The following is a 124,346-nucleotide window of genomic DNA, read 5'->3' as shown; positions in this document are numbered from 1 at the left end:
GGGTAGTAAGCACTAGAACATTTAAGTTTGGCTCCTAACATGGTCCTCAAGGCTTTCAAGAAGTAACCTATGAGTTGTACATCTTTATTTGAAACAATGGTTTTGAGAAACCTATGCTCGATGAGAATCTTGTCGGTTGCTCTATCATTGATGCATGTGCTCTAAGTGTTATCTTCCTTGGGATTAGGGAAAGTAGGGCAGCCAAGTGGACCTAAACTCTTATGAACAAAGTCATGTTCCTTCAATTCATTTACTTGTTTTAGCTCCTCATGTTCTATCAGATTCACTCTATGATGTGGTAAATGAGGCAGAGATGAATAAGGAGCAAGGTTGGTGATATATTGATTGTCTCTCATGGGAGATGACTCACTAGGTGACTCAGAGATGACATCCTTAAACTCAAAAGGTAGGGATGATACTTCTATGGGTGTTTCTTTCTCAAAAAGGGCCATTTCAGTCTCCTTAGTAATAACCACCGACATTTCCCGTGTATCTTGACTTTCCTGCTCAAATGGTTCTTCACTTATGATATTCAAGGTTTCTCAACTAGTTTCTTTCTTTTCTGTCTTCTTTTTCTCACCATCTTCCTTATCAAGCACCGAGACCATTGGTGCTTTTCCTTTGTCCATAGGTTGTTGGACTGGGGATTGCTTTTTCGGGAGGTGACTATACCTGATTGCCCTGGTTGGGACTTTTCATAACTCTGAATCTGGTAAGAGTATAACTATTGGAAGAGGTATCAAACTGTTTTCCCATGGGCTCTTTAGTCCTTTTCTCAAAGTTATAAGCTAAACTATAGGCATGTTCAAGGGACTTCATGTGATATAGGAATAGTTTTCTCCTCAGTTTAGGCTTTACTCCTAGACAAAATCGGGAGGTCTATTGACTATCAGTCTCATAGACACCACATCTTACAGTTAGCTTATCAAATTGATTCATATATTCTAGAACAATTATTCTACCTTGACGCAAGTCGTAAATCTGATCTATAAGGTGCTCTCTATATCTAAGGGGTGCATACTTCTCCTTTAATCTATCCTTCATTAGATCCCAATGCTCAATGGGTCTATGGTTTAACCTCGCTTCTTGCCTCTCAACGTTTATCCAATGGAGTTTGGCTTGCCCGGTTAGTCTCATTTTTGCAAACCTCACTCGGTGGGAGTCATGCATCTTACACCACTCAAAATAGGCATCCATTCCAGTCAACCAATCTTGGAAGACTTTAGGATCCTTTTTTCCATCAAAGGTGGGGGCTTCTATCCTCATTTCATCATTGTAAGTACCACAACGGTCCCTATAGTAAGGTCTCCTAATATGAAGGTCATCAACGTCATAGTCCTCAGCATCCCAATGTTGGGCATAGGGCTCATGACGTGGGGGTATCCTAGCAATGTCATCTTGGCAACTCACTCGCCTTTGTGGAGGGAGGTAAGGTCTTTCTCTAGGAGTCATAAGTGGCTTTCTCTCAACATAAATCCTACGACCTCGATAAGGATTCCCAACTTGAGTAGACATCCTAGGTAGGGGTGAGCATATTTGGGGAAACCCGAATTAACCGTTTTAACCAACTGAAATTGGACGGTTCGGTTCGGCTAAAAAAATTGGTTCAGTCGGTTCGTTTAAGCTTCACCAAAATTCAGTGAATCGGTTTTCGGTTCAGTGAATAGGAAATATAAATTTGGTTAACCGATTAACCAATTTAATAATTAATTAAATTTAAAATATAAATTAATATATGTTAAATAATTAAGCTTCACCAAAATTGTGTTTTTAATCATTAGTTTTAAATAATTTTGGTTAAATTCGGTTAACTGAATTACTCGAACAGGTAATTCGGTCGGGCAAGGTTCCGTTAATACCCCTTATTCGGTCAGTTTGGTTAATGGAAAGGATTAACTGAAATTTTTGGTTAATTTGGTTAATTAACCGAATTTTATCAAACCAACTGTTTGCTCACCCCTAATCCTAAGGGTTGGGAAAGAATTCAGAAAGCACTAGGGCAGCCCTTTGGACTGGTGTTTGGTTACACAAGGCAAGGTCAAGTGTAAACTTGACATAACTAAGGTCCAAACACCCAAAATTCAAAGTATAGGTGGGTTGTTCTGGGCCAAATCATCATCCGTTTTTCTGGAAACCCGAGAGCTGCTAAGCATTTTCAACTACGAACATATTTCGGTATTTAGAGCATAACTTTTTCTACAAAACTTTAAATAAGGCAATCTTGGTGTCAAAAGAAAGCTAAGAAAATTTCCCACAACTTTTGTGTTTACGGTTTTTGAAGATGGGACGGTTTTTATAGCAAAAATTGCACATCAATTTGGAAGATGGAAAATGAAGATGTTGGCACTTAGAGGATTCGCCTAATTCGAACTAGGCTATGATACCAAGATTATGTAGGACGGGAATGGTCGACCTATGTCCTACAATTCAACCCTAACACAAGCTTATACACTTAAACACTTTAATTTAAGAGTTTAATTATCCAAACAAAACACAATAAATCACGCTTTATTTCACATGTTCAAGGATTTTGAAAAGGTGTATGACTTGTCCAACAATTAAGTCTCAACTGGCTCTTTCACAAAGGAATCAAGTCATATGCTGAAAATTTGTTATTTAAAAGATTCAAGAAAAAATTTATATGTTAGCATACTAATATTCATACAATTGATTTTAACTAGCAAGTACCAATATTGCAATCTATGGATCAAATGGGTTATTCAAAGATGTGATTTTAATCTACTAGCAAGGGTTCACAAGATATAGAAAAGGATTCAAACACAAGTACTGAAGTTACCAAGGGATTGATTTGGATGACTTGACGTTGTTCCACATGTAGTTAGGTCACACCGTAGGTCCTTCGTACAAACTTTGAATCACAAGATGAACGCAGCAATGAAGTGTAGATGATAATCGTCGTGTGGTTGTATGAAGATGCTGGCTGTGTGGTGTTGATGAGGGTTGTGAAGGTATTAGATGGATGAGGGGTTGATGGAGTCATTGGATAGTTTAGTGGTCTCTCACCACTTGATCTCCGGAGAGAACGCCGTAGCCTCACACTACTCACTCACAAGGAGAGGGACAAGCATTACAAGCTCAAGCAAAGAAATGTTTCTTCTATATTCAACTTCAACTTCATGTATCTTGTTCTTACAATAAGAAGGTTGTTTATAGGCATAGCTTGGGAAACAAAGCACTAAACACTCAACAACTCTCAACAAACTTTTAACAACTCTCAATAACTTTCAACAACTATTAACCTAACACAATTAATACTTACTAAAAAAATAAGGAACTCCAACTTATAAGCACACAAGTCAAGCTTAGTTGTTTTGCATTATTACAATTCAAATTTGAAATTTAAACATATTCCAAAAGGAAGGCCAAAACCGTGTGGGATCCATTGGAACCATGTGAGGCCCACATGGGTTTTGAGTTGGACTTTGCTTCAATACTTCACTTGGGTCTTCAAGCATGGTCTCCAAGCACCTAATAATCTTGAAATAACATATCCACAAAAAATATAAATTAACACAATAACAAAGTCTTCACATAATAAAAGTCTTCCATCAAAGAAGTAGAAGATCTTCAATTGATTCCATGTGTTCCTACAAAATAGATATAAACAATAGTGGACATCAAGAGGTCGTCCACGTGTCACCATGTCAGCAAAGGAGTGGACATTGGGAGGTCGTCCATGTGTCATCATATCAGTAAAAGGGATATATAAGGTGTAATGACCCAAAGAATAATGGTATTTAAATAATAAAGAGGGAGGGAATGGAAACAAAAATAGAAGGAGGCAGCAGATTTCGTCGACGACGTTGCACTTTGGATGTAATAACTCAAAAGATTTACACAGGGCCTCGTCGACGAACACAGAGAGTTCGTCAACGAGAGCATAAGGAGACCTTGTCAACGAAACCATGTCTCGTCAATGAGAAGATACCAAGAGGGGTTTTGGATAGTCTGAAATTTGTCAACGAGGAAGTAACGTTCATCGACGAAATCACTTAAGAACTCGTTGACGAGATGATGATTCTCGTCGACAAATCTGGGCCTATAAATAGTGAAAACCCGGGTTAATTTGCAAAAAAATGGCGTAAATATCCCTCCCTCTCTCTCTCTCTCTCTCTCTCTAAACACCTCTCCCTCCGTCTCTCTTCAATTTCGGCCCCGTTTCTCATCGGAACGAAAATCCGAGACCACCACGACGCTCCTGGTGAAGTTCTCTACAGGACTGCTGAAGCTGATCATTGGTGGAATTGGTTTTGAATTCATCCCAAATTCAAGATAAGGTGTTTTATTCAGAATCTACTTTCCCTGCAGTTATAAGAAATGTTGTATGTAGGAAAATACTGATATTTTGTTTTAGGGGATATCGTTTTCAGGGTGTTAAGTGGAGAACCTTGTGGGTGTAGGGCCAGAGTTCAGTGAGGGCTCTTCAGAAACTAGGTAAGGGAAATATGCTTTGCTAGGAGATTTGATTATATTAACAGGAATTTTACATATGTGCATGTATACCAATTATTATGTAGCTTTTACAGAATATGAGATTCTAAAGTGTGTGTGACTTGAGTAGATCTTATTTAATGTAGAATTTTATGCAATTTTTCCAATATATGATATTATACAGATAGATATAAGTACATATATAGTTTTTATTCAAATAGTTTCACAGATATATATATATATATATATATATATATATATATATATACGTACACAGATATTTATTTAGATCAGTATACATAATATTTACAAAATGTTATGTTTTCCTAAATGCCATATCACTCAAAGTATATAGACAGATTATATAGATAGAAAGTATAGACAGATTATGCAATTATAGCATCAAGATGCTACAGATATTACAATATTTACAGTTCAGATTAATTGTGTTATGGTTATTTTGAAAACATAATGATAACAGTAAAAAGAGTATAGTATATATGTATATAGTTTCAGATCCCTATAGAAAGATTACAGACAGATATAGTTACAGAGCATGGTACTGTTGCTATATACAGAATAGAGTACCACTACATATCTCAGATAGTGTGTGGGTACCGTCAAACTATACTTGTAGAGGATGCAGCTCCCTAGTTCACTAGGTTGAAGGGGCTAGTTTGACGAGGTAGTAGCCAGTCCTGAGCTTAGGAGTGGATGCAGTTTAGCCTGCCTGAGGTAGTGTAGAGTATGATGACTTACTTGGAGGGCCGACCAGAGTGAAGCCCCGCCTATGGGCAGCACTACCCTGTCATGAGGGGTCAAATCATGACACACAGAGTCCTAGGAAAAAAGCATAGTTATGTATATGTATATGTATACAGTTTTACAGCTTTTGTCGTAAATAGTATGATATAGCAGTATGAATGATAGAAAGTTTAGATGATACAAATAATTTAAGCTACTATACATGTATTTTACAGATTTTTCAGATCGTGCAGTCTTAAATACTATTATTATAGTTTTACGACTCGGTCGTCACACACTAGTAATAGCATATTTCCACTTACTGAGCGTCGTCTCAGCTTATTACTTAACTACTTTTCAAGTGAGCCATCTAGGGGAGCAGATCAGGCTCGCGGATAGAGAGTTGACTTGGTTACCCTGGTTGTAGGGTAAGTTTGTGACAGGATTTTGTATTTTTGGGGTAGATGATACTAGAGGGAGTTATTGTATATGGCTATGGTCTGAATGTACTGTATTCTGATATTGTTTAGTATATATGGTTGTATGACTTATGTTTCCACTGCATATGTATGGTTATATATATTTATAAAAATAAAATATAAAAAAAATGGTGTAAATTTTGAGGACGTTACATTTTGGCATCAGAGCCTAGGTTGTTAGTGTTGGGAATTAAAAAAAAAATTCTGAAACCTGTGAGAAGAATACACACCAAAGAAAAAAAATGAATCACACTCACAAGACAGTATTTACATGGTTCGGCAATTTTACCTATGTCCACAGAGTTGCAGGGATTTCACTATTATCGGGGAGAAATATTACAGAGAGTGCAGTGGTACAATACTCTCCCTCTCACTCTCTCGCAAAGTTTGATCACAAACCCTAATCACTCAAAAGCAATCCTTTTCTATGTTGCGCATAGGGTTTCGTTCCGGATGGGCCAAAAAAAATATTCCCGGGGGCAACCCCCACAAGTATGGCTTGTGCCTACGACCCAAGCCTTAGGATATAAATCTCTCATTAAATAAAGGCTTTGTCATCATCTAAATTTAACACAACTAGGCTCCACAAAAGCCCAACAATTAGGTTCTGTAGACTCTAGAATGCAGTGGAAAACAATATCAGAATATAGGAAAAAGAATTTGAAGTTTTGTTCTATGATCTGGATACATGATTTCGTGGTGGATTCCGTGTTTTTCCTAGAGTGACGATTTCAGGAAAGTCATAGTAAACTATCAACAAGTCATGTGTTTGGGTTTCAGGACTGGATTTTGAGATTAGGATCAGGAGAGATGATTAATAAAAGATTTGAAGTTTTAGTTGAATAAGTTAGGTTTGTATGGGAACTGGGATTCTGAAACGGTGTTCCATATATTTGTAGGATGGACATAGGAGGTTGTAGTGCTTATGCCAGTGGGGATGATGGAGCGGGTCCTTCTGGCGCGAGAGGTGGAGATTCAGATGTTGTGCTAGGTAGTGTGGCTCAACAAGTTATGGTTGAGATAGTGTGGAGCTTTAGAGAGTAGGGAGGTCCATCTCCAGTTTAGAGATGTACTATAGAGATATTTGTGAAGATGAATCAGCCAGCCTTTTCTGGAATGGCTGACCCTACAATTGCTAAGAACTGGGTGTAGGAGGTAGAGAAGATCCTGACAGTACTTCACTGCATTGATGAGCAGAGGGTCTTATATGCTACATATAGACTAGCAGGGGAGGCCGAGAGATAGTGGACAACTACCAGGCTATTGGAGGAGCAGAGGGCTATATCAGTGTCGATGACCAGGGCTCGATTCAGGGAGATGTTCTTCGATAGGTACTATCCTGTCTCAGTCAAAGAGGCTCGAGTATAGGAGTTTTTGATTCTGTCCCAGGGGTTGATGACAGTCCAGCAGTACACGGCGAGATTTATCGAGCTCTCGCATTTCTGCCCATACATTGTCCCCGATGAAGTGAAGAAGGCCAGAATGTTTGAGAGAAACATGAGGCGAGAAATTTATAGGAAGGTGGCGGTACTGAGGATCTAGGACTTTGCAGAGTTGGTTGATAGGGCTATTATAGCAAAGGAGAGTCTACCCAGGGAGACTGAGACACAAATTCATAAGAAGACGACTGCGCCCTCGAGTTTTCGGGTGGGTCCCAGTCGAGGCTCTTGGAGAGGAGGTAGATTTGGCGGAGGTCAAAGACAGATGGTAAAGCATGGGGGATTTTAGAGTGGACAACTTCCTACCATATGTCCTAGATATGGACGGAGACACCCTGGCAAGTGCTGCTTAGGGGAGAATGTCTATTATCGTTATGGGAGGCCCGGTCATATGGGTCGATCCTATCAGATGCCATCAAGTTATGTACTGGCTCCTAGGCCATTTTGGGGAGGATACCAGGTGCCCCACGGAGGTCAATAGAGAAATACTGCGCTGGTGAGGGTTTATGCGTTGACGCCAGGAGACACCCAGACGGCTGGAGACGTGGTCATAGGTACCCTTACTGCTTTACCATACAAAATTATTATTTTTTTTATACAGGTGCCACCCACTCTTTTATATCGGCGGAGTATATCAAAATAACTGGGGTAGAGACACAGCTATTAGAGGTAGAATTACCTGTGGGTACGCCGATGGGATCTATGGTAAAATGCAGGAAAGTGCTTTGGAATTTTCTAGTAAGTATTTAGGAGAGAGTGTTGTTAGCCGATCTTGTGGTCCTAGATATGCAGGGGTTTGATGTGATACTGGGCATGGACGGGCTAGCTACTTATTACGCTAGCATAGATTGCCACCAGAAAGAAGTGATTTACAGACCCCCGAATGAGCAAGAATACAGATTCGTGGGTTCACGTGTACATGCCTCACCACAGCTGGTGTTGACTATTCAGGTGAGGAGATTACTATAGGTTGGTTGCCAAGGGTATGTTGCATACATAAAAGAATTTCCAAAAGAAGAATTGAGTCAAGCTGATATACTAGTAGTAAAGGAATTCCCAAATGTCTTTCCAAAAGAATTGTCTGGTTTGCCTCCTGACCATGAAATTGAGTTTACTGTAGATTTGTTGTCGGGATTTGCACCAGTATCTAAAGCACTGTACTATATAGCTCTAGTCAAGTTGAAAGAATTGAAAGATCAATTACACGAATTGCTGGACAAAGGGTTTATCAGGCCTAGTGTGTCGCCTTGGGGAGTGCCAGTTTTGTTTGTGAAAAAGAAGTCAAGAATAAATATCCTCTCCCTAGGATCGATGATTTATTTGATCAGTTTCAGGGGACCCAGGTTTATTCTAAAATTGACCTGCGGTCGGGTTACCATCAGTGAAAGTTGGAGCAAAGGACATTTCGAAGACCGCATTTCTACCAAATATGAGCATTACGAATTCTTAGTGATGCCATTTGGATTGACTAATGCACCAGCAGTATTTATGGATTTAATGAATCAGGTGTTTCATTAATATTTGGACCAGTTTGTGGTTGTCTTCATTAATGATATACTGATCTACTCGAGGCGTTTTGAGGAGCATGAACATCATTTGAGGCTGGTGTTGCAAATATTGAGAGAAAGGAAATTGTATGAAAAATTCAAGAAATATGAGTTCTGGCTAAGGCAAGTTATCTTTCTCGGCCATGTGATCTCTGAAGCAGGTGTATCAGCCGATCCGAGTAAAATAGAGGTGGTAGTAAGTTGGGAAAGGCCAGGCAGCGTTCAGGAGGTCAGGAGTTTTCTGGGATTAGCTGGCTATTACTGGCGCTTCGTAGATGGCTTCTCTAGACTATCAGGTCCGTTAACACGACTTACGGGAAAAAATGCGAAATTTAATTGGAATGACAACTGTGAACAGAGTTTTTAGGAGTTAAAGTGGCGGTTAGTTTCAGCTCCGTTATTAGCTATTCCATTAGGGGAGGACGAGTTTGAAATACACAGTGATGCCTCTTTGAAGGGTCTTGAATGCGTGTTGATGCAACACGGCAGAGTTATTGTGTATGCGCCTAGACAGCTTAAAGAGTATGAGAGGAATTATCATGTCCACGATTTAGAGCTTGCTGCGGTGGTGTATGCTCTCAATATCTGGAGGCATTACCTATATGGTGCAAAGTGTGAGATTTTCACTTATCATAAGAGCCTGAAGTATTTCTTTACTTAGAAGGAACTAAATATGAGACAAAGAAGGTGGCTAGAGCTTATTAAAGACTATAACTGCACCATTGGTTACCACCCAGGGAAAGCAAATGTGCTAGTTGACGCTTTAAGTAGCAAATCAATAGGACCAGTACTAGCAGCCATGGAGATTCCGCATTCAATTTTGATAGATTTGGAGAGGCTCATCATAGAATTAATAGAGGAAATTCCTCAGGCAGCCATTGCCACTCTAGTGGTTCAGCTTACGCTATACAAGAGGATTAAAGCAGCCCAAAGTGATGATGTAGAGTTGGCAGAGGTAATGGCTAAGGTGCGAGATGGTCTGGGTGAGGAATTCAGCATATCGGATGACGGAACTTTGTGGTTCTGTACGAGGCTTTGTGTTCCTGTAGATACCGAGATCAAGAGAACTATATTGGAAGAGGCTTACAGATCCCTAAACACCGTACATCCAGGTAGCACTAAAATGTATCGGGATCTGTAGGAATGCTTCTGGTGGAGTGGAATGAAGAGAGAGATAGCCGAATTTTTACAACAGTGCTTGACGTGCCAGCAGGTTAAAACTGAGCACCAGAGACCAGCAAGGCAGTTGCAGCCATTATTTATTTCAGAATGGAAATGGGACCACGTTTCGATGGATTTTATTACGGGATTACTGTCAGTGTGTCAAGGGTTGAATGCAATTTGGAAGGTTGTGGATCGTTTGATGAAAACTGCTCATTTTATCCTTATTAAAATCGGCTATTCCATGGACAGACTGGCAGAGATATATGTTCAGGAGATAGTTCATGTTCATGGAGTACTAGTATCCATAGTCTCGGATCGAGATCCTCGGTTTACTTCACGATTTTAGAAAAGTTTTCAGGAGATTATGGGTACACAGTTAGCATTTAGCACTGCTTTCCATCCCCAGATAGATGGACAGATTGAGGGGACGATCCAGATATTAAAAGATATGCTTCGTGCGTGCGTGTTGGATTTCGGGGGTAGCTGGACTCAGTTTCTACCACTAGTTGAATTTGCTTATAATAACAACTACCAGGCTAGTATCGGCATGGCTCCATACGAGGCATTGTATGGTAGGAGATGTCGTTCTCCTCTTTTCTGGGACGAGGTAGGCGAAAGGCGAGTTTTGGATTCATAGATTGTACAATAGGCTTGTGACAAGGTCCGACTAATTAAAGAAAGAATTAGTAACGCGCAGAGTCGATAGAAAAGCTACGTAGACATTCGTCGCTAAGAATTAGAGTTTGATATGGGAGATCGAGTATTTTTTAAGATAGCTCCTCTGAAAGATGAGGTTTGGAAATAAGGACAATTTGAGCCCTAGGTATATTAGCCCTTTTGAGATACTAGAGAGAATAGGGTCAGTTGCCTATAGGCTAGCTTTATCGCCATATTTGGCTCGAATTCATGATTTGTTTCATATTGCTATATTAAGGAAATACGTCCCAGACCCATCCCACATAATCAGCTATGCAGAGATAGAACTCAAGGATTCACTAGCTTATGAAGAGACGTCAATACAAATTTTAGACAGAAAGACGCAAGAACTGTGTACTAAAGAAATTCAGCTAATGAAGATTTTGTGGAGGAACCATGCTATGGAAGAAGCCTCATGAGAACTCGATGATGAAATTAAAAAGAAATACCCACATTTGTTCCAAGAGTAATCAAGTAATGTAAATAGTTAGGTAATGTTTCTTTTGCAGGTACGTATACTATTTAGTTAGTAAGTAGTTTTTAATTTTATTTGTGTAATCTCCTAGAACATAGAATGTAACCATAGTATTCCTTCGCCATAAGTGAGGGCAGATAATAAAATAAGTAGATCGTTTTGCCTTTAAAGAATGATGAGTTATATGAATAGTAAATTTCAAGGACGAAATTTTATAAGGAGGGGAGAATGTAATGACCTGAAGAATAATGATATTTAAATAATAAAGAGGGAGGGAAATGGAAACAAAAACAGAAGGAGGCAGCAGATTTTATCGCGACATTGCACTTTGGATGTAATAACTCAGAAGATTTACACAGGACCTCATCGACGAAACCATGTCTCGTCGACAAGAAGATACAGAGAGGGGTTTAGGGCAGTATGAAATTCGTTGACGAGGAAGTAAGGTTCGTCGACGAAATCACTTAAGAACTCATCGACGAGATGATGTGTCTCATCGACGAATCCGGGCCTATAAATAGTGAAAACCTAGGTTAATTTGCAAAAAAAATGGCATAAATCTCCCTCTCTCTCTCTCTCTCTCTCTCTCTCTCTCTCTCTCTCTCTCTCTCTCTCTCTCTCTCTCTAAACGCCTCTCCCTCCTTCTCTCTTCAATTTCGGCCCCATTTCTTACCAGGTCGAAAATCCGAGGCCACCACGACGCTCTTGATGAAGTTCTCTGCAAGACTACTGGAGGTGATCGTTGGTGAAATTGGTTTGTAATTCATCCCAAATTCAGGATAAGGTGTTTTATTTAGAATTTGCTTTCCCTGCAATTATAGGAAATGTTGTATATAGGAAAATACTGATGTTTTGTTCTGAGGGATGTTGTTTTCAGGGTATTAAGTGGAGAACCTTGTGGGTGTAGGGCCAGAGTTCAATGAAGGCTTTTCAGAAACTAGGTAAGAGAAATATGCTATGCTAGGAGATTTGATTATATTAATAGGAATTTTACATATGTGCATGTATACCAGTTATTATGTAGTTTTTATAGAATATGAGATTCTAAAGTATGTGTGGCCCGAGTAGATATTATTTAATGTAGAATTTTATATAGTTTTTCCAATATATGATATTATACAGACAGATATAAGTACATATACAATTTTTATTCAAATAGTTTCACAGATAAATAAATAAATATATATATATATATATATATATATACGTACACAAATATTTATTCAGATTAGTATACATAGTATTTACAGAATGTTATGTTTTCCTAAATGTCATATCACTCAAAATATACAGACAGATTACACAGATAGAAAGTACAGATAGATTATATAGCTATAGCATCAAGATGCTAGAGATATTACAGTATTTACAGTTCAGATTAATTGTGTTATGGTTATTTTGGAAACATAATGAAAACAGTAAAAAGAGTATAATATATATGTATATAGTATCAGATCACTGTGGAAAGATTATAAACATACAGTTACAGAGCACGGTACCGTTGCTATATACAGAATAGAGTACAACCACATATCTCAGATAGTGTGTGGGTACTGTGTTCGGAGAGGATGCAGCTCCCCAGTTCACTGGGTTGAGGGGGCCAGTTTGACAAGGTAGCAGCTAGTCCAGAGCTTAGGAGTGGAAGCAATTTGGCTGGGTTGAGGTAGTGTAGAGTATGATGATTTACCTGGAGAGCCGACCAGAGTTAAGTCTCGCCTACGGGCCACACAACCCTGGCATGAGGGGTCAAATCATGACACACAGAGTCACAGGGAAAGAGCACAGTTATGTATATGTATATGTATACATTTTTACAGCTTTTATCGTATGTAGTATGATATAACAATATGAATGATAGAAAGTTCAGATGATACAAATAATTTAAGCTACTATACATGTGTTTTACAAATTTTCCCGATCATGCAATCTTAAATACTATTATTATAGTTTTACGACTCGATCACCACACACTAGTAATAATATATTTCCACTTACTGAGCGTCATCTCACCCCATTACTTTACCACTTTTCTAGTGAGCTAGCTAGGCGAGCAGATCTGGCTCGCAGATAGAGAGTTGACTTGGTTACCCTAGTTGTAGTGTAAGTTTGTGACAGGGTTTTGTATTTTTGGGGTAGATGATACTGGAGGGAGTTATTGTATATGGCTATGGTCTGAATGTACTGAATTCTGATATTATTTAGTATATATGGTTGTATGACTTATGTTTCCGCTGCATAGGTATGGTTATATATATTTATAAAAAAATATAAAAATATAAAATAAAAAAAAAATGGTGTAAATTTTGAGGACATTACATAAGGCATGTTGATCCCCATCACCTTTGTTCTCAACTTTTGGAGAGGTCTTTCATCTTGCTACATTTGTTATACACTTTTGTATATTTGTAAGGCTTGTGCCTTTTGTAAGCATTTTGTACGAACTTGGTGATAGTGGATTTGAACCGCCGTGTCCCATGGACGTACCTTAATATTGAGGGAACCATATTAAATTTCTTGTGTCTCACTTTATTTATTTATTCGCATTACATCATTGATTTATTTGTGGGATTTATTTATTTTTTTCCCAACAAGTGGTATCAGAGTCGTGTTATTTGGATTCATTAGGATTGTGTAAATCATAGATGATAATGTTGGCCGTATGATTAGCTTCAATGGAAGCAATTGAGTAACTTGGAAAAAGAAAATTTAACCTTTTATTTTGCAAAGATTTGGATGGACCTATTGAGGGTGATAGTCGAAAGCCTCAAAACATGAATAATGATGAGTGGAATTAGCTTAATAGAATAGTCGTTGGTGTCATCCATTGATGGATTGATGATAGTGTTTTTCATCATGTTTCTACTGAAACTTCGACATATGAATTGTGGAAAAAATTAAAGGGTCTTTAGGATAGAAAGTCAGCTACAAATAAACTTTTCTTTTCCGAAAATTGGTGAACTTGAAATATAAAGATGGTGGTCTTATTACTGAGCATTTGAATGAGATGAAAAATATTATCAATCAACTTGCTATTATGAAAATAGTTTTTGATGATGAGTTGCAGACCCTAATGCTTCTTAACTCTTTGCCGGAAAGTTGGGAGACTTTGGTTGTGGCAGTTAGTAATTCGGCTCTTGATGGAATTGTTAGTATGAACCAAGTAACTAGCAGCTTGTTGAATGAAGAAATTAGAAGAAAATCAGTTGGCTCTTCTCATTCAGAGGCACTTGTGATAGAAAATCGGGGTAGAGGTAGAAGAAAGAGTGGATCTTCTCACCGTAATGATAAATCAAGAGGCCGTCTAGCTCAGTTTCAAAAAAGGATATTGAGTGTCACTATTGTCATAAGAAATGACATATGAAGTGGGAGTGTAAAAAATTGAAACTTAAGGAGCAAAACAAAGAGACAAATTTTGAGAAAAAGCATGAAGACACAACTTCAGTTGCATCTAATGTTGCGTCATTCCATGTCACTTCTTGGGAAGATTTCTTCATTTCCTATTCCAAATGAATTTATGGAGTCCTACAACGGAGAAAGACAAGAAAGAGATGAAGAAAATTCCTTATGCTTCGACCGTTGGTTCTTTAATGTATGCAATGGGTTGCACAAGACCGGATTTAGCTCATACCGTTGGAGTTCTTAGTTGGTTTCTCTTTAATCTAAGAAAGAAGCATTGGTTAGCAGTAAAATGGATTGTTCGATACCTTAGAGGCACGTCAAAGGTGTCTTTGTGCTTTGAAAATGGTAAATCCATGCTCCATGGATTCACAGATGCCGACATGGCCGGTGATGTTGATTCTAGAAAATCAACTTTGGGTCATTTGATGACTTTTGTAGAGGGAGTTGTGACATGGCAATTTTAAATTACAAAAATGTGTTGCTCTACCTACTACGAAAGCCGAGTTTATTACCATTACGAAAGCTTGCAAAGAATTGCTTTAGTTGAAGAGATTCTTGAAAAAGTTGGGCATGGAACAAGAAATGTTTGTTCTTTATTATGATAACCAAAGTGCAATTCATTTGAGTAAAAATTTTATATTTCATTCAAAGTCAAAACAATTGATGTTAGATATCATTGGATTCGGAATGTGTTAGATAAAAATTTGTTGTAACTTGACAAAATTCACACTGATGATAATGGTTCGGATATGATGACAAAAGCATTGTTTAGAGACAAGCATGTGAAGTGTGGAGTTTTGGCCGGAATGGAGAAGTCGTCCCCATAAGTCGGGAGGGGAGATTTGTTGGGTGTCCCTCCTTGTGGGGCCCTGTTGGGATTGCTGGTGTGGAACCGTCGGCAGCACCACCTCCCCATGCAGCCTATGTTGAAATGAAGACTGGCGGCCACCAACCTCTGCAGATTTTGTTGAAATCTGCAGCCATCTTCTTTGATTTTACTCCCCCCCCCCCCCCACCTTCTGTGTATATATATATAGCTGTATATGTGCAGCAGTGTAGTAGTGTGGAGGTGTGCGAGTGTTGTGTAGTGTGCAGAGAGAGGTGTGTGTGGGTTGCAGTAAGCTGTGTGTGTGCAGCTGTGAGTGCAGAGAGGCGGTGTATGTGTTGTGCGCAGAGTGTTGTGTTGTGAGTGCAGAGAGGTTGTACGCAGAGAGTTGCAATAAAAGAGAGAGAAGAGAGAGAGAGAGAGAGAGAGAGAGTTGAGCAGTGGCTCCTCCTTGTATTTTTTCTCCTAGTTTATAATGCAGTGGTGTATGCTCTGTGGACGTAGGTCAGATTCGACCGAACCACGTAAATTCGGTGTTCCAGTGTGGATGTGCTTTTATTTTTTGCCGTGTGTGATTGTTGCTCCAAGTTTAAGCTATTCCATTTTATTTTTTTTTTTATTGTTGGCTTCCCAGTGCAAGAAAACTGCTGCAGCTTGCTCTGGAACTCCAAAAAAGAAGCCATGCGTAGCTGGGGTGACTTCTCCTCTTCTTTCTCCATTTTCTTGCACCAGCCCAAGCCTCGCACCTGAAGCAGCTCCTTCATTTTCTTTCTCCATTTTTTTCTTCTGCAGCAGCTCTTCACGTCTGCAGCAGCCACTCACGCCTGCTGCAGCTGTCTATCATCTTCTCCAGTGAGCTGCCCACCCTCCTGCGACTACATTTATGCTTGATTTTGGTTATCTCTTGGACCATTGTTCACAACTTTTGGCGAAGTCTTTTATCTTGCTACATTTGTTATACATTTTTGTGTATTTGTAAGGCTTGTGCCTTTTATACTCATTTTATACGAACTTGGTGATAGTGGATTTGGGCCGTCATGTCCATGGACGTACCTCAATATTGAGGGAATCACGTTAAATTTCTTATGTCTCACTTTATTTATTTATTTGCATTTATTTATGAAAATTATTCATATTTTTTACCAACATATAATACAGTCTATTTGCCTAGAATTCCTCAAGATAGTCTGATTTTTTAGAACAACCTCATTTGCATTTTCAAGAACCATTCTTCATGTTGATTCAACTTCAAGAACCTAGCTAATTTATTAAGATCTTGAGCATGAATGCACAGAGCTAGAGAAAGGAGCCATAGAAATGAGGAAGGCATACAAAACAGAGATTTTGGACAAATTTCTTTATTTAATAATACAATCTACAGACTCATTTCAATGATGAGCAACACAAAAATAATCCTCATGCCTCGGTGAACGGCTGCTTCCTGAAGAATATATATATATATTATAACAGAAGCAAAAACACCACTAGTCCCTCCACAATTGCTAGTAAAATTTCCCTAAGCTTCCTAGAAAGATCTGAAGAAGAACTATTCACAATCATCACCGGAAACTGGCAGTCCTCGTCGGACGGATCTACATCTGTCACCATAGCCAAGCCAGAGAAATCACAATCCCAATCCATCTGGTCCTTGACTTGGTAATACATGTTAAAAGCATAGGAAGCATTTCCCTGCACACTCAAATGGTTGCAAGAAGACCCATAACCCAAAGCAGTGCAATCCGAGAGGCTACAAGCATAGTCTATACTGTCTGGCAAGTCTCCCAAGTCATCTGCATTTGGGTTGAACACACACCACCTCTTGTGCATATAACTCACACCCTCCACTGCAGCTAGACCCTTGTTCTCCTGCGAACCAGATAAATCCAACTCATATTTCGGCTTCCCATCGAACTCAAAAATCCCCCAATGCCTCTCAAAGCTACCGGGATCGATGCTTTTAGCATCCTCGTCGATGAGGCTGAAAAGATAAGCATCAATCTCACCCTTCCTAGCAGGGGTTCCATTTCCGCTCAAGGCGTGTTGAATCAACCCCTGGTTGAATCTCTTCGCATTTTTTAAGTTGGCATTTTTATCGCCATCGGTTGGCCACCCGACTTCCCCAATGATGATGCTCATGTCAGAGTACCCAGCTTTTTCCAAAGCCCAAACAAGCGTGTCAAAATTTGCATCAAACACATTGGTGTAAACAGATTCACCATCTTTGACAGGCTTGTTTGTGCCATCAAAGAAGGCGTAGTCCATGGGGAAGTATTTGTTGCCATAGAGGCTGAGGAATGGGTAAATGTTGACAGTGAATGGCGCATTGCTTGAATGCAAGAAGTTGATTATTTCGATGGTGAGGTCGCGGACTTCGGGCCGGAAGTCGCCTGCTGATGGAACAGGGTTCGAGTCTGGGGAGTAGTAGATATCGGCATTGAAGGGGACTGTGGCCTTAATCCGGGAGCCAAACCCAGCATCATTAAGGGCCTGCTGGATGTGTGTGAGGGCTGGTAATGCATATTTTGAGAAACTGCCATTGTAGGTTCTGAGAAAAGGTTCATTGCCCACAGCAACATACCTGCAAATTGAATTGTCTCTGTAATTTGAGGTAAAGAAGAGAGTAATAATGGGATTTTTGAAAAGAAAAAAGAAAATGGAGGCCATCATAGAAAACAGAACAATAAAATATGATCCCCTTTGCACACTCTTTCTTTGGAAACCCTTTCTAACTCAGCTCTAGAAAGAAATGCTGCTGAAACAATGTGAATCATTTCAAAATTTAGATGAATAGTCCCACCCATTGCAGCTGTAACAAAGGAACCATTGCATTGCAAGAAACTGAAGAAACCTAACTCAAAGCAGAATTAAGTGTCTCAATCATGCAACAAGAAAATAAACAGAAGACTAGTTGGTGGTGAATTGAGGAAATCACAGAATGTGAAAGACACTTATTTTGAAATAGCATTGAAGAAACAGAGTTGAAGATGGATTTGGGATTAAGAACGAACACAAGAAGGGATACAGTTTAAAGATCAAGAAATTGAACAAAGATGGGTTTGTGTTACTCAACTTGATATTGACTCCACCAGGGTAGATATAACCAGTGACATTAGCATCGACCCAAGAAGCCGCAGCCCCAATATCGTGAGCAATCACCTGCAACATGTGATTGGGAATCGCAAGCATCACTTCAATGGGAGTCCCAATCAGAGCTGCTAGAATCCTCTCGTCTGCTTCGAACAGCTTCAGCTTTTTGAACCCATTTTCCTTCAGCATTCTGACCACTCGCTCTGGTGGGAGCTGGTGAGTCGCCATAGTCCCCCAGTTCACTCCTATGCATGTGCCATTCGAGACCATGGCCATGAAGACGAGCAACAGAACCAAGAGACGGTCTGGGTGTTGATTTGCTTCTGCCATTTTCTTTTCTTTGATGAATCTTGAAGTGGGTTCTACCTGAATCTTTCTTGAACAAAGAGATAAAGGTGAGAAAGAGCTAAGCTCAAAATAATGTTTGCAAGATGAAGGGAACCAAAGAGAAGAAAAGGGGAATTCTTTTGCTCATTGAGGCACAATTTATAGACTTTGAAGAATGGTTCTCTCTCTCTCTCTCTCTCTCTCTCTCTCTCTCTCTCTCTCACACACACACACACACACACACACACACACACAAATATTTTAATATCTGGCTTTTAGGAACCTTCAAGGAGAAGGTGAAGAACCCATGAGATTCCAGGAAAAGGCAGAAGTAGAGTAGAAGAAGATTCTTTTCTTAATTCTGTAATTCAGTTGGGACTCCAACTTGCTATTATTCGTTCATTGCTTACCATTCATGCGTCTTCCCCGATGCAGTTGTGCTCTTTAATTGAGAAATATTCATTATCCATAATTATTTCAATATTTTATGGTATCAATCGAGAGAGTGACATGATCGATCGGGGGGTTGGAATTGTTTTGATCGGATTGGCTGCTCGCTCTTTCAACGGTAACGAGTGACCAAATTGATGGGAAAGGAAGATTTTGGTTGCAGCATATAATTAATGAAGAATTGCTTAGGAAGAAAGCCCATTGACTGCTTTTGAAGAGGGTCTTCCATTACATTGTGTTACGTTTACATGAAGTGGGTAGCTTTCCAGCACGAATCCACGCGTTCATTCTAATGCAATCTCTCTCTTTTTTAGGGTCCGATATGGTACTTTTGCACGCAAAAGTTCATCCTTTATGAATTGAAAAGGGGAGAAAGTGGCAATGGCCATGGTGCATTCCAAACTAGCAAGATTTCTTCAAAGGAAAAGTTTCGCTGCACTTGCTTCTGCTGCTTCCCATGCTACTATGCATTTCCCTGCATGCCACACGGCACAAAAAGAACTTTTAGGGCCTGCTTGTTTGGAACCGTATCCATTTATATTTCTAAACTTGGAAAATGCTCTCATTTCGATAAATTGATAGAAAAAATTTCATGGGACTTACATACCTAATGGGGTTTAAAACTTATTGTTGCTGTTGTTGCATCTTGCAATTCCAAACAATTTTTAGAAGTTGCATTTGAGAACATAACATTGAGGATTTTATTTCGAAATTATGTCTATTGTCATCCTTTGATGCTATGTCAATTTGTATTTTGAATTTAAGTTTGAAATGGAATGTAATATCAAATTGCATTAAGCGTTTTTTTTTTTAAAAAAAAAAAGGCTTAAACTACTTATTATTTGACTGAATGTTTAAATTATTTTGATTCAAAACTCAACTCAAATATTGGCTAAAATAGAGTGAGAGTTTAACTGTACTAGTCATTTTATTTTATTTTATTTTATTTTTACTTTTTCTACTTTTTTGGGTTTAAGTATGTTGTATAAAACCCCCTAATAAAACATACAATGCATCACTTTAATGGTGAATATATGGAACAATCCACAACCATAGCAAATTAAAGGAAGCACTAACAATCACAAAAATACAAGGAATTACGTGGTTCAGTAATGCCTACATCCTCAGGAACAAATGACAAAGATTCACTATCTTCTTAAGTAAATTACAAGAGTAATACAAGAATCCTCTCAATTCTCTCAACAACTATCAACCAACAGTCTAAATATATCACATATGACATATATATAGAGTTCCCGGAGGTTTTCCATCCAAACCTCAACCATAATAACGTTTCCATTCAAAATTCAAAATCTACGCTGGGTGTCCCGAGCCAAACCATCGACGATTAAAGCCAATCCGTCGACGGTTTCCCCTACTACAGTTTGATTCCCTTGAAGCTTTCCCTTTGTGTATGCAATCCACTTAGTTTTTGATCCGCAATTCACAACAATCTCCACCTTGGCGAACATACGCCCCTTAGGAGAAACTGAAAATATGTACCCGCTACTCCACCTTGAACTTGGGACATAAGGTTGGGACCGCCTCCCATCTAACAACTGGAGACAAACACCAAGACCAAGCAACGCTGCTTGAACTTGTCGATGATAGCTTCAGCTTCTACCATCAACCCTGATTCAGTTGTAAATGCAACAACCTGAGACTGCGCCCTAGGCTTCCAACAAAGCCTTCCCACAATAGTAAATACAAAAACTGTTGCAAGTCTTCTATCACCAAGGCTCCCTGCATAGTCTTCAACAAATTTCACAACTAACATCTACTCTGTTGCCTACCTAAACACCCCATTGCACCATCATGGGGGGCCTTTTACATATCTCGAACATCACAGTTTGTCCTTGGGTACCAAGCGGTAGACATTCCATATTGATTCTCCACAGAATCCCTTTGAGACAGCTAACAAAGTCTCCGTGCAATTCTGTCCACAAAGCCAACCTGAGATAACACCAATCTCCCTATAGCTTTGTCCGTGCGAATCATCAAACCAAGACTCTTCTTAGTTGTACCTAACACATTCATGTCAAAAACTTTCAATAGAGTTCCCAACTGATTAACGTCAGTCAAAGCCTTCCCAGCCAATAATAGATACATCACCCCGTTGCATCCTATCACCATCTTCCTCACTGGAAGCCTCACCAACGCCCACACCTGGTACATATACAATGACTTCATCTCCTCTACCATAGCACTTATCCATATATTTTTCCCTTTTTCGTGCACTGCAACTTTGAAAATAGTAGGAACCTTGCTGCTAGTAGTAATGAATGCATAAAACACCAAAATGCAAAATTTACACCTGAGTGGTGATCTGATATTGCACATGTCTGCTGGTCTCCCGAGCTGAAACTCCCTACAATATGAACAATTTCATCTCTACCTGGAGTCTGTTGCTCCACTTGCATTACATGCCCATTTAAATTGTGATATTGTTGACCCGAGATAAATCTCCCCACATTTCTGCCCTAAGTATCTAACTCCACCTGAATTACATGTTTGCTGTTGCCACAGTTTTCCAGCATTTGTTTCTCTTCCTTTACCTGAGTATGTTGTCCATGACTTTCTCACTAAAAGTTATGTCCTCGATCACCCCTTTGTTTGCCACAAGATCACCCAGCATGCACCCACCTTTCTTATACCCCAGAAAGATATATTGTTCAGACATAACACCAAGCTTAGATCCTCCATCACTAGAATGGTGCACCAGTGGACATCCACTCACATCCGAGTAGTCTACCACAAAACCTGCCCACAATTTACCTACAACTCTCCCATCCAGTGATACTTTTAGCAATCGATCACATGAGAAACATGTCATACTCACTGACTTCACCAAGAAGTACCTTGCAAGCCCTATATATAACCTGCCTTACTCACAAAAATCCTTGAACGAAACCAGCGTACTCAGCCCCAATGTCTGACCTGAGGATCTCTCTCCTGGTCTGATTCTCCACCTCAACGACAAGTTAAACCTAGGAAGCACATCAGGCTTGTCCCACATGAGATAAACCAAGGCCTTTCGTGATGCACCCACAAAAATCATATGTCTGTGTTGTGAATTATGGCTCACATTCTTAGTGGATAGCATACACAAAGGGAAAGCATGAAGGGAATCAAGCAATAGCAGAGGAAACTGTCAGCGGTAAAGCTCTAATCGTTGACGATTTGGAGCAGGATTTTAGACAAAATACATTCTGTCTAAAACCGTTGACGGTTTGGCTTGGGTCACCCAGCGTAGATTTCAAATTTGAATTAGGGAATGTTGGTGTTGGGGTTTGGAGGAAAACCCTCCGGGAACTCTATATATATGTCATATCTAACGTTTGCTTTGAAATACCCGAACTCCTCAAGGCAATATAACAAACTCCTCAGGCTTGCCAACGTTATGTTGTGAAATACCCGAATAACCACACAAAACAAATCACCCTAACATATCAATTCATTTACCACAATAATCACAGCCATTTTATTATGAAGAATTAATCTCATGCCACACGATTTGAATGTCATATCATACCCTAATAATTTGATCAGAGAAATTATATCACATAATACTCATTTTCAATTGGTTGGATTCTGAAAATACAACTAGCATAACGTTTCTAAAATCATAAATTCCAGTTTAATTGGTTCAAATTTAATAAAACATTGGCATAATTTATTCCCCTTACTTGATCCTAAGAATATTCTTAAAACGATCGGGAGATGAAGATCCTAACTTTACAAAATTGCAGCAGAAACAGATCCGACAACCTGAGAGAGATGAGAAAGACGTTCGGGGAGTGAGAGCGGCTTCAAGTGGGCATAGAAGTGAGAGAGAGAGAGAGAGAGAGAGAGAGAGAGAGAGAGAGAGAGAGAGAGAGAGAGAGAACTCATTTTTCTAAAAAAAAATAACCTAATGTCTATTTATAGGGAAGTTGTCCCTGCACAAAACTGTCGGTAGTTTGCCCTATAGGAAAACTGTCTACGGTTTTTCTGAGTCCCACCAAACCATCGACGGTTTGGTCCTTCCCAAACCCTTTTCCTTCCTTTTTCTTGTTTTTCCTTTCCTTTATATATTTTTCTTTTCTTTTATTTATTTTTCTTTTATTTTCTAGGTTCGGTTCTTACAAGCAAGGTTCCTACTATTTTTCAAGTTGTAGTGCACGGAAAAGAGAAAAATAGATGGATAAGTGTTATGGTGGAGGAGATGAATTTATTGCAGAAGAACTAGGTGTGTGAGTTAGTTAGACTTCCAGTAGGGAAGAGGGTGATAGGATGCTGCAAGGTAATGTATCTGTTGTGTGTGAATGATATGTTATTGGCTGGGAAAGCTTTGACTGAGGCTAATCAGGTGGGAACTTTGTTGAAAGGTTTTGACATGAATGTGTTGAGCACAGCCAAAAAGGGTCTTGGTTTGATGATTCGCATCGACAAGGCAGTAGGGAGATTGGTGTTAACTCAGGGTGGCTTTGTGGACAAAACCGTAGGGAGACTTTGTTTGTCGTCTCAAGGGGGTTCTTTGGAGAATCAATATGGAATTTCTACCGCTCGATACCCAAGGACGAACTGTGATGTCTAGGATATGTCAATGATCCCTCATGATGGTGTAATGGAGTGTTTCGGCAAGCAATAGAGTGGACCGTCAGTTATGAGATATATTGAAAACTATGCAGGGGGCTTTACGGATAGAAAGCTTGTAGCAGCTTTTGTGTTTACTATTGTGGAAAGGCCTTGTTGGAAGCCTAAGGCGCAGTCTCAGGTTGTTGCATCTACAACTGAATCTGGGTTTATGGTAGAAGTCGAAGTTGTCATCGACAAGTTTAAGCGGTGTTGTTTGGACTTGGTGTTTGTCTCCAATTGCTAAACGGGTGACAGTTCCAAATTAACGTCCCAAGTTTAATGTGGAGTAACAGGTTCATGTTTTCAATTTCTCCTAAGGGGCGTATGTTCGTCAAGGTCGAGATTGTTGTGTGTAGACACTCCAATTTTAACCAAGCGACCCTAAGAAGACCCAGCGTAATAAAGCTAACTTTAAGTCTAATTAAGCATTGGTTGATCTATTTCAAATTAGAGTCATGTTTGTTTTCCAATGAGTTCTTTTCAAAATTTGAGTCCCGTTTTTTGAGTCCTAGTTATCACAAAAGTAGCCTTTTCATTTCGAATTTGAGTCTCGGTATTTTAGTAGAAATGTCGAGTCCATTTAATTTTTATTTTGAGCATAATTTTGCTAATCTTAATTGATGTTTCGTAATTTCGAAATTAATCTGTAACGACCCCAAAAATAATAGATGTGTAAGTGTAATCCTAAAAAAAAAATAATAATAATAAATAAATAAAAATTAAAATAATTAATTAATTAATAAGAATTATTAATTAAATAATATAATATATTAATATAATATTATAATATTATATATATGTGATATAATATGATATAAGGAATCTTGATGCTTAAAGCTTCCAGATCAAAGTAAATTGAAAACAACCCCCTCCCCTTCCGTCTCCAACACTCTCTCTTTCTCTCTCCGTTTCTCTCCCCTCAATATCTCTCTCTCTCTCTCTCTCTCTCTCTCTCTTCAATTTTTCTTCATTCTTCAGCTAAATCGAAAAACGAACACCATTACGGGGTCCTAGTGACAATTTTTAACAAGTTAACCGGAGTGGAATCATCATTTGGGGATCCTAGGCACCACTCCAAGGTTAAAGTAAGAGGAATAGATTATGTCAGTTATTTTCAGAAAAATTAACCGATTAAATTGTTGCATTTGATTATTAAATTGTAATATTTGATCAAATTAGATTTTTAGAAATATTTTGGAATTAAATTAAACTGTAAATATTTGATTAAATTAGATTTTTGGGAATATTTTGGAATTAAGTTAAATTGCATGGAATTGATTATATCAAAATTTTTAAGATATAATGGAATTAAATTAATAGGTGAATAAAATATGTTTTTCCCATGCAGTTGTATATTATAGTTTATTACTCAAACTATGTGGCATAAGTATGATTATTTTTATTTTATAAATCAGCATGTTAGATTATTTTATGAATAAACAAAATGGGTATAATTTGGTGATGATTTTCAGGAAATGTGGTAAAAATTATGGAATTATGATATGATTATATTTATATGGCTGTGTGCCAATTATGATAAAGTGGTTTTATGAAAATTATGAAATAATAGATTTTATACAAATTTATGAAAAATGTGATAAAGTTACAACTTGAATATATAAAATATATTATATGTTATCAGAACGCCGATGGACTAGATATGAATCAAATTGAGAGCACGTTACCGTTACTAGTATGATGTGTCAATGCAACCACACTGCTTAGATAGGGTGTTGGTATGGAATGGTCGATTGTGCCTAAGTAGAGCTCCTCCTGAAGGGCATTCCAGGAGACCCCTCCTGAAGGATTTTCTGGGATGGGTAGGCAAAACGTACTGATAAAGAGGACTATATTGACTTAGCTCTAGTCGGTCGGTCGGCCTGATGTTAAGTCCCGCCTTTGGACCGCACAACCCGATCATGTGGGGTGATTACATAACGAGATGTATGGAAGTCCCGGGGGAAAGTCTTATGTATGTATATATATATCGCAGTTGACCTTCAGATACAGAGTAATTTATTACGACAAGTATGCTATGATGAAAGCATGTATTTTCCATATATATATGAATACGAGTACAAATTTACATGATTTATCAATTATAGTTTATTCAAAGGATATGTGTGTGTGTGTGTGTGTGTGTGTGTGTGTTTGTGTTTGTGTGTGTGTGTGCTACACTAGTACTCATGTTGCCACACACTGATAATAATCTATTTTGTCTTACTGAGATGTGTCTCACCCCAAGACTATCCAATATTTTTCAGATGTCATGTGGAGTATAACAGTGATCAGAAGAGTGCAATGAAGCATGGGTGGGATAGAAAGTCGTGTTTAGAATTATATTATTTTATTTGTGTTTCAACGAATTCAGATCTTTATTGTGATAATGGGATTGATATTGTTGTCATAAAGAGATAGTTTATTACTATGGTAATTTGCATTTAAGGTCTTCCGCTATCTCTATTAGTGATTATTATAATATTCAGGTTATTACAGGTGCTATCAAAGAAATTTGAACAAAGTTTTTCGGGTCGCTGCATAATCTCTTTTATTAGATCAAGTTTTGTAAATCCCATGTTTTCAAAATTGAGTTCTTCTAGTTTTGAAATCAAATTCTTTTTGAATTCCCTAGATCTTGAAATTGAGTCCTTTATTCCTTTTTGAAAACTAAGGTGTAGTCCCAAGAGGGAGGTGAATTGGATTTAAAGAAAATTCTTTTCATTCTTTTTAACCCCTTTTAATTCTTTTAATGAATTCTTGACTTCTTGTTGATTTATCCAATACGCAACAAATACTTAAAACAATATTTAATCCACAACCATACACCAACAAAGTAACCAATACAACACAAGTAAATAAAACTTAAACAATCAACCAATCATTCAACAATCAAAGTGTTCAATCCACAAACTTTAATATTCAGCTTTCATCTTTTGTTAACAGTCCTGTGTATATGAAATTTTATGCAAGCCCTGTAGAGAATGAAATTGATTCTTCAATGCAAACCATAACTCAAATTCCCAACAACTCGGAATTTAAATAAACTCTTAGTTAATTTGTCTTTGAGTGTTAACCATTCAACGTACTCCCTTTGAGGTTTCCACAAAGTATTGATCAACCAACGTACTCCCTTTCGGTTTCCGTAATCCTAAAACCAAATTAAATTTAAGTTTATTTAATTTCCAAACTTCTTAGTATTTATGATTAAGAATTTAAAACATCCATGCAGTTTATATGTATGTTGGAAATTAAAGAGAGTAAAGGAAAGAGAGTGACACCACGATTTTTATGAGGTTCGGCTTATCCCCAGCTTAGGTGCTCGCCTTTGGCAAACCACCAAAGGATTCCACTGAACCAGTTCCTTTCCGGATGGAACAATACCGTTACAAGCGATGCCCCATACTCAACACTCCTTCAATAGGTTAAAGTAGTCACCTCTCCAAGCAATACCCCACGCTTGGTCCAAGGATTCAAGAACCTGAACCATCTACAAAACAAAAACAATACTCGGTGTACAAAGACACTATCAAACAAAGCAAATTACTACAGCAATTCAGCACTACAATATACTTCAAAATAAATAACAATATGGAATGAAATTGAAGCTCAATATAAATCTATCACCGATATAATCTTTGAATGATTGAAAAATTAAAATTTGATTGCTCAATTTCGGTGGAAGAAGATCAGCAAAAACTCAGTTGGAAGAATAGCAAGATGTGAGGAAGATAGCCTTTGAGAATTGAGAGCACTTCAGAGTATTTAATTGCTGAATAATTTTTTGGTGTTTTTGATCCTTGGGTTTAATCATGTATTTATAGAGTTAAAAATCATAATTTTCGTGTTCCCCAAGTTGTTTGGAGTATTCCCCAAGTTTTCACAAAGTTTGGAGCTTAAGAAACCAATTTTAGAAACTTTTCTTGGCCGTTAAAATTTCAAATTATACGAAGGTCAGCCACCTGTAAAAAATGGTCAGGCTACTGCCTAACTTTTTTAAAGAGACAGTAGGGTGTCAGGCGCCTAGTAGAACATGGACAGGCTTCTCAGATTGCCTCGTCAGGCTTCTAATAGAAAGATTAGGCAGCCGTCAGCTTCAAGCACCCTTCAATTTGTTTTGGTCATAACTTTTTCTACATAACTCAAAATTTGACATTCTTAGTGTCAACAGAAAGACAAGAAAAAACCCCACAACTTTTATGTTGAACACTCTTTAAAATAAGGAGTTTGTGATAGATAAAAATGTCTGTCAATGCGGATATAGAAAAATTAACAGCATTTGGAAAATCCTCATTTTGATGCTTTTCATTCCAAAAATAACTTTAACCTTTTTGAAATAATTTTTTACCTTAAAAAAATATGTTTCAAGTATTTTAAAAGGTATTTAGGTCCAAGTAATTAACCTTAGAGTTTCATGCATCCATATTGAAATTATTTGAAGTACTTACATAAAACTTCCTTAAGATTCCTTCAACTCATAAAGTCTTCATGTATGTCCTTATTTTGAGTCCATCTTTTCTTCAAGCTTTCAATGTACTTTAGGCTTTTAGCAAGTTCACTTTAATATGCATGCTCTCGTAATCTTCAAGTTTTATTAAATCATCTTTGAATCCATGTCTTAAGCTTCATATGATCATCCTTCTTTGAACTATAAGCTTTCAATGGATTCTTGTGAATACTTGACCTTGCATTTTCATAGTTGAGTCCTGAAATGTCATCACTTAACTAAATATGTTAAGTTTCTCGTGTTTATTATCATCAAAACAAGATTTTAAGCCTTGTAAGACCAACAATCTCCCCATTTTTGATGATGACAAACAAGGAGCAAAAATTTGAGTGGGTCTTAAAAAGACTCCCCTTTATAATAAGCATCATCTCAACAAACTTAACAATATCAAGATTCAATTTCAAAAACTCTTTTACTATCATGCTCATCACATTATTCAAGTTCAAGATCATCATTCAAGTCCCAATATTCCTCCTCCTTTTGATATATATCATGTTCAATTTTTTTAATATCATGCTCAATTTTTACTTAAAACTTCTCCCCCTTTTGACATCAATCAAAAAAAGTAGGATATCAAAAATGATTAAGTTCAAATAAAATCATATTTTGAGCATATGAATATCAAACATGCATTTCAAGCATATGTACACACTCAATTCTTTATTTTTCAATATGGCATGTGTAGTGTGCTTCAATAGTCAAATAGTCATGTATATTTCATATTTGTAATTCATATATGTGTTGTAACATCTTTTCTAGCAGCATTATCCCTCTTTGAAAATTTTATTAATTCATGATACCAATTAAAAATTTCATTAATTCATGATACAAATTGAACTTTTGAATTTGTGATACCAATTAAAACATTAAAGAATAATACTAATTGAAAATTTCATTAATTCATGATATCAATTGAAAAATTAGGGAGAAACAAAACATAGTACAAACAATAAGTCATATGACTCCCCCTGAATTTAATACATTTAGATTTGATACCAATTATGCTTTTAAATTTATCATCTCATGCTTCAAACATTAATTCATATCATGTATGTGCTCATGGATACTAATATCAAATACCAATATCATATTAATGTTATAACATGCTCATGGAAATAATTATGCTTGTCATGCTCAAATATTAATTGATATATTCATGGATACCAATATACTTTATAGATACCAATGCTAATGTCACATTATGCACTGCTCATAGATATTAAATTATTTAGCTGCAAATTTTTCAATTTATCCATGTGATCCATCATTAGCATGTATGGTCAATAATTAATTTCATATTCATATATTAATATCATATCAAAATTTATGCTTCTACATCATGCTTAATAACTTCATGCTCAGATTTTCAATATATAGTGAGCCACAAATCATCAATCATTTTCATGTCTTTGGAGATTTCAAGATATACAAATGTAGCATACAGCATATCAGCATAACATTTAAGGATGGAACATATCATTATCATGTGCATTGTACTACAATATTGCTCAATTTTTCCTCATTCTCAAATATCTTTTCTTAATTAAAAAACTCGAGCAATAAGCTCAGATTTTCTTTGATTTCATATGAGTTCCCAAGCTTCATATATCTTAAGACTTTATAATTTAAGGGTTGTATGAATCATACTATGATTTTGACCAACAATGTTATTTTTGTTTTTATTTGTTTCAATAAGCTCTTAAACTCTTCTTTGAGATTTTTCATGATTTGAATAATGCTTTTTATCTAGGTACCCGTACTTTCATGGGTCTGGATGGTTTAACAAAGGTTGTTTCTTTTATTCTTCATACTTGTTTGGTTTTCACACCCTTTCTCTTTAATGGACATTCAAATTTTATATGTCTCTTCTTCATACAAAAGAAGCATGTGGTGTGAGTGTAAGCATTTGAAAATGTGCTAACATAATCTTTAAATGTTTTTGTAAAGTATCACATGTAAAGATTCTTTTTCTTTGTATTTTCAATCTCATTGAATCCTATGCATTCTTTATTCAAAGACATTATTTGTGCTCCAATTATTTTGTCAAAATTTTCTTTTCCTTTTATGAATTTGTAAATGATTTTGACTTGATCCTTAATTTCTTTCTTAAGATCATAAATTTCTGAATTTTGTATATTTTTACCTTTCTCTTAATTTTGAGATATTTTTCTGATTTTATTCTCTAATTCTGAAATATATTGATCTTTCTCATTTTCTATAGAGGATAGGGATTTTAAGTCTTCTAATTCCTTCATCAACTTGAATGTCAGAGGTCGAGAGCAAGATGATCACCTCTCAAAAGCAAGTTCCCACACACGGCGTCAACTGTTGCGAGATAAAATCAGCGAAAATGCTCTTTGGACTTCCGTTGACCTAAAAAGGGAAAAGAAGAAAGGCTTGGAAGACCCAGGGTATACTCCGAGAGATCACTCTGATGCCTAAGTAAGGGAAATGTTTTGGAGAGGCTAAATGCAACAGTAAGAATAGGTGGTATGACTTACCTTGGTCTCTTTCCCGCATCTCTTCTTATAGGGGTTGGAGTTGATCCTTGAATTGATTTGTCTTTATGGCGCGGGGGCATGAATCGCTCCTAGGTCATAAAGTGTCCGCGTGCATCACTCCGACTGTTTTAAGGCGCCGGCGTGGATCTCTTCTCCTCTTTATTGGTTTGAAGTTGATTGCTCTCGTCAAAAAGGTTTGACTTGGGGGGTGAGGGCTAGGTGTTGACCCCCTCTTATTAGCTTATATATTTTGGGTACATCAGTGTATTTAATATATGTATATGTATGTGCCTGTGCGTGTGTGTGTGTAGGTATTTAAACATTAGCATATTATATTGTATAGGTATAATATATGTATGTATGTGTATATAATATATATATATATATATATATATGTAACTTTGTGTATATGTATTTATGATATCTATGTATTTAATGTATGTGTGTGTGTACACAAACGCACATATGTACATATGTGTGTATGTGTATATTTACAAGTATATATGCATATGTATCTAATTTTATATATAGGTTTGTGTATTTATATGTGCTAGCAATGGAACACCTGCCTGCCACACAAGTGCCTAACTTAATTTAAATGAAAATTATCATAAAATAATAATTTCTATAAATAACATTTTTGTATAATATTGAGTTATATTATTTAGGTAATTTGCGCATAATATTATCTGCATTGTTAAACACAAAATCATGATCATATTTAAATATAAATTTCATTGAAAATTCGTATTATTTATGTAGAAAAATTTATAATTAATATTAGATTGTATTTAAAATCATGGTTATTCATAAGTAGAAGATGATGTGAAAAATTTATTGGATTTGCTTTTATAATTGATTTGAAAATTTCAACTTGTCATGATTTTCTAATTGAAACATTGAAACTACTATAAATTATTAATTATTTTATAAAATAATTTAAAGAACACCAAATTATATATAATCAATAGTATGAAAAATAAAATGTATTTATTTAGTTATTTTTCTGATTGAATTTTTTAAAATTCTCTCATTTAAAGCCAATTCAATTAACATTTTTAAATAAAAACTATTAATTAAATTTATTTATTTTTTTCATAAGATTAAGCATATGCAAAGGACCTTAAATATATAACAACACCTTTCTAGTGAATTCTATATTTTTTCTTATAGTTCAAGTTTATATTACATTTTGTACAATTATTTATACTTTCGATAATGGACTTTCAAGTGAATATATAAATTTTTATTATACAAAAAATCAATTATAAGATTTAAAAATTTTCATATAATCTCAACCATCTAAGAAATATTTTTTTCTGAATTGGAGTGTATGTGTCTACAAAGATGTAAAAAGAAATGATCACTCTAATCTTTTGATTAGAGTAAAAAAAATAACAATTAAAGTTATTGTTGCATTTTTCCAATAATTTCTAATTATTATTGAGATTTACTATTGTTATTTTTATACATCAAACAAATATCAAGTGTATAAGTAATTTAGATGACTGAACAAATTTGATTAGTTTAAGTTAAATTAAAATAATACCTTTTGGGTTCAACATAATAATATTTTTAATTTTATAAATTTCACTTTAATGATAAAATTTAAAGTGCAAAGCTGAAAATAAATACCAAAAGATGAAGTTGAATGAAGGATAATGAAAAGAATTTTTTTACTTAATTTTTTTTTTTCAAATTTTTAGAATGAACAACACAACAACAATAACAAAACCAAGCCTTAGTCCTACTAAGTGGGATTAGCTATATGAATCATTTTCCTTAGAATGAACGTATATATAATTTGGTTGCCACAAGTTGTATATAATTTTTTGGTCCATTGACAACAAATTAAGCTTGACTACTTAAGGAGATAGTTAATTTTTCATTTCATATACCTATTCACCTCCTTTCAAAATCAATGAAAATTATATTCATAAGATCTTTTCAATTGTAATTGATTTCTTACTATGAATATTTTTGACAATTTAAAATAAAAAGATATTGTTACCTATTATAGATATGATGTGATGTAATTGATCACTTTGAATTCCATATTCAAAGTGATTATGAAATCTATTCGCCAAAAAAGAATTAATTCAACAACACTCATAGGTGCTATTATAAAAAAAAATAGTTAATGATGGCCCAAATATGCATTTTCTTTTAAATAAAAGTAAATTATCATAAACACAAATATTCAAACGGTCCAACGAATCAACTGAGCAATTTGAATTTGGTTGACTCTATCATAATTGGGGTACAAATTTGATAAGCTCGGATAAATTTTTATATACGCTTGTTTAAATACATGATATACAATCACTCATATTTTTTATAACAAATTTTCCTAACAAGTATTGATTTTAATAATCACATGAAAACTAATTATGTGATCTAAAAAATAATACATAATCTCACTCATCAAAAAGTTAAATTATTTTTTATAAAAAAAAATTGACTAAAAGAAAAAGTATCATCTTCCAATTAATTTAGCCAATTACCAAAAAAAAAAAAAAAAACTCTTTAGGTGAACTATTTGTGCGACAAATGATAATAAAGTGTGCATAAATATAACTAAATTAAAAGACGAAACTAGTTACAATCTTCTCATTTTTATTTTTATTTTTATTTTTAAAATACCTTTGCATGCAGGTTTCTTCACCTTCACCTTATTTGTAATCTTCATACTTTAAAAAATTCAAACTATAATTAATCAAAATATACATAAACTTAAGGCACTCTATCCATCAAATACGACTCCTCAAAAGATTGAAACTTTCTTTATTGGTTAATAATGCTTTGTTGGTTATTATTCATGTCTCTCCGTTTCCCTTTTTACACTATTACATCCCTCATATGTCATGACATAAATTCAGGGTGCTAAACCATCCATACCACCAACCTTGCAAACACTATATCAGTCATCTCTCTTCACTCACTCAAGTTCAAGCTTGATTTCGATATGATAATATTCTAAACTACAATGGATTGGGCCATCAAAACCTAGCGACACTTTCTCCGTGTAGATCCTCCTAAAAAATAATTTGCCAAAGGCCGCTTTAATCAATTTCTTAAAACTCTTGATGTCGTATCCACGCAGCAATGTAAGTAGCTATAAGGATAGGTTGAGAGGCATGGTATCTATGATACACATAAAAAGAATGAAACATAATGGGAGTTGGGATAGGATTATAGATCTCTCTATACTAAATAAACAATCAGTGAAAATGGCATATAGATCTTCCTTCATTGAATAGGTACAATGAAGATGAACTATAGATCTTCCTAAATTCAATAGGCAACGGATGAAAATGGAAGGATTGTGTATTTTATTTTGACTTGGAACATACATGCAATTTTAATTTTCATGAATACATAATGAAGGGCAAAATTGTCATTATAATTTTTATCACTTTGAGGACTACCAAATTATTTCTTTTACTCTAAAATAGTTATATTTAAGGTGATATAAATTGTGTTTCAAGAGTTCAAATTTGATTTCAAGTTAAAGAGTCAAGAATTCCAAAAAATAGATTAGAGGAAGAATCTCATTTAAGAAAAATAAACTTGAAATGATGAGGTACATAATACATACACATGCACATATGAACCGATAAATTATCCTTACATTAATGTCCAAATCCAAAAGTCACCACATATGAAAATGCACAAATCCAAAAGTCACCCCATATGCATATGCAATGAAGGAAGAAATGACCAAGGTTCGAGTCTTGGGGGTTACGGTTTTTTTTTTTTGGTTTTACTGAAAGAGGGCAACACCTCTTTTTATTTATTAACATGACCTTACTTTTGGCGGAAGAATACCGTGGTTACAAGACAAGCAAAAGGGAGAATGCAGATAAAGAAAATAAAACCCTCCCAAAAACATTAAACAAATCAAAAACACCAAACAAAACTTGAAAAATGAACTAACGACGAAAGAAAGTGAGACCCAATTTATCCATCCGAAGTATACCTTTCAGATCACATGGTAAAAGATGTTCTTCGTAGATGACATTGTTTCTTATTTCTCCTTCTTTAGTAAGAAAATTAGTCGCATTATTGTCTTCCCTATATTGATGTATCACCATGAAGTTCACTCCTTCTAACTCCGCCACAAGCTCCTCCCAAAAATCTTAAAGATACCACAAGGTACATTTACCTTTCTGAAGTCACTCAACTACAATTCGTGAGTCACTTTCAATAATCACATTAAAATAATGAAGTTGTTTGTACAAACAAATTTCTTCCCGTCTTGGGGTTTCTTGTTTTCCATTTGAGATCATACCTTGGTATTTAAGTGGAGAAAGGCAGAGGGGCGAACCCATTATCTTGGTGGATTAGTCGAGTGTCCAAAGGGCATCGAACATCATCATTTCAATATATATATTAAAATAGACCACAAATACAATTTCTTAGAATTTGAATCCATATACTCTAGAACAACGATTTCAAATCACAATTTTAAATTATAAAATAGAAATACAATGAACTGAACATTTTCTAAGTGGCGTTTTTCATATTTAAATAAGTAATGCAATTAACAATTTTGCACTTTTGGCAAATAAATCTACAACAAAGTTTTAAACAGCTATGAGTAAAACAATTATAATCAAAAAAAAATATTTCTTTCATTAATATATAAAAAAAAAAAAAAAATTACTCAAAACCCTCAGCCCAACAATTTGAGGTCAGTTGCATGGATCCTTTCTTGTGGTTCCACTCCTTAATTACAAGGCCAACATTTAATAGCTTATAAGATATGAAATTTCAGCCTACATTGAAAATTTTCAGCATTCTTGCATTCCCATAAGAGAAAATAGAGATTTCTTGCTAAAATGGAAAAACTAAATAACCACTCATAAAATTTGAAATTAGAATGAGTTAGTCGTACTAAAAAAAAAAAAGATCCATCATCCAATTGTGAAATAGAATTAAACCTGACAAATTCCTAACGCATTATGATGATGCAAAGCAGAAGTCCTAATAAATAGAAGTTTCAAAAATTTTCTTATATATAATTTTTTTACTTTCTCCTTAAAGTTAGGATGCTTCAGATTCCTAAGGTAAAACTTTTAAGTATCCCACACTATAACCATTAGATTCAATTGAAGAGGTATGAAAGTTGAAAGGTCGTCAACGGCCCAATGAGGATGATGAAAGGGTTGTTGTATTCTACGAGTTGGGACAAGGATGAGATTTCAAATTTTTATGAATTAAACATAAGGGTAATTTTGAGATTTTGATTTTTGTCACCTAAGACTACCAAATTTAAACTTTTGTGCTTTTATGAGTAGTTTAATTTATGTGTGTGTGTGTGTGTGTGTGTATTTATACATATGTATGTATATAGTATATGTATGTGTTATATATATTAGTGTGTGTGTGTGTGTGTGTGTGTGTGTATCTTAGTGCTCATGTATATATGTGTAGGTATATATGTGCGTATATAAATGTGTATATATGTATGTATATATAGGTATTGTGTCTGTATTAGTATGTGTTTGTGTGTATTAATCGTCATTATTAAAAATCTAAAAATAAAAAATAAAAAATGTAAATTTTTTAAAAATATAAGTTTTTGCCTATTGATTTTCAAAGTCTATTTGTGACTTATGATGAGACAAGAAAAGATTTTACGGTATAGTATCTTATTCTCCTTGTCCCTAGGTGTGGTTGGCATTTTTAATCTTCAAAAATCATATGATTCAAGAAGTATTATGATTCCGACCAACAAAGTTTTTTCTATTTCTAAAAAATAATTTCAAAAATTCAAAAAATTTGAGTTTTCCTTTAGTAATTTTGTTGATTTTAAAGGTCAGTGATAAAGTTCACCCTTTCTAAAACTAATACATTTCATCATACTTTTCAATTCAAGCTCTCATTTGCAAACTCAAAGTTTTACTCACCATTTTTAAAGACACTAATACTTCGTAACACAAGTACAACGTAATCAATCCTTTTTTTAGAGTAATATTCTGAACTTCTCAAAGTAATGTCGAAGTACCGATACAATGATAACACTTGAGGATCAAACTGGATTTTTTCTCTTTTATCTTCTATTTCTTTTCTTCTTGAAAACAACACAAATATAATTGTGGTAACCGTTCAATGAACAAGTGTCGATAGGAGTGTTAATTGGCTAACCAGATGGTTAGTTAATCACTTTCCTTACGCACAAATGTACTCTCAAACTTAAAATTTAATATTTATAGATTTTTTTCAAGATCTTTTTTTTATTTTTTCCTGTATTTTTTTAAAAAATAAGGTGACAACTTCGTGTCATAACCTTCTATCTATCTTACCCCTCTTTTCTTCAATCTCTTTTTGTTTATTCCCTTTTCGGTTAACACTCCAAATAAAATCCGACGTCTATAGAGATTAACTATGTATATAAAAATAATGTGTGTTAACATACACAAAGTACGAGAATCAATAGTTTTGCATTTTTTTTTTCATGCAAACGCATTTCATAAAAGAAAAAAGAGAAACTAAAACTAAAACCACACACAACCCTAAGCAATCTAAACTAAAAAAACACTAATCTTAACTTAAAAAATATATAATAATAATAATAATAATAATAATAATAAAACTTACTAAAACCCTACCTAGGTCCAGTTCATAATTTTCTAAAACACCCCTCTAGAACCAAATCTAAAAACTAACTTAAAATCTAAAGCACGCAATTTTGTCTTGTCAAAAAATATTGGACTAAAAAAAAATCATGCAATTTTAACATAATCCAAGAGTAGCAAAGGTTTTTGTCTTGGGCTACATATGTCATTTAGATAATTGGTTATAAGAATCCTAATCTTACAAAGCCCTACTCTTGGTTATTACCACAAGCCAAAAAAGACGCGACTTGCCTATACAAATGGGTATAGGAGTGATGGACAAGAGGTTGAATTCATATCAAACCAAACTTAAGCTCAGATGGTCTAATGAAAGCTTCCATCCCCCGAATCCAAGAACTGCATCCGAGTGAATGAGAAATAAAGGGGATGTCATATTAAAGACATTTCTTGCAAGCCTTGAAAACCCTTAACTATATCAGTGCACACCATCTACTGACTAAAGCCATTTGAGGATTTTTCAAAAGCCCAGACCTTGATCATCCTTGGACTGAAAACAATTAAAAGCATTGGCCCCATCTCCGCTCTCCTTCACATGAGTGGTGAATCAAAACCTTAAGCTTAGCATTATGGACCCTGCATTCCTTTTCCCCGCTTCAAAATGTGGACTGAATGCACAATGCTTCTTCCAATACTGGAATGAGATGCTTGAAATTGCATTACAAGAAAAAATTACTTCCTTTCCAAGTACTCGAATGGAATGAGCCACATTGGTAATGACAGTCAAGTTCAACAGAAGTGCTTACAAACTTCCCTCAGTAGAATGAAATATACCATTAACACTATCCCTGAAGCACGATTTCTCGGGCAGCCTAAAACTCAAACAATACATTGCCTGCCAAAAGAGCAAAGTTCAGCAAAACAAAAGTTGGTATGCAAGCATGCATGTAACACCATATCAATGAGTGTGTACATCCCTTCCTTAACAACCACACTCTCCCACACGGGCGCAGCGCCGCGGGGAGTGGGGGGAGGAGCGGGGTGGGATGGGGATGGGAGGGGAGGGGAGAGACCTGCTCTTTAATTATCAATATAAAAATTTATAGATAAAAATACTGCTCATGATATTGGTCTATACCTTGTTTGGAGCAACATCTCTAACCCTGTGAAACATAGGGTTCTGTATACTAGCATTCAATGCAGACTCTGCCTCCTGCAAAAATCGTTGGAGAAGCATCTTAGGACAAGAACAAAGAATGGCTAGAAATTTAGGAGAAGCATCACTTAAGTAAGATCAACAAAAACATGGGTTAAGGAAGAAGGAAAAAATATCTGATGAAACATGGATAATTTTAAATTGCATCATCATCCAATGGAGGAATTGCACACACCAATTAGTTTGTATAAAGGCTTGTTTGTGATGATTTTCATGCTCTGTGGATCTAAAACATGTAAAAAGCAATGATGAAACAACAAATGGAATTGGCTGAAAATGACAGGGAAGGAGCCATTGCTGTTAGTTCATCAACCAACACCATTCAATGAAAGTTAAACCACCTGATAGAGAGTCTTAAAGGTGCACCCATCAAAAGAATCGTTCAGCAAATGAAGCAGAGTACGACTGCACAACTTTCTTCCCGAAAAAGTGAAGTTCTAAGTGGCATGGCCAATAATTTCAAATCTCCTAACAGAATGTGAAAATGTCGAAAAAGGCTAGAAAAATTGTCCACCCAGAAACAACACAAAGTATCATACCAGGTGAAGAAAAAGGAGTTCTACACAGCATCACCGGAAAAATCATTCTGCTGAGAGGCATAACTTTGGGGGGGGAGGGGAGGGGGAGGGGGAGGGGGAGGGGGGGGGGGGGGGGGAAGCTCGATGTATATGGCATGCATTCATGATCTTGCCAGAAACACGCATTTTGGTTCCTGAAATAGTTTGGGCTCACAGAATAAGAGGGCCTTCACACAATGTACAAAGGCTATATTTATGTCTTGTCTGTCAGTCATGCCAATGAGCACAACTGATGGCAGTGATGTCGGAGTTTGGAAAATAACTTCAGGAAATTGGACTTAGAAATTATTAGCAGCAAGAAATTTCACAATAAATTTAATGCTACCATAAACAATTCCATTTTGGAGCAAAATATGCTTAAATTTTAATTTTCTGATATTTTTTTAAATTATGTAAAACCTTAAAAACTTCAGATTTAATTTCACACTTTGAATCCATTCTGCTCTTGACTAAGTTTGAATTCAACAGCTTGGTTAGCCATGGATTTAGCATTCATATTAGAACCAAAATTGAGGCTTGAGAAAAAGAAACCTGATTTTCTTTTGCATTTCTTTTTTGCTTTTGTTAATCATGTCTATAATTCCCAACCAAATTGAGTGGCAAAACCACATTGTTTTGCATCCAGAAAAGAATCATTTAAGATAATAAACCCAAAATATTGCACAATGGTCAAACTCAATTTTTATATGGAAGTCAGGCATAGTAGTACAGCCTTACACTGCATTTATATTTTTGGAAGCTGTTCCTTCAAGCATACTGTTGCTGTGTTTTTATTTCTTAGGACAATGGATCTTAACTTTTATGGATTGTAAAACTTAAGAATCACTCGTGCACAAACTGTGGCATCACACACATGCATGAGCGCATGGATGACAAAGGAATTGGCATCCAACGCAGTAAAACCATCCAGTAAAGAAGAATAAGCAAATTATGGACACTCATCATTACATAATGATCATTTTGCAGTATGTTTTTCACTTTTTAGAGATGAGGAAAAATTATTAAGGAAAGAAAGCACATTGGGGAAAAGAAAAAAAGAAACAAGGAGTCCACCAAAAGGAAAGCCAAATAAAACAAATAGTTGCATTAAATCAAACAACCAAAATCATACAATCACACCAAATATGAGGAAAAGAGCAATACTGCAAAAGCTCCTCTGACAGAAGACCAAAGAGAAGTAAGGAATAGGAGTGTGCAAAAACCAGTGACCAATTAAATTGACTGAACAGATTAGGTTCATCCAAACCATTCAGTAGTGAGATATATAATTTTCAGTTCAGCAGTTTGGTTTCAGTTTTATAGCTTGTGATCCAAATGAACCAAAAAATACAAATTAACCTTTTTTCCAATTTTTTTAAAACAATTATTTTTTAAAAAAAATAAAATAAAATCTAGGTATTTTTCATCAAAGCTCCTTGACTCTTCTGCAAATGTAAACCTTCTCTCTCCGTATCTCCCTTGTTTATCGTCTTTGTTCACAACTTCAGCAGCAGATTCCAATGACACAGATAACCACAGAGAATGCCGTGGTGATTCTCTTTGTGGTAGTCACAGGCCTGAGTCCTTACTTCTTCAAGCTTTAACCATGCCCCTCCGAGCTACCATTCTGCCGCACCAACACTACACCACCACCAGCTCAAACTAGCTGCTGCTGCTGCTTGAACTGGGGAGCTCAACCATGGCCAGCCATTAGAGCTTTCAAGTACCACCAGATCAAGCCCTTCAAGTGATTCAAATGGCTAATTTTGTTGATATGAAATACACTAATCTTGTTCATATGAAATGAACTTGTTAATCTCACGCTTAGCCTGTTTTTTTTCAATTTCAAAATGGATAATTTCATCTATTTCTTTAATTCCTGCTGGCTGCTAATTCTGTGGGATTCCAGCAAAATTTCTGTAAATAGAACTTCTCTTTTTAACTCCAGCTGGCTGCTACTGTGCTACAGAGTTTCTGGGGCACTTAGTTTTGCAGCATGGCCAGTTCGATTTTAGTTCATAATGATAAATTCATTTTATCCATGAACTGAACTGAAAAAATACCATTCCACTGGTTGCAGGCCAAACCAACTGAAGGCACAGACATAGCAAAGAACACAATTATCCCCCAAAACAGGTGAGAAGGAATAAAATCACCTCTGATATCCTAGCATTTTATTTAAAAATTTGAATTGATTTGACTGATTGGAACTTTGAAGCAAGAAACAATTGAAACATTGAATATTTCAATGGCTCCCAGATACTAAGGTATTGCTACATGATCAATTCATAAGATTTAAGTTACAAAAAGAACTCAGAAATAAATTTCACTGAAGAAGTTTTCCACACAAGCTCTTTCAAAAATCAGCACAAATGAGATGCTTCACAGGCACAAAGCATTAAATAAACATAGGTTGAATCACCATAGAAAAGATCCTAACATAATACAAATAGTAATGCACTATGTAGGAAAGAACAATGAAATGCAAATATATTTCTGCAGAATGGAACTTACTAAAATTATCATATCCTTCGTTTCGTTTGACCGCATGAAGCAATAGCAATGAATCCAAGGTAGAGGTCCCTTCCACGATTTAATGTTGATTAAGTCCCTAAAAGCATCTTCAAAAGAATTTCAAGGGCATCATTAGCAGTGGTCAGTCTAGAATTAAGACCAAGGGGAAAGGCCAGGAAGCAGCATGTGGAAAAATAGAGCTCTGGAAGGGGCCAACACTTACATTTAAATAATTTTTTTTAAAAAAATTAATAACTCCAAAAATAGAATTATATAATTTTAGACATTTCCAGCCACCCTCTAAATCTGCACTGATCCTAAGCATTGGTAAATGTTTCTAGGTGTAGTCACACAGCTTACACTAAAGTAGCCAGCCCAACCTTCAGTTCCCATATCAAAGTTTTTCTCCCCTGCTCCCTAACTAAGTTTTCTTATGCCATCCATACCTTTTGAGGAGCATGGTGCAATTGGCACCCTCTATCTACTTCAAAGCTGGCTTTGCAAGCAGATAGAAAGCATCCACTCATTTAAGTTGTTGCAAGCTGGAAAGGCCCTTTTTTTCAATTTTATTATTGAATAACTAACAGTAAAAAGGAAATTGCTACACATCCCAAAGCTAGCATAACAACATAAAACTTAATGACATCAAAGGAAAATGTTTAGAAATAGGAAGCCTCCAGAAGCAGCATGTTCCACAATAAGGTGATGGATAAAGCCATAAAGGCAGCATCCACCTATAGATGCAGAATATGCATATTCAACTGCTCCAGACTAAATCATTGCATGGATTTAGCACTAAGAAAAACAGTGAGATCTAACTAACATAAAGACTTTATAACAAGCTATAACTGCACATGCATATGTCACAACGTCCCGGAGGTGTCAAGTCTTGTTATACGGAGGGATCTTCAAATCGCCTCGACTGAATGGCAAATTCAAAATCATATGAATGAGAAATTGGTCAAATATAATCTACTAGAGTCGCCACTAACCTATTTTTAATTCTAGGAGACGTTAGAACACTTATTTAATACACTATCAGTTTGTTGGTCTCCAAGCTATTCCTAGGTTCCATAAAATCGATAGTCAATAGTCTATTTTACTAGGTCGGATTCAGGATTCAGTCATTTAAAGGGAAGGTACCAGCACCGCTTTACACTCATCCAATGGCAGTACTTGATTAGCCTAGGATTACCTTTGAAATTAATTTATCAAGACTCAATTTCTTCCTTTTTATTCAATTATGAGTCCATAATATATCGGATAGCCCTACCAAAGACAGAGGTTACCCTCACCTCAGGCTCCTCGCAAGCATGCGAAAACACAACCCCCAACAATCCCCATGAGGATTAATTGCTTATTGAATTTATTTCTAATTAAATTTTTTTCTTGCATAACCTCTAAATATTAGGAGGCCTTGCAAAAGAAAAAAAAAAAACCCTCTTCTCTAATTTCTCATGGGCATGCAAAAACATAACCCCCAAATTCAAACGAAAGTTTATTATGAAAGTTCATTTCAATACCTTAGTATATGCAATCAAAAGATAAAACCAATATTATAAGGCATTCATGAAAATGTGTATGCAAAGTATACATGGAAGGTGTGCACTTAAACCAAAGAGTTGAATAGAATCACTACCGAGCAAATCTAAAGTGATTCTGCTAAATCCTCCCTCAGGTGATAATCGGGGATTATATAGCCCCAATTCATCATATACCTCCTTATGAGGGTGTGACGCGCACATACAAACATACAGGTACACGCACGTACAAAAGAAAGGGAAAAACACACATTTATGAGGCAAGAAAAGGACACAATAAGCAAACCGCAGAAGAAAACTATTGAAAAATAATCAAAACTAAGCAAAAAGGATCCTAGAATTTTCCAATAATATGTCTCTATTTTCAAGAATTTCCCATAATTTTTAAAAATTTTACCGAATTTAATTTATTTTTTTGATTTTTAAATTTTCATTTTCTTTATTTTTCTAAGAGAAAAAGGCTCAAATAATTTTTCCTTATTTTTTTGTGATTTTCTGCATTTTTTTCCTTTTTTTTTTTTTTTGATTTTTTATAAATTCAAAATGAATTTAAAATTATTTTTTTATTTAAATAAAAAAAAGTAGCGGTTCAGGCGATTGAATCGAGTTAAACTGGGTCAACCAGTTTGACCAGCCAACGAGGAGGACCCAGGTTGACCCGATTCAATAAAAAGAGAACAAGAGGGAGAAGCCTCGGTTCTACCACATGTCAACAATGCATGGGTGACATGCGCCACATAGTGGACAATCAGATGAATTTTTTTTTTTGAAGAATACACGAAGCGACATGTGGCAAGGTCTCACGGGCTGAATATTTTCACACCTTTGTGAAAGGGTCGTGTTGGGCTTTTGTGGAGCCTAGTTGTGTTTTAATTTGGATGACGACCCGACCTCTATTTAATTAGAGATTTCTATCCTAAGGCTTAGTCCATGGTTGTACCTGCGAGAGAGCGAGAGGGAGAGCATTGTATTGTCGCACTCTCTGTGTTTTCTTCCTGGTAATATTGAAATCCCTGCAACTCCGTGGACGTAGGCAAAATTGTCGAACCACGTAAATATTGTCTTGTGCATGTGATTGATTTTTCTTTGGCGTTATTTTTCTTCTATTTTGTTTCTCACAGGTTTCGGGAATTTGTTCTTTATTCCCAACAGGTCGTGCAGCACTAGCTAAAGTACTCTTGCTTAACTAGCCAGCCTATCGTTTACCAACATTCATCCACAAAACACTTTCATTAGCATTCAATCAAATGGTAGTAGAAACAATAAGCAATCATAAAAGCAGTGGCAAGCAAGCAGTAAACATTGAAGCAACGCAATTCATTAACAACACTTTTGTTGACATTGTGTTTTGCGAGGGAGGCAAGTAGGCTAAACACATTAACAATAGCTAGTGAGTTTTACAAGACTGATAAACACTCACCCTCCCCTAAAGAGGTCTTTATGTAAATATTATCCTGGCATTAGCAAACATCAAAGTGAACGAGAAGTCATACTGTCTTATTTGGAATACAAAGAAACTACTAACAGAAAATAACGCTACACTAGTATTTACATAATGGAAACTCATTCCAAGCACATAAGACAAGCGGTCACAGGCAAGTCACAAGCAAGCATAATGCCCTAAACAAGCTTAGCTCATGACACTCCCCCACTTATGCGGTTGATGTCCTCGTAGACTTTAGCGCTAGGTACACTTCAACTTTGTCCATGAACGATTGCATATCTTCCGCAGAAATCTAGCTAATTTCTTTATCACCATGGCTTTTCCACTTCACTAGGAACTCCTGCTGCTTGTTCCTTGAGGATATGAACTCTCTGTCTACAAGGATCTCTTCAACTTCATGTCTATCAGGTTACACTGTCTTTAACTCTGCTCTGTTTAACGAACTTCTGCTCAGATCATCGGTGTCGGTGTTGAACGGCTTAAGGTAGCTGACATGAAACACGTGATGCACCTTCATCCAGTTGAAGTGATGCAAGCTTCCCCCCTGATATGTCCACTTCTTCATCTTCTTAGAAGCTTTGTCCAGATAGGCTCGGGCAAACACTGCATTCTGTCTCCATTCTCTGGTGAATATGTACGCCCTAGGACTCTTTCCTCTGCACAGCTCATCCACTATGTGAGGTAACAGCGGCTACTAGCCTGTAACAAGCTCAAAAGGGCTCTTGTTGGTTCTTGAGCCCCTTTGGGCATTGAAACAAAACTGAGTCACATCAAGTAGTTGCACCCAATTCTTCTGGTTGTCGTTGACGAAATGGCACAAGTACCCTTCCAATAGCTCTCTAAATCTCTCTGTCTATCTGTCGGTGAGAACTCGAAAAGATGTCAAGAAGTGAACAGAGGAACTTGAAAAATATTGTCAAGAAGTTGTCAGTGAATAATAAGTGTTGGTCACAAACAATGTCTTGGGGAACACCCCAATATCTCACAACATTCGTAACGAACAATTGTGTCGTCTCCTCTACTAAACAATACTTTGGTGCGGCCATGAACGTACCATACTTCGAAAACCTCTCTATAAACACAATTATAGACCCTACATCTCCCACTTTGGGCAGGTGGGTAACGAAGTCCTATGAGACACTTTCCCACGGTTTGGACGGTACTGATAGGCACTCCCGCAGCCCTACAATCTTCCTCCGCTCCCCCTTGTCTTAATCACAAGTGAGACAAGTTCGGGTATAATGAACCACATCATCTCACATGTGCGGCCAATAATACCTCTGCTCCAGTAGTTCTGCAATTGGAGTCATTCTCCGCGAATACCCCTCTACGAATTTCCTGTAATAGTTAGTAAGGTTAAGAAAGGAACACAACTCCTTCATTGTTGTGGGGATCTTCCATTCTTGAATCATCCTTTCCTTCTCCATACCCCTCCGGATACGACCTTGCACAACCACATAACCAAGGAATTTGTTGTTCCCCTGAGCGAAAGAGCACTTCTCTCATACAGACTATTTCCCCTCAGCCTGTCGAACACCTTCCATAGATGCTCTTCATGTTTCCTTCGAAACAACACCGATGCTCCCAACGGTGCTTTGGAAGGGCAAACACATCCCGCTTCCAACTCATCAAGCTGTTTCCCCAACTCTACTATCTCTAGAGGTGCCATTCGACATGGCTCTTTAGTAGGTGGTTTCACTCCAACAACAACTCGATCCCATGCTCCACAATCCATCGTGGGGGAAAGTCGTGAGGTAACTTATTCAGCATCTCCTCCTTGTACTCATCCAACACTGCTTGGATGGTTGTCGGCACCAGCTCTTGGCCTGTTTGTTCATCCACACACCACCGTGGCTAGATGTGTCTACTCACCCTTTCTCCATCCGTCCTTGAACTACATGGCTGAAAAAGACTTCCCATCACCTCTTTTCGTTGCAACAGCTTGCACCATGCACGAGTGATCTCCCATCAGACACAAGGAACCAGCCGAAGGCATCAGCACTGCCTTCGTCCCCCTTAGCAACTCCATTTCCAAAATGACTAGAAAGTCATCCAATGGAACCGCTGTAAAATTCGCATGACCTTCCCACTATCCAAGCTTCACAGTCACTTACTTGGCTACTCTCAAAGTAGGCTGGGCTACAGAATTAATTGCTTTCATGCATCATGTATCCTTCTCTAAGGATAAGTTGAGTCTCCATGCTTCCAGTTGCGAAACAAAATTATAAGTAGCCCTCGTATCCACCATAGCACAGGTACTCTTCCCATTGTTCCTCAATTCCACAAACATCAATCATTTTGCTCGTGTAACTTTTGATGTTTTCGCCTGCTTTTCCAATGCATTCATCTGCCGCATTGCACCCACCCTCGGGGCATCATCCTCTTCCCCCTCGCTTTCCACCACTTGTCCTGAGGTGGAAGCTTGTAAGGCATTGAGTAATCCCTTGTGTGGACACTCACTCACTCCGTAAGGTCCTCCACACAAGTAGCACGAAATTTTACTCTTCCCCTTTCCATTGGGTGTGTTGAACCCTCGAGACGACGAAGCTTCCTTAGAAGTTGATGCTTTATAGTCAGCTCCCCCACTCTTGGGTTTGCCTTTCTTGAAAGACTTTCCACTGTTTCTGTCTCCGCCAAACCCTTTCGACGAAGCGGTATTATCATCAGCGTAGTTGGTCAAGCGTTCTACAGCAGCTTGTGCAGTAGGCAAGTCTTGAACTCTTCAGTTCTTGCCCACGGTTTTATCCCCTCAAGAAAATAGAACAGCTTGTCCTTCTTCGACATGTCCCTGATATCCAACATTAAAGAAAAAAATTGCCCAATATGCTTGAGGTCTCTTAACTTTTTCCTAGCATTATACTCAATATTTTTTGGGAAAGAATTGGACCTTGAGCTCTCTCTTCAAGTCTGCCCAATTATCCACTGCACAACGCCCAGTTTCAATCTCATTGTACTTGGTACGCCACCACAGTTTGGTGTCACCAACCAAGTACATTGTCGCAGTATCCACCTTCACCTGTTCTAAGGCCATCCTTACAGCGCGAAAGTACTGCTCCACTTCAAACAAGAAGTTCTCCAACTCCTTGGCATCACGGGCACCCCCATACGTCCTGGGTTATGGTGCAATGTTCTTGCTAACTCCCAAAGTGTTGGAGTTCCTCATAGTAAGAACCATCAGATTCATCTTTGCACCCAGATTAGCCATCCGCGATTGCAAAGTTTCCACTGTATGGCGAAAGTCCTCTGACATGTCACCTATCAAACTTACTTGATGCTTTTGTGATCCCATCACTTCATCAACAAGTTCCCTCATCTAGGCCACCTCCGCAACCACGGTGTTGGTTGTTGCCTCAGCATGTGCTTCCAGTTCACTAATTCTCTCAGCATTGTTTGGTGCCATGTTCACTTACCAAAGCTTTCCAAATCCCACAATGAAGATAACTGAATTCACGTAGCAATGAACCTTTGCTCTGATACCAGATGTCACGAGCCAACTATTTTCACAGCTTGTGAAAGGGCCGTGCGGCGCTAGCTAAAGCACTCTTGCTAAACTAGTCAGCCTATAGTTTACCAACATTCATCCACGAAACACTTTCATTAGCATTCAATCAAATGGCAGCAGAAACAGTAAACAATCATGAAACCAGTGACAAGCAAGCAATAAAACATTGAAGCAACGCAATTCATTAACAACACCTCCGTTGGCATTGCATATTTAGCCTACTTGCCTCCCTCGCTAAACAGACATTGTCAACGGAGGTGTTAATGAATTGCGTTGCTTCAAAGTTTACTGCTTGCTTGTCATTGCTTTCATGATTGCTTACTGTTTCCGCTACCATTTGATTGAATACTAGTGAATGTTGGTAAACGATAGGCTGGCTAGTTAAGCAAGAATGCTTTAATTAGCGCCACACGGCCCTTTCACAAAGCTGTAAAAATAGTCGGCCCGTGACACAGGCTGATGTCACCTACCACATAACTCGACATGCGGCGCCCTACTACCAGCCCAGGCCATAGCACCTAGATCATTGACGTGGCAATGATTCAGTCGTCAGCAAAAAACACAACGAACGGCTGGGATTGCACTACATCACTGGGTGTTGTCGCCCAGGATGCGCAATCCTCATTGTGCCACATGTCACCACTCGATAGGTGACATGTGGCCCACTACAGGTGAAATTAATTTTTAAAATTAATAATTTAATTTAAATATATATGTTTTTTTCTCTTTTTTCTTTTTCTTTCTTTCTCCTTTCTCCTGAATTCTCCCTTCTTTCTCTATCTCTCTGTCTCCTCTCTCAAGCTCTCTCTCGCCAACAACACCAATAGCCGCCACCACATAGCGAGGCCCCCTTAGGCAAGCCCTCCAACTCTCTCACCTCACTCTCTCCACCTCTCAATCCGACCTTCCTTCTCTCTCTAAAACTCCTTCGATCTCTGTCTAACCCCTCAATCTCCCATCTCTGTCTCTTTCTCTCCTCACTCGATTTCTCATAATCTCACTCTCTCTTGCAGCTTGAACAAGAACATGGGAAGGCAAAAATATTTGAGCTCACTACCTCATCTCCCCATATTCAAGCTTGGATTGATTCCCCAAGTATCTTTCCCTCCCATTCTATTTTCTCTTTTCCCCCATTTTCTTGCAATTTCTCGAGTGCCAAATAGGGGATCTAGGTATCAGTTTGACCCTGGTCAAGAGTCAAGACTGGGTTGGGTTATTAGGGTAGAGGTTGGGTTCGATTAGGGTTGGGGTTGGGTCAAGTTAAGTCTGGGTTAGGGTTTGCTAGGTAGAGTTGGGTCTAAGCTTAGATTGGGCCTCGGGTATTTGAGCTTGGAGTTGGCCCTAGGTTTGGGCTAGGGCTAGGGCTAAGGCTAGGCCGAGCCTTATTGGGCTTAGGTCTTATATTTGGGTTGGGCTAGGATCACGACTGAGCTTGTTTGACTTGGGGTTTGGGCTCTGCATTCTAGACTAGGTCAAGTTGGGCCTACGTAAGGTTGGTTTAGGTTTAGGTTTGGGTAAGGTTGGGCTTGGGCTTGGGCTTGGGCTTGGGCATGGAGTCTCAGTGGGGCTAGGTTTGGGTCAACGTAGGATGACCTGAGTCTAGATAGGGTTGACTCAGGTAGGGGCTTGGGTTAGCTTGGGCTTAGGTTTGGGGGCTTGGGTTGACTCGGGCACATGGGTCCTACTAACCTGGGTATTCAAGTTGGTTTGACTCGGGTCCAAGTATGTTGACCTGGGTAATGGGTAGTTTGACCCGGGTATCCAGGTCAATTTGACCCAAGTATTTGGGTCCTTTTAGGGCATTCGGGTTGGGTTGACCCAGATTTTTGGGTCAATCATATCAACTATGTTTGGTTTTTGACAAGGCTTTGTGACTAGGATGGGGATCTTATGGGTTCTGGTTTTGAGGTTACAAGTATATAGTAAGCGTACTCAAAAACTCTTACAATTTGTACAACTAAATCCTCCCTTTAACTCAATTCCAAATTCTTTCAAACAACCATTTTCATCTCAAAATACTGCAAACTGATTTGATCATGATACCTACTTAATCATGTGATGATCCCAAACCATTTAGGCCTAGATTAAAAAGGGAGAGTGAGAACACTTACGGGGAAACTCCTCCTTTCTCTTGGACTTCCTTTAATGCAGGCCACAAGATCTCTGTCCCCTGTTCACAGACTTTTACTCTGAGATCATGCTAGCTGAATCCATCTTCTATGCTCCTTCTTACTCTGTCATTTTGGCTCCACAGCTCCGCTATCCTTCTCACGAATTTTTGCAATGCTCAATAGGATCCTCCTCCAGCTCTATGTATTGCCTTTTTTCTATTGCTACTCAGGTAATTCTCCACCGTGTTCTCTCTCTGCACACTCTTTTCCTCACTTTCTGCTCTTTCTCATCTTGCTGCCTGAGTGACTCTCTAGGGTGTTTTCTTTTTTTAGCTCTCTTCTCTACTCTTCTATTTATAGACTAAGGGAGGGGGACAAGATTTTGTCTTGCTCAGTATTTTCTTGGGGCTGGCACAGGGCAGCGTAGTGGAGCAGGGGGCTACCTGTGGGGGATCTTCTAGGAGCAGGCTAGGCTGGATTTGGGGCTTCAAATCTGTAAAGCAATAAGCCCCAATTGGGCTTTTAGGTTAAACACAGGCCCACAGTAGGCCTTAAATGTAAGAGTAGCCCCAAATTGGGCATTAAGTCCAGCACAGGCCCCCTGTGGGCCCCAAATTTACAAACTCAGCCCAAAATTTGGGCTTCTTGGTTGGGTTGCCACTAACCTCAGCTTTGATCTATTGTGTGTGCAGGTGCAGGATCTCTTGGAAGCCAAGCCCAATTGGAGCTCCAAGGACGGGTCAAGATCTGCTTTTATTTTTTTTCTTATATTTACTATTTTTTGGTTGTATATATAAATGCGAAGGAATGATTGTAAAAAAAGAAACCATGGATTCTATAATACACTTTAATGAATGGATACTTTCCTCAAGGTGGTGGGAATGACCAATTTGAAATACCAGCCAAGAGAGAAACTGCTAGGCCAAGACCTTAGACAGCACCTTTCTTGTTATTACAACATTCTTTTTTTCAAAAAAAAATAAAAAACTAAATCACCAAGCCAAACAAAAAAACCAACCCAATTATGCTTATTTGAGACTTTTTTTAAAAAACTAAAATGGATTAAAAACACCTTAATTTTGCTATATAATAGCCGGACAAAATGGGGTGTCTATAGCATAGAGAGAGAGAGAGAGAGAGAGAGAGAGAGAGAGAGAGAGAGAGAGAGAGTGTGTATTTAGGCCAGTAGAGAAAGCAAAAAAAAAAAAAGGAAAATTGCTTTAAGCTGCTCAATGCTGCTAACCATCCCACAGGCACTCAACGACATTCACAACTTGGATAAATATTAACACAAAGGTGCACAAACAGACAGCAGATATAAAAATCAAGAAAACCAATCTTCTCCCATATGGAATAAATAATGATGCAATCAGAAGCAGGGTTAAAAATTTAATTCAAGGGGTGCCAGTGCATTACTTGATGAGATTGATGAAGATCGTGTGTTCTCTTTTGGTGGACATCGAGCAATGTCAAGGTCAATGAGGATTAGAAATATTGGAATGGGAAGGAATTAAGATGGTTTTAATGCTGTTGCCAGTTCATTGATTTGAATCATTGAGCTTGAACAAAACAATCATAAGCAAACTCTTGGGCAACACTACTATATTCCATTAGGTGTCCATTCAATCATTTCTCCTCTCTTGGTCTTTTCTAGGTTTTTTTAGATGTTCTGAATTAGTCAATCTTGATTTCTGTTTGTTCCTCTTATTTTAGCTTTGGTAGTGTACCTTTGCAACCATCTTGTTGCACAAAGGTTGCACTCTTTTGGCCTTTAAAATACAAAGTGTGGTTTTTAAATTTAAAATATATCAAAAGAAATCTGCCCCTCAGGCAATATTCACCCAGTAACATTAGGAATACATTCATAAATGCCATAAACTACAATTCAGAACTGTAGGGATGGTTTAAATGATACACAAATCCAAGCTTTCATGCCAATACAAAGTCATGCTATTGTTGAAACTGTAGAAACGAAAATTTCTTGACACCTTTAGTCAATCAGAATCAGAGACAAGCCATGGTCAATGGGATCTTAGATTCTGAAAAGCTACAACTCCAGAAAGGAGGCAATATGAAATATTTTACTAAAAATATGATTTCCAACAAAACTGTAATTCAGTACCCTGAAGTTAACTAAGGTAGGAGCAGGGGCAGTTGCTGGGTTAGAGATGGGCTCAAGAAAGCCATGGAGCCACTTCCCTTCCTTTTGCCCCTCATAAGTTGTATTAAAATTTAATCATTCGCTATTTATTTTATTATTATCATTAAGACGTGTGGACATGGGATCCTTTCGCTATTTATTTTATTATTATCATTAAGACGTGTGGACCTGGGATCCTACGCCTTGACACGGATGGCGATCCAAATATGACTCAATGGTCTTTATTTGCTCTTTAAGGTTCTACAGAGTCGCTACTAACCCTTTTTTTTAACTAGGTGTGGTTTAGTTCACCTAATTAATTACTATCAACCAAGTGGACAATTAGGTAAACATAGGATCCAAGGACTCGATTGTCATGGATCTACGCACTAGAGCCAATTTCGAAGGTACGGTTATGTGAGGGGGAGGTACTAGAGTTCCTATACACCTGTTCCCCGAACGGAACCTACTACACCATGTATAATCACCACTCCAAATCAATTTTCCTTTAATTGATTTTTATTACCCTTCCATTTTAATATTGGTCCACATTGCACTCCTCATGATAGTCTGATATGGAAGGCAAGGCTTCCCCCATCCCAAGAAACCAATAGAGTGCTAGTGTGTCCCTCTATGGCATCCATCGTTAGATTAATTATTTCTTGTCTTTAGGATTGAATATGCAACATATATACAAACATAAACATAAACATAAACAAACCCTAGGGCATGTACATTCCCTACCAAGCAATCTCAATAACGGTAACTAAATTCACGATACCCTAAAAAAATAAGGCCAAGAGCAGTAATTATACTACTTTTCTAGTACAAAAGATATTCAAGATGTGCTAAGCTAAGTAAAAGTTCCCAAACAAGCTCAAAAGGTAACTTTCCTAAAATTGAAGATTCTAAAAGTACTCAAGAAAATTAAGGAAGAGCAATAAAACTTAATTTTACATACAAGGAAACATATGGTGCTTCAAAACCTTCATTTATGTTTTTAAGAAAAAATTACACACCAAATTATAAGAAAAATACTTCACAAAAATAGAAGAAGAAAACCTAAAAACCTTAACCATCACTCCAAATGTAGTGACATATGCAGGGCCTACATTTTTCTCTCAATGCTTACTCTCATGTGACTTTGTGATTGGCTAAATTGCCCCTGCAATCAAAATAATGGTCGTTGTCTTTATATGCTTCCTACTTAATGAATATAAGGAATGAATCTTAATATGTATCCGTAATAGCAAACATATAAAAAGGGGCAACAGTTGACACCCTATTTTGTCCACGGTCAATTTAACCAATTAAGGGTACTTCTTAATTAATTGAACAAATAGGGAGCAAAAATAAAATTAAAAAAAAAAATTATTTAAGAGACTTCTATCTTTCCTAATGTTTTAACGTGTGGGTTGTGTGTTCAGAGAATTTTAGAGTCTTAATTTTGCATTTAGAAGCCCTTATACACTCTTATTACCAAGATAGGAGGATATCCTTGATTGGAGTATCCTTCTTAGATCAAGAATAGGTGAAAAGAGTGTCCAACACTCTTTTAGGACAACGGAAGGAAATCCCTTACTCTTTAAGGGCATTTTTGGAAAGAAAACAATTAAGGAAACATCTTAGCTTGTAAAAAAAAAAATTATAAAAAGGAAGCTAGGGCTTCCTAAAAAGAAACATTTGAAGAGAGGAAGGAGATTCAAGATCAAGTTAAGGGAGTGAGAGAGAGAACAAATTGGGTGAGGATAAGGAGACCCTAGGGTTGCTTATGTCTCTTGGGTTCTTGATATTCTCATGGTGTTCTTGAAGAGATTTTATTAAGGATCCAAGATTTAATAAGAGGAGGAGGATAGTGAGATTATGGTATATTGAAAGGTGCTTTTCTTGGGTCTTCTTGGTTGATATTCTTGAATACGAACAAGGTATGAATCTAGGTCATGCTTTCACATTCTTAGGAATTTTATATGGCTGTTATAAATGATTAGTATGAACTTTTTCATTATTTATATAGCGTTCTTAAATGGTTCTAGTATGCTTAGTAGTACTCCATTACTTTTTCTTGACTTGATTGAAGCTTTAGCGTGAACTAAAAATAGTCAATGGGGTTCATGGGGTGATGGTTTTTTATTTTTGTTCTTTACCAGTATTTTTCGACTACTTCTGCTATGGTGAAATTGCACCCTTAGAATCAAAAGCTATGGAGATAGGTAAAGAGGAGAGGATAAGACATAAGGGTGGCTGAAATCAGAAGAACCAAGTTGTGTAACTTTGTTATGCTAGCAAAAATAGAACTTTCGGTACTGGGTAAAGTGGACAAATGACAAACCAGGAAGGTGCCCACGGCCATGCAGCCAAGGAAGGGTTGTTACAAAGACATTCAACTTCCTTTCACGAACAAGCAATGACGGCAACTATCAGAGGTTGGAAAGAGGTCGGAGGTGTGAGAGTCGAATGTTGGCAGCAAAAATCAATAGTGGTTGTGGGTCGGAAGCGCCATGCAGGACTACAGCTACGGTTCCTGCATACCCTAATGTCACAAGCCAAGCTTGTTCAGGATATTATGCTTGCCTATGACCGCTTGTCTCATGTGTATACTAGTGTAGGGTTATTTTTCAAAGATAGTTTTTTCCTAGGCTAAAAAGGGGAGTATGACTCCTCAGACTTACTGATGTTTCCTAGTGTCAAAGTGAGAATCGCATAGAAAGCTCTTTAGGAAAGGGTGAGTGTCATCAACTTGTAAAGCTTAATAGTCATTGTAAACAAGTTTAGCCTGCTTGCCTCCCGCACCAAACACACATTGTTAACAGAAGTGTTGCTTAATGAATTACATTGCTTTCAATGTTTACTGCTTGCGTGTCATTGCTTTCATGAATTGTTTAATGTTTCCGCTTACATTTTTTTTCAATGACAATGGAAGTGCTCTATTGGTAAACCGTGGTAAACTTTAGGCTGACTAGTTAAGCAAGAGTGTTTTAGCTAGTGCTGCACAACTCTTCATAAGGTGTGAAATATTCAGCCCGTGACACTTGATACCAAAGCTCGGTCAATTGCTAGTTGCACTCAATTGCCTTCATTGTGTGATTGGGAAATCTTTGGTAAACAGCCATGCCAACCAATGCCGAGAGAATTGGTGTGCTAGAAGCACAGGCTGAGATGACAGCCAACAATGTGGCTGTAGAGATGGCCCAACTTACTGAACGTGTTGATGAATTGGAGGGATCATAAAGACATCAACAAAGTTTAATGTGGAATTGTTAGAGGACCTTCACCATGTTGTAGAGACCTTGCAGGCACAGATAGATGATCTAACTGCGAAGGTGAATGTGATGGTTCTTATTATGGGAAACTCTAACACTCCAGAGTTTAGCAGGACCAATGTACCAAAACCTAGGGCTTATGGAGGTGCTCGTGATGCCAAGGAGTTGGAGAACTTCTTGTTTAATACAGAGCAGTAATTTCGCATTATGAGGATGAACTCAAAACAAGTGAAAGTGAATACTGCAACTATGTACTTGGTTGGTGATGCTAAGCTATGGTGGCGTACCAAGTACAATGAAATTGAGAATGGATGCTATGTCACTAGTTGTTGGGTAGACTTGAAGAGAGAACTCAAGGTCCAATTCTTTCCTGAGAATGTTGAGTAGTGAATACAATATTAGAAGAAAGCTAAAATACCTCAAGCATAGTAGGTCAATTGGGGAATATGTGAAACAATTTTCTGCTTTGATGTTGGATATCCGGAGCATGTCAAAGAAGGACAAGTTGTTCTATTTTCTTGAGCGGTCGAAACCGTAAGCAAGAACAGAACTTCATAGACAAAGAGTCCAAGACTTGTCTACTGCATAAGCCGTCACAGAATGCTCGATTGTATGCTAGAGATAATTTCTCTTCATCCAAAGAGAGTGGCGTGGGTGGGAACAGCGGAAAGTCTTTCAAAAATGGCAAACCCAAAAGCGGAGGAGTGAATAGTAAGGCGCCAACTTCAAAGGAAGCTTCATTCTCTCGAGCATCCAACACACCTAATGGTAAGGGTAAGATTTAATGTTTCTTATGTCAACTCCCTCACAGAATTGTTGAATACCCTCGCAAGTCCTCACTTAATGCCTTACAAGCTTCCATCATGGAGGGGACACTAGAGGATGAGGAAGATACCCTGAGGATGGGTACATGCGACTAGTGAACACATTGGTGAGGCAATCAAAAGAATCAGAAGTTACACAAGCGAAAGGATTGACGTTGGTCGACTTGAGGATCAATAGGAAGAGCACCCGTGCTATGGTGGATACCGGAGCTACCCATAATTTTGTTTCACAGGCAGAAGAAAGGAGACTTAGCTTATCCTTGGAGAAGGATTCAAGATGCATAGAAGCAGTTAACTCTGTAGTCTAGCCTACTCTAAGAGTAACCGAGCAAGTCACTGTGAAGATTGAGTAGTGGGCAGGACATGCGAATTTCACAACGGTGCCACTAGATGACTTCCAAGTCATTTTGGGAATGGAATTCCCAAGGGAGACTAAGGTAGTACCGATTCCTTTTTCCGGTTCCCTTTGTCTGATTTGAGATCACCCTTGCATGGTACAAGCCATTGCGAATAAAAGCAATGATGAAAAGTTCCTTTTAGCCATGCAACTCAAGAAAGAATTGAGGGGTGGAGGGACGTATATAGCCACATTGGTGGCAGATGAAGAAGTAGGCCAAGAGCTAGTGTCTACGACCATCCAAGCTGTGTTGGATGAGTACAAAAAGATTATGCCGAGTAAGTTACCTCACAATTTGCCTCCACGATGGGGTGTTGAACATGAGATTGAGTTGTTTCCAAGATTGAAGCCACTTGCTAAGGGGTCATATCGGATGGTGCTTCTAGAGCTAGCAAAGCTAAAAAAGCAACTTTATGATCTATTGGAAACAAGACATATTTGTCCTTCCAAAGTACCGTTCAAAGCACCGGTGTTGTTTTAGAGGAAACATAATAGGAGCATGTGGATGTCTCTAGACTACCACACGCTCAACAAGGTGATAGTGCCCAACAAGTATCCTATTTCGTTAATTGTCGATATGTTTGATAAGCTAAGTCATGCAAAGTACTTCACCAAACTTAAAGTGAAGCTACTATTAGGTGAGAATAGCTTATGGGGATGAACCAAAGACAACTTGCGTGACACGATATGAGGCATATGAGTTCTTGGTGATGCCATTCGAATGCACCTGCAACATTCTGTACCTTGATGAACTAGGTATTTCATGAGTACCTCGACAAGCTTGTCATGATATACCTTGATGACATAGCTGTTTATAGTTCCACTCTGGAGTAACATAAAAAGCATCTATGGAAGGTGTTCGATAGGCTAAAGGAAAACAGTCTGCATGTGAAGAAAGAGAAGTGCTCTTTCGCTCAAGGGAGCATAAAATTCCTTGGTCATGTGATTGAACAAGGTCATATCAAGATGGATATGGAGAACGTGAGAGTCATTCAAGAATGGAAGATCCCAACGACAGTAAAGGATCTGCGTTCTTTTCTCGATCTTGTCAATTATTACAGGAAGTTCGTAAGGGGTACTCGAGGAGAACTGCTCCTTTAACTGAACAGTTGAAGAAAAATCAAGGGTGGAACTAGACAAAGGAGTGCTAGGGAACCTTTGATGACTTGAAGGATGCCATGATAGGAGATCTAGTACTTGCTCTTTGGAAAATCATAAAACCCTTCAAGGTACACACAAACACATCAGACTACACCTTTGGAGGAGTCTTGTTATTGGAGGAATATCTTGTTGCGCGGTCGTAAGTTTAGTGAAGCAGAACAGAAGTACACAACTCAGAAGAAAGAGATGCTAACGGTGATTCATTGTCTCCGTGTGTGGCAACATTACCTACTTGGGTCAAAGTTTGTGGTGAAAAAAAATAAATTATATGTTAGCCACTTCTTCACACAGTCGAAGTTGTCACCCAAGCAGGACCGATGGCAGGAATTCTTGGCAGAATTTGATTTCTCATTTAAGCATAGGGCGGGGCCCATGAACCAAGTTGCGGATGCACTAAGCAAGAAGGCTGAGCTAGCAGCCTTACATACGGTAACATAGTTGACACTAAGTATAGTTACCACAACGATGCGGGAGCGCATCAAGGAGAACTTGGCCAAAGATCGAGTTGCACAGAACCTCATGAAGCTGATGTAGGAAGGCAAAGAACGTTAGTTCTAGATGGAAGACGAATTGCTAATGATCCATGGTAGTTGGCTCTTTGTGCCACGAGCTGGGGATTTAAGGAAATCATTATTGAGAGAGTGTCACGACACCATGGGGGCTGAACATTTAGGATGGCAACGCCCATTGGCATTACTAAAGCAGAGGTATTATTGGCCGCACCTGCGTGATGATATGGTTGATTATACCCAAACTTGTCTCACCTACCAACAAGACAAGGTAGAGCAAAAGAAGATTTCAGGGCTGTTGGAGCCCCTACCAATACCAACCAAACCGTGAGAGAGTCTCATTGGACTTCATCACCAATGAAGGGTCCACACATGTGATCATAGACAAGTTTTTAAAGTATGGTATCTTCATACCTACACCAAAATATTGTTTCGCAGAGGAGATGACACAATTGTTCTTTAAACATATTGTGAAATATTGGGGTGTTTCCCAAGATATCATCAGTGACCGAGACTCAAGATTCACTGGCAGCTTCAAGACAGAACTTTTCAGAATCCTCATATCATAGCTTGATGTCTCTTCAAGTTATCATACACAGAAAAATGGACAAATGGAGAGATTCATTGGGCTACTAGAAGAGTACTTGCGCCATTTCGCCAATGCCAATCAGAAGAATTGGGTACAACTACTTGATGTGACTCAATTATGTTACAACCAACAAGAGTCTTTTTGAGCTTGTTACAGGCTAGCGGTCATTATTACCTCACACAGTAGATGAATGGTATAAAGGAAACAAACCCAAAGCGAACATCTTCACCAAAGAATGAAAACAAAGTGTAAAGATTACCCAAGCCTACCTAGAGAAAGCTTCAAAGTGGATGAAGAAGTGGGAAAATTAGGGGAGAAGACTACAACACTTCAACGTAGGCGACTTGATACTTGTTAAACTCAATCTTGAACAAATTAGGTAACTACAAGGACAAGATAGGAGACTACTTCGTAAATATGAAGGACCAGTCTCCATCTTAGCCAAAGTTGGGGTGACTTGATACTTGTTAAACTCAATCTTGAACAGATTAGGTAACCACAAGGACAAGATAGGAGACTACTTCGGAAATATGAAGGACCGGTCTCCATCTTAGCCAAAGTTGGGAAGGCCTCTTACAAGATTGACTCTCCAACTTGGATGAAAGTGCATCCTGTATTTCATGTCAGCTGCCTCAATTCGTTTAATGCAAAAACCAAATATCCAAGTAAAAGTCAGTCAACCAAAGCAAAAGTGAAGATAGTGCAACCCAACAAACGAGAAGTTGAAAACATCCTTGCAAAAATAGAGTTCACATCCTCAAGGAAGAAGTAGCAAGAGTACTTAGTGAAGTGGAAAGGCCTTGGTGACAAAGAAATCAACTGGGTTTCTGCAGAAGACATGTAACCATTCGTGGACAAAGTTGAAGAGCACCTACAATCAAAGTCTATGGGGACGTCGACCGCATAAATGGAGGAGTGTCACAAACCAAGCTTGTTCAGGACATTATGCTTGCCTGTGACTGCTTTGCTCGTGTGTTTGGGACAGGTTACCATCATGTATATACTAGTGAAGGATTATTTTTCAAAGATAGTTCTTCCCTAGGCTAAAAAAACGAGTATGGCTCCTCGAACATATTGATATTTCCTAGTGTCAAAGTGATAATTGCATAGAAAGCTCTTTAGGCGAGGGTGAGTATTCATCAACTTGTAAAACTCACTAGCCATTGTAAATGTGTTTAGCCTACTTGCCTCCCTTGAGACACATTGTTAACAAAGGTGTTGCTTAATGAATTACATTACTTCAGTGTTTACCACTTGCCTGCCATTACTTTCATGAATTGCATAATGCTTCAACTAACATTTCTTTTAATGACAATGGAAGTGTTCTATTGTAAAACCATAGTAACATTTAGGCTAGCTAATTAAGCAAGAGTGTTTTGGCTAGCACCACACAACCCTTCACAAAGGTGTGAAATATTTGGCCCGTGACACCTAGCGCATGTTGGAGGTAGGTGGGGGGGGCACATGCCCTTCATGTGACCATTTAACGAAGTGAACCGATCAATCGGTTCAACTAGATTGGTTGACCAAATGTGTCAATTTTTTTCCTCTTGATTTTCAAAAATTAGTTAAAATATATTAAAATTCAAGAAAAATCAAAAAAAAATCTAAAAGTCCAAAAAATTCTTTTCTTATTTTTTGTTTCTTTATTTAATAGTTTTCCACAGTTCTATTATTTTGTTGTTGTTATTATTATCATCGTCGTCATCTTTCAATAAGCCAAAAATAAATAAAACAAAAAATAAAAGGAGAGCATCACTATCTTATTTTTAGAGCTACAATTATTGCATTGTTGTCGTTATTACTACTAATATTATTTATCGCATAAATTGACAGAAAATGATCCATGTAGCTGACCCCACCTAGTAGGACTTAAGGCTTGGTTTTGTTATTGTTGTTGTTGTGTTGTTGTTGTACTACTAATATTATTTATGTTATTATTCCTATAAATATTTTTTATGTAAATAATAAAAAATAAAATATAACAAATATATATTAATTTATTTCTTCATTAGTATTTAGAATTTACCAATTTAGTATAAGTGATAGAGCTTTTTTCTTATTGTTTTATTTTCAATTTTTTCCTTAAAAATGATTAAAATATTATAAAAATGCAGAAAACTACAGAAAATTTTTTAAAATTCTATGAAGTGATGGTTAGGGTTTTTAGCTTTTCTACGTCTATTTTTGTGAAGTATTTTTCTTAAAATTAAGTGTGCAATGTTTTCTAAAAAAAAAAACCATAAAAAAGGTTTTGAAGCACCTAGATGTTTCCTTATATATAGAAGTTTTATTGTTCTCCCCTTATTTTCTTGAGTACTTTTAGAATCTCCAATTTTAGAAAAGTTGTCTTTTGAGTTCATTTGGAAACTTTTAGTTAGCTTAGTACACATGATCTTGAATATCTTTTGTATTAGGAAAGTAGTCTAATTGCCTCTCAGCCATAGTTATTTAGGGTATTATCACGAATTAGTTACATCTATTAAGACTGCTTGGTAAGGAATGTGAATGTCCTAGGGTTTGTTTTATTATATTTTGAGGCTCGTTAGTTTATATTTATGTTTGTGTATACATCCGACCAATGGATGTCGTAGAGGGACACACTAGCACTCCCTATTGGTTTCTTGAAGTGAGGGAAGCTTTGCATTCCATATAAAATTATTGTGAGAAATGCAAGGTGGACAAATATTAAATGGACTGGTAATAAAATCAATTAAAGGACAATTTATTGACAATAATACATCTCTCAGTAGGTACCATTTGTGGAACAAATGTAGGAGGTGCTAGTGTCTTCCCTTCACATAATTGTACACCTGAAATCGGCTCAAGTACACAAACCCATGACTATCAATTACTTGGACCCCAGATTCAACTAGTTGATCAATTAATTAGTAGTAATTAATTAGGTGAATTGAACCACACCTAGGTAAATAAAAAGTTAGTGGCAACTCTATAAAACTTTAAAGAGCAAATAAAGACCAATAAATTATGTTTGGATCACTATCCCCATCGAGGCACCGGATCCCCAATCCACACTTGTTGACAGCTTGGCGACCCCAAGCTGTCAATATTCCTACACCAGAATGCATATTCTCTAAATGATTTTTGGGCTTCCTCTTCAAGTTCTGTAAAGTCAACCTATCTAGTACCATTTGAAGCACAAGCTTGTACTGGATCATAAAGGCATTGCCTAAATCCTTCCAAGTATGGATTCTTGCCCCCGGTCTAGTTGAAGGTACCATCTCGGTGCTGCTCCAATCAGGTTGTCTTGGAAACAGTGAATTAAGAGTTATCATCATGTGCATAGGCTGCCATTTTTCTGCAATACATCACTAAATGTGTCTAAGAGCAGTTCAAGCTATCATACTTTTTAAATTCGAGGGCTTTGAACTTTGTGGGATTACCACGTCTGGCACTAGACATAACTCAAAGGCATCAACCACTCCCATGTAGCTATTCCCCTCTACTCCCTTGGGCCTTTCCTCTATGATCCATACCCTGCTCATCTTCAAGAATCTCAACCAAGTGGACCTAAAAAGGGCACTTATCAATATACTATAATCTCACTATCCTCCTCTTCTTTTTCAATCTTGAATCCTTAATTGAAATCTCTCAAGAACACCAAGAGAATATCAAGAATCCCAAGAGAAATAAGCAACCCTAAGGTCTCCTCCTCCTCCCCCAAGGTATATTCTCCTCTCTCTCTCCGTCAACCTATAGGAAGCCCCTAGCTTTGTTTTTATAGAATTTTGGAAGCTAGGGTGTTGCCCTAATTACCGTCTTTCCAAAAACACCCTTAAAGAGTAATTAGACACTCTTTTCTACTATTCTTGATGTAAGAAGGATATTTCTATCAAGGACATCCTACTATCTTGGTAATAAGGGTGCATAAGCTTCAAAATGCAAAATTGAGACCCTAAAATTGCTCTAAACTCACTCGAATGTTAAAGCACTAGGAAAGATAGAAGACTCTTAGCTAATTGCTCTTAATTTTCTTTTTGCTCCTTATTTGCGCAATTAAATTGAGAATTACCCCAAATTGGCTAAACAAAATAGGGTGTCAACAATTATGCCCAAACCCCTAAAGTTACAGAAATTTTATGGTCCCAATTACTTCAATTATATGTACACCTTGGCCCAGCTTACATCAAATCTCTTGCTTTGGAAGGTAGCTGATGAATTGATCACCTCATAATTTAGTAGATTTTTGGAGCAAATTTAAGACCATTTGAACCAACATCAAAAAAGAAAATATTTGTATTTTTTTCTTCTTTCCTTTTTTTGGGTTTTTTTGGCCGTGAATGGAGGGGGTTTCATCATAAAATTGAATTTTATGAGTACCAAAATGAAAAAGTCATGTTTTTAAACTTCTAACTTCTAAGCATGATTATTCAAAAATAGTAACCCAAAAAAGTTATCTAGAAAAGGTGATGCGAGTACAGAGATAGATGGTCTAATACTCTCTTAGCCTCTCTTGAATGCATGAGTGTGTGTGTGCATGTACATGTGTATGTTTGTGTGCACGTGTGTGTGTGTGTGTGTGTGAGAGAGAGAGAGAGAGAGAGAGAGAGAGAATAATCAAGCTAAGAATTGCACATTTACCTAGAAATTGTAGAGCTGAAGCAGGTAAGTTCATTATGACATGATCAACATGCTCCCAGGTCTTTCCAAGGCACAATCCAAAGCCTCTCTTTCTCTTATTTCCGCCTTCTTTTCTCCGATCAGCTACAGAAATGCCTGCAGTGCCAGCACTTCCATTTCCTGCTGAGTAAAACGCAAAAAACAAGGTTAACTATTCCATTCAATAGAGACAGTGACTGAGACAGTATAAAATTTCAACTCCATATTAAATATGTTGAAAGCCTCTTAAAATTTTTTCCAAGCAATAATATCACAGCATGAAAATCAAAGCCTCATTCTGGTGCCAACCATACCTTCTTGACAAATTTCTGGCTGGGTTTTAAATGTAGCTGCTGCCACATCAATATTCACACACAAACCTTCCGCACACTCCTGGTCATTTAAACCATTACCCTGTACTTCCTTCTCACTGACTGCAAAAGTCATGAATATTTGATCATGCATTCACACCTTACAAGGACGGATATTAAATCCAACAAAAATATTACCAATCAACTTTTTATTTTCTGAATTTGATTCCCAATCAGCTAGTATGCTGCAATTCTCATGGGGCTTGAGGATGGGTGAATCAGATTCTGGATCAGGCTCATGAATAGGCACTGCCATCAACTGAGAAATAAATTTCCTTGCATCCATATTGTATGCACTTACACAATCATCAACTTTATTGATTTCTGCATTAATCTTCAGATAATGAATGCTATCTGGGTTTAAATCATTTGCAAACACTAGACATCCTTTCTGTGCCGCTGGGATAGCAAAAGGACCAACACCAGCGAACATATCACAAATGATCTCCCCTGCTTTGAACTGAGAAACCAACCTTAAGTGTTCATGTTCCAATCTTGAGTTCCAATACACCAAGCTGTAATCAAGCTTGAATGTTGCCCCATATTGCTTCACTTCAGTAACCATATCATTTTTACCTGCCAGAACTTCAAATTTTGGTACACGGAATTCATTTGCAATGCTTCCAACTTTATTGACAACGGTTTTAATTCTTGGTTGATTTTTCTGCAAATAATTAAGACACAAAAGAGAACATCACAAAAGATAAATGCAGGGGAAGAAAAATAGAGAAATTGAAAATATAAACAGATTGATGGTATGTAGACTTTGATCCAATCAAGAAATATGATTTGAAGAACAAAAGGAACAAGCAATGAACAAGCAAATGAAACAAAAGAAATTCACTAGATAGAGAAAGAATGTGCAATCAGGTGAAGAGACATCATCTTAACGAAATCTACGAGCCCCAAGAGAAAATCAAAAAAGCGAAATGTGTAAAAATCATCACAAGAAATCAGCACACCCTAAGAAGAGAATGCCAATCACACTGAATATCTGAAAAACACATCCCCTTGAAGTTTCCACTACCCACACACCATACAGAAGCCAGAAAATGAACCTTCTCCCACACCAAAAAATATGATAACTTCTTCCCTGAAAATATAAGCAAGTTACATTCCTTCCACAAACCCCAAAAAACCACAAATAAAGCACAATTCCATAATGCAATTCCTTCCTTCTTCCTATCAAACCCAACAAAAGATATTGCAAAAAACTCCTCCATTGTTCTTGGACAAACCCAACTTTCTCCAAAATAATTGAATAGCTTGTTCCAAATCTTCCATGCAAAATCACGATTCAAGAAAATATGTGGAGCAAATTCTGAGCACAAAGCACACATATATCTGGAGAGAGATCCTTTAAAGGCCTCCTAATCTGCAACAAGTCATTAGTATTTATCCTATCAAGCACAACCAACCAAATAAACGCTTTGATTTTAGGGCGGATTTTGGCCTTCCAAACAGCTTCGTAAACTGGAAAGGAGAAATTGATGCTAACCAAGAATTCACAAAAAGGTTTACAAGAATAAACCCCCAAAGGATCCAACAACCAAGATCGACTATCAGCTTCTGAGGATACCCGAAAATTATTCAACATAACCAACAAAGAACATAACTCAATTGTCTCCAATGATCTCCTGAGGTGAAAATCCTAAGAAGGTAAAGGACCACCCAGATCTACAATAACAAAATACATGGAATGATTCTGCTCTGAGCTCAAACAAAATAGGTGAGGAAAAGAGGTGGACAAATCAATATTCCCCAACCAAAGGTCTTCCCAAAAACAGATATTGAAGCCCTTACCCGACACGAATTTAGTATGAAGAATAAAGAGAGGATAAAACTGGGAAATAGATTTCCACAGACTTTCCGAAGAACATCTAGAACCCAAATTAGTATACCACCCATTCCCATCAAGTCCACACTTGCTTTTGATAGCTTTATGCCACAAAGAAGAATCCTCTAGTGGAAACTGTCAAAGTCATTTAGCCAATAGAGTCGTGTAAGAAGACACCAAATTTCCAAGACCCAAACCACCTCCTGCTTAGACCTACAAACCACCTCCCATCTAACCAAATAATCCCTAAAACCCTCTACCCTTGACCAGAGAAAATTTCTCATAATTCTCTCAATCTTACATGTGACTTCAGCTAGAATTTTGAGCATAGAAATAAAATACAACAGGGGTATAGAAAGAAAAGCCTGAATTAGGGCAATCCTCCTTCCCAAAGAAAAAAAGAGCTCCCTTCCACCCATCTAAATTCTTGGACACTCTCTCCATCACCGGATCCCAAAAACTAACTGATCTAGGATTACCCCCCAAAGGAACCCCAAGATAGGACAATGGCCACTCCAACTCAACATCCCCTACCTCCAAAGCTCACTACCTGACAAGCTTTGCAAGCAAGTTAATTGTCGTGATACCACTCTTCCCCAAATTAATCTTAAAGCCCTAACACCCTCAAAAATATAGAGAAGCCCCAATATGTTTAATAAAGAAGGCCTATGATCCTCTAAGAAGAAGATAGTATCATCAGCAAACTGAAGGTGTGACGCCACAATCTCCTCCCTTCCCACTCCTGGACCTTTCACTAAGCTTCTATCCATCGCCTTATCAACTATCCTACTCAAAACATCAGCCACTAAAACAAACAAAAAATGGGAAAATAGGATCCCCTTGTCTATTCCCCCTTGTGGCCCTAAACCAAGATTTAGCCTCACCATTCACTATCACTGAATAATTCACGTTAGACATACAGCCTTTCATCCATCTATCCCATCTCTCTCTCCAAACCCCTTCCTCACAAAAATCTTATCCAAAAAGTTCCGACTCACTCTATCATAAGCTTTTTCAAAATCCAACTTAAAAATGAGCCCCTTCTTCTTCCTCCTGCTAATGTCCTCAACGACTTCATTCACAATCAAAATGGCATCCCCGATCTATCTCCCCCCCCCCCCCCCTCTCTAACAAAAGCACTCTGAGCCTTAGAAATAGTCTTATCAAGCACCACACTCAACCAAATAGTACTTTAGTGATTATTTTATAAACAATGGATACTAGACTAATAGGTCTACAATAATAAATCTTAATAGATCTACTTTTCTTCAGCACTAAAGTAAGTAATAAAGATAGAGTTAGTGCTCTTACTTAAAGTCCCATTCCAATAGAATTTATTGAAAACCTTCATCAAGCCATTCTTCACTGCCACCCAACAATCTTGATAGAAAGCTAGATTAAAACTATCTAGCCCAGGAGCTTTATCCCTCTCCTTCCCAAAAAGGTAGCCGTAACTTCCTCGTCCTCAAAAGGTCTCTCCAACCAAGCTATCCTATCAACATAGAAAGGATCCCACTCCAACCCTTCCACCATTAATCTACTCTCATCCTCCTCAGAATACAAATTAAAATAAAAATTAGTGATCTCAAAGGAAATCCTACAAGAATCCGAGATAATAATCCCCCAATCCCCATAAATTAGCCCTTATATCTTATATCTTATATAATACTAGAATATATCATACACAACAATGGCTGCTCCCACTCCTGCTCTTGGCCTCCCTCTCCCCTTCCCCTGCTTGGTATCATATGGTTCACAAAATATCTCCCTTAGGAGAAATTACAGCATTTGGAGGGTGGTGTCAAAAGTTCTCAAAAAGAAATGCCACCACAAGTTCACTGTAATGAAGATTGGATTAGGTTATGATATGCCAAGCGAATCAGATTGAAGGAAAATCCTTCGATCTGCATATAGATAAGGACAAGGGGAGATCATTGTTGCTCGTGGTCGAGAAGAATGATGTTCATAACAGAAGGGTTGGTTAAGTTCTCAGAAGAGGCCGTTTTGTAGTTTGTCAAAGGATTGATGGTTTTTGGTCAAATGGAGAGGGGTTTTTGGAGTTTTCACAAGGGTACTACAAATTATTGGCTGTCGATTAGGTGGACGAAGGTCAGAAAGTTGCTGGAGTTAGGATTGGGCTGGAATTGTAAGAGATTTTCTGTGTTCATTCCCAGCGGCACAAAATGAGAGGGACGGATAAGATTCGCAAATGTTTTCTGCAACTTGGTGAAGGAGTTACAGAAAGATTTGGGAGTTATGGCAGCAGATGGTCATCCACATTTCAGAATGTGGAGGCAGGTCGTGCTGGAAAGTAATATATACGGAGGCGAGGGACACAATAGTAAAGCCCTCTCTAGAGATCGGGTTATTGGCAGCAATTGCGGAGCGTAGATGCTGTAGATGTGGAGGTGTAGTTCAGATGAACAAAGCTGAGCTTCCAAAGTCAGCAGCAGTTACCGTTAATCTGCCCAAACCAACCATAGCCAACCAGTTGTCAAACAGTCAGCAGCCTCTGAAGGCTGCAATCTTCGTCAAACAGTTGGAATTACCTGAGAAGGTTAGCTAGGATTCCGACGGAGGAGTTGTTCATTTCAGAGGCTGCTAGGGATGCATTCAGTGGGGAGGAAGCAAAGAGAAATAGACTGAGAGGTATAATTCTTGTTTTGGACCTGGCCCAACTAATTGATAAGGGGGGTATTTCTTTTTTATATAAACTGAGCCATTTACTTGAGCAAGCACAAGAGTTAGGTTTATCCAAGTTGCACTCTAATAAGGAGTCTAGGGCAGGTCCTCATTCATTCCTTGGGTTCTATGCAGAAGGTGAATGGAAAAGCTCAAGATGCTGGACAGGGAAATGGGGAATCTGACAAGTCAGATCCGGATTTCAAGAACGGGAAGAGCCAGATTTCAGTCCTTAAGAGCTCAGGAAACAAGCAGTGGGAAGGAGAAGGTTAAACTTCAAGTTCAGAATCCATCACTCCAAACTTCAAGTTGAGCTGATCAAACTCTGGTACATACCCATACTATTAATAGTTTGGAACTAGAATTAGACTATGGTATTAAAAATGTAACAAAGCTGGAAGTGTCCAAAAATTTTTTTTTTGGGGGGGGGGGAGGGGGGTTAAGATGTAAAAACCCAGGAGCTATTATGGGGGAGATTGATGCAATTTCGTGCCCAAATTTTGATAGATTAGAGGGCAGTAAGGTGTATGCTTGCCAGAAGTTAGTTCGTATAAGCGCCGAGATGAGGAAGGTTTTTTATGAGGAGAGAAAATTCTGGTGTGGCAGGGACAAAGCTTTTAAGGAGAGACTCCAGAGAAGAATTTAGCATGGTGGAAGACTCCCTTACAAAGGAGGTCAGGTGCAGCAATGGGGAAAGGAAAGAAAAGGAGGTTAAGAAATAAGTGGATATTTCAGATTCAGAAAGTAAAGATTTGAGAGACTTTGACTCTCGTGGGGGGTTATTGTTGGATGAGATTCAGAAACAATATGGGTATGCTTCTAAATTCTGATTATTGCGACGAAGTAGGGGATTTATCTTATGTTCATCCTGCCCCCTTGGAAAGTTTGGAGGGAGTGTCTAAATTTGAAAATAATGGTTTAGTAAACAATTCACAGCATAGGGATTGAATATTGCCTATTCCTGTGGAAGAAATTCCCAAGGAGGATTTAGAAGCTCAAGATCTTTTGGATTAGCTGGATTTAAAGTTGAGTGATATTGGAGGAAATGAGGTTTGCTTGGATGGTCTCAAAAGTCATAAATTGAAGGGTCAAAGAGAATTAGCAAGTTTGAAGAGTTCGGTAAATTACGATTGAAAGGATATGAAAAGGGGCTTTATTGGTTAATTTTATCTAGCTTCATAGTATGATCTTTGGTTTTTTTTGTTTTAATTTTAATTTTTATTTATTTTTCTCTGTTTTTTTGGTGGAATCCTTCTCCCCACACGTTTTACCTTCTTTTTTCCCTAGCTAATATACTTCATTTTATTATCAAAAAAAATCTAGATTCATTATTTTAAGTAAATGTATAGTTTTTTAACATATTGGCAATACAAATTGCTGGCTGCAGAAGGTGAAATAAGAATAAGTGGAGCAGAAAAAAAAACAACTGAAAAAAAGATAAATCAGTCTCGATTTGGTGATACCAAAATTTATCAGAGGAAATGCAATTATGCTGATGATGACTAATTTCCAATCCAAACACGTGAATAAGAAAATAACTTCTTAATTGAAGTTATTGAACAGGACAATGCATATGTGAAAACAATAACTGAAAAAAAGGAAAATCAGTGCCAACTTGACATACCAAAATTTATCAGAGGAAATGTAACTATGCAAATGATGACTAATTTCCAAATTCCAATCCAAAAACTTGCATAAGAAAATAACTTCTTGCACAATGCAATTGAAAGGGCTAAAGTTTATTTTGCACAGAAGGAATTAAAGATGCTGAATACAACAAAATTAAATGTCTCAATTGGAAATAGGTTAGGAATGCAGCAGGAAATGCATGAAGGCCTGAAAAGATACTGAAACATACATCATAAATAACCTTCGCAATAACATCCTTGTAAGGAAGCAGTTCACCTGTGATATTTAGATGGGCAATATGACCTGCATAAATTTCCCTCATCAGAAATTGCACTAGGAGATTTTGAAAATGTGGTACTATTAATAGTAATCAAAGGTGAGGTAACTAAAAAATTGCATTACAAAAAATTAAACATTCACAGAAAAACTCTTCTAACAAAAACCATGGTTAACTGCAAGAAGAAAGTGAGTGAAAAGGAAGCTAAGGATCAAAGACGTTGATGGAATACTTAACTATTGTTTCAAAAGATGAAGGTACCTCAACTCCAGAAGGTAGAAGCTGCTTCAATATATGGTCTGTAATCAAATTAATCACTCACTCAGTCAGCCTACAATAAGAAGATCTTTAAAGAAAAATCTGAACAAGAGTCAAAAATATCATTACAAATAAAATTCAAAATGAAAATATGAGTATACGGGCCTCTAAGAAGCACCAATACTGACACGAGATATGGGTATGACACAACACTGACATGGCAATATGACAATTTCAAAATGAGGATACAACATGGCAGGGATACATCAATTAATATAAAAAAAAATATGCGCGTGCACATTTTTCGTTTTAGGAGGAGTTGGGCTTGCAACATCAAAAATATTCCCATGGAATGACATTCCCGGAAATTTTAGGGCAACTGGATGCCTAACTCATAGGAATAATTTTGTTTGGTTCACATTGTAAGATTCCCAAGAATGTGCATAGGATTCCCATGTCAACGTCTGGTTCAACATGGGAATCGTGGCAGACGTTTCAAGAAGATGATTGTTGTACTCTTGACACGTGTGTAACCACAGTATGAAAAATAATTATATTTTCAACACAATAAACTACTAATAATACATAATTAAATCCATGCCTAAAATTTTCGACAATCATAAATTACAAAAATTTAATATTTAAATAATCAATTAACCAAAATGTATGAGGGTAATATAGTGTCTAAATTATAGCCATTATATTAAATTGTTATAACATAATAGTAATCTTACTTTCATTTTATTAATAACTTATTTTTTAAATATAATAAAAGAATGTGATAATATTATATTATAGGGCATTTTTGTCAAGCTTGCCACAATAGTGAGCGCAACACTATTAAGTCCAAATAGTAGGATTTCCATGCAAATGGGTTTCCAATGAAACTTCCTCATGGGGGAAGGTGGGAATAGGCTGCCCATGTTTTGTGGGAATCCTTTCATTCCAAATAAAATTCCTGCCAAGTCAGCTTCCCATGCTCAAACAAATGTGAGATAAGATATCACGGACATCACATTACCAAAAATCTTGAAAGATGCAAAAAAACAACACAAGGCATGGCTGATGGTGGACAATGGGCATGGCTCATCAAGAAATTTAATTTTTTAAAGGCAATGGCTTTAGAGAGAGGGGGAATTCTATGGGCTGGGAGGTCCAATGATGCTCTACAACATAGTGATGCTAGGGCTCCAAGTATGCTTTGTGATCGTAGAATACCCTTAAAATTAAAAGGGAAGTTTTATAGGACGACTATAAGACCAGCTATGTTATACGGATCAAAATGTTGAGCGACGAAAAAACAGAATATCCAAAAAGTAAAAGTTGCTAAGATGAGAATGCTTATGAGTGGCATAACATTTCAGGATAAATTAAGGAATGAACATGTTCGCAGTAAGTTAGGTGTAGCTCCTATAGAAGATAAGATAAGAGAGAGACGACTTAGATGGTATGGACACTTGCAACGTAGGCCACATAGTGCGCCAATGAAGAATAGTGAGTTAGTTATTGGGGGGGGCAGTAAGAGAAGTAGGGATCGACTTAAATAACTTGGAATGAGATAGTGAATAAGGATTTAATAGCCCTGAATCTATCAAAAGAAATGGTCCATGATCGCATAAATTGGCGAAAAATGATTCATACAGCCGATCCCACCTAGTGGGACTTAAGGTTTGGTTTTGTTGTTGTTGTTGTTGTTGTTGTTGTACAGGTCCCTACCCTAGTTTCTACTAGACTCTTTTATGTAAAGGAAAGATAATATGTCAATGAATCCAAGCATGGCCCAATTATATACCTAGTTCCCATATATTTTCTAGAGCTTGCTTCCTGTGTTTACCCGTGTCACTTCCCTGCTACCCTCTCCTTCTTTGATAACTAAAATAGGGCAACCTAATTAACCATGAATTTGTTACTCCATCAAAGAATCAATCCCCACAATTGAGTTCAAACAATTGTTTGACTCACCATTGCAACAACTAGTTCATTAAAAACTACTCTTGATAAAAACTATAAACGACATTAATATCAAAGCAATATCTTAGAGAATGATTACATGCAAAAATGAACTTAATGGAAAATATTACACATGGTTATATTTATGAAAAGAAATATATGCACTATTGCACTTTTTGAAATCAAAGAGAACACAGTCCCAAGTACCACCTGGTTCACCATAATGAAAATTTAAACAAATAATCCAACCAAAAGGTCCAAAACTCAATAAACGGGACTTAAACACTTGGAGTTTCTTCCAATCTTGTCTAATAGATTTAGCTGACAGGCCATGCAGAAGTTTCAAGAGGATGATCATATCTCACCGTCATATGTGTTACATTAGAAATTGCAACACAATGAATGTATACCATTCATGATTTTATAAAGTGCAACTGAGAAGATATCAAAGCATCCTCTTTGTCCTGGTTTTCAATCGTTTTATTTTTCAGAACGCGCATGTGTTATAAAAATTACTGCTCATGGAGCATGGCATTTATATATGTAAGTTCCGCATTTACTACCAAAAAAAATGTTCCACATTAGAAACTTGGTCGAAATGTAATTTGTAAGATGTTCAATTACTTGAAATATGAGCAAAGTCCACATTCATTTAGCCAATCCTCCAGTTTTGTGCAAGCATTTGGCTAACAGAAATAAATAAATAAACAATTAAAACCAAGAATTTGTTGCAATGTGTTGAAACAGAATCCAACTTACCTGCACCCCAATAGGAATAACCAAGTGTCAATGAATAGGGAACTACTTCAATCTTGCATAGCTCCTTCAGTTTGTCAAGAATTTGTTCTGGGATATCAGATAACTCTACTTCACATCAAAAGATTCCATTAGTTAAAATTAGCCAGGCATTGTCAATTAAAACGATACATAGTTTACAAGAAACATGATCAGATATCATAACCACCAAGTTTTACATTAAAATACCATTTCGTTCACAGAATCTAAGATACCTCTTGGAATGATATATTCTAAGAATCCTACTTTCAAGAATGAGATACATCTCATAGGAATGTTTTTGTTTGGTTGTGCAACAGGATTGCAGGAAATGTGATATTACAACCACATATATTTTACATCTCATGGGAATACTTTCTGTTCCTCCACATTGAAGAGACTCTGACTAGGGGATCTTTGTGAAAGTTATTAAAAAGAATGGGGGACAACTATAACCAGACTATGTTTCAAGAGAGTGCTTACATGCACATATGAAATTAGAAGTCAAGTCATGATTTCTATAAGTAAGGTTCTGAAAGCAACAATGGGCATGTCAATCACCAGTGGATGTCGCTTAGACACAGCCCACAAATTCTATACAAGCCAGAAACGGAGTGATTAAGACCTGTATCTAGAGGCTCAACTAAACTTCAGTTGAACCTGAGGTATATGTTACAGTGATCAATAAGGCAACTGACAAGGCCTATTACCTAGGCTCAACTAGACATCTTTCCATCAAGATTCAACCATAAACGAATGCAACACATGCACAACATTCAACATCCTATTTTCATAACTTCCACTGAGATAATAATATAAGATAAATATAGATGACCCAACTTTGAGAGTAAAAATATGGAAAGTTTAAACAACAATGAGTCAATTATTATAAACTTCAGAATAAATTTACAAATTTACCATTTCTTATTGGTATTAATATCAAATTTTTCAGATGTTTTCTTACCAGGAGTTTGAACCCTTTCTGATAATATGACATAACGATTTTTTTCTGATGTTGGATCTTCAGTGATAGGTTTAATGCGGGCCTTGTCAAGCAAGTATCTACAAGAAAAGACAATAGAAGCATTGTTCATTGCTTCATGAAGTGAAGATATAACAAAACACAAAAATATATGCAAGCAAAGGGCTTCTATTCCCATTTTTTTCTTTTCAAAGCTCCTGCTTCTTCCTGTAAAACCAGATAACTTGAGAAAATCTCCTCTCCTATTTCCCCTCAAAAAGCACCACAGTAATTAATAAGTCGAAAGATCTTTTTATCAGTGGTACATCAATGCATAACATAACATATAATGTGAAATAAAGGACAATTTGTCCCAGGGTATTCTCTATGGCAAATGCCAGAATGACTTTACTGACATCATGGATGGACATTGTACCAACTACCAACTAATTGATGCTCATATATTTATTTTTCTCTACATGAAGTTCTTGAAGATTGCAAATTCTATTGCAGCAATCTTTTCTTGTCTTTCAGTGAAGGAGTATTAACAACTAGCATAATTTTGTGTACATTCTTAGAACAAACTAGCAAAGACAAGGAAAGAAGAAATGGGGGACGTCTCCGATAATGACAGTGAAGTCCTTAGTGACTTTTGTGAGTGAGGTTTGCTTTTGGATGAGATTCAGGAACAATATGGACATGTTTCCGTCTGATCCACTTGGGGATTTATAGTATGTAGCACTATGTACCACCACTTCCTAGTAAGAAATAGAAGGGATTAATATTTTTGAAAATGATGGAATGCGTGAGCAGCAAATGTGCAATGCCCACCCTTGTGGAGGAGATATCTGGGAAGGACCTAGAAGCTCAGCATTTGATGGATAAGTTGGACTTGTGGTTGTCTGACCCTCGAGGAAACGAACTTCTGCTCAATGGTGGTAAGAGTAAGGTGAAGAAGAGCCAGACAGAAGTAGCCAATTTGAGGTGTTTGGCGAACTACGACGGAAAGAATTTGAAGAGGGATTTCGTTGGTTAATTCTAGTTAGTTTTTTATTTATTTTAAATTTTTATCTTTTTTGTATATTTTATTTTAAATTTTTTGAGGATTTTCCTATCCCCACCTAGAATGTACTTCACTTTCTTAATATATCTTCTTTTTTATTTATAATTATTTTAAAAAAAACTTCTCAGCTCATTTAGCTGCTAAGGCAGAGCACACAGAACTGTGATAGAGAATGCTAACTTTTCTTCTGTCACATGATTGGAAATTTATAAAAAATAAATGCTTGTTTTACAGAACGATACTTGTTTTATAGAATGATAGCAACAACTTTGAAGTCCTCAATTCTTGAAACATCTCAAGGAAAGAAGTAAAAAGTGCAACTTTATTATCCATTTGAAACTGCAACTATGCTAATTTTACACACAATGGCCTATGTACCAAAATAACAACTTTATGCATGTTTAATAGTACTGAAAACTTCCCCCCAAATGATAGAGCTACATATATTTCCCTCCCCTTTTTTCTATAGTTTCCATTCCTATGTCAACATCATGGATAAGATGACTAGCAGAGCATGGTGGCACCACTAGTCTATCCCTTGTAATTAAAAAAACTGGCTAAAATAGAACCACCTCAGTGAAAAAAAAAATAAGTATAAAAAAGAAAAGTAGCAGAATAAAATATAAAAAACATTATGCTTTGACCTTCCAAAATTTTCCAATCAGTCTGTAATAACGAAACATTTATAATTAACTGCACTGTAGTACTCTTCGAGTTAGTTTGAGGGCTTAAGATTAATTTAGGGAAATGTGGTTTAGTTGCTACGAATTTGAGTCCAGAGGTGACTTCTAGATTGGCTGCACTCGCAGGATGTGAGACTTCACAATGGCCTTTGTTTTATACTTTTATTTAGGAGTTCCTTTACATGGGAATCCTTGGTCTGTGAAGTTTTGAGATCTGGTCATCGCTAAGGCGTCTAAACGCCTAGATGGGAGGAAGGGCCCACTCTTGGCTTTGGGGGGTCATGTTATTCAAATTCAAGCATGTCTTTATTTGATCCCTCGTATTTTCATTCCATGTTTAAGATTCCAGATGGGGTGGCCCATAAACTTGAGAGGATTATGCAAGATTTCCTTGGTCAAGGGTAGGTGAGATGAGGGACCATCTCGTAAGTTGGGAACTGGTTCTTAGGTCTATGGGTGGAGGGTGGTTTGGTTTTTGGTAAGTTGGTCTCTATAAACATTGCTTTGGTGGGTAAAATTGTTATGGTAGTTTCCTTTAGAAATTGATCCTCATTGGCATATAGTCATTAAAAGTATATTTGGTTTGCAAGAAAATGGGTGGGATGCTAATTTTATAACTAGAGCGTCACATTTAACTCCATGGAAATTCATCTGATATGTCTTTTTTCTTCCCCTTATCATTCTTGGAAAGATGTTTGGCTTGGGAATGCTTGCTTGTCTAGTACTTTGCCTTCCATTTCCGTCTCCCTTTGTGTTGTGATGTTCTTGTTTCTTCTTTTCTTGTTTTGGAATGCGCTAAAGTTTCTTGGGAATTTCAGTTTCGTTGTAATCATATAGATATAGAGGTGGAAGAACTTTCTTCTGTCCTAAGGTTTTTTTTTTTTCTTTTTTGATAACAAAAGAAGAATTCAGTAATAGAATAAGAATATAAAGCTAGGAGAATAAGACATCTCCTTAACAAAGTCTGGAAAATCCAGACTAAAAACACAAACGAACAACCTACAGACTAAAGAACAAAAGAGAAAAAACACATGACGCCAATCACACTATCAGTAAAGCTCACACCATTAAAAAATTCCCTTGTCCCACACACCAAAGAGAAGCCAAATAATGTATCTTTTCCCAAACCAGCAACTGAGCCAACTTCTTCCCTAAAAAGAGGCAGACATTACGCTCCATCCACAACCCCCAAATACACACACACACATTTCCAAAGCGCTGCCCTTTCCTTTTTCCTGCCAAAAAATCCTCCACTGTCTTAGAACTCACCCAACATTCGCCTAAGATACCAAATAACTTATTATAAACACTCCAAGCATAGCCACAATGAATGAACAAATGCAATGGTGATTCTAAACAATTAAAGCATAGAACCCGTATGTCTGGAGATATAGCCTTCAAAGGTCCCCTAACCTGCAGCAAGTGATTGGTATTAATTTAATCAAGCGCAACCAACTAGATAAAAGCCTTAATTTTAAAGGGGACTTTGGCCTTCCAAATGGAACTATAGAGAGGAAAAATAAAAATTCAACCTATTCAAAAATTCAGAAAAAGATTTGCACAAATAAACCCCCAAAGGACCCAAAGACCAAGACTGCCTATCCTCCTCTAAAGAAAAACGACAGTTATTCAACAATACTAGCAAAGAGGATATCTCTCCCATATCCCTATCATTTAACGATCTATGAAATTGAAAATCCCAAGAAGGCAAAGAACCACATGGATCAACAACAAAAGAAGAAATGGACTCATCCTGCCCTGAGCTTAGGCAGAAAAGGCATGGAAAAGAGGTGAACAAAACTACATTCCCCAACCAAGGATCTTTCCAAAAAATGATTTTTATATCTCTACCCACCAGGAATTTAATATGGGGAATGAGGAAGGGATAACTCTGAGAGATTGCTTTCCATGGACTTTCCAAGGAACATCTAAACCTCAAATTAGTATCCCACCCATTCTTGTGTAATCCATACTTTTAAAAACCAAATGCCACAGAGAGGAATTCTCTAGCAGAAAACACCACAGCCATTTAGCCAAGAGGGCTGTGTTTTTAGACATCAAATTTCCAATACCCAAACCACCTTCCTGTTTAGACCTAACCACCACTCCCCAACTAACCCAATGATCCCTAGTACCCCCTACCCCTGACCACAAAAAATCCCTCATAATCTTCTTAATCTTACTAGCAACCCCCACCAGAATCTTAAAATCGAAAGAAAATATAGAGGGATACTAGAAATACAGGCCTAGATAAGAATAATTCTACCACCAAGAGAAAAAAGGGCACCTTTCCACCCATCCAGTCTCTTAGAAACCCTTTCCACAATAGGATCCCAAAAGCTAGCAGATCTAGGATTACCCCTCAAACGAACCCCAAGATAGGACAGCAGCCATTCCAAAACACTACACCCCACCTCCACAAAAAGCTCCCTAACATTCTCAACAGCCATATTGACAGCCGCGATACCGCTCTTACCCACATTAATCTTGAGCCCAAAAATATTCTTGAAAACGTGAAGGAGACCCAAAATATTCTTAAAGTATCGTTCATGATCCTCTAGAAAAAAGGTAGTGTCATCAGCGAATTGAAGGTATGAAACCTTAACCCCCTCTCTCCCCACTTCCAAGTCTTTCACTAAACTACTATCCACTGCCCTATCCACCATCCTACTCAAAGAATCAGCCACTAAAACAAACAAAAATGGTGAAAGAGGATCACGTAGCCTAATCCTTCTCATAGCCTTAAACCAAGATTTAGACTCACCATTTACTACCACCGAGTAGCCCACATTAAGCAAACAGCCTCTAATCCAACTCCATCATCTCTCTCCAACCCCCTTCCTCACAAAAATCTTATCCAGGAACTTCCAGTTCACTTTATCATAAGCTTTAAATCCAACTTAAAGACAATACCCTTCTTCCTCCTCCTCCAAATATCCGCCACAACCTCATTAGCAACCAAAATGGCATCCACAATTTGCCTACCCCCCCCCCCCCAACAAATGCACTTTGAGCCTTAGAAATAGTCCTATCAAGAACATACTCAGCCTATTAGCTAACACTTTAGTGATGATTTTATAAACACTGGAACTTGATTATTTTCATTATACGCATCGTGGGGATGGTAGGGTATAAGGTTGGAATAATTCAGCTAGTTCCAATCCCGAGAAAAGGAGGAGGGTTTGCGTTAGGTAACTGATAGCTAGCATAAAACTTGTCAAGTCACTTCCTTACCAATTAAGGATGTGTACGATGGAGTAATGACCAACATTAGGACTACAAATGGAGAGGCTAGGAAATTTACAATCACAATAGGGGTACATCAAGGATTTTCTTTGAACCCTTCTCTTTTTGCTCTAATGATGGATGAACTTACTAGGATTATCCAAGCTGAGGTTCCGTGGTGTATGTTGTTTGCAAATGATATTGTTTTGATGGATGAAACTAGGGGTGGAGTAGAATCTAAAAAAGTTAGAATGATGGAGAGAAACTTTAGAATTTAAAGGTTTTAAGATAAGTAGAAATAATACAGAATATATGAAATGTAATTTCAATCATAGTAGGAAGAATTTTGGAGAAAAGGTTAAACTTTATGGTCAAGAAATCAATAACGCTAGCAGATTTTGATACCTTGAATCTATTATGCAAGCTGAAGGAGAAATTGAAAAAGATGCAATGCATAGAGTTAAAACAGGCTAGGTAATATAGAGAAGTAGTTTGAGTGTGTTGTGTAAACGTATAATACCCTTAAAATTAAAAGGGAAGTTATATAAGACAGTTGTAAGACCAGCTATACTATATGGATCACAATGTTGGGCAACTAAGAAACAACATATCCAAAAAGTAAAGTTTGTCGAGATGAGAATGCTAAGATGGATCAGCAATATAACATTAAAAGATAAACTAAGAAATGAATATATTTGCGGTGAGTTAGGCGTAACTCCTGTAAAAGATAAGATAAAGGGGAGGAGGCGAGGACGACTCAAATGGTTTAGACATCTTTAACGTACGCTAAATAGTTCGCCAATGAGGAGGAGTGAACTAGTTACCATAAGAGACACTAGAAAGGATAGAGGTAGACCTAAAATAACTTGAAATAAGATAGAGAGTAAGGATTTAATAATCCTAAATTTGTCGGAGGAGATTGCTCATGATTGTGTAAATTGTCCAAAAAGGATTCATGTAGCCAACCCCACCTAGTGGAACTTAAGGTTTGGTTGGTTGTTGTTTTGTTGTGGTATTCTCATTGTGGGGATGGTAGGATATGGGGTTTGAATAATTCTAATGTTTTCACTCATAAATAATTCTATTCTCATCTAAAATAGGTCTTCCCATTCTTTTCTTCTTGCTAATAAATTGTGGAAAGCTAAAGTTCCTTCAAAGGTTAAGGCTTTTTTGTGGATTTCCCTTCTCAACAGAGTTACACCAATGATAAGTTGTAGGATTGAAGACCACACAAGGATTTGTCACCAAATTGTGTCTTATACTTTCGTTCCATGGTAGTAATGCGAATCACGGTCATTTATTTTTACACTACTCCATAGCGTAATGTTTATGGAACAAGCTATTTAGTTTATTGCGAGAGTGTTGGGTGAGTCCCAATTCTTTGGGGACTTTCTTGATGGTAAGGCGTAAAAGCATTGAGTTTTTTTGTGATGTTCTATTCTGTGCTGTTATTCGAATTATATGGCTAGAGATAAATGCCCAGATTCCTACGGAAGTGCTTTGTGATAGAATTGTGTTTTTGTTGTCCTTGTGGGCGTTCTCTACGGGGTGTTTTTGCTATACAGCTTCTTCCTAACTTCCAACAGGATTGGCTCGCTATTTTGACTTAAGCCTTGGGTTTCGTCTTGTTTAGGAATCCTCATCCTCTTTGTACATTCTTCTTTCTTCATAGATTTCTTCTTCTATTGAAAAAAATAAAATAAAATAAAAAGTATATACCATGAGTTGCTCAGAATATGCATAAAATCAATCTTGAGAACCGTTTTGTTAAGTTAATGGGAGCATATAATACAATCCACGGACGCAGGGAGACAGAAAATTTTCAACGGTCTACAAAGCGAGTCCAACATAGATTGTTTAGTAGCCTACTGAAAAGAAAACATACCCATTTAGTACTCTGCTGACGCTCCCGCAGAGTTCGCGAGGAATTCGAAGAGCCCATAATTGCAGATGCACATCGAACTTGCTTTCGTCCAACATTGCATCACCCACTGTAAACCCACAACAATCAATAAACAAAGACACTTTTTTTTTTTTGTTAAAAAAACCTCCGAGGTTTAAACACAGTGATGCACGGACGAAGAAATCTACTTGGGGTTTATATGCTTCCAGCAGTGGTTGCTCCTTCAAGAGCAATGATTTCAGTTTAAGCTGCTGAGAGGGCTCCTCTCTTCTCCTCTCCAAGAAAGAGTGCCTCTACCGGTGAGAGGAGAGAAGGTAATTGGCCTGAAGCCCTGCCAAGCCGCCGCCGCCGCCGCTCTCCACTTTCTCTTTCCGGCTGATGCCAACCGGTGAAACAGGGTCCAGGGAGGCGAGTATGTTCCTGCTAATTTTCCCTTTGGCGGCGACCTGCGAGCGACACCCCTTAAAAGATAAAAAAAAAAACATTGACGTCCCTTAAAAGATTTTAAACTTTTTAGAAAAATTTCTTTAAATTTATCAAAAATATATATTTTTTAAAAAAAGTTAACAAAAAAAAAATTTAGGATACAAGTGTCCCAACAATTAAATATTAAAAAAAAATTTAAAATTTTTAAAATGTCAAATAGGTTTGTAAGATTTTTAAAACCTTAAAAAAATCTTATCTTTTTGTCAAATTTTAACAGAAATTAATTTATTTTATCCAATAAAAATTAAATTGTTATTGCAATCATATTTTTAAAATAAAATTAGTTTTAAAAGCACATGTGAATTTGAAAATTTTATATTAAAACATATTTTGAAGTTTGAATTTTGATGTTTAAATTTAGATTTATATGAATTTAAAAATTACTTAATTTTATATTGTGTTTTGCTCAAATCTACACAATTTCAAATTCAAGCCTCGAAAATTTAAAATCCATGCTCATAGGTACAATGTAAATATTTTTTACACAATAAAATTATAAATTATAAAAAATATGAAATAAATTAAAATTTAATTTTTGCTTCAACCATCACACTACTCTTACTATATAATTTTTAAAAAAATTTAAATTACTATTATTTGGCTTTAGAATATATTACATTATATAGGTTATATGCATATATTTTAACTCTCTCCTTAAAAATAAGGGTAAAAGATACTAATTTTTCTAGAGATTTGACAAAAAAATAATAATTTTTTTGAGATTTCAAAATTTTCAAAAATCTCATCTAAGATTTCAAGAATTTTAAGGATCTCCTGAAGTATCAAAAGACACAAGTATCTCTATATAATTTGCAAAAAGACAAACATTTTGAAGAGAAGTTTCTACCTTTTTGACAAACTTCAGGAGATGTGAGTGTCTTTTACCTTAAAAAATAATAAATTACTATCATTCAACTTATAATTCTATGAGAATATTTATTTAAAGAATAAATAATATAAGTGTATTGCTAATACAGTGTGCATATGAGCATTTTTATGCTTATACTTAGAAAATAATACCATGTCCCAAATAAACTTAATCATGTAGTAATCAAGTTGTAGTTAATAATAATATTTAGTCATAATTTAGTGATCTATTCTTAATTGAAATTATTCATTATAAAAGAAAATGAAAAAAGAAAATGTATCTTTCAAATAGTTCGACATTAATAAATTCCTTTAAGATGAATGCTTGAAGTTGCTTATAAAGAAACCAAATAGCAGCTACAATTAGGTCACTACCTTTAACTCATTCTTATTTTTATGTGTCACAGGTATGAACCCTGCTTGCCATGATAACAAAAGAACTTTGTATGTATATATAAAGAAAAAATTAAGGAAGAGAAAGCCATTGGGGACACAAAAATGTTGGAAAGAGAATATAAGAGACGAGATGATTGAATAAAATGAAATACCCAATTTAAATGAAAAGGCAAATGGAGAAAGAGTAGAAGATTCATTGGAGATAATTTCAAAATTATGTTGTCTAAGGTTTCTTCATCAATTTAGTGAAGTCCAAAATAAGGGATAAAAGGTGAGTCGAGCCTTTTCTAGATAGATGAACCTATTTAGAATAAGACATCAAAATTACATAGTTATATTATTAGAAGAAAAATTGAAAAGTGTACTCACTATATTGTAAGAAAAAATCCTAATGAAAATGAAAGCATAATATCTAATAAAAAAATAGACATCAATGAAAAAGAAAATCAACCCAAATTGAGAAAGGAAAAAAATTGTCTTCTAATTTTGCAAAACTCTATTTGAACGAGATTGCAAAAGAATGGCAAGGAGCACATTTTTAGCCTATTTGGTCTTCATATGCCTAAATAATTTGTTGGGTCCCTAATTATGGATTGGTGAAGATATCAAGGAAAGACACTACACAAGGAAGGTTTTAATTTACAAAAAATATGTCAATTATAAAAATAATTTTAATATTTTAATATGTTAAGAAAGAAAAAATTATCTAATGTTTAGCAACATCATTACATCAGCTACTCACAACTCATGATATCATCTAATGTTCTCGATTGCTCCTGATTGGCATGCATTACCTAATGTTATCGATCTCAAAAATAGAAAATTTTGAATTGTTTCTTCACCAAATTGCCACTAATTCAAAAAAAAAAAAATTAATTTTAAAAAAGAAAAGATAATGATCAATTGAGAAACATATAGAGGAACCTATAAAGACGCCAACTATTTGGAAATGATTTAGGGAAATTGAAGAGACCCCAATGGTTCATAAATGGAGAACCTAGAAAAAGTCATCATATAATACAAATGGTTTTAAAATTATAACTCCAAAAAATCACGAGTGTATCATTAGTATTTTGAAGTTTGTAGCATTAGAACTACAATGAAAACATGTTTCGGCTTTTAAGATTAGTGTAGTTTGGTGTAGTTGAATTAAATTTGATTTATCTAAAATTTTGATAAAAATCTTAAGAATCCATAAACTTATAAATAAATAAGACAGTATTTTTGCTATAATAAAAAAGCTATTTTGATTTCTAAAGATGTCTCGTATTTTTAATAAAATAATTTTGATATTGATGACTTATATGGTTATATATATACATATATATATATAAATAATATTTTTTAGAAAGATATAGTGATGTGAAAACAATTGTGTATACATACCTCACTTATATGGATTAACTCATACACACCTAATATGAATTAACTCATGTGATCCATGTATGTAAATACCTTCCTTATATGAATTAACTCATGTGATCCATGTATGTAAACATGTGATATAAATTGAGCCTTTTGAGGTCAAGAGAAGGTACAAACATTCTTTCTTTCTTTCCCAAATTATGTTGATCTAATATGGTATAGAGTCATGGTTTCCAGGAGGTCTTGGGCTCTAATCTTCTTGCTCGTGTTTATTGCTTACTAGTTAAGAATTATTTTATTCCCTATAATAGGTATTATTTATTGCATATTTATCTCTCCAAGTGTGATCAAGCGACACGCGTAAGGGAGTGATAAAGCTTGATATACATTGTTGAACCGCAACCTAATAGCTTAAACTTTTAAGTAAAGTGATAATCTAACATGATATCTAAGACAAAACTTCTCCTTCAATATGTGCTTATGTGTCGTGTGCATCGCCAAAAACACACTATTACGTCACTACGACTTGCTATTGTCTGTCGTCCACTATAGCTAGTGCTTTCCCATTACACTTCCTGTCATCATTAGTCCTTTGTCATAGTCAGCACTCCACTAGCAACAAAGATCTCCCATCATCCACATGATCTCTCTTTTTAACCATTGTCAATACAGACCAGCACCACGTCTCATTTACCCCATTAGTATTAGTCGCACATGTCATCATAAGTTGTCTAACTCCTTGCTCACCTTTTCAAGCTTAAATCTACACCTAGCTCCTTGCTACCCTCTTCTTACTCAGATTTGTTCCTAACTCCTTACTCACCTTTTTAGGCTTAGATCTGCTCTTAGCTCCTTGCTCCCTTCTCTTTGCTTAGATTTGCTCCTATCTCTGAGCTTAAATCTGCTACTAGGTGTTATGCAAATGAATGCGCAGCAGAAACAAACGATTTTACAACGCAGCAACCAACAGTGAAATATACAGAAAAACAAAATCACACAAATTATTTGAAAGTAATAAAACAATGACACGAAGAATTATGTGGTTCATAAATGCTTATATCTATGGGAGAAAATGACAATGATTTTTCACTATCTCCTGTCAAAAGACATAGACTTACAACATGCAACATGTATATATTAGCCTCCCGGAGGTTTTTCCCTTGAAACCCAATATATACAACTTCACAATTCAAAATTTGAAAACCAACGCTGAGTAACCGAGCAAAACTGTCAACGATTTCAGATAGACCATCGACGGTTTAAAGCCAAGACCAAACAATCGATGTAACACTGCAAATCCGTCGACTGTTTCTTCTGCACCTGGACAAAACCATCGACGGTTTCAAGTAAACCGTCACCGATTTCTTCTTACAAGACAGCATCTCTATTTCCACCATATTTTCTCATTGTACATGCATTCCACTCAATATATGAGTCACATATTACAACAATTTCCATCTTAGCGAATATACACCCCTTAGGAGAAAATCGAAAAAACAGAACCCTCTGCTCCACCTAGGACAATAGGTTGGGACCGCCTCCTATTTAGCAACTGGAGACATTAAGCAAGTCTAAGCAACACTTGAACTTATCCGTGGGAACTGACTTTGTCAAGATATCTGCTACATTTTTAGAAGTGTGAGCTTTCTTAAGTACAAGTTCACCTGAAGAAACCAACTCCTAGATCCTGTGAAATCTCATATCTATATGTTTGGTTCTCGCATGATACACTTGGTTTTTTACCAAATAAATGGCACTCCAACTATCACAATGTGGCTGAACTTCACCTTGTTTATACCCAGCTACTCGACTAAACCTGTAAGCCACAATACTTCTTTCGCAACTTCGGCGACTGTCATATACTCCGACTCAGTTTTTGATAGTGTAACCAGAGACTGTACTATAGACCTCCAACAAATAGGCCCTCCCACAAGAGCAAACACATACCCTGTTGTAGACCTTCTATCATTCAGATACCCTGCATAGTCTGCATACACAAATTCCACAACTAATGGATCACTTTGTTGCCTGCTGAACATGATACCATAGTGTGAAGTACCCCACAAGTATCTGAAAATCCACTCAACTGCATCCTAGTGTTGTCTACCCGGATTTGAAAAAAAACTTACTTACCACACTGATAGCTTGTGCTTGATCTGGTCTTGTACATATCATAGCATACATTAAACATCCCATTACACTAGCATAGGGGACCTTTGACATGTCACAAATACCATCATCCATCTTTGAGCACTATGCGATATACAATTTAAAATGATTCGCCAACAGTGTACATACCGATTTTGCATTAACCATGCTAAACCTCTCCAACACCTTCTCCACGTAGTTGCCCTAAGATAACCACAATTTCCCTACAGCTCTGCCCCTGCAAATCTCCATCCCAAGAATCTTCTTAGCTGCATTGAAATCTTTCATATCAAACTCTTTATCTAACAGAATTTTCAACTAATTTACCTCAGTCATATCCTTCGCAGCAATCAACATGTCATCAACATAAAGCAATAGAAAAATGAGAGAACCATCATCGAGACTCTTAACATACACGCAGCAATCATACTCACACCTCTTGTAGTCAATTTAAATCATGTAGGAGTCAAAATGTTTGTACCACTGCCTCGGAGACTACTTTATCCCATAAAGTGACTTCTTTAGTTTACAAAGCAAGTGCTCCTATCCAAGTTGACTAAACTCTTTTGGTTGTATCATGTAAATTAGCTCATCCAAATCACCATAGAGAAACGTTGTCTTTATGTCCATTTTCTCCAAATGCATATCGTAATGCGCCACCAATCCCAACATTACCCTGATGGAAATGTGTCTGACCAATATTTCATCATAATCAATTCCTTTCTTTTGTGAGTTACCTTTTGCTGCTAACCAAGCCTTGAACTTCTCTCTTTCCTTTTTTGATACTGCTTCTTTCTTCCTATACACCCACTTGCATCCTATTGTCCTCTTCCCTTCTGGAAATTCCACCAACTCTCACATTTGGTTCTTATACAATGACTCCATCTCCTCCACCATAGCACCCATCCATCTACTTCTCTCTTGGCTGTGCACCATCTCTTGAAAAGTTGTAGGATCCTTGCAACTGGTAATGAGAGCATAAGACACTAGATCATCAAATCCATACCTGGGCGGTGACCTGGTAATGCGTCTAGGTCTGTGTATAGCAATACTATGATCCTGCTGGTTTCTAGAGTTAGAACTCCTTGCATTCTGAACATTTTCATCACTGCTCTGAGTCTCTAACTCCACCTGCACCACATGCTCATTTATGCTTCAATTTTCTGGCAGCTATTTCTCTTCTTTTTCCCCCCGAGTATGCTGCAACATTACTTTCTCAAAAAAAAAAATACCATCTCTACTTATCACCACCTTTTTTGCTATTGGATCCGACAGTTTGAACACTTTCATATCTTTCCAATACCTCAGAAAAATGCAATGTCTAGACTTTGCATCAAGCTTAGATCTCTCCTCACTAGAAATATGCACATAGTCTAGACATCAAAACACTCTCAGATTGGAGTAGTCTACAGCATTGTCTGTCCATACCTCCTCCACAACTTTTCAATCTAGTGATGCCTTTGGTGATCGGTTAACCAAGAATCAAGCTGTCTTGGACCAGATGTTCTTTGCAAACCCTACATTCAACCTAAGAGACTAAGCCCTTTCAGCTAGAGTTTGGTTCATCTTTTCCGCCACACCATTTTGTTGTGGTGTCCTGTGTATTGTAAAATGTCTCCTTGTTCCATGCTGCTCGCACAACTCCATAAACGTTAAATCAATGTACTCAAATCCATTGTTCTTATTTTCCACCTCAGTTTTTCACAATTTAAACTTGACCAACATCTTTGACTTGTGCCGCATGAAGTACACCCAGACCTTTCATGAGTAATCAACGATAAAACTTACGAAGTACATATGTCCACCCCGTGATGCCACTCTCACTAGCCCCCAAACATCTGAATGAATGTAGTCAAGAATACCATCCATTTTGTGAGTGCTGTTTTGAACTGCACCTTATTCTCTTTCCCAATAACACAATACTTGCAAAAATTCAACATGTACGTTTTGACACCCTTCAAAAGAATGCTCTTATGAAGTTCCTGCATCACATGCTCACCCGCATGCCCTAACCGCATATTCCAAAAAATAGTATTATCTAACTCAGAATTTGTAGTTGTAGCCCCACCTACAACTATAGTACCCAGTAGTGCGTGCATAGATATTCCTTAGTAACTTCTGCCCCTTCATCACTGTTATAATGCCTTTACACACCTTCATTACCTCACTTTCAGACTTGTAACTAAACCTATTACAATCCAAAGTGCCTAATGAAATTAAATTCTTCCGTAAATCCGGTATGTGCCTAACATCACATAATGTTCTCACAACACCATCAAACATTTTAATTCTTATGTTTCCTATTCCAACAATTTTGTACGAAGCATCATTTCCCATTAGAATAGAACTATAATTAATTGATATGCAGGTGTTGAACCAGTCTTTATTTGGTGTCATGTGATAAAAGGATGCCGAATCTAAGATCCAAGAATTCGTGAGGCAATCTAAACCTGATGAAATAGAAAGCATATCACCATCATTGCTCTCTGGTCTCCTTCTTCAACTACATTCGCCGATTTTGAAGAACCCTCTTGATTTTCTACATTCCCTTTCTTCCTTTTGCGGACACTCCAATTTTATGTGCCTTTTTTCCTATACTAAAAACACATTATGCCCTTCTTCTTCTTGGACTGCAACCGAGACTTATTACTACTTGATTCGTTCCGAAACTTGCTTCTCCCATGTTCCTAGTTACCTTTCACCACAAGCCCTTCACCTTGTGAAATCTCATCTTTGGCTTTCTTTCTTTAATGAAAACCCAGCAAAGTGCTTGTAACCTCTTCCAAATTCTGAGTTTCTTTTCCCCATGTCAGAGTAGTAACTAAAGGTCCTCGATTTATCAGGTAAGCTGTAGTGCTAACAGCATCAGCCCAAAAAGTTTTTGGTAGTCCAGTATGCAACCTCATACTCTTCGCACACTCATTAAGAATTCTATTCATGCGCTAAGCCACACCATTTTGCTATGGTGTCCCAGGAATGGTCTTCTCCATCCTGATTCCATGTGCAACACGGTACTCACTGAACCCTCCATCTATGTACTCTCCTCCACTGTCTGACCTCAAACATTTTACTTTCAAACTTGCCTCTATCTCAACCATGACCTTCCACTTCTTAAAAGTATCAAATACATCAAATTTATTTTTTAGAAAATAAACACATACCTTTCTGGTTGAATCATCAATGAAAGTGATATAATACCTTGAACCTCCAAGGGATGCAACCGAAGAAGGCCCCAACAAATCAGTGTGTACTAACTCCAATTTTTCAGCCTTTGGTGTCCTACTAGTTTTCAAGAAATCACATTTTTCTGCTTTCCTAAGATGCAACTTTCACACATGTCAAAATCAATAGACTTCAATTCTGGTAGTTTCTCTTTTGAAAGTAGCATCTTCATCCCTTTTTCACTCGTATGACCAAGTTTATGGTGCCATAAGCTTGTATCAGTACTTGCTTCAGTAATTGCAATTGTGTCTCTTGGACTTGAGGTTATACATAGAGTACAAGACTTCTTTTCATGAGCCAATACTCTGGCTCCCTTTGTAACCTTCTAAGTGCCACCAGCGAACAACATTGCATGCCCTTCATCATCAAGTTGTCTAACAGAAATCAGATTCCTCCTCAAGTCAAGAATATGTCATACCTTCTCCAGTAACCATACAGACCCATTGGGCAGCAACATCCGAATGTTTCCTAACCCACAACATCCAAGGTTGTACCATCAGCCAAATACACCTTACCAAAATCACCTGCAACATAGTTCTATATGATTTCTTGGTGTGAAGTGGTATGAAACGAAGTCCAAAACTCAATCATCAAGTGAACTATCTACTGCAAGAAGTAGGGCATCCTATACCTCTTCTGTTATAGCATTAGCAGAATCATCTTCATTCTTCTTCTTGAGACTTTTGTATTGCCTTCTAAAGTGACCTGTTTTTCCATAGTTCCAGCATTGTCCTTTTTGGCTAGATCTAGACTTACTTCTATTCCAATTAGAAATTTTGGATTTTAATCTGCCCTAATTTGAATTTTTTTCATTACCTCTGCCTCTTGTCTCCAAGTTTAGAGAAGAACCAGATCCTGAGATTTCACTTGCATCTTTTCTATGAATCTCCTCAGCCAGAACTAAATCTCATATGCCATTATACATCAGTTTTTTTTTTTTCCTGTGGAGCTGCTTACAACCATCCTCATTGCCTCCTAACAATTTGGCAAATGAGCCAAAACGATCAGTGCACGAATCTCATCATCAAAATCAATTTCTACAGGCAACAATTGATTTGTGATAGTGTTAAACTCATTCAGATCTTGTGTTACTAATGCAATCTCTACCATCTTAAAATTGAACAGTTTCTTCATCAGAAGCACCTTGTTGTTTGCTGACGGTTTTTCATACATACCAAACAAAACCTTCATCAGATCTGTTGTGGTCTTCTCCTTTACAACATCATGTGCAATAAACCTAGACAAAGTTAACGTGATAACTCCCAGTACCTATCTATCAAGGAGAGTCCAATCCTCGTCCTTCATAGTCGCAGGTTTTTCTCCTAGAAAGTGACAACTGCAACTTCTTCCCATAAAGATAATCCTCGATTTGCATCCTCTAGAATCCAAAGTCTATGTTGTTGAACTTTTCTATTACAGTTGTCTTTCCTACTTCCTCTGCCATTGCTCCCACTTAAACCAAACCCTAGGCTCTGATACCAGTTAAAGGGAAAGATCCAACACTAAAAAATTCCCAAAGACCTATGAGAAACAAAATAGAGAAAAGCACAAGCTAAAGAAATAATCACACACACAAAACAATATTTACGTGGTTCGGCAATTTTTCCTACGTCCACGGAGTTGTAAGGATTAGGATTTCACTATTATCAGGGAAGAATACATAGTGCGGCTTTTACAGTTTCTCTCACTCTTAACAAGGAGAAAACTACGTGCACAAAACCCTAATCACCAAAGCAAACAACTTTGTATCGTGCACACAAGAGCTCACAACACTCTACGCCACTCTACACACACGATCGAACATTAGACTTGCATATCTTAGGGTCTACAAGGTTTGAACTTTCAAAATAGAAAATTTATGCCGAAATCTTGCATAGAAGAACGTCGCCTCGACCTAGTTGCACCCTTGTATTTCCATGATCGTGCCTTGGTCGAGGCTTGCAGGAAATCAGGGAATTTAAACTTCAGTATCCTCGACCTAGTCACATCGTTAAGTCTTGCTGGTCGAGTGATGGCCGAGACTTGCAGGATCTCGTCCTTCAGAAAATCTTAGAATCTCGACTTGGTCGCTCTTCAAGATCTTCCTAGTCGAGCACTTGGACGAGACTCTCTGTATTTCTGGTTCAGTCAAGCTTGGGCCGATAATGGATCAAATACAACTAAGCTCCACAAAATCCAACATAATCTTTGTGAGTTTTGTAGGCCCATCAACCCTAAGCGGTATGTCAGTGTTCATAATTGTAAGATAAACTCTAAGAGGCTCGATATAATCCTGAAAATTGGTCTCTATCAATGCTTTGGTGATAGAGAATTACAAGTAAAGCAACTAATGAAGAATTTTGAGTATCAATTTCAATCTATTGGTAACTCTTGACATGACCAAATACACACATACACACATAGAGAGACAAAAACATGAAATTCCATAAAGAACAAGCATCATTGATTATTCACACAATAAATAAGTATACAATGAATTTTGAAAAAAATAAAAACAAATTTAGACATGTTAAATTTATTTTGAAAATGAATGGGCTTGATCTAAATTATAAATTAATGTACATATATAATACTAGCATACACAACAAACTAATTTGATCAACATCTAAATGACATCGATATTGAGAGTGTGCAAGTTATGTACAATTCTGGAATGTAATAATTTTGAATATATAATTTTTGCACAGACTTTGGATACCAAAATATAAAATGATGTGTCAAAATTTTTTATTTTTTAATAATAAAATAATATGTTGGAGTCTCAGATCCAAGGTGGGCCATAAGAGGTAGGAGAAGCGAATGGGGCCCATAGGCCTACAAAAGGAATTGAGTGGCCCTCCCTCAGGGCCACAATGTCCAAAATATGTGTAAAGTTGATGCTAACAATGTTCCAATACTTTTTATTTGTTTATATACTTAAAAGTTGGCTAAATAACAAAACTAGGTTTGTTTCCAAGAAAGTCAGGTATAGAGTTTATTCTTTGTTACCGTCTTCGATTTTCATATCATTTTTCTTGCTTTCTGTGATCCATTGTTTTTGTTTGTTAATTTGAAACATGTATGCTCCTAGATTTGAGGAATTTTGACTAAAAAACAAAAGATAATTGAAGGGTATCAATATGATATGTTAATTTGAAAAAACCTAACCTATCAACCAAATTTTTGGTTGTTACAATTACTCGATCAATTGAAGGAAACAAATGACATGGTTGTTTCAATTTCAAAGAAAATAAAAGAAAAGAGGGAAAGAAATCCATGGGCAACCGGTTTAGGATTTGAAGAACCCTCTTGATTTTCTACATTCCCTTTCTTCCTTTTGCAGACACTCCGGTTTTATGTGCCTTTTTTCCTATACTAAAAACACATAATCTCCTTCTTCTTCTTCTTCTTGGACTGCAACCGAGACTTATTACTACTCGATCCATTCCGAAACTTACTTCTCCCATATTCCTAGTTACCCTTCACCACAAGCCCTTCATCTTGTGAAATCTCATCGTTGGCTTTCTTTCTTTAATGAAAACCCAGCAGAGTGCTTGTAACCTCTTCCAAATTCATGGTTTCTTTTCCCCATGTCAGAGTAGTAACTAAAGGTTCTTGATTTATCAAGTAAGCTGCAGTGCTAACAGCATCAGCCCAAAAAGTTTTTGGTAGTCCAGCATGCAACCTCATACTCCTCGCACACTCATTACGAATTTTGTTCATGCGCTCAGCCACACCATTTTGCTATGGTGTCCCAAGAATGGTCTTCTCCATTCTAATTCCATGTGCAACACGGTACTCACTGAACCCTCCATCTATGTACTCTCCTTCATTGTCTGACCTCAAACATTTTATTTTCAAACTTGTCTCTGTCTCAACCATGACCTGCCACTTCTTAAAAGTATCAAATACATCAAATTTATTTTTCAGAAAATAAACACATACCTTTCTGGTTGAGTCATCAATGAAAGTGATGTAATACCTTACCAACCTCCAAGGGATGCAACCGGAGAAGGCCCCCACAAATTAGTGTGTACTAACTCCAATTTTTCAGCCTTCGAAGTCCTACTAGTTTTCAAGAAATCACCTTTTTCTGCTTTCATAAGATGCAACTTTCACACATGTCAAAATCAAAGGACTTCAATTCTGGTAGTTTCCCTTTTGACAGTAGCATCTTCATCCCTTCCTCACTCGTATGACCAAGTTTGCGGTGCCATAAGCTTGTATCAGTACTTGCTTCAGTAACTGCAATTGTGTATCTTGGACTTGAGGTTATACATAGAGTACAAGACTTCTTTTCATGAGCCAATACTCTGACTCCCTTTGTAACCTTCTAAGTGCCACCAGCGAACAATATTGCATGCCCTTCATCACCAAGTTGTCTAATAGAAATCAGATTCCTCCTCAAGTCAGGAATATGTCGTACCTTATCTAGTAACCAAACAGACCCATTGGGCAGCAACATCCGAACGTTTCCCATACCCACAACATCCAAGGTTGTACCATAAGCCAAATACACCTTACCAAAATCACCTGCAACATAGTTCTATATGATTTCTTGGTGTGAAGTGGTATGAAACAAAGCTCCTGAGTCCAAAACTCAATCATCAAGTGGATTGTCTACTACAAGAAGTAGGGCATTTTATACCTCTTCTGTTATAGCATTAGCAGAATCATCTTCATTCTTCTTCTTAAGACTTTTGTATTGCCTTCTAAAGTGACCCGTTTTTCCATAGTTCCAACATTGTCCTTTTTGGCTAGATCTAGACTTACTTCTGTTCCAATTAGAATTTTTGGATTTTGATCTGCTTTGATTTGAATTTTTTCATTACCTCTGCCTCTTGTCTCTAAGTTTAGAGCAGAACCAAATCTTGAGGTTTCACTTGCATCTTTTATGCGAATCTCCTTAGCTAGAACTAAATCTCGTATGTCATTATACTTCAGTTTTTCTTTTCCTGTGGAGTTGCTTACAACCATCCTCATTGCCTCCCAACAGTTTGGCAAATGAGCCAAAAGGATCAGTGCACGAATCTCATCATCAAAATCAATTTCTACAGACGACAATTGATTTGTGATAGTGTTAAACTTGTTCAGATCTTGTGTTACTAATGCATTCTCTGCCATCTTCAAATTGAACAGTTTCTTCATCAGATGTACCTTGTTGTTTGCTGACGGTTTTTCATACATACTAAACAAAGCCTTCATCAGATATGTTGTGGTCTTCTCCTTTACAACATCGTGTGCAACAAACCTAGACAAAGTTAACGTGATAACTCCCAGTACTTGTCTGTCAAGGAGAGTCCAATCCTCGTCCTTCATAGTCGTAGGTTTTTCTCCTAGAAAGCGGCAGCTGCAACTTCTTCCCATAAAGATAATCCTCGATTTGCATCCTCCAAAATCCAAAGTCTATGTCATTGAACTTTTCTATTACAGGTGTCTTTCCTACTTCCTCTGCCATTGCTCCCACTTAAACCAAACCCTAGCCTCTGATACCACTTGAAGGGAAAGATCCAACACCGCAAAATTCCCAAAGACCTGTGAGAAACAAAATAGAGAAAAACACAAGTTAAAGAAATAATCACACACACAAAACAATATTTACGTGGTTCGGCAATTTTTCCTACGTCTACGGAGTTGTAGGGATTTCATTATTATCAGGGAATAATACATAGTGTGGCTTTTACAGTTTCTCTCACTCTTAACAAGGAGAAAACTACATGCACAAAACCCTAATCACCAAAGCAAACAACTTTGTATCATGCACACAAGAGCTCACAACACTCTACGCCACTCTACACACACGATTGAACATTAGACTTGCATATCTTAGGGTCTACAAGGTTTGAACTTTCAAAATAGAAAATTTCTGCCGAAATCTTGCATAGAAGAACTTCGCCTCGACCTAGTTGCACCCTTGTATTTCCATGATCGCGCCTTGGTCGAGGCTTGCGGGAAATCAGGGAATTTAAACTTCAGTATCCTCGACCTAGTCACATCGTTAAGTCTTGCTGGTCGAGTGATGGCCGAGACTTGCAGGATCTCGTCCTTCAGAAAATCTTAGAATCTCGACTTGGTCGCCCTTCAAGATCTTCCTGGTCGAGCACTCGGACAAGACTCTCTATATTTCTGGCTCAGTCAGGCTTGGGCCGATAATGGATCAAATACAACTAAACTCCACAAAATCCAACATAATCTTTGTGAGTTTTGTAGGCCCATCAACCCTAAGTGGTATGTCAGTGTTCATAATAGTAAGATAAACTTTAAGAGGCTCGATATAATCCTGAAAATTGGTCTCTATCAATGCTTTGGTGATGGAGAATTACAAGTAAAGCAACTAATGAAGAATTTTGAGTATCAATTTCAATCTATTGGTAACTCTTGACATGATCAAATACACACATAGAGAGACAAAAACATGAAATTCCATAAAGAACAAGCATAATTAATTATTCACACAATAAATAAGTATACAATGAATTTTGAAAAAAATAAAAACAAATTTAGACATGTTAAATTTATTTTGAAAATGAATGGGCTTGATCTAAATTATAAATTAATGTACATATATAATACTAGCATACACAACAAACTAATTTGATCAACATCTAAATGACATCGATATTGAGAGTGTGCAAGCTATGTACAATTCTGGAATGTAATAATTTTGAATATATAATTTTTGCACAGACTTTGGATACCAAAATATAAAATGATGTGTCAAAAATTTTTATTTTTTAATAATAAAATAATATGCTGGAGTCTCATATCCAAGGTGGGCCATAAGAGGTAGGAGAAGCGAATGGGGCCCATAGGCCTACAAAAGGAATTGAGTGGCCCTCCCTCAGGGCCACAATGTCCAAAATATGTGTAAAGTTGATGCTAGCAATGTTCCAATACTTTTTATTTGTTTATATGCTTAAAAGTTGGCTAAATAACAAAACTAGGTTTGTTTCCAAGAAAGTCAGGTATAGAGTTTATTCTTTGTTACCGTCTTCGATTTTCATATCATTTTTCTTGCTTTCTGTGATCCATTGTTTTTGTTTGTTAATTTGAAACATGTATGCTCCTAGATTTGAGGAATTTTGACTAAAAAACAAAAGATAATTGAAGGGTATCAATATGATATGTTAATTTGAAAAAACCTAACCTATCAACCAAATTTTTGGTTGTTACAATTACTCGATCAATTGAAGGAAACAAATGACATGGTTGTTTCAATTTCAAAGAAAAAAAAAAAAAAAAAAAAGAGGGAAAGAAATCCATGGGCTTGTGCACATAGCCATGGCTCAATTTAGCTAGCTTTGACGAGAAGAAATTCCTTTCAATATCAATATAGATTCAAATTTCAATCACCTTTGAAGAATAAGATGAGAATACAAAAAAATAAATGAAAAATTGATTAACTCATAACTTGCAATATAAAATTGATGCAATTATTTGCCTCCCATCTTGAGTCCATGTGTTTGTAGTGGAGAGGAATTACCCTCCTCCCTTCTCTCTAAATTACTTTTACTTGGGAAAAACCTAATAAGACTAGGATGAAAGTAATTAATAACCTTTTCCTTATAATTATAAGCATCACGGGAAATTAAAAGGACAAAAAGTAAAAGAGCAAGAACGGCAAGTCAAATCATTCAGCACAACCTTAACCCTAACCCTAATTAACTTGTGTCATTAACAAATTAATCATGATTGCTGCCTAGCCCAACTCAAAAGGCTAGAAAAAAGGCTTAGCTAATATTGGAGCACCATACCCCACTTCGTTGCTTTCATATACATCTACTCCATGGATTGATTGAAGTTCTAATTAACCAAACCACTTTAAGTACTCTATCTCGCACCTAATTAAGTAAAAATCTTCATCATCATGTGCCCGATGAGATCTCCATGTTCTGCTTTTCTTTAACTAAAAATCTTCACCATCATGTGCATGCCCAATCAGTCCCATCTTAATAATAACAATAAAAAATAACGTTTTCAAAGATAAAAAAAGACTTACGATTTTTTCATGTGCTCAATATATATGAAATTACAAATAAACAAAACTCATCATCATTATCCCATTGATGATTTTTTATGTACAATTTTTTTATGAAGAAATCTACCAAACAGATGACAGTGATATGCCAATTAACAGTACTTAGCAGAAAACTTCAAAAAAATTTCCATAAAAAGGAACCCTTTTCCCAAGAAATCAACCCAAGAAATTAAAGCTCCTTAATTTTCTCTTTCCCGTTAATCCAAATTGATCTCCAGGTACATCTGCATCTCGAATCCGGCCTCGACCGTTCGCGCTCCGGCACCCTCCGGCTCCGGCTCCAGCCGACCAAATCCGTGGCATGTGGGCGCACCGCCGGCCAATATGATCAACAACGATATTCTCTAGCTGATGAGCCGATGGATGGATGGATCGATCTTGATTCTTGAGCACTCCTCATATACACATATGATTTCATTATTTGCATTAAATTAATCCAAAGCGTGGTCGTGCCAGCAGAGGAGCATGGAGATGCACCGCCCTAGTATGTAAAAACGGGTCTTCTGCTGCTTCACCATCCCCAAGCACCGCCTCCGGAAACTGCGCCTCCGGCGATTCCTGCGCCGACCCTTGCTCAACGGAATCAGGTACAGAGCAGCCATGCCCTCCGGCGACCTACTTCGGAATCTATATGGAAGACGACCCAAGGGCTGGCTTTGGCAAATGGCAATGGCTCCCATTCAAGCTTCTTTTGGGTCCGCCTATTCTTATATAGGCTTCATTTTCGGCTACCTCGTTATTTTTTTTTTTTTTGAATGCTTTTTATTTTTGTTTTTTCGGTAGTTTTTAAATTTTAAAAATAAATTACTTTAAATTGGGGAAATTAAGGTGGGCGGGTCGGCCCAAGAAAGCTAGAAGGTCAATGGGGGGTGGGTCCCACGTGCATGGACATGGTAGTCATTGTCTTCACATAGTTCTTATTCCCCTTTTCTAAATTTTAATGCAAAATTTCTTTTATTTTATGTTTATTTATTTATTTGTTCACCTTCATTTTAAAAAATTTCAAATATCATAGTAATAGTGGAGCCGACATGCAGAAGAGTGTAAGACTTTGTTTCTTCCTTCCCCATGTTTCTAGAATGCCCTACTATATATATATATATATATATATATTTATTTGTATATATTACCAATTACTTTCATCGCCAACTTAACTTAAATTTGTTAAAGATGTCAATCCAATTAGATTATTTGATTTTTAAACTTTACATTATATTGGTGTATATCACGCATGTTATGCAGGTTATTAATATAATTTGATATATCAACTGTAATATGATTTTTAAACTTAATGATATACACGATTTTAGTATCTTACCAAAACTATCTTTTCTTGCTATTATCTTTGTACTAAGTTGGATCATCTCCTCTATTTCTCTTTCGCTGGTGTCTTCTCTTTATTGTTTAGATACGTTGTTTTTGGCGAGACAGTCCCTTACTACTCATTTTGCTTCTTAGTCGAAGTCCCGAATTTCCCATTTGAAACATCAACTATAGAACCTCCAACAAGGTTCTATGACTTGCGCTTCTTATCTATCCGAAGCCAAGTTCTTGGCTGATCAATTATTTATTGTTCAAAAGCTGGTTGATGATGACGATCTCATCTCTTTTATTATTGGGGGTCTTAATCTCACTTTGACACAGTTCATCACCTCTTACTCCTTCTATACTCTGGAGGCTTCTATGTCTTTTTTTTTTTTTTTTTAATTTTTTTATTTCAGGTCAAAGCTGCCGAATCATGAAATAATTGTCAATCGCCATGCTTCACTCAATCCTGCGCCAAAGACGTCCTCTTTGCTTTGTTTACCACTCATCGAAAATTTCAGCCTGCGAATTAGCGTAAACTATGCTTTGGTGTGATAATCCTAGAGCTATTTTCTTGGCCTCTAATCCTATTTTCCATACTCGAACCAAGCATATTGAACTTGATTATCATTTTATTAGAGAGAGGGTTGTTAATAGAGATGTGGTTGTTCCTTATGTTAATACCTGCAATCAAGTTGCAGATATCTTCACCAAAGGCCACACTATTGATCGGTTTTGTATTTTGCGTGACAAATTGTTGGTATGCTCCTTACCCTCTAATTTGAGGGAGGAAGTTAAGGATATCAATCTCGTGCTTTTTACAAATTAGACTATTTGATTTTCAAAACTTTGTATTTTGTGTACATCTCGTATTTTATATCGGTTATTATTATAATTTGATATCAAGAATATCAATATGTGTTTCTTACAAATTAGGTTATTTGATTTTCAAACTTTGTATTATATTGATGGTGCATGTTACGCTGATTGTTACTGTAATATGATATCTTAACTGTAAAGTTTATATAAGCATGTAATAACATTAGTAATAGTTTATTTAATTTTCTTTTTTAAGCACATTTTTGAAGGAGATAAAAGTTCAAACTCTAAGCTTTAGTCATGGATCGAATAAAAAAAAATTTAAAAATAAAAAAAGAAATTTTTTATGGTTAATAAATCTATCAACCTACAATTCGAGATAATGGTTTTTTTTTTCTTCATTGCATACTTAAACTAACCCTAGTTATATAATGGTACTTAAAAGTATAGCACATCTTCTACTTCATAAATCCTCCCACAACTTTTAAAATTCGAGTTGGACATCTAACATATAAGTGCCAAGATTTACTCATTAGAATGTATATTAGAAGATAAACAATAAAAAGAATTGGTAATAATGATAAGTGATTAATTGTGGTATTTATATTGTCGCTTGGTTCCTTTGCTTGTTATATATTTTGTTTTCTCTTTTATTTTTCCTAATAATACAAAAAAGAACTATTTCATATTTATTTATCTTTGTTTCATATTTATTTATCTTTCTTTTAAAATTTTTGGGGTCTTAATTAATGCAAATATTGCAAGTTATAGGTGAATATAAATCCATACATGATTGAATATTAATATCATGCCCCATTTGCTTTAATATTTTTTTATTTAATGTTGTGATGTTTTGAGTTGATAATTTATAAAATTATAAAGTTTCAAATGATATGACAGCCATAGGCACAAAGTGCATATTTAATTAAAATGTTATTTAATTAGATGCAATATAATTTATAGAAAAATAAAAATGTATTATATTTTTGTAAAAAATATATATATTTTTATCTTCATCTCAAATTTATGGTTTACTTTGCCTAATTAAACATTGTAGCCAAATTGTTGCCACAATAATAATCTAAATTTTATGTTTTTTTTTTAAAAAATTATGATACAAATAATTATCTCCGCTAATTAAAAATTAACTATACCTCGATTAATCTTGAAACATAGAGCGAACCCAATGCTGACATATGACACTGAGTTTTCTTTTTCTTCTTTATCCAAGTTTTTTTTTTAATATCTTTTCTTTCCTATACACCCTGTCTCTGTCTCATATAGTAAAGGAATGACCCAATACAAGTCCCACTATTTTGTAAAAATTCAATTTTATTTCTCTCTTAGAGGCGCCGAGGGGGCCACGTGGGGTCCCCTATATATATATATTTAACATTTATATTTCTTTGTTTTCCTCTCTAACAGAGGTGGGCCCCATGTGAGTCTCACTAATTTTTTTTAAAATTTTTAAAATTAATTTTTTAAGCTCCTCTCTTTTTGACCCCATGCGAGCTTTACTAAATTTTTAAATTTATATTTTAAACTCCTCTCTCTCTATTTCTCTATATCAGGCCTCATTAAATTTATTATTATATTTAAAACCTTTTTCTTTCTTTTATTAAAGAAAATTTAAAAATCCTAAGTTGAATGAATTCCATTAAAATAATTTTTATAAATGGGTTCTAACTCAACAACTTTGCATTACTTTCTTTTTTAATACTTTTATATTATAAAGGTAATTTAAAATGTTAATTGCTACTTTCTTTATATAAAAATATATATGTAGTGTATTGCATTTTTGTCTATATACATTATATACATTAAAATTAGACTAAGTGATTGAAATTATATTTAAACTATCAATATCAAATATATATATAATACAATACAAATTTTTCACTAAAATTATAAAATTAATTGTAACTTATACTATTAAAAATATTGAAATATGTATACCGTGTTATATTTTATTTCACATACACTATATACATTAAAATTAGATATCTAGATTTTTATTCAAATTTTATATTTTAAATCCTCATTTAATATTATTATAATCTATAATTGTATTTTATTTTTCTCAATTAATTTTATATTTAAAATGATTCGCCGCAAATAAATTTATATCATACCTATATGTTCATAATATTATAAAAGTTTTATGTACTACATGCAATTTTTATAAATAATATATTATTCATATATATATATTTATCAAATATATTAAATAAATAATATAAAATAATGTATGAAATTATGATATTATTGTTAAAACTAATTATTAAAATACATTTGTATTCTCCACTCAAAGCACAGTTCAAGCATTTGGTCCAAATTTTTTATTTTATTTTATATTTACACCAAATAAAATCTTTTGGGCATCTAGAAAGGGCTTGGAGTTTTGTATAATTTTTTTCTCTGAAAAATCAAAGGCTGTTTTGGTCATTACAAAAAGTTTGACCATGGTCCAACTGCCAAAAGCTCGTCCCTGATAAGGACATCAGAGCCGTCCAGAGACTCCATGCAGGCCCCACATCACTCACTTTTATTTATCTGCCACGTGTCCTTTTTATATTTAAATAAAAACATTTTAGCCTTTGTTGCCACGTTTTAAATATTTGGGCTGTCGCTGTTAGTTTGGTTGGGGGCGACCACATTCAATTTATCTTCTCGAAATCTAAATAATAAATATAATAAAAGCAACCCTATCTTACAAGTGGCATGAAAAAATTAATAGCGACAACAATTTTTGTTATCTTGAATTTATTATCCATGAAAGGGAAAATTAAAGAGAATATTTAAATAAATAATATGGAGGAGTAGGCCAAGTTAAGAGTGAGCATAGTTCGATAAATCAAATTGTTACTCTTAAGTTGTTAATAAAATCGAAGTTTTTGTTCATCGAAAAATATGAATTGAAGTCAAACTATTTTAGTTAAAAACCAATATCTAATGGTCAATTAAATGATACCATTAAATATAATTTACAATTTTAAAGTCACTATAAATAATATTTTTTATTTCTTAATAATTAATATGTAAATTTAAAATATTCAAAATAAAAATTTAAGCATGAATATTAGATCAATACAACATTTTAAAGATGAAATTTTTTAAAAAAAATATCGTTATATTATGTATAATATTATATATATATATATATATATATATAGTATATTAGTTTCGTTCGGTTAGGTTAGTTGTGGTTGTTGATTGGATCGAATTGAAACTGAACCAATAATCGAAAAATTTAAAACTTATTATTGTTAGACTTTGTTAGACTTAAATCTTATTATTGTTACTTTTATTTTCACACAAATGTACTTGCTGTGAGAATAAGATCTACATTTTTTTTGTAAAATATATTTCGTTCATATTAAAAAATATTAATATAACCTTAAAAAATTGACGTGTTATAAATTTTAGTTGATAATTAACTAGTTGTGGAGCCTACAAGTATTATATTAATTAATTAATTATTTTTTGAGAGAAAATAAAAGAATAATGAAGATAATGAGATAGTAATGGAGATAATGCAAAAATAAAAATAAAAAAAATTGGTGTTGTAAATGAAATAAAAAGAGGAAAAAAAAATTTAGAGCTATAGAAATTCAACAGTCTAGTTCTTCAAGAACTAGATGTTGCTAACCATCTTATTATCTCATTTTGTTGTAAAGCATATCCTTATGTAAGCAAATATATTGGCATCTCAAAGGTTAACCATTATGTGAGCATTCCAAAGGTTGTAACTTATTATCTAAATAGTTATCTACATAAATATACATGTTTTACAACATTTTCCCTTGGATGACTATACACTATAAATATGCCTCGTTAAAACTTTCGCTAAGGAAAACCCTATAGGACAAAACCTTAACGAAGGAAAAAGAGTACATTATTCATACTTTCCCTAAAAAATACAATCAATTAAGAAATGTCCTTAAGTTGTCGCATTTCAATGTTATGTACATGTTTTTTGAAAATTGAAGTTGACAATACTCTTGTAAATAGATTTACTGAGTTGTCACTTGAATGAATTTGGTAAATGTCAACATCTCCTTTCTTCAGAAGTTCATGAGTGTAAAAGAACTTTGGTGAAATATGTTTACTTCTATCGCATTTTATGTATCCATCTTTGATTTGTGCAATACATGCTGCATTGTCCTCGTACAATATTGTTGGTGTGTCATTCTCCAGTGATAATCTACTTGTCCCTTTAATGTGTTGGATTATAGTTCTTAACCATACACATTCACGACTTGCTTCGTGAACTGCCAATATTTCTGAATGGTTTGAAGAGGTAGCAGTGATCGTTTGCTTTATAAATCGTCATGAGATAGCAGTATCATCACCACATGTAAAAATATAACCTGTTTGTGATCGAGCTTTATGAGGATCAAAAAGATATCCAACATTAGCATATCCTTTCAACATAGACTTTACTCCCTTTAAGTAAAACAAACTCATATCAGATGTGCCGCGGAGATAACGAAGAACATGTTTTACTCCATTTTAATGTCTTTGAGTTGGTGTAGATCTAAACATTGCAGGAAATTTACCGCAAAAGTTATATCTGGTCTAGTGCAATTTGCAAGAGACAAAAGTGCTCCTATTGCACTAAGATATGGTACTTCAAGACCAAGGATTTTTTCATCATCTTCTCGAGGACAAAAAAGATCCCTTTTCACGTCAAGTGAACGAACAACCATCAGGGAGCTTAATGGATAAGATTTATCCATATAAAATTGTTTCAAGATTTCTTCTATATAAGATGAGTGATGAATAAGAATTTCACTTGTTAAATGTTCAACTTGAAAATCAAGACAAAATTTTGTCTTCCTAAGATCCTTCATTTCAAATTCTTTTATTAAGTAGTCAGCAGTCATTGAGATCTCTTTTGGAGTTCCTACTATATTTATGTCAACAACATAAATTGCGACTATAGCAAATCCAGAATTTATTTTCTTAATGAAAATACAAGGATAGATAAGATTATTTTCATATCTAATTTTCAACAAATATTCACTTAGACGATTGTAGCACATTCGTCTAGATTGCTTTAATCCATACAATGATCTTTGTAATTTAACAGAATATATTTGCCGTTGTTTTGGATTATATGCTTCAGGAATTTTAAATCCTTCAGGGATTTTCATATATATATATATATATATATATATATGTCATTATCCAATGAGCCATACAAGTAAGTTATTACTACGTCCATGAGGCATATGTTGAGTCCTTTAGAAACTGTTAAACTAATCAAAAATCTAAAAGTAACCGCATCCATAACAAGGGAATAGGTCTCATTATAATCTATACCAAGCCTTTGGGAGAAATCTTGTGCTACAAGACGCGCCTTTTATCTCACAATTTCATTCATTTCATTTCTTTTACGTATAAAAACTCATTTATACCCAACATGTTTGACATGCTCAGGTGTTTGGACTACTGGTCCAAACACCTTACATTTGGCTAATGAGTCTAACTTAACCTGTATTGCTTCTTTCCATTTGTGCGACCTTACGTTTGGCTAATGAGTCTAGCTCAACCTGTATTGCTTCTTTCCATTTTAGCCAATCATTTCGATATCAACATTCTTCTACAGTTTGAGGCTTAGGCTCATTTTCATTAATAATTTCTGAAGCAATCGCATATGCAAACACATTGTCAACAACAACTTCATTTCTTCTTTGAATATTTCCAAATTTTAATGAGATCTCATAATTTTTCGATATCGGAACCACTTCTGGTGTTGCTTCTGTGGAAATATGAGATTGTTGATCTATATTTCTTTTAACCTTTTCTTGAGTGTTAATGAACTCTTTTGGAGTATCACTTTTATTCATTTCCTTTTTCTTTCAAGGAATAGTATCCTTTGCACCAATTGGTCTACCACGCTTCTGACGTACTTTAGATTCATCAGTTGCTATTCCCATTGGGTGTTCTTCGGGAACAATCAATATAGCAGGAATATTTGTGGCCGGAACATGTAATTGAGTGACCCTTTTGGTGTCTATAAAAACATCTGGCCATTGATTTGCAGTATTCAGCAAATGAATTATTCTTTAAACTTCAAGTTCACATCGATTTCTGCGTGTATCAAGATTAGACAAAGTTGGTGTGTTCCAACAAATTTCTTATGTTTTTAATCCTTTACCTTTTTCTTCTCCTAATGACGGGAAAACTAATTCATCAAATTGACAATCTAGAAATCTTGCTCTAAAAAGATCACCTGTTAGTGGTTCAAGATATCTAATGATAGAAGGAGAATCAAAACCAAACATAAATACCAAACCGACGCTGTGGTCCCATCTTACTTCGTTGTGCTGGTGCAATAGGAACATAAACAACACAACAAAAAATTCTAAGATGAGATATATTAGGTTGGTGGTTAAACACAAGCTGTGAAGGTGAAAACTTGTGATATGTAGTTGGTCTAATTCTAATCAAAGACGCAACATGCACTATAGCATGACCCCAAACAAATGTAAGAAGCTTTGATTGCATTAATATACGTCTAGCAATAAATTGTAAACTGTTGGCCCGGTTGAACATCTAGAGGGGGGATGAATAGACTTTCTTCACGGATGTGCTAACTTTCTACAAACACAGAAATCTTACCAAGAACAAGTGCATAAAATTGCAGTGTAAAGATGCAGGGAATCACAATAATAGTGTAAAGGAGATATGAGAGAAGAAAAGCTTAACACAAAGATATTTACGTGGTTTGACACCTCGCCTACGTCCACGCCTTGAGACCAACTCAAGGATTCCCAAAATCCACTATAATCCTCATTCGGGTGGAGAAGCCAATACACGGTTGCTCACAAAGAGCTTCAACAAGGTGCTCACTTAGAGACACCCAACAATAGCTCACAAAGAGCCTTTCTTTACAAGAAGTAGATTAGAAATAAATGTAAACTTGAATACTCCCTTTGAGTTGATTACAACAATAAAATCCTTACTCAATGTCCTCTTGTCAATGGAGTAAAAGAAAAACTAAGAACTGCAAGAAGAGGGCAAGTGAGTGTATGAGCAAACCCTAGAAATGAGAACACCAATGAATGATCTTTTTACAATATGAACTTTCTTGGTGAGGAATGAATGTTATTTACTCCTATTTAAACATCAAATGGGCGAAGGGAATACTGGAAAGCCGTTGGCCATTTATGAATGTAATACAAGGGTCAAACTAGCCGTTCTGCAGCATTTAATGTTCGCTGCTGCCCGACGTTCGTCGATGAAGCCCTGTGTTCATCGACGAATTGCTGGTTCTGAATTCAGGTACCTCTCGGTATCTTTTCATTGACGAGAACCCTGTGTTCATCAACGAGTTCTTCATAACATTCGTCGACGACGCCCTGTGTTCGTCGACGAGTTATGGTTCTGAATTCAGATGCCTCTCGGTATCTCTTCGTCGATGAAGTTTGTGTTACACTCGTCGACAAAGCCCTGTGTTCATCAACGAGTTCCTTCTATTTAAGAATTTTTCTTTAAGTTCTAAGAAGGTCCTTGTCCGTTTAGGGTTTTCTTTACACACTTTTAAATAACTTCACTTGTTTCTTGTTGTGTGTGTGTGATATGCCCATTTCTTGCACTTAGTTTTGAGTTTTACTCTATATACAAGATATTTACAAGATGGTCTCTCTCTCATTCTCACACTCATCCTTCAGATGACTTTGTATATTGTGTAGTGTCCATGAATGCGTTGAGAGGCTGTGCTTTTGGTTATGGCATGAGTTGCTTTGACTGTTTGTTGGTTCAGGTGCCGTTCTGTATAGCTGAACATGACTTAAAAAGAAACGTTAGTAGCTTTAAGAATTGCTAATGGGTTGTTGTCATCAAAACATAGTGAGAATGAAAAACCCTTAACTACTTGGTCTAACATTCTCCCCCTTTTTTATGATGACAATCCATTAGTGTTCTCTTTGAAAGATAAATGCTCCCCTTTACTAAATGGAATGATTTAGATTTTAAATAAAATTCTCCCCCTTAATGTTTGCATTTTATGAAAGAATATTTTATTTAAATTTTGGCAGTATGTCGTTTATAAGTAAGATATTTTCCATTTAATCCTGCATAAACCATGATAGTCCAGTATATCAATCGTTCAAGTACACAGATAGAGCATTTATATTCAAAAGATGCAATGCTTGCTAATGTTTCATTACTAAATGTGTGTCGTGCTTACAAACAGTGATTAAGGCTAATATTTTCAACTAGAAATATATTCTAACTACATTTGAATACAACTGAAGAGAAACCTAAATCTATTTCTCCCCCTTTGCCATAATCAAAATTGGGGGACAGCAAAGAAAGTGCGCTACTCGCGTGGGCGACCCAGTCGATCAAAGAGTACAGTAAAAGACGTGTCGAGGGAGTCAAAACGAGCGCGGTTAGCGTTTTCTTGCTGAGCAAGAGACGCATCTAAGGAGTCAAAACGATGGCGGTGTTGAAGTTCTGATTGTGTCATAGCATGCTGAAGCCCATCCAGGTGCTTCAGTATGTGGCCATATAGGGTGTCCTCATGCCCGCCTTCCTCTTCTTCGGCCTCTAAGGCGGCCTCAACCTTATCAACGGGAATATTTCCTTGTTCGTGGGCTTTGACCCACGTGTTGGTGGCTTCGTCCTTTTCAAAGTGTATGCAACGAAGAGTCGCCTCAGTGTAAACATCTTCTGGCGCGGGACAAATGCAGGGCAGACTGACGCGAATGAGGTCGTAGTGATCAAAGAAGGTCGTGAGAAGACGACCGTACGGGAGACAACCACGCTGCCTTTAGAGGCCTTCTTCCATGTTCTGAACAATAATAAAGGGAAGATATATGCCACGGCCAATCCATAGGTAGTACATGTTGAATATGTCTCCGAGGGTGACCCAATCCCTGCCACCAGTGCGAGGGCACAAGTTATACGTTATCATATGGTGGAGGACCTGAAATTCTATAGTGAGGTCCTTGGATTTCAGGCGTAGGAATGTGAGGATTACCGGTAATTAGCTTGAGGGCGGTGTGTGAGTCGAACGAGTCGAATCTTGTTGGCAAAGAGGACTTGGGGAGGCCTCGAAGGGGATAAGAGGTGCAACCGAGCACGGTAAAGAATGTATCCTTGGAAAGCCAAATAACAGTGCCCTGAATGGTGGAGTAAGTGGCAATGACGCGATCCAAGGGAACGAAGTTTGTGTAGAACTCGCGAACTAAGTCTTCATAGACTAGTTCATCAAAATCAAAGAGGGCATCCCACCCGAGGGCCTTTATCTTGGAGAGAAGAGTGGGGAAATGGAGCCGTAGTAAATCAGAGGGCACGATTTTTCCATAGACTATATGCCGTTTGAGGATGCCGTTTTGATAACGGTAGGTGGCTTCAGGAGAGACGAAGCAGGGGTTGGGGTTGGCTAGAGCAGGCATAGGAGGACCGGAGGCAGGCGAGATGAGCCTTCGCCGGCTTCAGTTTGAAGATTGCGGCGTTTGGGACAGGGAGCCATTGAGGTCGGAGAGAGCAGGTATGGCTGAGAGGAGGAGGGAGCTTGAGGAAATGGGAGAGCGGAAGGATAGCGTGTGACAACCCGAATAAAAATGGGATTTGAATAATTAAGAGGGAGAGAAACAGAAATAGAAATTGAAGGAGGCCGTAGAGCGTTCGTCGACGACATTGCATTTTGGAAATGAAAAACAAAAAGGGGATCATTAGGGCTTCGTCGACGAAGGCTTAAGAAAATTCGTCGACAAAGAAATACCGAGAGGGGGTTTCTGGAGCCGACTGAATTTCGTCGACGAAGACTGAATTTCGTTGACGAAATTAGTGAGAATTCGTCGACGAAGGATGTGGCTTGTCGACGAAATCCCCTGTTTATAAATATGAAAAATCCGAGTTTATCTTCATTATTAAGCAAGCTTCACTTCTCTCTCTCTCCTCCCTTCGGTGCTCTCTCTCTCTCTCTCCTCATTTTTGGGCCATATTTACGCCAGATCGACAATCTGAAGTCACCACGATGCTCCTGACGAAGTTCTCTACAGGTTTGCCAGAGCAGATCGTTGGGAAAACGAAGTTGGAAATCATCCCTGAGTTGAGGTAAGGTTTTTTAAGCCAAATTTGGTCTTGTGATAATTATAGGAAATGATGTACGCATGAAAATACTAAGGTTTAATACTGAAAATTTTCAGTTTCAGGGTATTGAGCAGAAAATCCTACAGGGGGTTAGGTTAGGATATTTTAGGGGCTTTCTCAGTAGTCAGGGAAGGGAATAAACTAAAACAGTTATTTTCCATACAAATTGTTATTAATTATGAGTAAATCTATTTTCAGAAAAGCATACGTTATATTTGTATATCATATATGAAATGTATGTTTGGAAAATACTGCTATTATGATTAAAATGTATATGTATGTATGAGATGTCAGAAATGATGATTTTAGAATATGATGTATGACTTTAACGACACATGTGTGGCATGAACATTATTTTTATGTGAAGTGAATCATGATATGAATGATTTTACGAGTAAAGCATATTTTCAGGTATTTTGAAAAGACGAGTTATGCTATATTGAGTTTGATGAATATATGATAAATGAGTTATTTTCAGAATGTAAATACCTGAAACGATTCTAGCGCGAGGCCATATTTATGTTATCGGCGTGAGGTCGTATTTATGTTATCGGCGCTAGACCGTATTTATGTTATTGGCGCGAGGCTGTACTTATGTTATCGGCGCGAGGCCGTATTTACTATGATTTCGGCACGAGGCCGTATTTACTATGATTTTGGCACCAGGCCATATGTATGATTTCGGAACGAGGCCGTATTTATAAAATGTTCGGCACGAGGCCGTATTTATGAAATTATGTACTATATGTTATCAGAACTCGGATGATAGTTTAGTTCAGTTCAGGAGCTCAGTACTGTAGCTATATGTGTAGATCAGATATCTATGTCAGATTAGTGCTAACCATCTCACGAGGGGATGGGAGATGGATAGTCGATGTGACTTTCAGTAGAGTGTGGATGTCCACCTGGTAGTCCAGACCAGGGTATGGCGGGCTCATCATACTTACAGACATATTTGACTCGGCAGTGGTCAGCCAGCCATTGTCGGGTCCCGCCTTTGGGCTGCACAACCCATCATGGGGGGTAATACATGACATTAGCTAGCTATTCATCCTGCGTATGTTTTCAGTACTATTCAACTATAACAGATGTTTTATGTATGATATGACTTATTAGAAATTATGAAAGCATGTGATTACTCAGTACGATATGATGAATTTTTATGAAAATATGAAATGCACTGTATATGTATAAATGCCATAAATGTTCATGTTGCCACACAGCTGTATTTAGTTTATTTTCCCTTATTGAGAAGTGTCTCACCCCCAAACTTAATTAATTTTTCAGGAGCCCCTGAGAGACCGGTGGGTTAAGGCCGCCGTTGAGCTAGTGAGATTACCCTGCGAGGAGGGTAAGATTTTGTAATAGGGTCAGAGTTATTTTGTGTTTGACCCTAGAGATATTTTGATGTATATGAGGATAAATAGAAGTACAGTTTTATAATGTTATAGAAAACTCTGGTATTGTGCTTTATGGATGGATGTTTGAATTTTTATTTTACTGCTGCTTAGGTTTCTGCTGTGTTTCACAGGTATCCCCGTTACCCACGGGTTTGGGATGACCATTTTTATTTATTATGTATATTTTATTGAGGGTTGTTACATAGCGTGAAGGCTTAAAGGATGTGGAGGAGACCGTCGTGCCTGGTGGCGAGAGAGGTAGGGGGTGGCGCAAGGTGGGTGGAGGAGGAACACAGAGTCGGGAGAAAGGAGAGAGGCTAGGGTTTGTCTGGTTTAACTGGGAAGAAATAAGTAGCCCGACAGATTTCATGGACGATGCCCTGTGTTCGTCGACGAAATTATGACAAATTCAACGACGAGACCCCTGTGTTCGTCGACGAATTATACAAAGTTTTCGGCCACGAATACCCTGTGTTCGTCGACGAATTATGCAGACTTCTCGGCGACGAATATCCTGTGTTCGTCGACGAGAACTGGAGGAAGGAAAAAAGAAAAACTAAGTGTAAGAGTATGGTGAGTAAGGCCGGAGATAGGAGCTGACATGAGGATCCTATAGTATGTTTGAAGGAGTGCACATTCCTAAGGCATGTCAAATTTTGTGGAATCTTTCTTCATTGAGAGGCTTAGTTAGAATGTTGGCAAGTTGGTTTTTGGTGGGAACATAAACAAACTCAATGTCTCCTTTTTGGACATGATCTCGAATGAAGTGGTGCCTGATTTCAATATGCTTGGTTCTATAATGGAGACACGGATTCTTTGATATGTTAATGGTACTAGTATTGTCACAGTGAATTGGAGTACCTTTAACTAAGATTCGGAAATCCTCAAGTTGTTGTTTCATGTATAATGCTTGAGCACAACAGCTGCCGGCTGCGATATACTTAGCCTTGGTGGTGGAAAGAGCTACGGAGGTTTGTTTTTTGCAAAAACAGGAAACAAGAGAGTGTCCAAGGAAATGACATGTTCCACGAGTGCTTTTTCTATCGGTTTTACAACCACCTTAGTCAGCATCAGAGTAGCATGTGAGGTTGAAGGGAGCATTTTTAGGATAGAAGAGTCCTAAGTCATGGGTGCCTGCTAAGTATCTAAAGATTCGTTTGACCACATGAAGATGAGATTCTTTAAGACAAGCTTGAAATCTAGCGCATAGACAAACACTGAACATTATATTAGGCTTGCCGGAAGTGAGATACAATAAGCTACCTATCATGCCACGGTAGAGTTTTTGGTCAATGTTTTTCCCTTTTTCATCAGCGTCAAGCTTGGTTGTGATGCTCATAGGAGTTGCCTTAGATTTTCCCATTTCAAGGTTGAATTTCTTTAACATGTCCCTAATGTATTTGGCCTGATTTATGAAGATTCCGTGTCTCATTTGTTTGATTTGTAATCCTAGGAAAAAGGTTAGCTCACCCATTATGCTCATTTCAAATGTTTCCTGCATAGTTTGAGCAAAATCTTGACACAAGGTCTCATTTGTGGCCCCGAAGATAATATCATCCACATAGATTTGTATAACTAGCATATCATTTTCTTTATGTTTTAAGAAAAGAGTGGTATCGAATTTTCCTCTTGTGAACCCATTTTCTAGAAGGAATTTGCTTAAGCGTTCATACCAAGCTCTTGGTGCTAGCTTAAGTCCCTAAAGGGGTTTTGAGAGTTTATATACATGATCGGGATGAGTGTGGCTCTCAAAACTAGGAGGTTGCTTGACAAATACTTCTTCATTTATGTATCCATTAAAAAAGGCGCTTTTAACATCCATTTGAAATAATTTGAAGTTTTTGTAACAAGCAAAGGCAATGAGCATTCTAATGGCTTCTAGTCTAGTTACAGGGGCATAAGTTTCATCGTAGTCAATACCCTCTTGTTTATAATATCCTTGGGCTACTAGTCTAGCTTTATTTCTAACAATGTTTCCATCTTCATCTTTCTTATTCCTAAATACCCATTTAGTGCCAATTATTGTAGTATTTTTGGCCTTAGGAACTAAGTGTCATACTTTGTTTCTTTCAAATTGATCTAATTCTTCTTGCATGGAATTTATCCAATTTTCATCATTTTCAGCTTCTTTAAAGTTTTTAGGTTCTAGGTGAGATAAGAAAGCAATGTGATTACATCCACTTCTACGGTGAGATCGGGTGCTGACTCCTTGAGAGGGACTACCTATGATGAGATCAGCTGGATGATTTTTTACAAACTTCCAAGCTTTAGGTAGTTCATTATCTTCTTTTTCTTCTGGTTGGTTAGACTCTTGAGGAGAAGATCCTAGATGATCAACATTTGTATCTTGACAATTTGTGTCTTGATCATTATTTAACTTGAGTTGTTCTAATTCTCTTTCAATTCTAAAAGTAGTGACTTGGTTTTCTTCATCTATCTCAACAGGTGTTTTGGATGCATGAGGATTTGTTTCATCAAATACAACATCGGTTGATTCTTGAACAGTTTGAATTCTTTTGTTGAATACCCTATATGCTTTACTATTCATGATATATCCTATGAAAATCCCCTCATCGGACTTTGAAACAAACTTAGCTAAATGATCCCTATCGTTTAATATAAAACACTTACATCCAAAAACCCTAAAATGCGAGATGTTAGGTTTTCTACCCTTCTATATTTCATATGGGGTTTTTCCTATCTTAGATCTAATGATGACTCGGTTACTAACATAGCATGCTGTGCTAACAGCTTCTGCCCAGAAGTATTTTGGCAAGTTATGTTAGTTGAGCATTGTTCTAGCTATTTCTTGGAGTGTTCGATTTTTTCTTTCAACTACTCCATTTTGTTGTGGAGTTTTTGGTGCGGAGAAGTTGTGTGAATATCCATTTTCGTTGCAAAAATCCTCAAGTTCTTTATTTCTAAACTCTCTTCCTCTATCACTCCTAATGTGTATAATTGACATTCCCTTCTCATTTTGGATTTTTCCACAAAAATGAATAAATGCATTACAGGTATCACTTTTGTTAGCAAGAAAAATTACCTATGAAAATCTAGAGAAGTCATCAATTATAACAAATGCATGCAACTTTCCACTAATGCTAGGTATGTCATTAGGTCCAAATAGATCAAGATCAATTAACTCTAAGGGTCTTGATGTAGAGATTACTTTCTTAGTTTTGAAGGAGGTCTTAACTTGTTTTCCATATTGCATGCATCACATATTTTGTCTTTCACATAATTGTCTTGTGGTAGGCCGTTTACTAGTTCCTTGGATGAAAGTTTATGAAGAAGATCCATGCTTGCATGACCTAGTCTCCTATGCCATAGCCAACAATTTTCATTAGTGACAGCTAAACACTTAATGTTACAATTTGTGATGTCATCAAACTCAATTGTATATATGTTGGATTCACGCTTTCCTATGAGAATGGTTTTTCCATTTAAATCATTTATTAAGCATTTTGTGGATTGGAAAATGATGTTTAATCCTTTATCACATAGTTGACTAACACTTAACAAATTATGTTTGAGAGTATCAACTAGAGCAACATTTTCAATAGCCAAGGATGAATTACCTATTTTACCTTTACCGATGATTCTTCCCTTGGCGTTATCTCCAAATGTGACTAGCCCTTCCTTTTTGTAGGTGAGGGAGAGGAATTTGCTTGCGCCTCTGGTCATGTGCCTTGAGCATCCACTGTCTAGAAACCATTTGTCTTTATGGAGTCGCTCTTCAAACATACCTGCACACAACATCAAGTGATTTGTTTTGGTACCCATATTTTCTTGGGTCCTATTGGGTTAGTGTTCTTGATCACCCATTTGTAGTTCATATTTTTTCCTCTATTTCCCCTGAAGGGACAAGTAATTCACACATGACCTTTTTTCTCACAATATAAGCAGACTTTATTTGTGTGTGAGGGGTTTAGTCTAGGTGCATGACTTTTCTTTGATGCAGAGCTCCTTTTAGCATAGAGGCTTGCAAATCCTATCGATTCTGAAGATGATAGGCCGTATCCTAAACCTTCTTTAAAAATTCCAAATCTTTGAGCTCCAAGTAATCTATCGAAATTTTCCTTACCATTTGTAAATTTATATATAGTATTGTTTTGATCCTCCACCTTCTTTTTCAATGAAGAGTTTTCTTGAAGAAATTTCATTACTTGGCTTTTCATGTTTTCAATTTCTTTTTGAGAGGACTCTTTGTAGTTTGAGTATTCTTTAGAAAGCTTTTCTTTTTCAAGACGAGAAGATGCATTTTCAGCTTTCAAGGTGTCACATGAGCAAATCTGTTTTTGTTTGAATTTTGAATAGTTTTCTTCTAAAAGTTTGAGTTTCTTTTTAGACGCTCTTAGTTCAACATAGAGTTTTCTACAATTTTCCTCTAATCTTCATATGAAGGGATATATTTGTCATCAGAACTTACCTCACTTTGTTTGTTCGCCATAAGACAGAAATGAGCGACTTCTTCTTCGACTTCTTCATCGGTTGAGGTTCCATCTAGTTCATCCCATTCAGTTGTGTTCATTGCTTTGAACCTCTTCTTGTCTCCTTGTTGATTGTTGCTTTTGTTTTTGAAGAGAGGGCAATCAGCCATGCGGTGCCCGATCTTTTTGCAGTTGTAGCATCTGATGCTCGATTCTCCTTTCTCCTTTTGTTTGCCATTTCGTTTGTTCATCAGAAAGTTTCTAAATCTTCTCGTTAGTAGGGCAACTTTATCGTCATCATCATTCTCCTCTTCTTCTATGATCTCTTTTTGCTTTCCGGCTTTTAGAGCAATTCCGGTAGCTTTCTTGGGTGCTTCAGCTTCAGCAGCAGCATTTTTCTTTTTGATCTCGTAGGTCGTGAGAGATCCAATTAGTTCGTAAAGTGTGACCTTTGAGAGGTCCTTTGCTTCCTCAATTGCTGTGGACTTTGCGTGCCAAGATGTCGGTAGAGAACGAAAAACTTTCTGCACATTATTTTCCATAGAGTACTCTCTACCGAGAGCTTTTAGTCCATTGGTGATGTGTGTGAACTGTGTGAACATAGTTGTAATTGTTTCACCTTTTTCCATTTTGAACATTTCATATTCTTTTACAAGGATATAAATTTTTGATCTCTTTACCTGGATAGTGCCTTCATATGTTACCTGAAGTTTTTCCCACATTTACTTGGCCGTGTTGCAACCGCATATCCGGTTGTACTCTTCATCACTTACGGCGCAATATAGGAAGTTCTTGGTTTTGGAGTTGAGCTGAGCCAGCCTTGCATTAGCTTTGGGAAGTTTTCCAATGGGTATGTCATCGCCGTCTGCATTTTTGAAGGTGTAGTCTCCTTCAGTGATGACATTCCACATACGGTAGTCATAGGACTGGATGAAGATAGACATTTGATCCTTCCATGCTGGGTAGTTAGTTCCACAAAACTTGGGGGGGCGGTCCATGGATTGACCTTGGGCAAACGTATCTGCCATGTTGATCTTTTCGCCTAGATGTTACTCCGAATTTCAGCGACTAGCACTCTGATACCACTTGTTGGCCTGGTTGAACGTCTAGAGGGGGGGGGGGTGAATAGACTTTCTTCATGGATGTGCTAACTTTCTACAAACACAAAAATCTTACCAAGAACAAGTGTATAAAATTGCAGTGTAAAGACGCAGGGAATCACAATAATATTGTAAAAGAGATATGAGAGAAGAAAAGCTTAACACAAAGATATTTACATGGTTCGACACCCCGCCTACGTCCACGTCTTGAGACCAACTCAAGGATTCCCAAAATCCACTATAATCCTCCTTCGGGCGGAGAAGCCAGTACACGGTTGCTCACAAAGAGCTTCAACAAGGTGCTCACTTAGAGACACCCAACAATAGCTCACAAAGAGCCTTTCTTTACAAGAAGTAGATGAGAAATAAATGTAAACTTGAATACTCCCTTTGAGTTGATTACAATAATAAAATCCTTACTCAATGTCCTCTTGTCAATAGAGTAGAAGCAAAACTAAGAACCGCAAGAAGAGGGCAAGTGAGTGTATTAGCAAACCCTAGAAATGAGAACACCAATGAATGATCTTTTTACAATATTAACTTTCTTGGTGAGGAATGAATGCTATTTACTCCTATTTAAACATCAAATGGGCGAAGAAAATACTTGAAAGCCGTTGGCCATTTTTGAATGTAAGACAAGGGTCAAACTAGCCATTCTGCAGCATTTAATGTTCGCTGTTGCTCGACGTTCGTCGACAAAATTGTAAATTCGTCGACGAAGCCCTGTGTTCGTCGATGAGTTGCTGGTTCTGAATTCAGGTACCTCTCTGTATCTTTTCGTCGACGAGAGCCCTGTGTTCGTCAATGAGTTCTTCATAACATTCGTCGACGACGCCCTGTGTTTGTCGACGAGTTATGGTTCTGAATTCAGATACCTCTCGGTATCTCTTCGTCGACGAAGTTTGTGTTACACTCGTCGACGAAGCCTTGTGTTCGTCGACGAGTTCCTTCTTCTTAAGAATTGTTCTTTAAGTTCTAAGAAGGTCCTTGTTCATTTGAGGTTTTCTTTACACACTTTTAAATAACTTCACTTGTTTCTTGTTGTGTGTGTGTGATATGCCAATTTCTTGCACTTAGTTTTGAGTTTTACTCTATATACAAGATATTTACAAGATGGTCTCTCTCTCATTCTCACACTCATCCTTCAGATGACTTTGTATATTGTGTAGTGTCCATGAATGCGTTGAGAGGCTGTGCTTTTGGTCATGGCATGAGTTGCTTTGATTGTGTGTTGGTTCAGGTGCCATTCTGTATAGCTGAACATGACTTAGAGAGAAACGTTAGTAGCTTTAAGAACTGCTAATGGGTTGTTGTCATTAAAACATAGTGGGAATGAAAGACCCTTAACTACTTGGTTAACATAAACGTTTAATGAAAGATTTTGCTAAACCATTTTGTGTATGAACAAGTGTAATAGAATATTCAACACTTATTCCTATTGACATGTAATAGTCATAAAATGTTTTGGAAGAAAATTCACTTGCATTATCTAAACGGACAGTTTAAATGGGATGATCAGGAAAACTTGATCTTAACTTTATTATTTGAGTAAGAAATTTAGCAAAAACAACATTACGAGTTGAAAGTAGACAAATATGTGACCATCGAGTGGAAGCATCAATTAAAACCATGAAATATCGAAATGGTCTGCAAGATGGATGGATTGGGCCACAAATATCTCCTTGTATTCTTTGTAGAAAAGATAAAGACTCTAATGATAGTAGTTTTCCTTGAGCACAAGCAGTACAAAAATAATCACCAGGTAAAAGAACTTTCTAATCCTTTAATGGATATCCGTGTGTAATTTCAATGATTCGTCGCATCATAGTTGAACCAGGGTGACCATGATGGTCATGCCAAAGTATAAAACTTCTAGGTTCGGAGCACTTCTGGTACATAAAATTTGATTCAACCATCCTTATTTTTGTGAAATATAGGCCAGATGAAAAACTTGAAAAATTTTCTAATATGATCTTCTGGTTTGAAACTGTAGATGTAATAAAAATATATTTCATATTTCCTTCATTTTTGGTTTCAACATGATATCCATTGCGACGTATATTTTTAAAACTTAGTAGATTTCTCCGAGATCTACTAGAATATAACGCATCATCAATATACAATTTTATCCCATTTGGAAACATAATGCGAACTCTTCCAGAGTTCTCTATTACATTTGCAGAGTCAGATATTGTATTAACATTAATTTCAGCTAATGTTAATTGCAAGAAATGTTTTTTAACATGAAGAATTGTGTGAGTTGTGCCACTGTCCACCAAACACATGTCATCCTCTATTTTATTAAGTTTATTTTGTATGATCTAGTAAATGAAAAGTAAAATTTCAGAATTAGGAAAGATAACAAAATATTACAATATTACCAAGCATATTATATGTAAAACTTTTAATAAAAAAAATTACATAAGTTAATTTTCTCAAGATAACATAAACATGAAGATAATTTAATAGTAGACATTTCCATCCCCAATTAAATGATTAATTTTGCCACTACGATCCTAAAAAAAATCAGAAATGTAAAAAACAATATCCAAAGGAGACTCATACTTAGCATCAATGGGTTTAGACAAATTCACTTCAACATTTTTCCCTTTTCCTTTTAACGATACCTTGTAAAGATCAACTAGATGTTTAGGAGTGTGACATATTCAAAACCAATGATCTTTTGTTCCACACCTATAGCAAATATTGTCATTATTTTGCACTTTATTATTTTGTTTAGAACTTTCTTTATTCTTTGCCCATTTCTTTTGAGTCTTTTCACCACCTTTGCTTTCAAACTTTGAAGGATGATCATTACGGGTCCAATAATTTTTCCTACCATGACCCCTTTTACCACCACGACCTCGTCCACGACCTTTAGAAAAAAGCCACATTCACTTTAGGGAATGGTGTTGAGCCAGTTGGACGAGATTGATGATTTTTCAACAAAAATTCATTATTTTGTTTAGTCACAAGTAAACAAGAAATTAGCTCAGAATATTTTGTAAATCTACGCTCTCAATATTGCTGCGACAGGAGCACATTTGAGGCATGAAAAGTCGAATATGTTTTTTTTAACCTATCATTATCGATAATTTTTTCTCCATATAATTTCAATTGAGAGCTAATTTTGAACAAAACTAAATTATATTCACTTACAATTTTAAAATCTTACAGTTGCAAGTGTATCCAATTATATCGAATTTTTGGAAGAATTACCATTTTTTGGTGTTCATATCTCTCCTTTAAGTTGTTTTAAAGGACTAATGGATCTTTACTACTAAGGTACTTAATTTTTAATTCTTCATGTAAATGGTGTTGAAGAAAAATCATGACCTTTGCGCAATCTTGTAAGGATGCTTGATTTCCTTCTTCAATTGTACTTCCAAGATTCATAACATTAAGGTAAATTTCAACATTAAGTACCCATGACAGATAATTTCTTTCAGAAATATCAAGGGCAACGAATTCAAGTTTTGTGAGGTTTGACATCATAAAGTCGCATTGAAAACAAATAAAAATTCAAAGTTAGGTAAATATTAAATGAAAATATTATTCTCACATATATCCCAACATAAAAATATTTAAGGACACGTATTCAATATAAGAGATATAGTTAACATATAAATATAGTTTGACGAAAAATTAAAGTTATATAGATAATAAATGTTAAAAGAAACAGGATTCATACCTTAAAATAATACTAACGAAACTTGTTATACCATTAGAGACTTGATCGTGCTGATAACGTGTTGTAAATAAAATAAAAAGAGGAAAAAAAATGTAGAGTCATAAAAATTCAACAGTTTAGTTCTTCAGGAACTAGATGTTACTAATCGTCTTTTTATTTCATTTACAACAATTGGGGTGCTTTTAGGATTTGTTTGGATTAAGGGTTTATCTATGAACAAGAAAAGAAAGGAAAATAATTAGGAAGATCATTTTTCCTTATATTTTCATTCTCTATTAAATACTATAAAAAATAAAAATTTATTTTAATATAATAAAAAATTAAGAAAAAATAAGTATAAATGATCTGTAAAATCAAAATTTTGTTTATATATTTGGTATATTTTTTATTTTTTTTTTCTCAATTTCCTTGAGAACTAAACATGAAAATAAGAAAATTTTAAAATATTCATTTCCTTTTACTAATATTTTTTTCAATTCCAAACGGGTCTTAGAGATAACAGAGAAGTAATGGGCAATTTCTTTATAGGTTTACTATTTTATATAATCATTTTTTTTAAAAAAATTTAAACTTACAATCAGATATAATAAAAAAAAAAAAAAAAAAAAAAAAAACTGCAATAAAAATTATCTTTTCTTCTTTCTCTTTTAATTGATAACAGAGATTTTAGACTACTTTGATATAACCAAAATAGTGCCTTGCTATCATTTGGTCCCAACTTCCCATGCATTTATTTTACATCTTTATCTCATAAGTTGGTAGAAGTAGTTTTAATTTTTAAACTTCAATCTAGTGAATTAAAAGCTTTCTTCACTTAAAATTTTTTACATCAATATAAAATTATATTGGTTTTGGGTTTAGTGCGCAACACTTTCATTTTTCGCATTTGATTGGGTTGTGTTAATGGATCAAGACTTCATTTAAAACTTAAAAAATATTAAGAAAAAAAATTATAATTTCAAGATTAAAAAAAAAATACTGAATCTATAAATAAAACTTTAATTTACATATTACTAATATTTAATTTTTTTTGTAAATTTTTAGTTGTATTTAAAAAATAAATTCATTCATTTTTTTTTTTTTTGGATTAAGCACCGAATATCCACGTGTCCGTTTTACGGTCCACATGATTAATCCTGCACCTCTTGAAGTTGACCCCACAATTCTAAAAGGAGGGTAAATTCAGGAGTTCAAAAGCAGAAACGAATCCGAGAGGGTTTGAGCACCCGACCTCATGAGAGGCACTCCCGCAACCCGCACTATCACCTGAACCACACCCTGGGAGTAAAAATAAATTCATTCTTGATGGTATAGTAGGAAAAGCAAATATAAGGAAAAAAATGAAAATTTTTAATTATTTTTAATTTTTTAAAATTAAAATTATTGATCTAACAGTGGATCAATTTTTCTATTTGCGCTTTAATTAGATATATTAATTTTTTATTTTGAAAAATAATACTTTGTTGAGACAGCATTAGTGGGAATTTAAATTTATCGCCGACCGCGCCCGTCGCGTATATTTGCTTGCGGCAGCAGATCAGGGAAATGGCATATGGCGTGGGTCCCGCCTTATCCGTAATGACGTGGCAGCTAGACTGGTAGCTGCGTGTTATCTCCAACCATTGACCACTTTGCAAAAGCAAATTTTCACTTTCCATTTTTAATTGAATATGCAGTTAGGGTGTGCTCTGACCGTCTGGTGAGATGGAAAAGAAGTGCACCTTCTCTTCTCGCTGTTTAAAGAGTTAATTTAGATTAAAAATTTTATTTGAAAAAACCAAAAGAAGAAAAATATTTATTATAATTTTATACTAAATGTAAAAATATTCTAATATGTTTAAAGATTAAGAAAAACAAATATTAATTGTGCAAATTATAATTTTTTTTGTTTATGGGTTTACAATATATATATATATATATATATATATAATTATAATTGTGTGTAAACCTTATTGATGATTAAAGGCCCACCATACAAGTTTAACATTTTAACAAACAAACAACATTCAAAAGATCCAACTAATAATCACCCAAAATGTAGCAATCGACAATGCAATCGAATACTTTTCACTTAAGAAAGATGCTTTTACAGTAATCACAATCGAGGAAAACAGAAGTTCATGCACAGGGAAAATGGAAGTATGAGGACGATCTCACAGCTAGAATTTGAACCAAGCAGGGCCTGTCCAAACTTCCAATTAGATTACCATTGAAAAGGCGGACAATGCCATAGGTGAGAGCTCAATAGTAGGCATGCGTTTATGTTGAAACATTGTGGTAGGATGGAGAAGGGCTTGAGATAGGAGATTGGGGTGGGGGAGGAGGACAAGTCATATCGGCAATTGCTTCAACTATAGTAATCTAAATATGAGTGAGAATCGCATATGCTCGGTCAAGAGTTGATCGGGATTATGTTTTCCTCAACACACCATAAACAGCAGCTCCCTGGGACAACCATTTTACACTGGACAACGCATGCACTGGTTGCTTCGAAGCGAAGAGTTTGATTAAAAGTAAAATGGTGTACCAAAACCAGTTGCAGACGGGGGAGATCTAAACTCGATATCCTTTATGTTTAAATATAGCTAAAGTTCCACAAGCAACATCAACATCAACATCAACATCAAGATCGGCACCAGCTCAGAGCATCAGAGAAATATACAAAAAATCTCTTCCACTCTTCATACCCTGCACATTGCACAAAATGTGAGAACTCTGTTGGACATGATGGTTATTAACAGCCCAACAGCCCCCTACCCCTCCCCCTAGATGGTAATAATTAAAAACAAAATACAAAAGAGACATGCTAATTTAGGAGTATAACATCAAACAGAAAAAAGAAAGCCCATTCATGCATCAAAATTGCTAGATTCCCTGCATCTTGGCCTCTAGTTTCATGACATGGTTAGTCCATGGCCAGCTGTAGCATGCCGCCAATTAACTGATGGAAATATTTACCCAACCAAGAGAACAATTTGATCAAATGCTTTATGTTTTATTATTTTTCTTTCTAGGTTAAAAAAATTACAAATGATGCTTCACTAGCTTTATATCAGTTCTAAATTAAGCAGGGTATGTCAAAGGCTCAGGGAAAAAATGGTAGTTAACTTAGTGAGGTTACCGATTAGCTTTTATGATTCATGTCTGCAGCAAAAATGAATGTAGAGCTTCAACAAAACCTGAAAGATACACAGAAGCGAGCAGAATCAATCAATTCCAAAGTATATTGATTACAATAAACAGAATACATGGAACCTAAAACAGAAGCATACCATGCAAGGATTGCTCAAGGCTTTGATATTGAAAATTTTAACCAACCAAACAATGGGGTTGTTGGCCATTGCTGCAATGGCTAGCCTGAAGTCACCAAGAAGGTTAGTCATCTGATTTTGCTAGGTATTAACGTCTGAAATCATTCCCTCTTGCGAAAGAACAATACAGAAAAAGTTCAACCAATTTCATCACTGGAATAAGCGCTTGCTTGGCTGCGTTATCTGTATGTACTGAAAAATTTGCATCATTTATGACCTATATTTTAGTGACGCCCGTGCTGTCACAAGCAATACCACAGTTGCCACTGGTTGATGTGAAACAAGATCACAGGGATTTGCACCCGAGGAGCTAACTATGATAATTCAGAAGCACATATATAGAGTGGTATTTGACAAATATGGCCTACACTCCATTGACTGAAGGTTAATTTCTTT

The 124,346-nt window shown here is 36.4% G+C and overlaps 3 protein-coding genes across 5 annotated transcripts in view; all 3 read right to left on the bottom strand.

The window, feature by feature from the left end:
* Positions 1-16,563: 16,563 nt before the first annotated feature.
* LOC131157676 (glucan endo-1,3-beta-glucosidase 8) lies at positions 16,564-18,668 on the bottom strand. Its single transcript, XM_058112008.1, has 2 exons — positions 18,292-18,668; positions 16,564-17,799 (listed from the first exon to the last, which is right to left on the bottom strand). The coding sequence occupies exons 1-2, from the start codon at positions 18,636-18,638 to the stop codon at positions 16,683-16,685; spliced, it is 1,464 nt and encodes a 487-aa protein (XP_057967991.1). The 5' UTR covers positions 18,639-18,668; the 3' UTR covers positions 16,564-16,682.
* An 18,731-nt stretch (positions 18,669-37,399) lies between these two features.
* LOC131157675 (tRNA (guanine(37)-N1)-methyltransferase 2) lies at positions 37,400-81,762 on the bottom strand. Of its 3 annotated transcripts, none has more exons than XM_058112007.1 (13): positions 81,472-81,762; positions 81,266-81,371; positions 74,413-74,510; positions 73,434-73,538; positions 70,705-70,765; positions 70,419-70,494; positions 64,180-64,705; positions 63,985-64,104; positions 63,653-63,814; positions 41,573-41,679; positions 38,424-38,498; positions 38,092-38,180; positions 37,400-37,992 (listed from the first exon to the last, which is right to left on the bottom strand). In XM_058112007.1, coding segments are annotated over exons 1-13 (1,626 nt in total). In that variant the 5' UTR covers positions 81,473-81,762; the 3' UTR covers positions 37,400-37,892. The 3 variants fall into 3 exon arrangements, with proteins under 3 accessions (XP_057967990.1, XP_057967988.1, XP_057967989.1); XM_058112005.1 differs by having other exon boundaries at positions 73,434-73,541; positions 81,472-81,751; XM_058112006.1 differs by having other exon boundaries at positions 63,653-63,811; positions 73,434-73,541; positions 81,472-81,732.
* Positions 81,763-122,675: 40,913 nt separating this feature from the next.
* The window catches only part of LOC131157673 (uncharacterized), a 109,821-nt gene continuing 108,150 nt past the window's right edge, over positions 122,676-124,346 (bottom strand). Inside the window, exons 16-17 of the transcript XR_009137305.1 lie at positions 123,761-123,818; positions 122,676-123,327 (exon numbers count right to left, since the gene is read on the bottom strand). The gene's annotated coding sequence lies outside the window, so the exon portion shown is untranslated. The remainder of the gene's footprint in view (positions 123,328-123,760; positions 123,819-124,346) is intronic.

This window comes from Malania oleifera, chromosome 6, assembly GCF_029873635.1.
Source record: "Malania oleifera isolate guangnan ecotype guangnan chromosome 6, ASM2987363v1, whole genome shotgun sequence".
NCBI lineage: Eukaryota > Viridiplantae > Streptophyta > Magnoliopsida > Santalales > Ximeniaceae > Malania > Malania oleifera.
Note: the sequence above shows the minus strand (reverse complement) of the source record. Positions and strands in the feature narration are given on the sequence as shown.

Bases quoted from the DNA above. Each gene is read 5' to 3' on its own strand.
- LOC131157676 (XM_058112008.1), bottom strand. From the start codon at position 18,638: ATGGCAGAAGCAAATCAACACCCAGACCGTCTCTTGGTTCTGTTGCTC. The intron at 17,800-18,291 runs GTTGAGTAACAC...TTCAATTTGCAG, and splicing joins CCTGGTGGAGTCAATATCAA to GTATGTTGCTGTGGGCAATG.
- LOC131157675 (XM_058112005.1), bottom strand. The intron at 64,105-64,179 runs GTAATATTTTTG...TGACTTTTGCAG, and splicing joins AGAAAATAAAAAGTTGATTG to TCAGTGAGAAGGAAGTACAG. The intron at 41,680-63,652 runs GTAAATGTGCAA...ATTCTTTTGAAG, and splicing joins TTCAGCTCTACAATTTCTAG to ATGCTTTTAGGGACTTAATC.